The 108,811-nt window shown below is 53.2% G+C and overlaps 3 protein-coding genes across 3 annotated transcripts; all 3 read right to left on the bottom strand.

The window, feature by feature from the left end:
• Nucleotides 1-3,292: 3,292 nt before the first annotated feature.
• Nucleotides 3,293-12,766, bottom strand: CASQ1 (calsequestrin 1). Its single transcript, XM_075540441.1, has 11 exons — nt 12,506-12,766; nt 11,041-11,125; nt 9,967-10,067; nt 9,669-9,780; nt 9,232-9,305; nt 8,824-8,954; nt 7,429-7,474; nt 6,916-6,970; nt 6,623-6,723; nt 5,742-5,816; nt 3,293-3,813 (listed from the first exon to the last, which is right to left on the bottom strand). Exons 1-11 carry the CDS (start codon nt 12,764-12,766, stop codon nt 3,661-3,663), a joined length of 1,194 nt encoding a protein of 397 aa, XP_075396556.1. The 3' UTR covers nt 3,293-3,660.
• A 4,226-nt stretch (nt 12,767-16,992) lies between these two features.
• ATP1A4 (ATPase Na+/K+ transporting subunit alpha 4) lies at nt 16,993-64,788 on the bottom strand. Its single transcript, XM_075540440.1, has 22 exons — nt 64,732-64,788; nt 64,472-64,531; nt 61,659-61,862; nt 60,975-61,088; nt 58,871-59,005; nt 58,486-58,603; nt 52,470-52,738; nt 49,011-49,209; nt 48,664-48,773; nt 48,339-48,473; nt 43,525-43,714; nt 43,240-43,412; nt 34,625-34,761; nt 34,085-34,235; nt 33,635-33,803; nt 32,123-32,277; nt 30,573-30,696; nt 28,142-28,287; nt 21,430-21,560; nt 21,201-21,302; nt 17,458-17,549; nt 16,993-17,021 (listed from the first exon to the last, which is right to left on the bottom strand). Exons 1-22 carry the CDS (start codon nt 64,786-64,788, stop codon nt 16,993-16,995), a joined length of 3,000 nt encoding a protein of 999 aa, XP_075396555.1.
• A 9,753-nt stretch (nt 64,789-74,541) lies between these two features.
• ATP1A2 (ATPase Na+/K+ transporting subunit alpha 2) lies at nt 74,542-101,455 on the bottom strand. Its single transcript, XM_075540439.1, has 23 exons — nt 101,444-101,455; nt 96,434-96,538; nt 96,197-96,256; nt 93,027-93,230; nt 92,418-92,531; nt 92,029-92,163; nt 91,268-91,385; nt 89,463-89,731; nt 88,508-88,706; nt 87,996-88,105; nt 87,690-87,824; nt 86,368-86,557; nt 86,086-86,261; nt 82,551-82,687; nt 81,887-82,037; nt 81,404-81,572; nt 80,613-80,767; nt 80,285-80,408; nt 79,953-80,098; nt 79,623-79,753; nt 75,655-75,756; nt 75,436-75,527; nt 74,542-74,570 (listed from the first exon to the last, which is right to left on the bottom strand). Exons 1-23 carry the CDS (start codon nt 101,453-101,455, stop codon nt 74,542-74,544), a joined length of 3,063 nt encoding a protein of 1,020 aa, XP_075396554.1.
• Nucleotides 101,456-108,811: the final 7,356 nt, after the last annotated feature.

Genomic DNA, 108,811 nt, shown 5'->3' with positions numbered 1-108,811 from the left:
TACCACCGTCAAGGTGACTGCGTGGAAAAGCCCTCTGATCCCAGCGGGTCTTCACCCTGTCTTCACATGGCATCTCCAGACGTTGACAACGCCAGGGCACCTACCAGCAGCAGTCTATGGAAGCTATCACCAGACACGCGGGTCGCTCGGATCTGCCCCCCTGGGAGTGAATAGAACCCAAACCTTTCGCTTCGCCCAGGAGCCTTCCAGGGAGTCACCCTGACCCTGGATGAGGCCTGGGCCCCTGCTGCTTTGGGTTCCTCGCCCACATCTGTCCTCCACCACCCTCACCCCAGGGTGCCGCAGCACACCCGCATAACCACCCTGGTGTCCATGGCATTGGCTTCTCCCACAACCCGCAGGAGGCAGGGATAATCCCTCTGAGACCCAGCGACACCGAGTGACTATCTACAGTCTTGTCGTTTCTCGGTTCAATGTCGGGTCTTCCCCAGGCAACAAGGTGCGGGTGTCAGGGACGCCATGCTGGTTCTACTCCTCCAGGGCTGCCCGCTTTGTCGGCCTGTGTCTTCACCACTAAGGCGGGGTGGCAATGCCTATGTGATAGAATTCTGATGTGGGTTAGGAGTCAAGTCTGGGGACTAATACAGAGTTTTAAAAAAATGATAACAGCTCCCTGCTGCCCTCGAGTGGATTCCATTGTGACACCTAGTGACTCAAGATGGAGACCAGCCTTATGGAAACAAACCGTTTCCTATTTCTCCCACCCCACGGGGAGTTTGAACCTCCCACCTTGCAGTGAGCTGTCCAGAGACAGGTGGTTAAAAGTGGGAGCTACTGTGTCGTCCAGGTCTTTTCACTGACCTGTGCTAGACAAACAGAACACAAAAATCCTCACCATTGGGCCGAGGAGCAACATCACAATCAACAAAGAAAAGATGGAAGCTACCAGGATTTAATTTTACTTGGATTCACAATGGATACCCTTGGAGGTGAAAGTCAGAAAATCTAATGCTGCAGCTAAAACGACTGAGGGGCACCAGAGGCAGGCGAGGGGGGTCTCCTGTGGATGCATCTGCGTGTGGACACTGGCTGGTGAATGAGGGAGCCCAAAGAAAAACGAATGCCTTCGGATTACAATGTGGGCAGAGGATATTAACGGTACAGACACATCTGGGTCGGAAGAAGTACAACCAGAGGCTCCTCAGGAGGAGGGGTGGTGGGACCCTCTTGGGCCCCTCGGGTATGCTGTCAGGGGGATGAGAACTTGGAGAAGGACATCACCACACCTGGTGAAGCCCAGGGGCCGCAGGAAAGGGGAAGGGCCCTCACGGAGATGGCGCGACACCGCGCTGCAGCAGTGGCTCAAACACGGCCCGGGCCAGGCAGTGCTTGGTTCCGTTAACCATACAGTTGCATGGCCCGTCATCATAATGTGGACTGCAAGTCCACATTGTCATCATCACATTAGCTGGTGCCCTGCTGTCTATTAAGCACGTGTTACATGGACTGGGTGGATCTACAGACCGCTAGGCTTTCTCCTCTGGCTTCCTCAGGAGTGCTTCCTGGATTTGTGTGGGGAGAGCGAAAACTTTTCATCTCAGGTCTCCTTCCTTCCCGAAGGAGACAGGCTTCCTCCAAGACACCCAGCAGCCCCTGTACCCAATCCAGGGAAAATGCAATGTGTGTTATTTCTTTGTGAGTTTGGTTAGTTGCTTGGCTCCCCCAACCCTACTCCTACTCCTCGACACTCTCCTGCAGCAGGGCCCTGGCCACCCCACAACCCCCCAGCCTCATCCCTCCATCCCCACAAACCCCCAGCCTCATCCCTCCATCCCCACAAACCCCCAGCCTCATCCCTCCATCCCCACAAACCCCCAGCCTCATCCCTCCACCCCCACAACCCCCAGCCTCATCCCTCCATCCCCACAACCCCCCAGCCTCATCCCTCCATCCCCACAAAACCCCAGACTCATCCCTCCATCCCCACAAACCCCCAGCCTCATCCCTCCATCTCCACAAACCCCCAGCCTCATCCCTCCATCCCCACAAACCCCCAGCCTCATCCCTCCATCCCCACAAACCCCCAGCCTCATCCCTCCATCCCCACAAAACCCCAGCCTCATCCCTCCATCCCCACAAACCCCCAGCCTCATCCCTCCATCCCCACGTCCAGGACTCTAGTCTGTCTTCTTCCCCCTTTGCCTTGAATGTTACAAGTCACTGATGGTGTGATTTGGGCTTTTAGCCTGCACTATCTCTTCCTCTCCCTTCCCCATACCCATCCTGTTTCTCATTGCCAGATTATGTGCCACCTCTCCCCTCCCGCACCCGCTCCACCATTCAAATCAAGCCTCTGCACAAGCCAGCTCTGGAGGCTCACTCAACCTTGCTACCGCTGCATGAGCTTCTTGTCTCTTTGTGGTCATTTGTGTCCCCAATGTGTGAGGCACAAACTGCTTGTGTCTCTGTTTCCAACAACTGAAACGTCCCTTCCCCAAAGCCTTTGTCCTCCCCCCCATCAAGCCCCACTTTTTATGGAAGGCCTAGGAAAGGCTCACTTCCCCGCCCCCCATCACCTCCCAGCCACTCTCATCTCTTTCTCTGGTGGGTCCATCCTGGGCTTTCAACCTGGATTAGGAACTGTGTGAGGCCCACACCTCTGTGGACACACAAACAACCTGGGACCCTGCCTTCCCCAGGCTCACAGGCTAGTGGTGAAGACAGATGGGCAAATGAAGAACCACAGACGGGAGTGTGCTGAGTATGCCTGTGAGGGGTGGCAGCAGGCACCCCAGGGACAACTGCAGGGAGGAGCCTGCTCTGGGGAGGCCTCTGAGGAAGTGCTGCTTGGGCACAGACCTGAACTTCAAGTCGGAGCTGCAGGGAGGGTGCTAGCCCACAGTGCGTAATCCCATAATTACATGCTGCTTTGTCCTTGTCTTCAATTGTTTAGTGTGCTTGCCTTGACTTCCCAGTGAGGTGGGAGCAGGGGGCAGGGACAGGCCTGGCACTCTGTTCTCGGAGCCTAATGGCAGTGCTGGACAGATAACAGCATGTGTTCCAAATAGGCTTGTTGACTTGGATCAATAAGCCAGGTTTCTCTGGGCTGCCTGCTTTCACTGTCTCCCAACCCATCCTAACAAGGCACTCTCACCCAAAGCCCCTCTCTGGGCCTCCTCCCTTTTATGCCGTGGTGAGACCCGTCAACACACGTCCTTGCTCAGGCTGCCCCAGATCTCTTTATTGAGGCCTCTCATTTGACCCAAATACATGAACAAGAGATTGCTGTGAAACAGCTCGCATGGTGCCCTCCCTTCCTCCTGGCCAGGGATTAGGGAGACGAAGGGCTGAGAGGGTGGGGGCGGGAAGAGGAGGGAAGGGGACCTTGCAATATGGAGATAGGGCAAGAGAAGAATCAGGATAAAGAGGGGAGAGAGTGATGGAAGAAACAAGTAATAGATGCTGGTAACGTCTGAGACAAGGCAGATGAGAGGGCTTGGCTGGCGGCTAGGGAAAAGTAGCTCCTTTCCTCATCAGAAGGGGGGTGTCGGGGACCAGCGTCTTAGCACCAGCACAGAGACCCCAATGGGTCCTAGGACAGAGAATGGCCTAGCGTCCCCAGAGGACTCGGGAAAGGACAGGGAGGCAAGAGGGAGAACGAGGAGAGCAAGTGCGACTGGAAGACGGTTGCTGCGGCAACTAGTCATCGTCGTCATCATCATCATCATCGTCGTCGTCATCGTCGTCTTCCGTGTTGATCTCTCCCTCGAGCACATCCTCCAGCCAGTCCTCCAGCTCGTCAGCCGAGGGCAGGTCCTCCTCGTCGTCCATCTCCATCCAGATGCTGTCAGCCTGGGAGAGAGCAGGAATGGGGCAGGAACCAAGTGTGTGCCAGGCCTGGGGCCCTGTCCTCACTGGCCTGCCTCCCCTCCCCATGCACCCTCTGTCACTCGTCGAGTTCCTTGGTGACCAAGGAAGCTGTCCAGGTAAGGGTCTAAAAACCAGGGCACTTCAAATGCTCATGGAGGAAAAATCCATGATCTTCCCAATCCATGCCTCCACACACTGTTTTCCATCCCTCTCTTGAGAAGAGTGGCGGTGGGACTGAGTGGAAGGAAAAGTTGGATTGACCAAGGGACCTTCTCCCGTTAGCCTTTCATCCCTGGTCACGCCACGCCGCATTTCCCAACATGACCTCCCTTTCACAGCCTTGCTGTACAACCGCTGGCCACCATCGGGCCCATGGAATAGCCCGCCACTCCTCAGCATTCAAGGCTTTCCACGGCCTGCTCTTCCAGCCCAGCCTCAGTGACCCTTGGACTCTCCAGCCGCACGAACAGCTTGCCTTTTCCTGAACCTGATATGCAATTTTCTACTTTTGGACCATTGCTCTGGCTTAGTTTTGGAAGTCTTTCCCTCTCTATTGCTCCCACTGCTACTGAGTCCATGCTGACTCACAGCAACTCCATAGGACAGGGTAGAACTGCCCTTGTGGGTTTCCAAGACTGGAACTCTTTATGGGAGTGGAAAGCCTCATCTTTCTCCCAAGGAGCGGCTGGTGGTTTTGACCTGCTGACCTTACAGGTAGCAGCCCAACTCGTAACTACTATGCCACCAGGAAGGAATTCTTCTTAATATCTGCTTGTTGGAATTAATTTTATTTCCTTTTATTTAAAGAGAACACTTATTAAATCTTTTTTTTTCACTTATTAACTCTTCGATGAGGCAAGAATGTGATAACTACAGAGACATATCATCTGAATGAGGAAGACCATTAGCTCGAGGTAATAATGGGGTCCAAGGATTTGCTGAGACACAGAGCTCTAGAAAGGACATGGGAGTCAAAGAAAACTATCACAAAAACACGATTGGTGGCAGATCAATACATCCGAGTTACTGGTGGAGCTCCCAAAGTGGGCTCTCGGGCTGTGATCGGGGCACAGCTACTGTTAGACAGAGGGCCTCACAGCATTGGTCCAGGGGCTTTCCTGAGGCAGCCGGGGCAGGACTCCGGGATATGTGACCCCAGGAAGGTGATCGCCATCCCAGATGCACCCCGGTAACCCCCTGAAGGAGATTGCCACTTCCTGGGCTGCCGCTGCTGCTGGTGGTCAAAGTAGCAATGAGGGAATTCAGTGTGGGCTCGAGCCACGTGGGGCGTCTGCTTTCACTGTCATCCCAAACCTGCAATCCGTGTGCTCAGGAAATCCACTTTAAATACCACTTCCTCTGAAGCAGACACCACTCCCCACCCCGCCCCAGCCCCCTCTGTGTTTCCCTCGCGTTTTATTTGTACTTTGATTATATACTGTTTATCAGACCTGGCCTTGCATTGTAGTTCAAAGAATCCATCTCTGCCTCCCCAGTCGAGACTGAGAATCCTAGTAACGCAAAAACTGGCTCGTTCAAATCAACAAGTGTTTTGGAAGGACCTTACATGTGCTTAAGGAGACTGCTCAGAATCGACCGGGAGAGACAGACCCACTACATGCCTAGCCATAGACAAGCCATGCTCTAGATGCCCGTGGACCCTGAGCAGGGTCAAGTTGGACATGATTCCAAACGAGACACCTGGAAATTGTTCATGGAGAGATCTGATCTAGGCCTGGAAGGATGAGCAACAGGTTTTAACAGGTGCAGGCAGGGAGAGTCCAGGCCATTAATCTTCCCCTCTAGCCAGCCCTTAGACTGGACTCAGGGTAAGACTCACCCCTGTAGAGCAGAGTAGAGCAAATCTAGCCAGGAAGCAGAGTTGGGGTCGAGGAGGGGAGAAAACTCACGTCAGTAACATTGACGACTCCTATTTGTGGGGCTGACAAGTCGATGTCAAACGTCTTCTCCCAATATGGGACCAGCTGTAGAGAAATCCCAAAGTAGCAACTTAATGGTGGCTAGGAACACATTAAGGCCAAGGTTGGGAGTGGGGTGGGGGGGAGGTAGGAGAGGGGATCAGTCCACGGATAGAGAGAAGACATGACGAGTCTGCAGTGGATGGGAATGAATGCCGCTGTCGGCATCAGAGGGAAGGGGAAGTCAGACAGGAAAACAGCTGAAATCCCTTTGGGAAAGTGTCCGAAGGGGATACTTGTTCTGTCGCCCCAAGGCAAGCAAAAGAGGAAACCCTGTTTGGATCCTAGATGTACCACGGACTCTCCTGGGCACCTGGGGCCAGCCCATCCTCTGTGGCCCTCACTTTCTACATCTTTGAAATCGGGTCCATGCACCTGGGAAATGCCCACGTCCCTCACATTTCTGTTGATTCATTCAGTTAGTTACTCATTCCACCATGAATGCTAAGTGTCGGAATTCAGCTGGGAACAAAACCATCCCCTGAGGCCTGGGCTCTTCTGTGATCAACTGTGTTACTCATATGCAGTTAGCATTCCCACCTGCTCTCCAGGACTCTGGTGTTCCTGAGGAGCCGGCGCTGGGTACAGGGGGGGGGCTGCCCACACCCTGCTCTTGGAACCATGTGTATTGTTCCCCCAAATTCTCTTTTCTTCCAGCTTCCCCCAGTGCCCACGATGTCCTTGAGCATGTGACCACCATAGCTTCTCAAAATCCCCAAATGGAGAGGTGGTCTTAGGGGTTTTGAAACAGTCTCCTGAGCTCCCCCCCCCCTTAGGATGACAGTAGCCATAGCAGGTGGTTAGCCTCTCACCAAAGGGAAGTCATCAGGGTCAATCCAGATGATGCTAAGATCAGGGTTTTCGGTGTTATCTTGGGCCACAGCCTTGAGCGTCTCTAAGAACTCGTATCCATCTTGGAAGGAACACAAGTGAGAAGTAGGAGGCATAGTGGGGAGTCAGGAGGCACAGAGGAAATGAGAGTCAAAATCTATTTCCCTCCCACCCACCCACAACTCCGGTCTTCAGCCCGAGGCTGCTTGCAAACAAACACTCTGCTCCAACAAGCACATGCCACCCCGCGCGCCATTCAGGCTTCCTCCCTCACCGGGATCTGCTTCCTCTGCAAAGGCAACAATGTGGATTCCATCCATATCGTCCTCCTGGGGGGATCGGGAGGAGGGCGGGTGGTCAGTCAGGTCTACTCCTTGAAGTGGAAGAGTCCAGAACAGACCCCAAGCTTTCCTCAACCCTGAATTGGTGGAGCTCCAGCTTCGGGCCAGGTATGTTTTTGCGGTGGGAACCCTTTTCCAAGAGATACTGCCCTTCCCTTCGGGACCCCACACCTCCTCTGGAACCCCGTCGCCCCAGAGCTTGGGAGCTCTTCCCATGTCATCTCCATCCGCTATGCTTGCCTCCCAATTCCTGCTAAGTCCTTCCGAACAGAACACCGTCAGCCTTTGCTGGTGCGCGGCCTTTTCCACAAGCAGGGGAAGAGGAGCAGAGAGCGGGATGTTCCCAGGACCTGGGCGCTCAGCCACCTTCGCTCCCTAGGGCCTGGCCCAGCCAGAGCCACTCACCCAGGTCTCCTACATGCTTTCCGGCCAGGTCTCATACTCACCCAGGTCTCATACATGCTTTCCGGTTTCAGCTTCCTCAGGGTGGATCTAGAAGAGAGGATGGCAGGTCACGCCATGGTACGGAACCCTGTCTTGCAACTGGCTGAGCGCTAGACTGGTAGCCATCCAAAAGGTTGTAGGCCCAAGCCCACCCAGTGACTCCGACCTGGGGAGAAAGACCTGAAGGTCTGGTTCCATAAAGGTCACGGCCAAGAAAACCCCATGGGGTGGTTTCACTCAGTCACCTTGGGGCTGCTCTAAGGGGGAATCAATCCACTCATGGGACAGCCCCACGTCTCAGTAGGTGAGGAGGAAGACCCTCTCAGATGGCTTCCTTGGCAGAGGCTGGCTCTTGCTCATGTCCGGGACCCAGACAGCTTGGCGCTCAGAACAAAGGCACCTGACCACATGGATGCTCTGGGCACCAGAGCATGGGTGCCCAGCGAGGGGAGTTGGGAGAGGGGAGTTGGGCACAGGGGATGGAAGAGGCGCTTTGGGAGGAAGTGAAGAGCACCGGGCTCAGGCGTGCCCATGGATTCTGCCAGGCGAAGAGGGCCATGACCTAAGAGAAGCGATTGAGGGGAAGTAGCATGTACCCTGAGGGATGGGCATTCCCGGTTGGAAAGCACTGTGAAGGGAGAGTTGTGTGTGTGCGCACGTGTGTGACAGGACTTCTCAACCTCGCACTACTGACATTTTGAGCTAAAGCAGTCCTGGCTTGGGGGGGGTGGGGGGTGGGACTGGTCTGCGCCGGATGGGGTGTTCAGCAGCACCCCTGGTCTCTACCCACTAGAGGCAGTAGAATTTTCCCAACCAAAAATGGCTCCTGACACTGATTGCCACATAATCCCCGGAGGGCAAAAATCTCCCCCTTCTCCCCATTGAGGACCACCCTCACCGAGTAACACATTTGGACAAACCAGGGAGAGACCTGGGTTGGCACCCTCGTGCCCACCCGCCCTGCGGGACTTCTTTTCATGTTGCTGCACACTCTCTGAGCAGCTCTTCGCTCAACGTCCGCCAGCCGCTGCCAGCTCACAGCGACCCTGGAGGGCCGGGGGGCCTCCTCTGTGAGCTCCCTCAAATGTAGCTCTTTATAGGAGTAGAAAGCCCAGCCTTCTGAGGAGCAGCCCAAGGCATAACCACCAGGCTACCAGATCGCCTAAAGGACTAACTCCAACACGAGGGACAGATAGAGAGCCCTGCCTCGCTGACCTGGGTGGTGTAAAACTACAAGTTCACTTTGAACTTGTGGGGCTCAAGGTTAGACGCTGGGAGGCAGGACAGGCTGCAGAACTGCCATTGCCTTGAGGAGCCCGGCACCCCTGAAGCAAGTCATCTGCAGGTGAGATCACATCCAGGCCAGGTCTTCTAGCCCAAGGCAGCCTGCTCCTCACCTCCTGTGTTCCTCCACGAAGCTGACAATCTCCTCTTCGCTGTTGGGCTTGTCCGGGATGGTCACTGGCTCGTCCATGAAGGCCTCATAGAAATCGATCTCGTTCATCTTCAGGGTCAGCTTCTTGGCCACCTTTGGGGGGAGGGGAGGAGAGCAGGGAGGAGTGGAGCCGGGGACGTGGGAGCACGCTGAGAAGCAGTATTTCTGGGAGGGAGCCAGGGAACTGGGTCCCAGTCGTGTCCTGGTCACTGAGCCATTGAATTTAGTTCTTAACCTAGGGCCCTTTGCAGTTAGAAAATCGGGAGGGCAGAGAGGGTCTGGGGGAGTGCTGCCCTGTGGAAGGGTGGGGTGCCCCCCCCCGGAGGTTTCAGGCACAGAGGCAGGAGGGCAACGTAAGGTGAGGGAGAACCTTGCTGTCGAAGGTGGCGAAGAAGGGGATGTAGGGGTGGAACTCTTCCGCTGCATCTTCATAGGCTTTGAAATCTGCAGGGGGAGCAGGAGGTCAGTCTCCTGGGGGAACAGCCCCCACCTGCCTCTTTCCAAGTCTTCTTTGGTAGAACTCGGTGGGATTGCAGTAAGAAGTTCATCCTGAGAACCCCACCCCCTCCCCACCCTCTGAGAGGGGGTGAAACATAGCAGGGATGCAGCGGGGGGAGGGGGGGAGACGGTGCATTGGGGGACACCCAAAGCAGAGCGCTGTGACAGCTGGTGGAGGTGGCTGGGGGCAGGGAGAAGAACCAGTGCAGGGAATGAGGAGCAAGATGCTGAGAGGCGGCAGATGCTGAGAAAGAACAGATGAAAAGGGGGATCCGGGCAGGGGAGCAGAAGAGTTTACAGGTCACTCACGCTCCGAGTCTTTGTTCTTGAAGTAGCCAATGAGTTTGATATCATCCTCGATATTATTGAATGCCTGCAGCTCTCGTTCACCCTCAATCAACTCCACAGGGTCCTCTAGGACCTGGGAGAGTAGGGGCGTTAGAGGAAGAGAGTGGGTTTCTATCCTTATTGGGAGGGTGTATGGGGAGAGGAAGGCTGGGGAACCAGAGGGAGGGCAGGGCGCTGTGCGTGTGTGTGCATGTGTGTAGGTTCATAGGGGGACAGGTGGGGAGTCAGAGCTGGCCATCAGGTCCAAGGGAATTCTCACATCAAGCAGAAACTCCACCAGGGTGTCAGCTGAAAACTCGCCATCATACTCAATGACCTCATCTCCCTTGAACACGTAAACGCTGTCCTCTTCTGTTAAGCCTGGGGAGTCAGCCAGGGGCCAGCCATGAACCCAACCTCCTCGCAGATTCAAGGATCCAAATCCCGGCCACACTCCTGCTCAGGCCCACATCCTCTACCTAGCCCTGTCTTGCCCTGCTCTCCTCCACTGCCTCCTACCTCCCTACCCACCTGTGTCTTGGATTTAGTCTAGGATGCTAGCCTAAGGAGAGAACCGGGAAGGAAGGATTCCAGCCAACGTTTCTTCCTTTCTCTGCCTGCCATAGCTGTAGATGAAGATTCAGGCTACTTCCTCGGACGACTCCAATCTCGGATTCCCAGTCCAGCCCTTAGCCCTCTGGGATGATGGCAAGAGGTTATTACTGACGAATGACTTCATGATGGCTGACCACTCCCCTCCCCCTCCATAACAGGGGTCCAGGTCCAGTCTGTGCTGCCCCCTGGTGGCAGGGCTCTGTAGGGGGGTGAACAAGGCGTCTACAGAGGACCCTCCAGCCCTGCACCTATCTTTCTTGCAACCTCCACCCCTCCAGCATCTAAGATCGGCTTTGGGGCTTCAAGAGGGACCAGCTTCACCCACTACGGGGATTTCTGTGTGGGTCTCTATCAGTCAGGAGAAGCTGAGCTCTCTGGCCAGAAGGCTTCCTTCCTTCCCATCTGATTTCCACTCCCGCCTTTCGGAGTAAGGAGCCTGGGTGGCGGCGCTGTGGGAGAAGCGTTGGGCTGCTAACCTCGGGGTTGGTGGTTCAAACCCACAGGAACAGGAAAAAGACGAGGCTGCCGGGTCCCGTCCCATAAAGATTTACAGTCTCAGTGCCCCCTATGTTGCTGTGAGTTGCAATTGTATGGATGGTAGTGGGGAGGCAAGCTGAATTAGCCTGGCTGCCTGCCACTCATACACCTGAGTTGTCCCCACCTTCGCCGCCCCCAGTCTCACACAGCTCCCTCCTTACCCCACCCCGTCCCGGCTCTGCCCTGCCCCCGCAGCCCTTACCTAGCTTCTTGGCCACAGCTGCATCCTTCTCAGAGTCCACCAGTCCAAACCCAACACCTTTGTCTTCTAGGACTTGAGCTGCTAACTGGAAGGAGTCATTGGGGTTACAACTCAGCTTTGGCATTCACGTTAACCCCCAGTGGAACATTCCCAATTTCCCTACAGCCGGACTCTGTGGGTCCCGAGTTCCAGTTCATGCTTCACTGCTAGTTTGCAGTGCACTCCTGAGACTGCTCCTGAAGGGCTGGGCGCAGGACCATCCTGGCAAGGCCAGGCCCCTGGGCGGCATTCTTCAATGGGAAGAAGGGTGTGGGGCGGGGGGCTAAGGCTTTGGCTGGAGGGTGGTGGGGAGAGTGGCCAGGAGTCTGGGCTGCTCTGGGGATTGGGGAAAGCCAGATTGCTGTGGGGGCAGTTTCCTGTGTTCTCCTCTTTGTCACACCCCCACCTCCCCGCCCTAGAGGATAATAGGACTTGGGGACACCTCACCTTCACTAACTGCTCAGACTATTCTCAGGTGACAGCCTGCCAGCAAGCCCCTGGGGCCTTGCCTCCTTAAGCCTTCAAGTGAGCCTCAACCCTCATCCATTCAGCCTTGGGGGGGCTCCCAGCATCACCCCCACAAAGACTCAGTGCTGTGATTCACAGGGTGGTGGGAGGGGAGGAGTTGGCAAGTGATACTGAGCACCCAGGATAAAAATACTCAGCTCATCCATCAGAGGCCAGGCTCAGCTCTCAACACCGGGCAGTGGCCACCAGAAAGGCGAGTCCAACAGCCTCGGTGCCTCACCCTCCAGCTAAGGCTTGTCTGCACCACAGAGCTGGGGAAGGGGCCCCATGGGATGACATCGCCCCCAACTCCCTCTCTCCTTTGTGCTTGAAATACGCTTGTGTGGTGGGGAGACTTCCCCTCAAGAGATGATGGGAGAGGTGCTACCGGGCCTCCGTCAGGCACAAGAATTTTCCAATCTGGGCGTCCAAGTTGGTCCAGTGGGGACTGATGGGGCATGAGGGTGGGGGAGGGAGGGAGAGGGCACCAGCTTAGGCATAGCGTACAGTCAATATGGGTGCCAGTACCTGGGGGGCACAAGGAGACATAGTGGGGGAGATATTGACATCTAGCCATGAAATAAAGTGGCATGCCAACCAGATCCGTAGTGTTTAAATGGACACTTGGTTTAAGTGGCCTCTTGGGGTGCAGGCCTCGGTGCTGACGAAGAGAGGGCATGCACTGGGCTTGGAGAGTGGGTTTGTGGGGTGGGACCCTGCCCTGCAGTTGCCCCCTTCCCTTGAGGCCTCCCTTTCATTTCTGCCCCTCCACCAAGGGCACCCCGCTACCAGCCTGGCCTAGCTCTCTCTGCCTCCCACAGCACCGGGCAGAGGCTCCCTCTCATTGCCGACCTGTGGTGGAACTTTGGGGTTTTAGCTAAGGCCGTCAGCCCTGCCCCCCTCCCCCGGTCCCCCTCACCTCTAGGATGAGCTCCTCCATCTCAAACTGCCTCTGCGAGGCCTTGTCGTCCTCCGGGGGGTCGTGGTAGAGCAGGGCCAGCACCTCATACTTCTTGAACACGTTCTTGTAGTTCTTCGCGTTGACGTTGACGACGCGGTCCACGCCGTCGTACTCGGGGAAGTCCAGCCCGTCCTCCCCCTGCACCCCGGACCAGGGCGCCCCCAGCCCCAGCAGGAGCAGCAGTACCAGTCTCAGCCCTGCCGCCGCCGTCCTGCCCATCGCGTGCATGGAGGAGGCAGTGGGCTTCTGGACCAGAGAGAGGTGAGCTGCAGTGGGAAGGGGCCACTGGGGTCTGAATCCGGAGGTTGGGGAGCTCCCAGTGGGGGTGGGGTGGGGAATGGCCCAGAGCAGGGGACAGAGGACACTGCTGGGCCCTGGAGAAAGTGCCCAAAGAGCCAAGAGAAAAAGGGTCAGGGCGAGGAATAGGAGCAGGGGGCGGGAGGGAACCGGAGCTGCCCCTGAAATGGGCACCTCTTGGCCCCCACCTGGTCCTGGCTAAATAAGTCTCCATGGTTGGCAGCAGAGATGGCTAACCTTCTGCGGCCAGGGCAGCTCTGAGAGGGCTGGCCTGAGTCCTCCCACCTCCAATCCCTCTCCCCCTGCTCCCTGAGGCTCCTTCTCGCCCCTCCCCCAGTGTCCAGGGATTCTCAGCCCCTGTCCCCACGCTGGCCCACGAGCTCATTTCCATATTAAGATAGGAAAAGGGAGAGACACACGCCGGGAGCTAAAAATATGACCAGATGAGTCGGAGGTAAATGAAGCTGGGGTGGGGGAGGGGAGGTCCGGGCAAATTCGAGGAGAGGGAAGGAAATGGGGTGGGCACGAGGAGGACGAACTCCGGCCAGAGGTTAAGTGGACAATAGAGGAGAAAAGGGCCGCTCCTCAGGCACTGGCTCCCAGTGCTAGCGACCCGGCCTCCCCTGGAGGTGCCAGCGGCTTCTCTGATCTTGTGGGAGCTACAAGGAGTGTGTGTGTGTGTGTGTGTGTGTGTGTGTGTGTGTCCAAGTGTGCCATCAGGCTGCAGGACAGGGACCCCTGCACTTGTCTCTAAAGCAGCAGGACAAGGGGTGAGGTAATTCTCCGAATAAGAGGTGGAGCCGAGTCCAGGACTGGCCATCTGGCTCTGATCCAGCCATTTTCCTTTGCTCCACACTGCTGCCCCGGGAATGCAGGGGAGAGGCAGGGTGCGCGGGCGTGCCCTGGTCCAGAGTCCACGCTGCAGAGACGGGGCTTAGGGGCTCACAATGAGAGCAGCGTGCCTGTGAGAGTCATTTGATTGTTCGCTGCCCACGGGGAGGGAGTGTACCCCGGGCTGTCATCCCAGGGACAGGGCATGGCCACCCTTTGTGCCTATGAGGGCCTTTGAAAAGACCCAAGAGGACTGATTCGCTATAAACACTAGGGAGACATCAGGCTCGGGGAGCGAGACCAGATGGGCCTTGTGCGGTGAACTGAAGAAGTCTGCACTGGGGGACCCCTGGGTCCCAGGAGGAGTGGAGGGAAGAGGAGTCAATGAGTCCAGCTCCGGGTCCCTGAAGAGGACCAGCCTGGAGAGGCCTCACCCCGACCCGAGGCACCTCTGGTTCTGGAGGGTCAGCCCCTCTTTTGCACTGAGTGGGACAGGAGGCATGTGGCTCTGTTGGAGGGATGACTTGTGCGCCCTCTTGGGCTGTGGACCTCAGTTCCACTGAGCCAGGTCTGAGCTTCGGACCCGGAGGGAGCGCCCACTGGTCACTGGGAAGGCCAGCGTTGGTCTGACAGCATCGCATGCTGGCACCAGAGACATCTGAAAATCCAATCTCCTAGCTTCCCCGGGCCTTTGGCACCAAGCCCCCCTCTCCCCCCGCCCCCACCAGCTCCAAGGCAGCTGGGAAAAGGGGATGGGCCACCCGCTGTGGCTGACTGAGCTGACATCCAACCCCCATCTTTCACTTCTGCACTCTGCGGGAGGGAGGGGTGCACTGGACCTACACAGTGGGAGACTACACTTGTTCCAACATGAACCTGACCTTTGATGCCCCCATGGGTGTAAGAGGGACTCAGCAGGGACTGGGGCTGACCCCATCACTGCCCCAGGCACCCCTGCAGTGAGTCTCCCTAGAGCCAGACCTACCCCTGTGCCCTCTCTGGCCCTCCAGTTCCACCCTCCCCGGTCCAGCAGCTGACCCCCCTTTTGTCCCCCTTGACTCCCCTTCTCCCTACCCCCCTCTCTGATGCTCTGTTCTCCATGTTATCTTCACTCCCCATCCCTCTAAGCCCCTGGCTCCAGGCGTTTGGATTGAACAGGCCTCAGCCACTGGTATCAAATGACCCTGAATTGGGGCCTCTATATTTTTAACCCACCAGACACCCGAAGCTCTGGCTACTGAAACCTGAGGAGCTGGCCCCTCCACACTCCCCCTCCCCACCTTACTCACCCACACCCTGGTCCCTCGGCCTCCTAGGTTCTGGTTCAGCCGTGTCAGCAGCGCTGGGAGGGACCCCAGACTGATATAGCCCTGTCCCTAGGAGACCTTGTGTTGGAAGAGGGCGGGGAGTGGGAGGGAGGGGGCCCTATGAAGGGGGTGGCCTGTGGAGTAGCCCGCTAGACCTTAATCTGGCATCTCTTGGCTTGGCCCGTGGCCACTCACCCCCTAGCACCACCCATGGCTCTTTCTCCAGCACTCCCAGGGCTGGAGTTTTGTGGGGTTTTCTGGCCTGGCCTTCCTTCCCAGTTTGCATCCTGGCTAGGGGTGCAGCACTGGAGTGGGCCAGACTCCCTTTCCTCATCTATAAAAGGGAGCGAGGCACCGAGAGACAGATCTCTGTTGGGAATCAGTCGATGATGTGCAAAGCCCTGAGCCCAGCAGGCGTACATATATGTGCCTTGTTCTTGGTACCAGCCTACAATCCCCCCCTGTCCCCCATTTTCCTTAGTCCTGCGCTCTCACTCTGTACCTTTGGGCTCAGCCAACCCTCTGCTCTGCAAGGGGCCTGGCAACAAATGGACAGACTGCTAGCACGAAAGGGTCGGGAGGAAGAACCAGCTAGGAGGCTCCTCTGGGACATCTTGCTCCCCTGCAAAAAGGAGCAGCAGATGTGGGAGGGCAGGCGTGAGCGCAAGCTCTTGGAATGTCCCTCACCCTAAGCTCCCAGGCTGGAGGGGTGGGCGCTCTGCCTGAAGTCAAGGCTCAGGGACTCAGAGAATGTTATAGTCTGGGTTTCAGGTAACTTCAAGACACCAGGCGGCGGGTGGGGTGGTGGTGCTTGGAGGTGGGGGTGGAGGTGGAGGTGGCCATGGCAGGGGTGTTGGGGGCACATGGATAGGTTGAGAAGCCTGGGGAAAAGAGGACAAGGACCACATCTTCCTTGGGTCTTTCCCTGGTGCCATTTTCTTCTTCAGAGACGCTGTGGTCTCACATTCACCACTCACCGCAGCCTCTTCACCCATGCAGGTCTCTCTTAACCCCGAAGCTCTGTGAGTCTACAGACTAATTTGAGGAATATGAGGTGGGGCCTACAGGAGTCTATCCTGCCCACCCACCACTGGACTGGGTGCTGGGACCTCTCCCTGTAGGCTTAGATCAACCCTATCCTATTCTCCCCATCCTATCCTAGCCTCCCTGTTTTACCTATCCTAGCCTCCCATTCTATCCTCTCCTCTCCTCTCCATCCTATCCTATCCTCCCTATCCTATCCTATCCTATCCTATCCTATCCTATCCTATCCTATCTCAGCTCATTCTCCCTATCCTATTCCATTCTCCCTATCCTCTGCTCTCTCCTCCCCTTCCTTTCCCTCCCCTCCCCTCCCTTCCCATCTCATCCTCTCATTTCACCGATTTGACATGGGGGGCAGTCACTTAAACCTCCTGAAGCAAACATGTTGGACTCTGCTTCCCTCCAAGCCTGGAATGTGGTCCTGGAGAGAGGACCCTGGGCTAGTTACCATGGAGACCCAGGGAGAGAACTCCACAGTAAACATTCCCCCAAGTCCCAAACCTGAGCCATTGCAGTTAAGTTGATCTCAACTCATAGTGACCCCTAGGACAGAGTAGAACTGCCCCACCGGGGCTCCAGGACCGAGAGGCTGATGGGGTTGAACTGACAACCTTTTGATTAGTAGCTGGGCCACCACGGCTCCTTCACGCCCCTAAACTCAGATGCAGCACATCCAGCCAGGTGAGAGATGGTTCCAAACATTTACTCTCCAGATGGGATTCAGCAGAGGACCACACCCCTGCTTCCTGGCTGGAGCCAGATTCAGGCTGGAAGTGCCCTAACCCACCCCCACATGCTACCACGATGCTCTCAATGCAGCACCAGGAAAGCACGTTTCTCAACCCAGAAAGCCACCTCCCCACCTTCAACTCAAAGACCCTCTCAGATGTTGAGTCAAACTCAGAACCCCTTACCCTCGCTCCCACCCCCAGCCCCGGGTCAGATGCAGCTCCTCCTCTGCCCAGTTCAGTAGTAGGTCTCCTGCTCGAGCCAGCCTGTGGGAGAGAAGAGACCCGAGTGAACTGGGAGGCACCAAGGGGAGACCCCCATGCCGGGGGCGGGGGGAAAGAGTTGCTGATACCAAGGGCTTGAGTAGAAAGAAAATGTTTTGGAAATGATGATGGCAACCTATGTACAACGTGCTTGATACAGTTGATGTATGGATTGTTCTAATTGCTGTAAGAGCCCCTAAATAAAATGATTTTTTGAAAGGGTGCGGGGAGGTCCCTAGACTGAAAGCAATACCTAAGCACCTGAAAGACAGGCACTGAGGCCTGGAAGGATGGGGAGGTGGAGTCAGGGCTGAGGGGCCAGGGCACAGGAAGGACCAGACAGGGAGGTGGGGAGGTGAGGAGAAAGGCAGGTGTGATAGGAGAGCTAGTTAGGGGGCTGGTGGGCCATGAGCCAGAGCAGGGCTCCAGGGCGACTCACCGCCAGGCCTTTGTCGGATGGTGAGTTTTCTGAGTTCATCGTAGATGAAGATAAGAAGGCTGTAGGGTACGGCACAGAACCACCAGGTTAACCTGTGGGAAGCAAGCATCGGTCAGGCTGGCAGCCCTGATGCGGAGAACTCAGGGCTTTCTTCCTGTCATCCCGGAGCACCATCCAGTTGATCCCACTCTTGAGGAAGTCAGAGCAGCGGGAGAAAGCATTGGAGGGGGAGGAGAGAGGCCCAAGAGAGAGTGCCAAAAGTCAGTGACCAGGAGTCCCTGGGTGGCACAAATGATTAAGCGCTCGGCTGCCACCCGGGAGGGTCTGGGTTCATAGCCACCTAGAGGTGTCTCAGAAGAAAGGTCTGGTGATCAGCTTCTGGAAGGACAGCCACTGATGGAGGAGCGGGGAGGGCCAATGCGAGTCAAATACAAACGTCATCCGAACGCTGTGTGATGCGTTCACAGAGATTATTTGCCAACTTTTGGTTTCTGGGGACCTTGGGCCTTGCACTCCCAAAGCGGAGGTTATTCAAATCAGATGGGTCTGACACACTCCGTACACATCATGTTGGGCACACACATACTCTCCCTCCACACCCTACCCCCTATGATGGGGAACATTGTTTTTTTTTATGGATTTGTTCTTTAGATGACAAGCAAGAAGAGGTGGCCTGGACCAGCACTCTCCAAGAGAAATATAATGTGAAATGTGTGAAATGTAAATTTTCCAAGTAGCTGCATTAAAATAAACACGTTAAGTGGGAGAGGATTAACTTTAGTAATACAATTTGTTAAACTCAGTACACTCAAAATATTATCATCTCAACAATGAACCAATATAAAACTTACTCGTGAGATCTTTTATGGTCTTTTCTCTGAAGTCCTGTGTTGACACTGACCTTGTGGTCAGGTGCCACCCAGCTGGACTCTTGGCGACCCTGTGCACAGCAGAAGGAAGTGCTGCCGGTCCTGCGCCACCCTCGCCTCTGTTGTTGAGCGAGAGCCCATTCCTGCAGGCCCTGAGTCGGCCTGTCTCCTCCAGGGCCTTCTCTTTCGCAGACCCTCCACCTTAACAAGCACGATGTTCGTTTCCAGGGACTGGTCTCTTTGGACAACGTGCCCCGAGTCCCTGAGGCAAGGTCTAGGCATCCTCATTTGCAAAGAGCCTTCTGCCTTTACTTTCTCCAAGACAGATTTCTTTGTCCTTGGTATTCAATGTTCCTCACCAGCACCATCTTGCAGTGCGCTGATTCTTCTTCCACCTTCCTTATTCGGCATAGGAGGAGATGGAAGACAAGATGGGTCAGGCCCACCTTCATCCTCAACATGACGCCAGTGCTCTCCACCACTGTCATTGTGCTGGGGGCTTTTACAGCTCTTTCACATCCCGTGCATCAATGGGATCAAGCCTATTTGCACCTATGTTGCCTCCAGCACTCTAAAGAGGTCTTGGGTGGCGGCTGGTTCCAAGAGCACTGATTGTAGAACCAAGTAAAATGAAATCCTTGGCAGCTTCTGCGTTTTCCCTGTTTATCATGATGCTGGCTATCGATCCAGGTGCGAGGATTTTACACTCAGGTGTAATCCATGCCGAAGGCTGTGGACGTTGATCTTCATCAGCAGGTGCTTCAAGTCTTCTTGGCTCTTAGGAAGCAAGCTCGCGTCAGCCGCACATCACAGGCTGTCCGGGAGCCTTCCTCCAATCCTAAGGCAGCTCCCTTCTTCACAGAGTCCAGCTGCTCGGAGGATGGCTCAGCAGACAGACTGAATACGTACGGTGAGAGGAGACAACCCTGACACACACCCTTTCTGATTTTCGGCCATGTAGTAGCCCCCTGCCCTGTTTGAATGGCTGCCTCCTGGTCTGAGTGCAGCGTCCACGGAAGCACGATGACGTGTTCTGGAATATTCCCATTCTTTGAACTGTTATCCATTGGCGGCCATGATAGGATTTTGAACAAGTTCCAACCCGAGGGGCTCCGGTTCCACTGCTCCTGCTCCTCGATTCCTAGGCCGGGAGCTTTGGGGGGACCTGTTCCCCGTGGGTGACCCTGCTGACATTTGCAATACCGATGGCACAGCTTCCAGCCTCACAGCCACATGCAAGCCACCGTGCAGCATGACAAAACTGACAGGCGAGTGGTCGGTCACTGGCACCGATAGGACATCCGGATTCAGGCAATGGACTTTTACTCGTGAGATGGCAATGTCGTCCAACCAGAACAACGAGAAGGCTGTTTTTAATGGGACATATTTTGTACTGTTTGAATTTCTACATTTAAATGTATGTAAGTCAGATAAGACGACAGCTTCCGTTCTTCAGTCCCACTAGTCATACTTCAAGTGCTCAGTCACCACCCAAGGACAGTAGTTACCTTCTGGAACACACGGGCCTAGATTAGACTTACACACACACACACACACACACACACACACACACCTCAAACAGAAACACCTATGCACAGTCACCCATTCATTCAGCAGCAATCATCCGGCCACTCCGTCTGTGTTAAGACCTGGGGAAATTTTTTAAAAAAGAAAAGGATTATGTGATGGTCTTTGTTCTAAGACGCTTAAGGGGGTTGGAGAAGAGAGGGAAGCTAGCCATAGGAAACTGATACTCAGCCTACTACGTGCTAAGTTGCATGGTGGAGGCATGTACCAAGTGCTTCTAGGAGGCCGGGTCATGCGTGGCGGTAGTCATTATTGCGTACATGTTGCCAATGGTCGTAATCACAACCCAGCTACAGTCAACAAGGTGTCCGCCATGACCCAAGCCTTGTGCTGGAGCCAGTCTGCACATGTTCCGCGTGAGTCCCACAACGATTTGCCAGGTAGGTGTGCTTGAGACTCTGTCCATGCGACTCAGGCTCAGAATGGTGGGGCATCTACTCAAGGTCACCGAATAATACACAGCGGGATTGAGTCAAACCTGTGATGATGATCTCCATCTCCCGCCAGGGCCAAGTTCTCCTAGGAACCGTCAGCCGGACACCTACCGTGTGTGCAGCACTGTGGGAAAGCCTGCCAGGGTGTAAAGGTGGGCGAGTGATGTGTGCAAAATCGGAGAGAACCCCTCGGGAGAGCGCACGGGAAATCACTAGCCGAGGCGGCCGGTGGAGGGTGGGGGCTGAGTGGGAGTTTTGCTTTCATCTGTAAATTTCTATTTTTCCTCTGTAGATTTTTCCAGGGAATAAGCACATGCTAGTGTGTGTGTGTGTGTGTGTGTGAGAGAGAGAGAGAGAGAGAGAGAGAGAGAGAGAGAGAGAGAGAGAGAGAGAGAGAGAGAGAGAGAAAGAGAGAGAGAGAGAGAGAGATCTATGACTTGAATAAGACAAGGTCCCAGACGTTGAAGAATTTCAGAGTGTCCACTCATATGCACGCCTTTGGGCACAGTTGCGCCAGCTTGGCAAAATCATCCAGGCATAGATTAGGTTGTTAGGGGGCTGACTTCAGGGCTAAGTGATACGTATCACTGGACAGCCACACGGCACCTCATCTCCCAAGATCCCAGGCGGTTCAACACTGGTATGTCTACTAAATTTGCATGTCCAGTGGGCTCTGATCAATTGTCACGGTCTCTGCTTCCTCCCCAAACCAGACCATTTACCACGGCACAGATGATTCTCCCCGTCTCTCGCTGGGTGGAGCCTCGTTGACCCAGGCCGCTACGATGACCTTGTTCAACCACTCATTCCCACCCACGAGCTCGCCCTGTGCCTGGTCCCTGTGCTTACTCACTTGAGTGGGTACATTCTCAGGGCCTTGGCCATGCCTGGAGTATAGGACAGAAAAGCAGCCAGGACTGTCTCCTCCAGAATCCCAAACAGTAGGACCTTGTTTCTGCAAAGACATGTGTGCGGCTTAGTTGGAGATAGGGGGGAAGGGGTAGGGACTGATTGCCGGCCCCGCCCCCACCCAGCCGGTGTCCAGGTGTGGAGAGCGTTGGGACCCTGGCTGGGGCACTCACTTCATGCCCTGCTGGAAGACGGAGTTGCGGCGCGTCTTGCAGATGATGAGGTCGGCCCACTGCACAATCACGATGCTGACGAAGAAGGCCGTGTGGCAAGTGAACTCCACCACCTTGCGCTGCTCGTAGGTCTGGGGGGAGGGCGGGCAGAGTGAGTGAGCGTGTCAGCAGGAGAGGGACACCCCAAAGGCTTCTTCCTGGACCTTGGAGGCCGAGTCAGGTACTCTCCATTCAGACTCCGACGACATTTCGGTGATCTCAGAGCATTTTTCAAGTTTTTCCTCAGTTGACTGGAAGTTCGTTGAGGGCAAGGGCCTTGTCTGACCCGCCACTGCACCTCTCCAGGCTTAGTTCCATGAATGGCATGCAGTATTTGCTCTGTTGAGTATTTGCAGAACTAATAAGAAGGATGGGGTCAGAGGAGGAGGAGGAACACAGGGCCTGGTGGGGTCAGAAAAGGAGAGTAGAGCGCTAGCGGGGAGATGCATGCCCAAGAGGGCTGGCAGAGGAGACAGCTCTTCACATGATGTGCAGAAGCGGCTTCCAGTCCCATGGAGAAGATACAAATGCTCTGCTAGCACAAGACCCCAAACCAAACCAGATACCACTGATTCCAACTCATCCGTGTGCCATGTGTTTCGCCAAAGAACGATGCTCGAGGATGGTCTTTCTTTTTTAAAATAATTGATCCTTCTTTTTGTGTTGATGCTGAGACCACACACAGCACACTCTAGACTCCCGTTCAAGTCTCTGCACGTACATTTCAGGGCTAGGGATGACTCTCACCCTCGTGAGTTGTTCCTCCCCACTCACGCCCCACCCCCTTCCCAGAGTTCTTATCTAGTCTTTCCAGTTGCTTTTGCCAACTTGACCCCATCTAGATAGATCAATGATCGAGGCAGGCATTCTTTGCTCCCTAAGTTAAACTACTGTTTGGTCTTAAGAAGACTTCAGGGGATATTTTGTGATTTAAGGTTACGTAGGGTTTTGAATGTGTTCTCTCAGGAGTAGATAGCCTTTCTTCAGATGTACCTCTGTGTTTTGAACCACTAACCTTTGGGTCAGTAGCCAAGCACTTAACCATTTAGCTACCCAGGGACCCAACAACAGCAAAGGAAACAGTTATGCCAAATCGACTCTGCCTCATGGGGTCCCGGGTGTGTCAGGCTAGAACTGTGCGCTGTAGGGTTTTCACTGGCTGTTTTTGTTTGTTTGTTTTGTTTCCCTGCGAAGTGCCTCTGGGTAAAGTTGAGCCACTGACAGTTCAGTCCGGGGTGGAGCACACTTGCCAGGTGCATTACCTAAGGAGCTCCGACAGACCTGCTATCAAGGGGAGGTCACAGAAGACTTCAGGGACCCAGAAACCTCAGGGAAAAGTAACGGAGTTTTTCCATGAACTTTTTGCAGCCCCCCTCCCCCAATCTGTCTGAATTAAACTGGATGAGGGAGAAAAAAAAAAAGCTTTTGGCTCATGTGGTTAAAAATAAACTATCCCGTTGGTAAAACCTCCTAGGTCAAACAAGAATATTTGAAACTCTGTCGGACTGAACTGCTACACCTCGGGCCTTGGGTGCTGTGGTCTGAGCCGGAGCTGATTGGAAAACAGGCTGGCAATGAATGAGCCAAACTTGGAACCAAGAATGAGAGCCTGCAGCAGGCTTGGCTGCATGAGCTCACCCTGCTCCATTCTCCTCTCTCACAGTCAGTCACCTGTCCTTCTCCGGGCCACTTCCTCCCATTTGGGGATGAATTTAGCCTGACTCAGGGTCACACCAACACTATCCCTGTCCTAGTTTTTGAGATTTAAATATCTATGCGGATGATCCTTCCAATATCTTCTTGGTCTCACAGTTCCTTAATTTCCTTATTTTCCAGTGATGGTGCCCTTGACTCTTCGCTTAGGCTGCTCCCTCCTGTGTTTCAACTTTACCCTGTGTCCTTCCCAAGAGCTACAAGTCCTCCACAGTCTCACTTCAAGCATCTCTCTCTCTCTCTCTCTCTCTCCCTCCCTCTCTCTCTCCAACCACTATTTTCTCTCCATCTCATGACCACTTACTGTACAGGAAGGCTTCGGTGCTGCCTGGGATTTATTGGACATTTCCCCTTTCCTTCCCCCTCCTCCACTCTTGCCTCAAATCCTCCCCCATTCTCACTTGCAGTTGATAAACCCGTACTTTGTTTCCCTGAGGAAAAAGAAGCAATAAGGAAGGAGAGAAGGCTCACAGGCCCTCGAATCATGCTTACCTCCCCTCCCTCCTGTAATTGCTTTTCGGGGACTGTGGCTTCGTGCCTCTCATCCCTCCCCTTGTCGGTGAGATCCCTCCTACCTCACCTACCCAGGGACCTTGCTCCAGTAGTTGCCTCTTCTCTCTACGGCATCCGGCATCCTTTTTACTCAGCCCACTGCATGGTTCTCACCCACTACAGCTCCCGCGACTGCTCATTTTTGTGGCTATAGCAGGGTAGCGGTGGGTCGGGGGCAGACTTCGCACTTTCCATGGGACTGAGGTTCTGTCCTGGCTAATGTCCCTATGCTCAGCCAATGCTTATTTGTCAGCGGAAGCTTCCATGTTGCTATGACACTCAGCAGGTTTCAGCAGACCTTTCAGACTCAGACGGGCGAGAAGAAAGACATGCCCCGCTTGTGAAAATTAGCCCAGGAGAATCCTATCGGCCGTACAGTTCATCGTTGGCACAAGAGGTAGGGGCTGACTTAAGGGCAGCCAACCTCAACTTTATAGTAAAATGCCTACTCGTGTGTGGTCTATTTTTATCATCTGCAATGTGCCCTCTTCTTATCACTCGGGCCTTTGCTTCGGCATGCCATGAAACTATTCTTGTTGAAATCACCAGGGACGTTCTGGTGGCCCAGCCCAGTGGCCACCTCTCCGTGGTCATCCCATTGCTCCAATCCGCTGGGCGGACGTAGTGGACCAGTCTCTTCGCCTCGATGCTTCATTCCTCGCTTGGCTCCCAGGAATCTACATTTCTCTACCAGCCACTTCCTCGGTGCCTTTGCTTCTTCTCTCGGGTATCTAAACCATGGAGCGCCCCAAAGCTCAGCTCTAGGTCCCCTTCTCTCAGAGGCACTCACCTCCCCAGCGGGAGCCTCCAGCCCCATGGTGTTCACGACCATCTCAGGGCTAATGACTCCCAAGTGTAGGACCCCAACTGGAGCCTCTCCTCTGGACTACAGACCCATCCATCCAACCGCCTCTCAGCGGCTCCAACTGGAGGGTCAATGGACATCTCCCTGCCCTTTCTCCAGTCTTTCTCCTAAACGGAAGCGGCCAGTGTCTCCATTCCCAGCTGTAAAATGGCGGAGGCACCCCGGTGCGTTTTTTCCCCACATCCAACCCCCAGCAGGTTCTCTCATCACACCTTCAAAATGTTTCGGGGTTCCAAGCACTGCTCCCCACCTACAGGCCTCCTGCCGTGTTCCCTGCCACCGCTGCTTCTCGTTCGTATAACTGCAGTCTTCCCGGCCTCCCCTGGCCTCCCCCTCGTCTGTTCTTAAGACAGCTGTCACAGGCGTCTTTGGAAAATACGTCTGCTCATGTCAGTGGGTAGAGCCAGCACAGAGGATGGAGGTGGGGCAGGCGAGGCTAGGGGCAGATGAGGCGAAGTTAAGCTCCGGGGAACCCCTGGAAGCCTTGAAGTCGGTGGCGGGCAGGATCGGGTTTCTGCTTGGGGAAGAAGGGCTGGAGGCAGGGGCGTCCGGGGGTGGGCATTGGGGGTGGTCTGGGTGGGAAGCACAGAGCACTGACGCCCAGGATGAGGTGTGGTCGGAGAGCGGAGACGGCGTCAGAGGCTATTGTCGGCGGACTCCTTTCCTGCTCTCCCCGCTGGCCAGTCTGCTTGAGTCAGCAAGAATTGATCCTGAATCGATCCTGAATCTGACTCACGTTCTCTCTGCCACGAGCTCGGGCTCCAACCCTGTGGTCTCTCCTGGACGACTCCCTGCTCCCACTCTTGCTCTCGGTGGACAGGAGGAGCTCTTAAAAGCCAGATGATGTCCCCTAGTCTCGGCTCCTCCTCCCACTTAGAACAAAATGCAAAGTGCTTGCCAGTGAGTGTGCTCTGACGCTCGGTGACCACCTGATGGATTTGTGCTCCAGAGGGTTTCCAGTGACTGGATTTTCCGAGGTAGATCGCCAGGCCTTTCCTCCGAGGTACCTCTGGGTGAGCTCAAATACCCAACCTTGAGGTCAGCATTAACTGTTTGGCTATGCAAGGACTTCGCGGCCCCACACGCCAGGGCTTCTCTGCAGTCTTCTCCGGCCACGCTCCTGCTGGCGAGCCATGCTCCGTCACCTGGACAGTTTTGTACCTTGAACTCACCAAACACAGTGCCGGACCCAGGCCTTTATCTGTGCTCCGCCCGGAAATCCACATGCGCGCGCCCTCATCTCATCTAATAGCACCGTTAACAAAGGAGCCAAGGGTGGCGTGTAAACAGTTTGCACTTGGACACTAATTGAAAACATGGCTGTGTGGCTGAATCTAGCGGTACCTCGGCAGAAAGACCAGGCTTCCACGAAGATCACACCTTAGAAGATCCTCAGGAGTAGCTCTCGTCTGTACCACTGTGAGTAACACCGAGTCAGAATCAACTCGATAGCAAATGATGATATAAATGAGCCAAGGGGGACCTCCGTGCACTGGCCCCAGGTTGCTTTCTTCTTCAGAGCCAGCTAAGGCCTGTTTGCCCACAAATGTGTGTGCATTCAAGTGATTCAAAAGGAACCCCAAGAAGCAGCGTTTCAGCTACTTAAGAGTCTAACCACCCAACACCTGCTGGTCAGACATAAAAACCTGCAGTTGCAAAGACCGCTATGTGCTCCTGTCCTTCTTGGCCTGAGAATGCCCACCCACCTCGAAGAAGACCTGGATAAACCCCTCCCTCCTCCATGATGCCCTTGTGGCTCTCCATGACGCCCACCTCTGGAAGACCTCCTACTGTTGGAGACCCCTTCCTGGTGGTGGGTTGGGGGCAGAGGGCAATGCACCTGTCGCAGGAGACAGCTTGCTAGGCAAAGCTGCTCTCTCCAGGTCATAGGCTTTTCCTTGGTCAGCCTAGGCTCCCACAAACTCACCACTGATTCCCCTGTGGTGGCCTTTCTCTTGACCTTGCATTGGCATTTTAGCATTTGTCCTGTCGTATTTGTTTATTAAATCCCCCTTTCCCTAAACCCCACCCTCAACCAGAACACAGGCTCCATGAGGGCAGTGGCTTGGTCATTCTGTTCCCTACCGTGTCCCGAGGGCCTAAAATTGCACCTGGTACCTAGAAGGTGCTCCGTGAGTGTTTGTTGGACGACAGAGTGAGTGGTGACCAATGGGAAGTGCTAATGGTGAGGGAGATTAAGTGGAAGATAAGAGGGTATTTTTGCTTCTAGCAGTACAGAGTCCTCTTTGTGTGGACAGCGCTAGACTGAGTTGTCTGAGAATTACAGCAGGTGGAGGAGACAAGACCTGGCTGTATGGTTTGCGCGTGCCTCAGCACCTCCAGACGTCTTCCATGTACCAGGGGGATTCTGGTGATCTCAAATACGTTTCATCACCTTCACTAAACACGGGGCTGTGGCGCTGCATCTTGACCGTGGGGAGCAGGCATCAGGACGTAGAGCCAACAAGGGCCGGAGCGGATGGTCGAGGAGATGTGGACGGGCGCCCAGCCATGAGGACACTGGGCTCCAGTGGGTTGGGAGCCAGAGCACCTGCATATGGCCACCGGGGGGACTCAGCTAGTAGAGACATGGAGAGCTTCCCAACCCAGATGCTGCTGGAAAACCCGTCGTTATCCTGGTTTGACGTCATCATCCTGGTGAAGTGGAGAAGCAGCCAAAGTACTGAGTGGCGTCCTCATCCGGCTGGGGGACTTTGAGCAAGCCATTAATCTCCTAGAGAACGGTGATGCTGAACCCGTGTCCTCTGCGATTCTGGCAATGATGCGTGGCACGTACGCCGCCCCCCCTCACCCAACCCCTGCCATTGTCTTAAGAAATCGGGACAGGACTGTTTGCGGAAACAAAAACAAAACAAAACAATTTCCTAAAACATCTGAACCCATCATGAGGGGAGGTCTTCAGTTTGGGCCTCATTCGTCTTGGTTTTGAGGAAATTCCATTGCAGAGAGGCATCGTGTAAGTGTTAAAAGGTTTTGACTGGTGCCGAGAATCCATTTCAGACTTGAGGAGTTCCGGGTGGCACACCAGCCTAACCCACCCAGAGGGGCCTTGGGAGGCACTCCTGGCATTCAGCTTACAAGGGTCCCAGCCTTGAAAAGCATGTGCGGCACACGTCTCCTCTGCCCACACTGGAAACGCAGTGGTTTGAACTCTCCGGAGGAAGGGGACGGACCAGCCGAGAGGAGACCAGCACTCCTTTCAGAACCCGGGCGACCAGAATCAGCGGAGAAAAAGGATGTGATGGAAAAGGAGGCCTTTGGGTCCCAGGGCACTGAATGATGCTGAAGGGCAAGGGTTGATGACAGGCAGGAGTCCTTGTAGGAAATCGAGGTCCTTTCTATGATTGATGACTGAGGTCACATGGGAAGTGCTCATGAAGAAGAAATTTCTCTTGTGGCTCTCAGCCCCGTCCCTCTCCCACGCCTCTTCAACACTCGGTGGCTGACGAACTCTGCTCTTATCTCTCGCTTCTCCGTCCATATTGACCCTGACCTCCCTCCTGCCCTGCCCCTCCTACTCACCCACTGCTGGCCATAGCTGTCCTCCAGGTCGTTAAGGTCTTTATTTTCCCACTGCAGACGGATGCCGAACAAATCCAAAGGCTTAAATCCGTTCTCAGCCAAGATCACAAAGTAGGTGAAGAACCCAGCCAGCGCCTGGATCATCCCTGTGAGCGATAGGGGGAGGGGAAGCTGGGTCAGGGAAGGATCCTCAAAGGCAGAGTGGGTGAGGGCGGGGCACACAGGTCTCATGAGCCACGCCACGCCGAAGACTCTCGCCATCAAAGATGCCATCCCATCGCCCCTGTGGCACCTGCCTTCCAGTCCTGACATTTATTTCTAAACTCAAACCCAAAGTCATCTTCGACTCAAAGGATCTTACAGGCAAGCCTGCCCCCTCTCCGTGGAAGGAGTGTTTCTTCTTCTCCATTCCCGCTGACCCTCTCCACTCCTCACATCTCTTCCCACCCACCTCTAGCCTCTCTCCTGGTCCAAACCTCTGTCCTCTGTATTTGAACTGCGGGCGTAACTGGTGTTAGTTATAGCCTACTACCTGCTGTGCTCCATGAAGGTACCTCGTGGACACTGAGCCTCACGATGCTCACCTGTTGTGGATGAGGTGAAAGTGAAGCACACAAAGATCCAGCTGTTCTCCAAACATAGGGCTGAGTCCTAAGCCTGCACTTTCCCCAGGTGCATCCTCGGCCAGCTATTTGGGATGCTCCCCCCTCCCCCATCTCTTTCCTGAGCATCATGCCTTACCCTGCTTCTCGAGGAACCTTCTTGCACTCGAAAACGTAAGAACAAAGAGCTCGCGTGGTTCTCAAATGGCCTTCAAGATTCGCCCTGATATAAACGCTACTTATGCCCAATCCAAGAGTCCATGTGGCATAACGGGTTACAAACTGAGCTGCTGTCGGAAAGGTCAGCAGTTCGAACCCACAAATCCCTCCTCAGGAGAAAGATGAGGCTGTCTGTCCTTGTAAAGATTTGCAGTCCCCGAGACTCCAAGCGGCAGTTCTACCCTGTCCCACAGGGTTACTGTGAGTCGGAACTGACCTGATGCAGTGGTTTGGTCTGATGTCTAAAACCCGCTCACTCCGAGCGGCTCATTGGGTTTCCAGGACTTCGTATTTACAGGAACAGGCAGCCGCGTCTTACTCCTTCAGAGTGGCTATTGGGCTTGCAGCAGCCCAGTGCCTGACTCACAATGCCACCAGGGCCCCTTTGTCTACAGCCTTCTCTCCCACAGCTCCTTTCTCCAGGCTAACGGCTGTATGCAGATGACATCATCTTGCTAGCTGAAAGGGAGCAGAACTTGAGGTACTCGCTGATGAAGATCAAAGGTTGCCGCCTTCAGTCTGGAGGACAGCTCAATGTGGTGAAGACCCAATCCTCACAAGTGGGCCAAGATGAATGGAAGATTGAAGTTGTCAAGGATTTTGTCCATAATCAATACTCATGGAAGCAGCAGTCAAGAGCTCAAACGGGTCACGCTGCACATGGCCACTTTCGGGCGTTGAAAGGCAAGGATGTTAGTTTGAGGATTAAGGTGAGTCAGACCCAAGCCATGGCATTTTCCATGGCCTCGTATGCATGTGAAAACTGGGCATTGGATAAGGAAGACCGAGGAAGAATGGACACATCTGAATTCTGGTGCTGCCAAAGAACCTTGAAAGAGCCAAGAGCTGCCAAAAGAACACCCACGTCTATCTCGGAAGAAGCACGACCAGGATGCTTCTTAGACACAGGATGTGGGGACTTCATCCCACATTCTTGGGACGCGTCAGGAGAGACCAGTGCTGGGAGAAGCACATCATCCTTGGGAAGGTAGAGGGGTGGTGGGAAAGAGGAAGCGCCTCAATGCGATGGACTGACTCAGTGACGGGACGACGGGCACAAACAAGAACAACGGTGAGGACGGTTGTCGGACAGGGTAGTGTTCTGTTCTGTTGGACCTGAGTCAGAACCGACTTGAAGGCATTTCACAACAACAGCAACATCAACATCAAGGGTGTCATCAAATATGTTTACTCAGTTTTCCAACCAGGCCATGTGACTTTTCCCTCTCCCCCATGACCTAGTTTCAGTCCCATTTTCTAATGCCCACCTTGCCTTCTGCACGCTCCATCAGGCTTCTCTGTCTCCCTTCCTCATTGGCAGGCCTGCTTGCTTGGTGCTCCCTATCTATCCTTACTCTTTGGTCCTTGGACACATGCTGTCTTTCATTTGCTCCTACTCACTTGTCTCTGTAGGGGTCAGAGTAGAGCAGAGACCAGTGGTTCTTTACTTTTCCAGGGTCATCACAGCTAACGATTCACGAAGAACATATTTCCCTGGCTTCCAAACTAAGACAGCTCTAAGACCCATCTCAGTGTTGGATGGCAGGGATGGCCACTGGCTCAGCCATCCTCCCTACCCCACCAGCTCTCGTCCCCCAGTCTGTCCGTACCAATCTGCCCGTAGGCCATGCTGATGAGACGGTAGTTCACCAGCTTATCCGCCACTGGATTGCGGGGAGCTCTCTTCATGATGTCGCTTTCAGCTGCCTCATACGCCAGAGAGATAGCAGGGACCTGGAAGGTTCAGGGTGGGCGTCAGGTGCGGAAGGAAACTCAAAAGTAGCTGGGCTATCCGAGCCACAACCTGTCCCTATCCAGTTGGAGGAAGAGTCGGGAATAGGGTGGGGGTGGGGGTGGAATGTGAAGCTTCTTGCCCATGAACAACTGCCTGCCTTCTTGCTAGGAAGCTGGAAGAAGTGGATGGTGCCTGGTGACCATTACTGACTACTTCAAGGAAAGATTCTATATAAGAATCCTGATTCTATGGGTAGAAAACAAGGAAGTGAATGTTGAACTCTCATGGCGTCCAGATTTTTCTGGAGCCCTGTGCGTGGAATGAACTCCAGAAACGATTGCCCTGAGATCACCTGTATTTTTCTTTTGTAAAAAAAATATTCCATGTCCTTAGTTATTCTTCTTGCCTTTTAGATTTGGAAAAGGAAGTCCAGGCTGGCGAGGAAAAAGATATATTCAAATAGTACATGATATGCAATGAGAAACCTCTTTCTCGTTGTTTTAAAAACAATTTTTTAGCATTGTGAATTAGGTGGGCTGAGATCATCTTTAAACCTTAAGCCAAACATACCCTTTGAAGTCTTCTTATAACCCAACAGAAGTTGAGTTTCACAAAGAGAAGACATCGGCTTTGAGGACGGAGCTCTTTTAAGACGGATCTCTGTGGGATTAAATTGACGGTGGCAACTCGAAGGATTAGATGGGAACTGTGGGGCCCAGTGGGTTTATGTTAATGAGGGAGAAGCAATGCAGGAAAGGAGGGAGAGAAAGGCTGCAGCATTCAAAGGGCACGGAAATGTGCACGCAGTAATTGTTGAGTTGATGGAGGTTCTGCTGTGCTGTATTATCAAGAGCAACAACAATAAAACATTGAAAATTAACTCCACGATGAAGGTTGTACACATTGTTCTTATAACGAAATCCATTGAGTTGCATACCTAAAAGTGGTGTAAATGGAAGGCTTTGCACGTGTGCACATAGACTCACTCACTGCCGTCGCGTCGATGCCGACGCACAGTGACCCCATCGGGCGGGGTGGAACCGCCCTGTCAGTTTCCGAGCCTGGAACTCTGTTTAGGACTAGAAAGCCCCATCTTTCTCCCTCAGAGCTGCAGGTAGTCTTGAACTTTGGACCTTGTAGATCGCAGCCCTACGTGTAACCACTACACCACCTGGGCTCCTTGATGCACACACGTGTACTGGTATCTAGTTTTTCCACACCTTTAGTTCACTGACACTTACTGTGTTCCTCATGGTGCTCAACCATCACCCTGATCCATTCCCACGCTATCTGTGTAGATGCTACCATTCTTAAATTAAAAGGAACTTGAGCTCTGCCCCTGTCCCTTCACACACTTTTCTCTTGCTCCCTGCTTCACTTCACAGGGTGTCCGTGGACCCCGCCCCACCTTTGGTGCTCACTCACCATGTCAGTGCCCAGGTCGATGCAGAGGATGGTTATGGTCCCCAAAGGTAGAGGAATGCTGAGGATGATGAAGACCAAGAAGGGTGTGATCTCAGGGATGTTGCTGGTCAGGGTGTACGCGATGGATTTCTTCAGGTTGTCAAAGATCAGACGGCCTGGGGAGTAGAGTCAACCTCCTGTGAAGAACCCCGTGGGGATGCAATTCCCACAAACCAGTTTTAGACAGACGGGTCACTACAAAGCAGTGCCACCGGCCATGGAAGGGTCTGGAGGCCCTGGACCTTGGTTATTCCTCACTGCCATGGCTTGTTAGCTTGTCATGTTGGTGTGATCTTTGTTCTTACAGTCATCATGGCTCCTGCTAGCTGATCTCAGACTTCAGAGCAGGGTGGGTCAAATTAACACTGGAGATGTCTGAGAATGTCGGTATTAAAGCTCTTAAAAGTACAAGGTGGAAATGGAAAGGACGTGAACTTGGGTTAGATGGGTTAGAATCCTGTTTTCTGTTCCATGATGATGCTTCCCAAAATCGGAAGTCTTCCCTGCTTTAGCATTTATCTTCTTGTAATATGTTGTGCAATTTACTCCTCTGACTCTCTGTCTCATCCCACTAGGAATTAAGTGCCCTGAGGGAAGGGGATTTAGATTTTTCTCTACCGCATCCTGAGCACTATGCCCTTAGCAGCTAGAGCAGTGGTTCTCAACCTGCGGGTCTCGACCTCTTTGGGGGTCGAACAACCCTTTCACAGGGGTCACCAGATTCGTAACAGTAGCAAATTGACAGTTATGAAGTAGCAACGAAAATAATTTTATGGTTGGGGGTCACCACAGCACGAGGAACTGTATGAAAGGGTTGCAGCATGAGGAAGGTTGAGAACCGCTGCTCTAGAACATAGTTGGTACTCAAAATAATTGATTGAACCAAACCTACTAAGATCCCAGAATCATAGTCGGCGTCCATAAAATGGTGATCATTCTCGTAACGTGTGTTATTAAGAGAGCTCCATTGGAAGGCAGGGAGCTTGGGAGGTGGATCTCTGGGTTTCTTCTGTCTACCGACCAGCAGACAGGATTCTTGGGAGAAGAGAGCACTGGGTTGGGCCCATGTTGACAATGCCTGGCTCAAGCTTCAGCTGATCTTGATGTGTCACCACCATTAGACATCAGGCTCCTAGGGACCTTCGTAAGGGTGACCAAGGAGTCATTCCAGGAGTGTGGCTACCTCCTTAACTTGCTGTAGAGCCTCTCCACTTGAGCCTCTCAGAGGAGAAAGGAGGTACTAGGCCAGAGTCCCCGTCTCCCGAGTTAATCTGGATTCTCCGCAGCTGCCACGGAAAGGGGTTTTAAGTGCCAGCGAATCAAACTTGAACATTTCTATCTTGTGTTGGTTTCTCCTCGTCTGTATAGGATCATGGAGCTTGAACATGGGACACAAGGACTGAGACTGATGGCGACCAACTCCCACTAGAGCCTCAGGGTTAAACCCCAGCCCGGTGCGCACTGCCTCCTCACCCTCCTCCACGCCCGTGACAATGGAGGCGAAGTTGTCGTCCAGCAGGATCATGTCGGCCGCCTGCTTGGAGACGTCCGAGCCGGCGATGCCCATGGCAATGCCAATGTCGGCCTTCTTCAGCGCAGGAGAGTCGTTCACCCCGTCACCCGTCACGGCCACGATGGCGCCCTGAGGAAAGCCCAGATGGAGCTCATGAGATCGTGCGCATCCGATCGCCTAGTTTTAGCATCACTGTGCCTGATCTAGGAGTCTTGCTCCCTCCTCATCCTCATCCTCTTTGCCCTCCTCCTCCTCCTCAGCCTGAGAGAAAAGGCTCAGGAGCCCTCCGATGGAAGCCCGCAGACCCTCTGGTCTTTTCTGAGCTAGCCCACGCGTTTGTCTGCTTGGCTGAGGGCTGGGCCGTGGCGCGGATTTCTGCCAGTTTCCCCCGAGTCCCTGTGCCTCCTCACCTGCCTCTGGCAGCCCTCCACGATGATCAGCTTCTGCTGCGGGGACGTCCGGGCGAACACGATCTCCGTGTGGTTCTTCAGGGTCTCGTCGAGCTCCTCCGAGGTCATGTCCTTCAGGTCCGAGCCATGCACCACGATGGCTTTCGCAGTCCTGCCGGAGAGAATCACAGGAGTGTGGAAAATTCTGAGCATGGGGAATTCGCTCGGGGGCCGATCTTTACGATAACCTTTGGTTCTTCCTTTCAACTCCATCTCCTCCTTTGTCCCCAACCATATATTGTCCCCCAGTGAGCACATTCTAGCCCTACCCTTTTCTCCCAACCGTCCCTTCCCTTTCTCAACCTCTTTCTTTCTCAGTCCCACCTTCTTCTGAAAACCTGGCTGTTTTCCTGTTAGGCTTTACTTTGTAACATGTTCACTCTGCACAAGCACATCCTACCCACTCCAGGGACCTGCAAGAGCTTTAGAAGGTGAGACGTGGGCGGGGCAGGCTACGGGTGGAGACAAAACTGTCAGCCCCACGTGTCATGGGGGTCCCACCTGGGGTTGATCTGGGTGACAGATATCTGGAGCCGGGCGGCCATGTCCTCTCTTGTCTCAGTGCCTTCGGAGATGATGCCCACGCCTTTGGCAATGGCCTTGGCTGTGATGGGGTGATCTCCCGTGACCATGATCACCTGGGTTGAGGAGGGGAGGGAAGGGGAGGAGCGTCATCTTCAGGGAAGTCCTGGCTCCATCAGATTTCTCTTCTATCAGTGAACACAGTGGTGCATCTGCTCAGCAGCAGACCCCAAAACCTGGCCTGCGGGTGCTTGTCAAGAGCATCATACCAGAAAACACAAGTCAGATTGGGTTTCAAGTTTCCCAGGGATCAGTCAGGGATCGGTGTGTTTTATTGTAGTCACAATTTCATGTAGTCTCTCTAAACCCTATTATCCTCTCATACGATCCAAGACGAAAACACCTGCGCACAGAGCAAGTGGCAATACATGAATGTCTGGAAAATCCCATCTGCCTTCCATCTTCCTAACAAAACATTATCCAGACCCTTCAATCGAATTCTCTCTTTCCTCACCTTGACCCTAAGATTCAACCCAGTTTCGAAACACCTCGTACCAGCCGAGACCTGTCCCGTGCCTACCCAAGGATTAGGTGCCTGTGCCCCGAAACTTTGCACCCCATCTCTCCCATGAGACAGCACCTCTCAGTTCTCTGTGAGCTGAGCAGGAAGCTCTCTTCCTCTGTAGACTGAGAGCCCTGGAAGGGCAGGATCCAAGCCTATGAGTCTTTGCTCAGTCTGTCCTCAGACAGATGGCTGCCACACAGCAGTGCTTCCAACCTCCCAGTGGCACTACAGAGGGAAATCCTGATGGCCGACTTCTGTTAAGCTTCTCAGCTCACTGCCATTGAGTCCATGCCGACGCACAGGGACCTTCTATGGCAGTGGATCTCAACCTGTGGGTCGCGACCCCTTTGGGGGGGGTGTCAAACAGCCCTTTCACAGCCCATTTCATAACAGTAGCAAAATGACAGTGATGAAGTAGCAACGGAAATAATGCTATGGTTGGGGGTCACCACAACACGAGGAACTGTCTGAAAGGGTTGCGGCACTAGGAAGGTTGAGAACCACTGCTCTATGGGTTTCTGAGACTAATCGTTTATGGGAGTAGAAAACCCAGTCTTCCTCCAGAGGGGCTGCTACTGGTCTTGAACTACCAGCCATGTAGATCACTGCCCAATGTGGACCCCCCCCCTCCCCAGACTCCTTTGTTAGGTGTACAGCTAAGGAAACCCTGGGGCCCCTCTTCAACAAGTGGTGCTGGAAAAAATGGAGATTTGCCTGCAGAAAAATGAAGCAGATCCTTCTCTCACTCCATGCACAAGAATAAACTCAAGGTGGATCACAGACTTTGAGGTAAAATCCCAAACTATTAGGGCCATCAATGAGGAAATTGGGACCAACTTGAGAACTTTGGCACAGGAAATACACAGGCTATCAGAAATAGGGAAGGACACACACACAGAGGAGGCACAAATTGACAAATAGGATATACTGAAGAAAAACACCTGTGTACATAGAAAGAATTCACCAAGAGTAATAAGAGAGCCCACAGACTGGGAAAACATCTTTAGCAATGGCACATCAGACAAGGGCTTTATTAATAAAATTTATAATACTCTGCTAGCTTCCAAAAAGAAAAAAATATTATTTCCTACTGAGGAGGTGGGCAAAGAACCTGAACAGAAGTTTCACAAGGGCAGAAATCTGAATGGTCAATAAACCTATGAAAAAATGTTCCCGATCATTAGCCATAAGAGAAAAGCAAATTAAAACAACAATGAGATACCACCTAACACCCTCTAAGATAGCCCAATTCAAAAAATCAGAAAGCAAGTGTTGGAGGGGCTGTGGTGAGATAGAAATGCTCATCCACTGCTGGTGGACCTGTAGGTATGTATAGCCATTATGGAAATTAATTTGGCGAAATCTAAAACAGATGGAAATTGAGCTACCATACGACCCAGCAATCCCCCGACTGGGCATATACCCAGAAGAGGCAAGAAACAAACCACGGTCAGACATCTGCGTTCCAATGTTCATCGCGGCACAGTTCACAATTGCAAGGAGTTGGAAACAACCCAAATTTCCGTCAGCAGAGGAGTGGATTAAAAAACTGGTACAAATTGTGCTTGATACAATGGATATATGTGTGGATTGTGTGATAAGAATTGTATGAGCCCCCAATAAAATGATTAAGAAAAACAAAACTGGTACATACATACAATGGAGTACTACGCATTGCTAAAAAGCAGTGAACGCATGAAGCACATCGCTGCATGGGAAGAACTGGAGGAAATTATGCTAAGTGAAGTAAGCCAAGCACAAAAGGACAAGTACAACATGAGCCCGCTGAGGTAAACTTAAAAACAATGCAAAAGGGCATAGGGAAAGATCTACTGTATACAAACATTCCTGGGGTGAGGTCCAGGTAGTATGGGAGGGGCCAGATCAAATCCAGGGATATATATGGTAGTCAACTAAAACAGAGAGGGGAAAAAAGAGAAGAAAGAAAGAAAGAAAGAAAGAAAGAAAGAAAGAAAGAAAGAAAGAAAGAAAGAAAGAAAGAAAGAAATGGGTAGCTGGGGAATAGGGCACTAACCCACCCAAGGGGAGGGTATTGTTTATATTTCCACAGGGAAAGAGGGACCAGACTTCAACCCTGTGCTCCAAGATGTGAATGCAACATACTGGCATGAGGCAAGGAACCAATAGAGATGTTTGAGGGACCAGCGTCATTCCCAACTACATGGACACCCACAGAAGCATTCACTTCAGAGGACAGCACTGAAATTATAGCTCAGGGAGAAGGACATGTCTGATCGGAGCACACAGGAGCAAATGAAGGGGGAGGAAGAGAGAGTGGAGCACAACCTGGCCCACCAAACCTTGAGAACGATATTCCCACTCAGAGCAGCCAGTCCACAGAGAGGACCATATGGCCGGCCACACTATGACACATGACGCCTCTCACTGACCCATAACCCTACAAGAGACAACATTGGAGACACAGTGTAAGACTGGGCCTGATCTGACACCACCACACCGAGGAAAACACTGAGGGCATGCAACAGAACAGCAAGGAGAACAGAGCAACGAAATCCCCAGGGAATACCAAAACTCAACTTTGGGGCCAGAGTGTGGTACGCCATCAGACTCCACCAGAAAACACCCATAAAGGTAAACAAACTGACCTTGAACTATTTATAGGCTTTTCTTTTTTCATCACTGGTGTTTTGTTTCGTTGCTTTGTTTTACTCTGTCTTGTTTTTATGCATATTATTACCCCTGCAGGTCTGTCTAGATAAGATAGGTGGGATAAACAATCTGGAGGAGAAAACAATGGGACTGATGGTTTCAGGGGGGACATGGGAGAGGGGGAGGTGGGGGAAAGGAAGTGGTGTTAACAAATTCAGGGACAAGGGAACAACAAGCGATTCAAAATCAGTGGTGAGGAGGGTGTAAGAGGCTTGGTAGGGCTTGATCAAGGGCAATGTAACAGAGAGAAATTACTGAAACCCAAATGAAGACTGAGCATGATAGTGGGACAAGAAAAAAGTAAAAGGAAATAGAGGAAAGAACTAGGAGGCAAAGGCCATTTATAGAGGTCTAAATAAAGGCATGTACATATGTAAATATATTTATATACGAGGATGGGGAAATAGACTATGTGCATATATTTATAGGTTTAGTCTTAAGGTAGCAGATGGACATTGGGCCTCCTCTCAAATACTCCCTCAATGCAAGAACACTTTGTTCTATTAAACTGGCATTCCATGATGCTCACCTTCCTGACATGATCGCTGAAGACAAAGCGGGTGCATGAGCAAATGTGGTGAAGATAGCTGATCAAAAGATATAGCATCTGGGGCCTTCAAGGCTTGAAGATTAAACAAGTGACCATCTTGCTGAGAAGCGACAAAGCCCACATGGAAGAAGCAAACCAGCCTATGCGATCATGAGGTGTCGAAGAATCAGGTATCCAGCATCCAAGAAAAAAAATCGTATCATTGAGAATGAGGGGCAGTGAGGAGTAGGGACCCATCTGTGGGCAACTGGACATCCCCTTTAGAGGAGTCGCGGGGAGGAGGCAAGCCAGTCAGGCGCAGTGCAGGGTGGCAACAATGAAACAGACAACTTTCCTCTGGTTCTTAAATATTTCCTCCTTCCCCACTATCATGATCCCAATTCTACCTTACAAATCTGGCTAGATCAGAGGATGTACACTGGTACAGATAGGAACTGGAAACACAGGGAATCCAGGACAGATGAACCCTTCAAGACCAGTGGTGAGAGTGGCAATACCAGGAGGGTGGAGGGAGGGTGGGGTAGAAAGCGGGAACAGATTACAGGGATCTGCATATAACCTCCTCCCTGGGGGACGGACAACAGAAAGGTGAGTGAAGGGAGGCACTGGACAGTGTAAGACATGACAAAATAATAATAATTTATAAATTATTATCAAGGGTTCATGAGGGAGGGGCGGCAGGGAGGAGGGGGAACAAACGAGGAGCTGATACCAAGGGCTCAAGTAGAAGGCAAATGTTTTGAGAATGAGGAGGGCAACAAATGTCCAAATGTGCTTGACAGAATGGATGGATGGATGGATTGTGATAAGCATTGTACAAGCCCCCAATAAAATGATTTAAGAAAAAGAAAGCCCTGGGGCACAGTTCTGCTCCCTAAACCCCGGCTCGCCTTGAGTCGACTTGGACTGGACCAGGACTGGCCTCAGCAACAGAATGGCACCCTGTGGCAGCGCACTGCCTGAGTCCAGCTTGGGGCATAGCAACAGTCAGTCTCCCGCGTGAGCTTCTGGGGCGCGCATTCCGGGAGCAGCGACGTGTGTAGTACAATGGAAGCGCAGTTCCAGAGAGAATGGCTCCCTTTGAGGTAAAGGGCATTGAGCGGTTTCTGGAATTTGCCAAGTACTAAAAGAATTTCATTTCTAAGTAGTACTTGGTGCTGGCTACACCTCTGCTGCTCCCACGCAGTCTTGCAAGCTGCCCTCTTGTCCCCACGCACCGTCCTCCCCTCCCTCCATCAGACCAGTGGACAGAAACTTGCTGTCCAGTCCCTGCAGGCTCTCACGAGAGCACCCCACACCGGGCTTTTTAGGGAGCCAGGTCCATTGCAAAGGACCTTCATGTTGCTAAGTGTCTTAGTGAGTGCTAAGTAGAATGGGATGGATTCATTTTAATTTTTGAAAGCATATTCTTTCCAGCAGCCTGAACCCATGGCCGCCTGGGCCGGAGTCCTGCAGCCGTGTGGTTACAGCAGTGGTTCTCAACCTTCCTCTTGCCGCGACCCTTTCATACAGTTCCTCATGTTGGGGTGACCCCCAACCATAAAATTATTTTCATTGCTACTTCATCACTGTCATTTTGCTACTATTGTGAATGGGGCAACCCCTGTGAAAGCGCCGTACGACCCCCAAAGGGATTGAGACCCACAGGTGGAGAACCGCTGTGTTAGAGGGAGGCTACTGGAATGCCACCTCCACCTGTCCGCTTTCCTTCAATGGCCGCGCCCTTCAGAGTTGACCCCGGAAGGCTCCGGCCTGGGGGCAGGCTCCTGGAAGTCCTCTACGTCCCGGTCTCCTCGGAGGATGGCACCACGTGCACCGTTTGCCACCACAACCACCCAGCAACCTCTCCAGGCCAGCCGAGGGTACTCAAGGTGCCTCACTCAGCCAACCATGTTTCTGTTTGTTTGGGGTCCAGGGGACGGTAAAGGGATGACGGTGGCACGTGCCATCCTGTGCCCTGATCAAGGACAGACCCCGGAAGCACGGCGGCCTCTCACGTTAGCTGCCAGCTGGAGGCTTGCCCATGGCAGTAGCCAGTGTCTTTAGCTGCCCTGGGTGCTGCTCTGCCTGGAAAACCCAGAGCCAAACCAGCCACCTTCAAGTCGGTTCCGACTCCTTGTGATGCAATGGGCTCCCCGAGGGTACCGTGGCTGGTTTGGGGGAAGTAGGTAGCCAGGCCTTTCTTCCCAGGTGCCTCCAGGTGAACTCAAACCTCCAAGCTTTTGGCATCCTGGGACTCTTGTGAGCATGAGACTTAAAACGTGACCTGCAAATCAACCACCAACACTGGAGATCAAAAGAGCATGGACCCCAAGACAGAGGGGGGTCAGGGAAGCGGAAGAACGGGAGCAGGAAACACAAAGAGGAGGTGGGGAAAGGACGGCAGGAGCTCAAACCCAAGAGTTGAAACAAAACATGTATAAATGGTGGACGGTGAAACTGATGACTGACTGGTTCTCCCTCACCCAGCTCACAATAAAAAGTTTTTTTTTTTTTTTTTTTTTTAAAGAAAAGTGGGATACACAGAATCTCAGAATTGGAGGATTTCTTTTTTTTTTCTCGAATAATATTTTTATGGACATATCTTGCTCATTCCAATATCCCCCCTCCATTCCCATACAGTTTGTTGTTCAATCCCATTGGGAGGGGCTACAACCATCCATGCTGTCAACTCGCCTATTTCCCCTCTCTCCCCCCAGCCCCACCCCCTCACTTCCCATACCCTCCTGGTCAGGGTCTCCAGGTCTCTGGAGGATTTCTGTTGCCGCCCCAGGAAGCCCTGCCCCTGGGTTTGTTCTGCAGCTGCATCTCTCTGGGACCAACTCATGTTGGCTTCTGGCCATTACCTTGTATGCCTGTTCCCCCTGAGCCGGACTCGTTGGGGGCCCCTGCTCTCAGCATGTTACTCAAGCAACTCAGGTTGCTTGCTCTGGAGGAGGCCGAACCCGCTGGGCCTCATCCTTGGACACTCATTTCAGCCTCCTCTGGGAAATGGCTGACATGGAGAAACCTGGGATACTTTAGACCAGGCATCCTCAAACTATGGCCCGTGGGCCACATGCGGCCCACCGAGGACATTTATCTGGCCCGCCAGGTGTTTTTGCCCCGTTTGTTTTTTTTTTACTTCAAAATAAGATATGTGCAGTGTGCATAGGAATTTGTTCATAGTTGGTTTTTTTTCAAACTATAGTCCGGCCCTCCAACGGGTCTGAGGGACAGTAAACTGGCCCCCTGTTTAAAACGTTTGAGGAGCCTGCTTTAGACACATGCAATCAGGACCTGCATGTGGATAAAGTCCCCAGGGGATGTGTACGTACCTTAAGGCCCTCCTACATGGGGTTTCAAACTTGATAGCACAAAGAAAGCCAAGCCCCCCCCCCAAAGCTTGGCAGCACATAGGACTCTCCAGAGGGCTCACACCCTGGGTGCCGCCTGTGGCTGTGCCTGCTTGGAGCTGCTAAGCTGAGGCTGAATCTCATCGGCCCCAGGTGGCAGAGTGAGACTGCCCGCAATACTGGGTTTCCTGGTCATGACCGCCCCCCTCCCAACAGTTTTATTGGCAAGTACATATCACATACTCCAATAGTTCAATCATTCAATTGTATCAAGGAGAATTGTACAACCATCCCCACATCAATTTTAGAGCACCCACCCCCCCATGGTTAACTCATCGCCTTCAAGATAAGTTACGCAATCCATTCTAATGCTCCCCCCATCCTATCTTCATTAGTTACTCCTGAATTCCCCCTCCCCTTCCTATGATTTCCCCACCCCCCCGAATTCCCTACATCCTCTTGTACCTGGTGTTGTCATTGTACAACTATTTCTCCTGTGCTTCACAGCTCGGAGACCCAATAGAAAACAATAACAAACAAAACTACGCTAGTGTGGTTAGGTTAAAAACATAACGATATACAGACAAAAACACAAATAATGGATTAGAGGGAGAGGGCCACAATCAATGTTCAAAAGCCAGGGAAGACATTTCTGTCATGGAACAACTAAGAGATACCCAGAACAGATTCAGGCCGCATCTATAGTGTAGTCAACTAGTCACGTATCAAGTTAGATCCAGCAAAATCAAGATTACAGTGGTCTCTGCCTGATAGTCAGGCTGATCGAGACTCTTGCTGTGGCTGGAGTGGATCTGCCAGTGGCTCAGTCTGACCAGATCCTCTGTGGGTGGGTTTGGAGCTCCCACAGTCCCCCGCAGCCCTCCACCATTTGGGTGTTCATGAGAATATTTAATCATTGATGCTTTAGTCATTGCCATCTTTGGGTCACACAAGCTGGTGTGCCTCTTCCCTGCGCACTTGGTTGACTCCTCCCTTAGGGGCTGCTTGTTTGAGTGCAAGCCTCTAAGGCCCCAGGCGCTGCTCCTTCCTATCCACAGCCGCTCTAGGCTGCCGTCTTCAGGCAAGCAGGTCATCAGGCCTGTCTCTGTGGAGCCCCGAGTGGGCTGAGACCACCAGCCCTTCCAGTAACCGCAGTGCCCTTAAGTGCTCATCACACCACCAGAGCCGCACTCCTGGAGGCAGGTTGTCCTATCCGAAGAGCTTCTCGTTTCATTGGTCTGGGGTGTGCCCGGGAATCTGACTTTAAATGTCCCCCGAGTTATTCTGAGGGGCAAGCAGAGGAGATCGACGGCAGGGGTCTGGTCAGAATGGAAATCACCAACTTAGGGAAGCAGGCTTGCAAGTTGGTGGAGAGCTCACACTGTGCAGAGCTTCCTCTTTGCTGACAGGTGAGGGGGAGGGCAAGTTCTGGTGTGCCCAGGGATGGTTTTACCTTAATCCCGGCACTACGACACTTGCTCACGGCATCAGGCACAGAGGCTCGTGGAGGGTCAATCATGGATATGAGCCCCACAAAACAAAGGTTGTCCATGGGGAAATTGATGTTATCCGTGTCAAATGGGAAGTCCTTGGAGTAACTGCTAGGCAGATTCAAGAAACAGAACCCTGTGGAGGAGGAGCCAGAAGTCATTCCATCACCCGGGTCTCTACCTGCCCCGCCCACGGGCACTACCACATTGGTGCCCTTCTTCCAATGTCTTCTCCCACACCCCCTCACCAAGCACACGCTCTCCCAGGCCTCCCAGCTCCAGGTAGGCATTCTGGAAGGCATTCCTCATGTCCTCATCCATGGGGTACTCCTGCCCATTCAGCAGAAACGTGGAGCACAAGTCCAAGATCCTCTCGGGAGCCCCCTTCATCCTCAGCACGTGGGTGTGGGGGCCGTCCTCCTCCAGGTGGATGGACATCTAAGGGCAACACAGGGGGCACTGGTCGGACAAGAGGTGAGAGCAAGGGCCAGGACAGAGAGCTAGAGAAAGGACCAAAGGGTAGAACCAGTCCCCGCTCCCATCACCTCCAGTCCCCAACCCAGTTCTCCAAGCCCAGGCACATCTGACCCAAGGTCAAGGTGATGCTGAGTAACGCTGTGAGCGGCATGCCCTGCACCTGGAAAGATGATGGGGCTGGTGAATTTCCTTGACGTGAGCTTGGGCCTGTCCATTCCATGGTGACTCGGAGCACTCCTTTGTGGCAGAGTGGAACTGCCCCATGGAGAGTTGTTCGAGGCTGTGCTTTTTACAGGCACAGATGGCTGGGCCGTTCTCTTGAGAGGCCGAGGGGTGGGTTCGAACTGCCAGCCCTTCAGTCAAGCAGCTCAGTGCTTAACTGTCGGCCCCACCAGAGTGTAATGATCACAAGAAAAACCAAACCAGATTCACTGCCACCGAGTGGATGCCACTCTGTGACCCCACAACACGGGGTGGAGCTGCCCCTGCGAGTTTCTGAGGCTGTAACTCTTTACGGGAGTAGAAAGCCTCATCTTTCTCCCAAGCTGTGACTGGTGGTTTTGAACTGCTGATCTTGCAGTGAGCAGCCCAAATACGTAACCACTACTCCACCGGGGCTCCTATCATTACCACAGTTTAAAAACAAAAGAAACAACCACAAGACCCCTGATGCAAGGAGCCCTCTGCCCTGTATTAATGTCACATGTGTCTCTGTGGCCACCTCAGCCAGGCTGGAGGCTCTCTGAGGGCAGAGCCCGGCACAGCCACCCCTCCCCCCTGCCCCCAGCTGCCTTTATGGTGGGCTTGGTAGACAGCCTGAGCGTGGCCAGGACAGGCAGCAGAGTAGAGCGGAAAGAAAACGGACTCAGAGCCGGCGTACTGGGTGGCTCAGATGCATTATTAGCTCGATGACCGCAGGCCAATCCATTTCATCTCACAACCTTAGTTTCTTCGATAAACTGCGAAAGATCCTTAGTGGAGGGTGATGAGAGACAGTGTGTGTAATAAATGCTTTCAATACTGAACAGCACAATGCTAAACCGGGTTCGTTTTTCCCATCACCTTGTCACTCCTTCTCCTAAGTGCCCAAGAGATCCCCGGAGGGGCATTGAGTATGTGTGTGTGTGTGTGTGTGCGCGCGCACGCACGCACGTGCGTGCATGCATGTGTGTGTGTTTTCAAATTTAGGAAGAAAGCATGACAAGAAATAAGTTTGGTATAGAGCAGCGGCTCTCAACCTCTGAGGGGGGTTGAATGACCCTTTCACAGAGGTCGCACGATTCATCACAGTAGCAAAATGACAGCTATGAAGCAGCAACGGAAATAATTTGATGGTTGGGTGGGTCACCACAACATGAGGCACTGTGTGAAAGAGTGGCGTCATTAGGAAGGTTGAGAACCACTGCTATCGAGTCTTTCCCTTCCTCTTGATCTGTCATCTATGAAAAGAGCTGAGGAGCCCTTGCGTACAGTGACAACACTCGGCTACAGCACTTGGATATTGCTTCCAATCCACCCAGAGGTGCCTCCAAAGAGAGGCCTGGCGGTCGACTTCTGAAAGATCACCACACTGGACCGTCGCTGAGGGGAAGTTCTCCTCCGACTCGACCGGTGTCACCAGGGGTTGGAGTGGACCCAGTGGGGTTTGTTCTTTCTTTTAAGTGATTTGAGAGGGAGTTCCTTCCCCGAGGCCTTTCAGGGAAAGAAGTCCGTGAGAAGAAAGGGTGCAGGGGGCTGGGGAGTGGGCAGAGCAGCACTCGCTGCCCACAGGGTGAGCCCAGCAGAAACCACTGCACTGGACAACTGTGGTCAAAAGTGCCCACTTCAAACACTGCTCAGTTCTGTTCAAAACATGCTCAGACATTTCTGAGGGATGACCTTAGCTCATTTCAGCAGAAAGATGAAAAACAAACAAACAGAAAGAACCCTGTTTTCCTGAGGACTCAATGCATTATTTGGTGACGTCAGCTAGTAGCTTAGTCACACCTTGGCGGATGATTACAGATAAGCACGGCGACGGCAGAGGAAACACCTGGGATTACCAGAACAGAGAAGCCCCTCCTTTCGCTGGGGTCGCAGAGAAGGAAAGAGACGGGAAGCTCTGTAAGGGCCAGGCCGGTATAGATGGCTCTTGTGACTCGGGAGCCTCCAGCCTACCTAGAGCAAGTTCAAAACCAATCAAGCTCACTGCCATGAAGGGCTTGCTGACTCATAGCGACCCCCTGGCCCCCTGGGGGTTTCTGAGACCCTCACTGTTTATGGGAGCAGAAAGCTCAGTCTTTCTCCCACGGAGCTGCTGGTGGCTTCAAACTGCTGACCATGCCGATGGCAGCAGCCTGATGGGTATAACCAGGGGCAAGTGAAAGTAGCTGGTCGCATTTCCTCAGAGAGCAGAGTGGGAGGGCTGAGCACACTGGTTGTACTACCGAGGACGACTTTGCAGTCCCAACTGCACCAAAATCACTGCCTCTAAAACTCTCTTGCAGTATTTCAGCAAAAGTTCCTTATGCGTTCATAGGGATATTCCTGTAGGTGAAAAGGTTTGGAAAAAAAATTCTTAGATACAATCAAACCCAGAGGGGATGAGATACTGGGCCAGGAGGCTCAGACTGTCATCTCAGGGGACACCAAAGCCAGGAAGACTATGTTCTACATCCTGCGTTGGTGAGTCGAGACGGGGCCTTAAAAATTCGTGAGCAGCCGTCTCAGGCAGGATTGCTCTCCCTGTGTGGAGGAAAGAAGCTTGCTGATCATGAAAGACACATGGAAACAATTAGTCCAGAGGACGAATGGGCTGGGCAAACATCAGCTTCCAGGAGCAGAAGACAAAGATAGTGCCTGACTATCACTACCAGCTCTCCTGAAGAGGGTCATATTAGAAATCCCTGGGTAGTCTGGGGGGTGGGGGATGTGGAACAGAATTCAAAATCATAAATAAGTCCAAGATTATTGGTTGGATAGAGACTGGTGGGAGGGACCCACAAGACTATGGGCCTTAGTCAGCCTTCAGGCTTGGAACAGAACTGAATCCCATGCTAGAAGAGTAAACCGCGTAAGAGCAAAAGGGTGACATTTACCCAAGGATGAAGTTCAGAGGGTCAGGAAAGCAGGAGGCATGAAAAGGAGACACACAGGGAGGTGGTGGGAGAAGCGACAGACAGTCTGTCCTGCGGACTGCAACAGATAGGGATTGCAACGGATGGGTTCAAATGATGTGTGTGGATTGATAATGTGATCCTGAGGCTCTGTCCTGTGAATCTTCAACGGAATTCACAAGAAAAAAACTCTATCTCTGTAGTTAGCTACATCAACGGAAACATTGTTGTAAGCCCAGTTTAAATGTATCAATAGCCCCTCCAGGCGAGGACTCTGTGCTGTTGTACTTTGTGCGCCTTCTGATGTGCCCCAAGCAGAGCTGCCATTGCCACCCAAGTACGACACACTTGGAATTGAGTCCTTTTCCCAGGTGGCACAGGGGATAAGTGGTTGGAAGCCACCAATGGCTCCTTGAGAGACAAGGTCTGCTGATCCGTTCCTGTAAAGACCCCGTGGGGTGCTTGTATTCTGTACCGACAGTCCCAGGAGTTGGCGTTGGCGTGAGGGCAGGCACAGCCGTCTGCCCAGGCCAGGTCTTCTCCTCTCGGAGCTGCTGAACAGGTTCTAACCTACAACCTTCTAGTCAGCAGCTGAGCACGTCACACTCGTGCCCCCAGCCTGCCTTGAATGAAATATTAGGCAATGAGCTACATCTATATATCCCAAACCCAAGCCACTGCCAGAGCCGGCACCTGCTCCTAGTGACCTGTGCACAGTTCCCGAGACTGTAAACAGTCCCTTCTGTCTTCTTGGAGCAGCTGGGGCTGGTGGGTTTAAACTTACAGCCTTGCAGCTAGCCATCCAATGCCTAACCCACTTCACCAAGAGGGCTCCTTTGAAATCTATACGTTGTTGTTGTTAGGGGCCATTAAGCCGGTCTGACTCCTAACCTCCTTATGCACAGGAAACGAAACAGCACTCGGTCCTGCACTGTCTTCACAATGGTTCTATGTTCGAGCCATTGTGGCAGCCGCCGCATCAATCCGTCTTGTCATTTTCCTGCGTGCTTTTTAAGAAATACAAGCATATGACTCATAGGACTGCAGTCACCATCTGACCTGACTACCTGCCGGCATTCCAGAGAGCAGTTAATGCCTGCTGTCTCCCCTCTGGGGCCTGAGGCTCGGAGAGCTGGTTCTGATTCCATGCCCGCAGCGGTGGGGTTACTTTCAAGTCATGTGACAGGATAGAACTTGCTGTGATCTTTACAGAAGCAGGTGGCCGGTGGGTAGGTTCGAACTATCAACCTTTAGATCAATCCAACAAAAATCTCACTACCACCGAGTCAGTGCTGACTCACGGCGACTCTTCCTTTATCACCCACCCCGCCTTACCCCCGTTTGTCATTTTCTCTTCTTTGGGACGCCAGCTGCCCACTGCCTCTGTTCCAGTGCTCAGCGGTGTGGTTGTAGGCAGAAGCAAAACTCTCATGTGCCCAAATGATGAGCCCACCCCCCTCACCATTCCCCTGCTTTTATCGATGCTGTACCTGGTACTTGTTGGTAGAATTAAAAGGAATCTCTGCCACCTTGGGGCTCTTGGCTCTCATCTCCTTCACGGAGCTGTAAGTCTGCTCGATGAACTTGAGCAGGGCCGACTCAGAAGCATCGCCTGTTGTTGCACGCTGCGAGGAGGCCAGGTGGGGTAAGCCGCAGGGCCAAGCCCCGTGTGTCCGGCTCACCCATGGAGACAGGGAGGGACCCACTGGGAAATCAGAGCACCAGGAAAGACCTTTTTCTGCATGTGTTTTTCTGAAAGAGGGCAGCTTATACCTTGGACCCTGCGGTCACCTCTGCCTACTTCGGCCCTGGTACCTTAGCTATGGGAATTGTCTCCTGATGGTGCTTAAAGTCAGCCCGGTTGCAGAGGCCGGCGATTTGGGCTAGGGTGATCCAGGTAGGAGAGTCCTTGGCAAAGGTGTCTCCTAGGGAGGCAGGAGGGAGCCTTCGTGAGCAGGGGCTAGGAGAGTCTGAAGCAGGGTCGTTCACACCCCGCTCCTTGCCCAAACACGCATAGAGGTGCCATTTCGTTCCCTTCTCCTCCTCTCCCCCTTTCCCTGCTCTCTTCCCTACTCACCCTTCCCTCTCCGCCCATTCATTCACCACCACCCCCAAACGCTCTGGGTGCCCCACACTGCCACCCACCCAACACCACTATTCACTTATCTGGTCTTCGGTGGTGTCCGCCTCATATATGGTCCTGTCAAACCACATGTGGGCAACGGTCATGCGGTTCTGGGTGAGGGTGCCCGTCTTGTCGGAGCAGATGGTGGAGGTGGAGCCCAGTGTCTCCACCGCCTCAAGGTTCTTCACCAGGCAGTTCTTCCGCGCCATGCGCTTAGCTGTCAGGGTCAGACACACCTGAGGAGACCGGGAATTGGGGAGAGAGTCAATGGATCACACACGGATGTTGGACAGTTTTTGCCTTCTTTCCCCCTAGTCTTGGGAAAGCCCGTCTGTGGCTATGGCAAAGTAAACTAGGAAAGGGGTGTGGGTTCATGCGTCCTCGCAGAGCTTCAAACGCGAAGGTATTCATTGGCTGTTGTGAGTCCTGATGGTAATGTAGGTTAAGTGCTAGACTGCTAACCACAAGGTCAGAGGTTCGAAACCCACCTGCTGCTCTGAGCCGTCTGTTCCCATAAAGATGAACAGTCTTAGAGACCCTGAGTATGGTTGCTATGCATTGGGATACACTCGAGGGCAGCAGGTTGGGTTTGGGGCGATTCCTTGGCTGTTGTGAGTTATACCCGTGAAGTTACAATGCTCACCTATAGAAAGGAGCACGCTCCTTGACCAGAGTGTCATAGTGAGCCGCCTTCCTCCCCGTGAATAGACCCCTCTTCTTTTTTACATTCCTGACTAGAAGTCTGCTTTCCAACCCAGGTTGAGGGACACCTCTTAGTAATCCAATCTTTCCGGGACCCCCCATCTTTCACTGCTGTTAGGCATGTGACACCAGGACAGGGAAGGGCAGCTTTGAAAGCAGGGAATGGTGTGGGGGGGGGGGGGTGATGACTCTGGGAAGGAACACCGCAATGCTAGAAGAAAGTTGAGCACCACCTTAAGTCAGAAGGTTTCTGTTTTTGCATCAGAAATGAAGTTAGGAATGATTAGGGCAAAGAATGTACGGATGTGCTTTATACAACTGATGTACGTAAATGTATGGATTGTGATGAGTTGTATGAGCCCCTAATAAAATGTTTTTTAAAAAAAAAAAGAAATGAAGTTGGGGGTTGACAAAGCTGTTTTTAAAAGTGAAAACCCAAACACAAGTGTGCACGCACCCCAACCCTCAAACTCCTTGTGACTGACTCATGGCAATACCATGTGCTACAGAGCACATCTGTGCTCCACAGGGATTTCTTGGCTGTACTCTTTACTGGAGAAGCTCACCAGGACTTACTTCCATGGCACTGCTGGGTGGTTTGGGACAGCCAACCTTTATGTTAGTCCTAGTGCAAACCCGTTTTGCCACCCAGGAATCTTAATCTATTCTGAGGCTATGGTTACTTAAGAACAAAATTCTAATTATGGAATTTTAATTACTTTCTATAATACAGCAAGTCCCAATGTTTTTATGCTAGTCAAAATGCACCCCAAATATCTGCCCATTCCTATGTGAAGGCAATTATTGATCATGTAGATTATTGGCTCCAAAATTTATTTGGCTTGTCACCCTCTCTTCAGAAAAAATACTCAGTGCACCATCCCCTGGAAATTAAAAATGTATTACAGCCCATAATACAGGAGGACGTGTAGGCATCTGCTTTTGCAGTCCCTCTGGATCATCCCAGCACCCTTTCCTCCCCCAGGGAGCAGGATTGCCCACTTTGGGATACACTGTCCTTAGACCACACTCGAATTGGGTGACCAACGTGACAAGAGGTCATAGGAAGAATGGCTAAGCACCAGGGTTTGGTTCACCTTCTACTGGAGAGTTTAAGGGGACACCAAGATCACCTTCAAAATTTTGCAAGACTGATGTGTAAGAGGAGCCCTGGTGGAGTAGTGGTTATGAGTTGGGCTGGGAGCCACATGGTTGGCAGCTCAAAACCACCGGCTGCTCCTGGGGAGAAAGACGGGGCTTTGCTCTCCTATCAGCAGTTGCAGTCTCAGAATCCCACCGGGGGTCTCTATGAGTCAGCATTGACTGAATGGCAGTGAGAGTAAGAAATTCCACGGCCAGGGGTGTGAGGGGCGAGGCTGGGAGAGTGGAGGGTGAATGGGTTGGAAAGGGGGAACTGATTACAAGGATCCACATGTGACCTCCTCCCTGGGAGATGGACGACAGAGAAGGGGTGGGAGGGAGACTCCGGATAGGGCAAGATATGACAAAATAACAATCTGTGGATTATCAAGGGCTCATGAGGGAGGGGGGAGCGGGGAGGGAGGGGGAAAAAAAAGAGGACCTGATGCAGAGGGCTTAAGTGGAGAGCAAATGCTTTGAGAGTGATTAGGGCCAAGAATGTACGGATGTGCTTTATACAATTGATGTATGTATATGCATGGATTGTGATAAGAGTTGTATGAGCCCCTAATAAAATGTTTTTTAAAAAAAGAAAATGATTAGGGCAAAGAATGTACGGATGTGCTTTATACAATTGATGTATGTATATGTATGGACTGTGATAAGAGTTGTATGAGCCCCTAATAAAATGTAAAAACAGGGGAAAAAAAAAGAAATTCCATGGCTTTGTGTTCCTTCAGGAGGAAGAACCAGGGGCAGATATTGGCAGCTGCCATTGTCGAGTGTGCCCCGGGCCCTGGTGAGAGGAGAACGCTCCATGAAGTGATTTTGGCCGCCGTCGTCACGGCAGCAGGTTGCCAGCTTTGTCAGCCCTCAAGTCACTGGGTGGTGCGGAAGTGCCAACACGTGGCTTAGTGGCCAATCGCAAATGGCTTGTGGTACCCAGGCTCTTCAAGGTCACAGGAGTCAGACCAGTGCAATCCGACCACAAAATTTAACTAGAGCAGCCCCCCAGCGGACTGAGTCGAGACAAAACGACACCTAACAGTGGCTGAAAGGCTGACTTTATTACCTATCACATCCTGTCAAATAATATGACTAGTCTAGTCGTAAAGGAATGTTCCTCTCTAAACCCACCAGTACACTGAGGCCCAGAGATGTTAAATAATCTGGCCAAGTCACCAGCTAGTAAACCTCGGGCGAGACCTCACGCCTGTGGTTGGTTCATAATCCACAGCTTCTCCAACACCACTTCCTGCTTTCCTCATGGAGAAAGCAAAATGCATAGGAACTTCTGGGCCGAGGGGTTACTGCACATGGGGGAAGTCTATTATTTCTGATCAATGGGCAAGTGCCAATTGTGAGGCAGAGTAGCACTGTGCCCGTGGGCTTCCAAGACTGTACCTCTCACAGGAGCAGAAAGCCTCATCTTTCGCTCAAGGCTGGTGGTTTTGAGCTGCAGAGCTTCCGGTTAGCAGCCCAACCTATAACCCACTTTGCAATCGGAATCAACTGGACTGGACAGTGAGTGTTGTCTGTCTGTCTGCTTTGTGTAAAAGCCACCAGTACTCTGCTCTTGAGATTTCAACCACAAAAAGAGATACAAGGGATGTGGTTTTCCTGCCAGAGGCCACCCTCCACCCCGGCTACTCACAGTGACGGTGGCCAGCAGCCCCTCAGGCACGTTGGCCACAATGATGCCGATGAGGAAGATGATGGCCTGCAGCCAGCTGTAGCCCAGGATGAGGGACAGCACAAAGAAAGAGACGCCCAGGAAGACGGCCAGCAGTGTGATCAGGTGGATGAAGTGCTCGATTTCCAAGGCGATGGGGGTCTTGCCCGAGGCCAGGCCTGACGTCAGGGAGGCAATGCGGCCCATCACCGTGGAGTCCCCTGTGGCAATCACGATGCCCCGGGCTGTTCCTGTGGGAGGAGAGAATTGGGGTCACACAAGACACTGGAGTCCTAAGTGGACAGGCTGTTGGGGTTGGCCCCAGGGCAAAGGACAAACTGTCAATGGTCAAATCCAGGGGGAAACCCAGGTCCTCCTGAGAAGTCATGACAGTTCTGTTCTCTCTCTATTGCTTTTGTTAAGTTCAGGCCTCTCCAAATCTGAAAAACACCTCATGTTCTCTACAGCTATCCAATGGTGTCACCTAACTATCTCCACAGGAGCCCTGGTGGTGTAGTGGGTTACGCATTGCACTGCCAACCCAAGGCCAGCAGTTCGAAACCACCAGCTCCTCTGTGAGAGAAAGATGGGTCTTTCTACTCCCGTGAAGTTACAGTCTTGCAAATCCAAAAGGACATTTCTCCCCTGTCCTACAGGGTCTCTATGAGTCAGAATTGACTCAATGGCAGTGAATTTGGTTTTTTAATTACCTTCGCTGTCGAGAAGGTCTTTATTACCTTTAACCTAAATACTTCTTTGTCTGCACATTTCTCGTTTGGCTTTCAGTAGGTGGCACGGTAGTCACACTCTCCTGGAGCCCCATGCTCTAACACGCCCCCGCCTCTTCTCTGAGCCAGCGGTGCTCAAACGGGCAGGTTACCCTGCAGGGGACCTTCGGCCATATCTTTTTGGTTGTCATCACCTGGGTGGGGAGAGGTCCTACAGATATCTGACGGGTAGAGGTCAGGGGTGTTGCTAAACATTCTGTAATGCCTGGGCCAGCACCCTTCAGCAAAGTGTTATCCAGCCCCAAGTGTCCATGGAGTCTAGGTTGAGGAACCCTGCTCTAAACCAAGTCCCCCACCCTCGGCTTTGCTCTGGCTAGTGCCAGTCTGACCCCTGGTGGGTAGGACAGGCCATGGCAGTTGGGCTTTGCGCATCCAGGGGCTGGGGGTCAGGGTGGACGTGGGGAGCAACAGGTTGTCTCCCAGCTCACGTCAACTCCTGGCGGCTCCACATGTGTCAAAGAAGACCTGGGCTCACGGGAGTTTTCAGAGACTGGTCCTTTTTGGAAATAAACAGCTAGGTTTTTCTTCTAACGGGCCTGCAGGCAGCCTCGAACCTCCAACCTCTCAACTGGCAGCTGAGCAATTTAACGATCTGCACCCCTCAGGTTTATCAGGGACTCCGTGCTTTTCCTCCTCTTCTCTCCACCAGCACTGCCAGGAGGGGGCTGTGCACGCGAATGCTGCCGGCCGGCCGCTCACCGGCATGGCTCGAGTTGAGGTGCTTGGTCTTCATTCAACATTTCTCCCTGCTCTACCACAGGGACTGAAGCTCCTACCATTAAAGCCGCAGAGCCGCTCCGCAAAGCAGCATGCTCCTCAGGAGACCAGAGGTGAGAGAAGTCCAGCTTTCCAATGTATTAGCTATTTGCTCCCAGGGAGTGAGCTGCTTGAACTCTCTGAGACCCAACTCCTTTGAAAGGGGATGAAAGTTGCTGCAAAGCTGCGAGGAAGAAACGAATGCTTTTAAAAGTGCTCAGACAGCAGAGACGCACTCGGTGCGGTTCTTCTCTTCCTTGGTATGGACTTAGGGCCTGCAAGAGGACTCGTGGCAAACACGCGTGCGACCACACGCCGGTAGCGTTAACTTAGCAGCACTCAGACACCTCACAGCACAGACAGAGCAGCTGGTGGTCCGCGCTTCTACGGACACCTGCAGCCGTTGGGCTCCGAGAGGAGGGTCCTCTGGTGGAGCCCATGTTGCGGTGCAGGAGGAGTTCTGGAGAGGCTCGCAGTATGCGGCCCTCCAGGGAGGCTCCCATTGGTTACTGCAGTCAGTCATTGGGCCTGATGAAAGGAAGACGCCAAAATAATTGAGTAATCATCCACAGTAAAAGCTATGTCTATTTTGTGCTGCCCAAACTCGAAACAAACAAACAAAAAACTACAACAAAAGCCAAACTCACTGCCATCCAGTCGATTCTGACTCATCCGTAGTGCGACTCCATGGGATCGAGACAACTGCCTCTGTGGGTTTCCAAGACTGTACATGCATCTTTTGGGAGCAGAAAGTCTAGTCTTGTTCCCGTGGTTCGCTGGTGGACTTGAATCCCTGACCTTGCAGTTAGCAACCCAGTGCACAACTCACATCAGGCCATGGTTTAGTTTAGTCCAGGAGTCCTCAAACTTTTTAAACAGGGGACCAGTTCACTGTCCCTCAGACCTGTTGGAGGGCCGGACTATCATTTAAAAAATATATGAACAAATCCCTGTGTACACTGCACATATCTTATTTTGAAGTAACAAAAGGGGAGGGGCCCAAACACCCAGAGGGCTGGATGAATGTCCTTGGCGGGCTGCCTGTGGCCGGCAGGCTGTAGTTTGAGGACCCCTAGTTTAATCATCCATTTGTATTCCTTCTGTGAAGGTTTTCTCGTGCTGGGAGAGATGGGATTTGATGATGAACCCTAACGTAGCTAAAGACGTGATGATTGCCAAACTCAAAGGGTCGAGCTTCGAGGCTCCCAGGCCAGACTGGCTCCTTCACCCGAGAGATAGCTTATCCTCAGTGAAGATGTCTTAGGGGGTACCCCCCTAAAACCGATGCTCATTTGTGGGTTTGATGTGAGGGGAATAGTGCATTTGGAATTGGTTCCACCAGGTCAGATTGCTAAGCAAGCTTTCTATTTAGAGGTTTTGAAAAGGTTGCGTAAATAACAGTGTGCGGCAAAAGGGCTTGGTTCGAGGCAGACAGGGGACTGGTTTTGCCACTATGACAACGCAGCTGCTCACACAGCCATCTCAGTGCTCCAGTTTTTGGCCAAAAAAATCCCCCAAAAACCAGCATGCCTCTCTTGTCCCACCCACCTGACTCACTCTGTGTGACTTCTTTTTGTTTCTGCGAACGAAGCGGGGCAGGAAAGGACAGCGATTTGACAAAGTTGAAGAGGTGAAGGAAAAAAAACACGGGACTTGCTGTCAGCCATCCAAACAGATGAGTTTGAAAAAATGTCCCCAAGAATGGAATCAAAGATTTGACAAATGCATTAAGTAAAATGGCAAGTACTTTGAAGATGATAAAGGTTGCTTTGTTAAAAAAAAAAACAACACAAAAAACATAACTGTGGAAAAAAATCCTGTTTTGGGGGTCCCCGCTCATGAGAACCAAAAAGAAGTGTTGGTCGCAGTTACGTCCCTATCCAGGCCGGCAGCGGTGACAGTTGCGTGGCAAGGGCCCAGGCTGAAGGTTGAACAGAAATCTCTCAGCGATGTTGAATAGCTAGCTCCTTCTGACTAGCTACACCACCCTGTCTCATCTTGGGTCCTGCTCTCAAATGAAACTTTTCCCTCTTACTCTCCTGCCACTGAGACGACTCTGACTCACAGTGGCCCTGAAGGACAAGGTAGAACTGCTCTTGAGGGTTTCTGAGACTGCAACTCTTTGGGGGAGTAGAAGGCCTCATCGTTATCCCTCAGAGCTGCTGGTGGTTTTGAACTGCTGACCTTGTGGTGAGCAGCCCAGCTTGCAACCTCTGTGACACCAGAACTCCCAACCCTCCTCTGCTCCGATCCATTTTCCACAGGGAATGTCACTGCCCTCCTACCTCTGAAACATATTTTGGAAGGACAACTCTGGAAATTTTCTTACTAAAAGGTCATAATAGATCCCTTTTGGGAGTGGAGGGCATGTTTGCTAACGAGCATCATTCTGTCCAAATATTTTACCTATTTTACTATATATTGTGTTTTCAGCTTGGAATTTCTCCCTCAGTGCTCAGTCTTAATGTTGCTCTTTCAAATAAAATAATTTTATAGTGAGGGCCACTAGCTTTTATTCTGTTTTGTTTTAGGCTAGAGCGTGGAAAGAACACGGGCTTTGGCGACGAAGCTGCACTGGAATCCCTGCCAAGGAACAGGGCTTTTCATTGTATGATTGGACACATAGTTGAAATTTACTTTCTCCTTCCCTCCTCTCCTGAGAACTGGTAATGAACATTGCTCTCTATTTACTTATCTAGCCTGTCTTCTTACAAAAGAAGGATCATGCCATGTCTGACCTTATGTGCTTATCTCCATCCATGTCATAAGATGTTCTGCAGACTTGTTCTGTGTGGTTGGGTCGTAGTACATTTTAAGTCTGCATCGCCGATTGGCTTACCCATTCATCTGTTGATGTCCATTCTGCCTGTTTCTATTTATTTGCTATTGTGAATAAAGCAGCAATGAACATAGGTTGGGGGGGAGCAGAAATAAAAAGCTCTTTCTTGAGTTGGGATCTTGGATAGAGGACCTAGTTTCTTTGAACTTTGATTTCTTCACATGAGATGAGGGAATAATGTCTGCGGTAGAGTGCTGCAGATCAGAGATGCCGTGTGTCGCACTTGACACATACTAAAAGACCAAAGCCATGCCGCCGGGATGGCTTCCTGGTGGCTCCATGTGCGTCAGAGTAGAACTAGGCGCCACCAGGTTTTCAGTAGCTTAGATCACCAGCCCTTGCACCTGACGTGGCTCTGCATGGACTTGAACCACCAACCTTTGTGTTAGCAGCTCAACCCTTATCCATTTGCACGCCCTGGGACTCCTGACATGAACTAGCCGTTCCATTTTAAAAGAGCGAATGCTCAGATACCCATTCATCCTTAAGCGCGGAGAGTGGTTTTGCAGTGTGCCCCAGGGAGCCTCGCAGGCCACGTTAAAGGGAAAAGGTATAGGCGAGGTTGACAGTCACATTGAGTTTTTGCTGCTTTTTTGCCTGGAACTGTCTCTGGTCCAAGGGTGTCTTGGATTCCAGGGCAAAGCCAAAGTCTGAGGGGCACCTCTGATAACTCAAATCTCTAATGTGAATGTCCTCTAATGGAGAGGGGGGCGGTTGAGAGAACTGAGGGCTTGCCTGAGAAAAGAATGACCTAGCCGGGCTGAATCACTCTCCTCCCTTCTGTGCCACGAAGGGGCCCTGGTGGCATAGTGGGCTACACACGGAACTGCAAGGCCAGCAGTTCAAAGTCCTCCGTGGCCCTGAGGGAGAAAGAGGAAGCTGTCTTCTCCCGAGAGGACCTGCAGCTTCAGAACCCCAGGGGCAGCTCTCCTCTGTCCTGTAGGGCTGCTATGAGTTGAACATGGTTCGATGGCGGGGAGTTTTTTCTGTGCCGGCCACTAACTTGGACAATCACAGCTGACAATCCCAGGGCACTGCAGGTTTGCTAGCTAGGACGTTAGCGCCAAGCCTTTTCTCTCTATACTAGCTCAAGGAATTCCCACCCAAGCCCATCTGGTTATGGCTGCTAGGTGCTGACCAGTGAGCTCTGACTGCTAGCGACCCCAAGTTCAATGGGACAAAACGCGGCCCAGTCCTGCGCCAGCCCCACCACAGATGCTGCAGCCCACTGCGCAGCCACGGTGTCAATTTGTCTTCCTCTTTTTTTCGCCGACCTTGACTTTCCCAGGCACTATGCCCTGCTCTGGGGACATGGGCTTCCTCAGCACGTGTCCAGAGCACCTGAGACAAGCCTCGCCGCCTTCCCTTCTGAGGAGCACTCTGGCTGTCCGTCAGTCCCTACACGGACGTGTCTGTTCTTCTGGCCATCTGTAGGGCTGGTTCTATGGCGTGGGACTCTTGGATAGATGGACACATGGTGGCTTTGAGAGGCCACTTCACCACGTGTCATGCGTGAGGGAGGACCTAGATTATTTAGACGGTGGAGAGGCCGCAGAGCCCTTTCTGTTTCAGCCCCTGCCATTCGATCCTTGGCAACTGCTGATGCGATGCTCACCTTCCACGCAGTTGGTGGAGAAGAAGCAGATGTTTCGAGTCTCCAGCGGGTTCTCATGGGTGAACTCAGGGGAGCGGCTCTGGGGCTCCGACTCTCCAGTCAAGGAAGAGTTGTCCACCTGGGATGGGAGGGGAGACGGGAGGGTCATGAGGTGACCCTGGGGACAGACGCAGGTCGGCTGACAAAGGTGACACAGCGTAGTCTGCCACCGTCTGAGTGGTTGACATACAGAGAGAGACCGACATCGACTCACCAGGCTCTTGGTTTCTCTAACCCGAGTTTTTCACTTGTAACCTCTACAAGACCCCGAGTGGCCCTGCCTTCCTTCACGACAGTGTCCTAAGAACGCCTGCAGCCCGCTTCCCCGGCCATCCACTCCCCGTACCTTACATCCTTGTGCAGAGATAAGGCGGAGGTCAGCTGGGATGCGGTCTCCCCCCTTCACTTCTACCAGGTCTCCCAGCACCACATCATGGACCTCGATCTGCATCTTTTCTCCTCCTCGGATCACCAGGGCTTGCTGCGGGGAGAGAGTGCACCTGTTTCTCTCACTCGGCTCCGAGCCCATGCCCTCCTGCTCTTGGCTTCCTCCCGTCCCATTTTCCTTTCTTAGCACCACCCACTGCATCAAGCCTGAAGGTCTCTTTGGTAATGGCACATTCCTGCCATCACTGTTCACGGGGGCTTTTAGAGCTTGGCTTTGATGTCCTTGCCTTAAGGGATGTGACCTATCTCTCTACCCCTTATAGCTGGGCTCAGCGATATATTGGGCTTGCTTTCATTTATGGAAGAGTCCTGGTGGTGGGATGGGTTACAGGTTAGCCTAGCCACAAGGTTGGCAGTTTGAACCCACCATCCATTCTGTGGGAGAAAATGAGACTCTGTGCCCCACCCTTAAAGATTTGCAGGTTTGTGAATCCACAGGGGTCAGTTATACTCCGCCAGTCGGGTCACCATGAGGAGGAGTTGACTTATTGGCAGTGAATGTGGTCTGAGCTCAGTCTACGAGGTACTGGGACATGTGACGCAGCACAGTATGGGGACTGCCCTCCTGCTGCTGTCAACGGTTCTGCCCTAGCTGAGCAAGTCCGTTCCAGCCTGCTGGGGGAAGAAACAGGAGCAGAGAGGCCCCGGCTACCCTCAGCAGCCTAGCTGAGGCCCCAGGCATGACACGGAGGTGGTCTTAGGCCACCCAGCCCTAGGTGACACCAACCCAGACCGAAAGGACAGCTCAGCTCAGCTCAGCCAACCTACAGAGTTGCGAAAAATCATGGATTTGTTTCTGTTTTAAGTTCATTCAGCTTGGGGAGGGCTTGTTGGGCAGCGACCGCTGAACGACAGTGTCCAAACTCAGCCCGTTCTACCAGAGAACTTTCCCCTGAAGGATTCCCCACGTTAGAGATCGGGCCCTGCCAGCAGCACTAAGGGCAAAAGGAAGTCCTGGCTTCAGGCCTAGGATCTGATCGTGTTGAGAAACCGTGGTGTTCCTTCCTGTTCCAGTCCCCCAGTGTCCAGAAATCTCCGTCTGTGAGCATCTTATCTCAGAGTGCTTCAGGAACGTCATGTGGACTTCATTCTGCATGCTCTAAAAGTTATAAGCATAACATGGTGCCCGGCATGCTTGTCCGACTCTTGCTAACGTCGTGTCCATTTACTTTGACTTGGCTCTCTCCTCGTGGAGCCGTGGTAACATTGTGGATTATGCGTTGAGCTGCTAACCACAAGGTGAGGAGTTTGAAATTACCAGTTGCTCTGCTGGAGAAAGAGGAGGCTTCTCGTCTCTAGGGTGCCTAGGAGTCAGGGTTGACTTGATAGCAGCGAGTTGCTCTCTCAAACACACATACACACGCATGCACACACATGTATATTCTTTGAGGGTCAGTTACATATATCATGCCCTTTCCCTTAAATAAATCAGTGTGTATTTCCCAACAATATAGACCATTCTCTAAAGAATCACCATACAGTTTTCTACTGTGGGTGGTTTCACATTGAGGCAACCTGCTGTCTGTAGTCTAGTTTTCTCAGCTGACCCAGCAGCATCCCTCACGCCTCCAGAACCGGTCTCCATCCCCTGCCAGGTACTGGCTGCAGATGCGACACTTCTCTAGCCTCCTTTGACCTGGAACAGTTGCACAGCTGTTGTCTTTTACGCCATTGACATGGTATGGAATCCAGCCTTTTAAAAATATTTTACCGTGGGTTGGGTGAAAGTTTCAGAGCAGACGGATCTTCCACTCAATCATGAAGACACATTTTGCCTCACAATCTTAGTTGCAATCGTCTCAAGGAAGCCGTGTTCTTCCCGCTTCCTCCCTGGGTTCTCCGTTTCCACTCAGCAGTACTTCTTGGCCACTGACAGAGAATCTGAAAGGATCTCACCCCCGTCACTGGCCCCACTCAGTCCACTCATCCTGGGACAGCGTTCCCTCGGGGACTCCATGGTTGTGCGCTTCACCACATCCCATGGCTCCCTCCACCAGGCCTACCTCTGGCACCAACTTCTTAAAAGACTCCATGATCTTGGAGCTCTTGGCCTCCTGATAGTAGGAGAAGCAGCCGGTGATGATGACCACAATGGCCAGGACCGTCCCCAGGTACAGCTAGAGGTGGGGAGAGAAAGCATTTATCATTCGGTCCGCTGCTTCCTCCCTCCCTCCTTAGAACATCAGTTTGCCAGGGTGGCAGCCATTTCTCTAAGCAGAAGACACCATAGGATCCTGTTGGAGAAGAGCCTGCGATGAGGCTCTCGTACTTGGCCTCACCCTGAAGGATCCCTGGGCTGTGGGGAGGGATCTGTAAAAACCCAGATCAAAGGCCTATAGATCTTCCTTTCCGGGACTGCTAGTCAAGGCAAGGGAGTGGGAAGGTGGAGATAAGGAGGTTTCAACTCCAGGGAACAGAGAAAGAGACTACAAAGCACTTTGATGGCCAGTTGGGGAGACCATCATCAAGGAGCAAGTGTCTGCGGAAAACATGTGTCCCATGGTCCTGAGTCAGCAGCTTCTGAAGCATCAGGTTAGGGAAACCAAGATGGACTCACGCTCCCTGACAAAGGCTCGGGAGCATGGGAGATTGGGGCCCGGAGCTTCAGGAGTGCGAGGGCACTGAGCAGGATTAGATCAGAGGCCGAGGGGGCTCTGGGTTGGACAGTAGTAGCGGTACAGACTCACGTTGTCTTTGATGGTATCACTATAAAAATAGGACTCGATGCCATAGGCCACAAAGCAGAGGATGGAGCCAGTCCACAGCAGCATGGAGAAGCCACCGAACATCTGCTCACAGAACTTCACCCATTCTGGAGTGGTGGGGGGTGGAGTGAGTACATTGGGTCCCTCTCGCTCTAGGATCTGCTGAGCCTGTTCCGGAGTGAGGCCCTATGTGGGAGAGGGTGGGGGGAGGTGCGGGAAGAGCTGTGAGAAGGGAAACAGTCGTATGGAAGGAAAAGCAAATCTCACTTCAGGTCCCACACGTGCCGGCTCTAGCTCACAGCAGCTCTCGGCGGGTCTGGGAGAGCTTCCTAGTCAGGGTGGGGGCTTAACATTTCCAGAGGGAACATCGTTATGGAAGGGCATCTTTTCCAGTGCACACAAGAAGAGTCTTTCATGAACGGGTTGGTTCGTACATGTTTTGAACACCTGTCTTGGGCTTATAGGTGCTGAGGATACCAAAAGGAGTATGAATGGCCTCTCTTCCCCGTTATTGTGGTTCGCCGCCACGGACTCAATTCCAGCTCCCGGCGACCCCCGTGTGCAGAGTGGAATTGCTGCGCAGGGTTTTCTGGGCTGTCAGCTGAACGGAAACAGGTCGCCAGGCCTTTTCTTGGGTGGTACCGTCCAGCCGGTTGAAACCATCAGCTTTGACGGTTTGTGCTCAACTACTGATGCTCTAAAGCAGCGGTTCTCAACCTGTGGGTCGAGACCCCTTTGGGGGTCAAACGATCCTTTCATAGGAGTCGCCTAAGGCCATTGGAAAACACCTATTTCCAATGGTCTTAGGAACCGAGACACTACTCCTCTATCCGTCTCCCGGTGAGTCCGCCCACATGCAGATATGCCCACATATGAGTACCCGGCATGAAGACTGTTACCCATGCTACACCATGCTTCAAGATAAAATTTAATTTATTTGTCATTAGAAATAAATATTTCACAATGTATAATTACATATTGTTTTTATGATTCATCACTATTCTTTAATTATGTTCAATTTGTAACAATGAAAATACTTCATGCATATCAGGTATTTATTTACATGATGATTCATAACAGTAGCAAAATTACAGTGATGAAGTAGCAACGAAAATAATTTTATGGTTGGGGGTCACCACAACAGGAGGAACTGTATTAAAGGGTCTCGGCATTAGGAAGGTTGAGAACCACTGCTCTACAATATGGTGGTTCAAACCCACCCAGCAATGCCATGGAACAAAGACCTGACAATCTGCTTCCATTAAGATTGTAGTCAAGACAACCCCATGGTGCACGGTTGGGCTCTCTGGCACCTGGGGAACCCCATGAGCTGGAGTCAACGAGATGGTATCAAACTCCAACGGGGAGATAAAAGTAGACAACTAATTCTAAGATAAAATGATGACAAAGCACAAGGTCAAGTTAATGATAGTACCAGACTCAATGTTGAGAGAGTCATTTAGAAGTAGGCAAACCCTTCACTCAACACTAGAAAGTGTAAATTCTCACTCTAGGCTTGAGTATGTGATGTTTTCTTACATGGAAAAATCGGTAGAATCTACAAGAATGTCGTAAAACAAATTCAATTTCTGCCAGTCACACCTTACTCCCTAATAAACATATAAATTTAATAAAAACACAAGCCCTCCTTGCTCCTCGGAGCTTACAGTCACATGGCCATGCTAAGCCTCCCCAGAAGAGAAATTCTAGAGCTCAGGGGAATGCATACATTGAGGCTTTTGACGTCAGCTTTGCCTTTGTGTGCCATCGAACTCGTGGCAGTACTAGCTTCAGCACATGTGGTCATGGTGATGATGTTTCCTGAGAAGCCACTTCTCCAGTGTGGTCTGGGAAGCCCTGGGGCCCCCAAGACCTTTCACAGGGTCCATAAGGTCAAATAATTTTAAAAATCATACTAAGTCATTATTTGTTCTTCACTGTCTCTCTCTTAAGAAGGGACAATGGGATCTTCAAGCTGACTGAATGCAGAAAAGATGGAAATCCAGCTTTCTTCTATTTTAAAAATCAAACAAATGAAAACATAGACAGGAAGGTGGTTTGCCAAGATAGGAAATAATGACACTAGTTTCTTTTTGCTTTGAGAAATATGGGTATTTGTCATAAAAAGTATTGCTTCCCTAATTATGCAGGTATAATGAGCATGCTTTTGTTATTTTTCAATGAATCTGTAAATATGTTTTAAATCTCTCAGTTTTAATTTATGATATGATAAATATAGGTTGATGTAACCCACAGCAACAAAAGTTCGTGAGAGTGGGGTCTCAATAACATATAAGAATGTACAGGAGTCTTGAGTGCAAAATGCCTGCAACTCACTTGGCTAAACTACGTCCATTCTCTTCCCTAGCGCGGACCTCGTTGGGATTAGTAAGCACTACCATCTTCCCCCAAGGACATGTCTCATGGAACTTGGCCGGACAAGTTAAGAGGCAAGACCATTGGGCTTTAAGTGAAGGGACTTGATTTCTAGCTCTGCTTTTGCGCTGACAGTCCTAATGGCAATCTGGGTTACACGTTGGGCTGCTATGCTCAACGTCGGCAGTTCAAAACCACCTGTCACGCACGCCTCAGGAGAATTAAGACGAGGCTTTCTACCCTCATGACGATTTACAGCTTTGGAAACCCACTTGGGGGGGGGGTGAGGGGCATTTCTACTCTGTCCTATAGAGGTGAGTTCGAATCCACTTGATGGTAGTGAGTTTATTGGCTTTTCTGAGCCTTAGCAGCTGAGAAGGGGACCCCTCTGCCTCCCTCCGGGAGCTCCCTTCACTCACCCTTGCCAGGTTCACGGAATATTTGGCGCTCAGCTGTTCCAGTGTTAATTTGTGATCATCCTGAGGGGGCAGAGTCATTGAGAGGAAAGGTGAGCCCAGGTCATTTCCGGCAGGTGGGGATGGGGTAGGGGTGCAGAGGAGCCTACTGAGGAAGAAGATGGCACTGCCCTGCGCAATTGGATCTCAAGGTGAGATTCAAAGGGTTGAGGGAGAGAGGTTTTGGAGGGCAAGTTGTCAGCGCCGGTCATGGGTGTTCTTACCATGACCACTTCTTTCTTTAGGTCCTCTATGTTTTTTGGCTTGCTATTTTTCTTCATCTTTATTTTCGTTCCAGCATTCGAGACCCTACTAGACCTCAGCTGATAAGCAGTCTCTGCCCATGGATCTTTGTTCTCAGGCTCCATCATTTTCCTGCAAGAGAGAGAACAGAGCCAGCTCACTGGAAAGCTCAGAGAGCGAGGGAGGGAGGGAGGGAGGGAACGATGAACGGCAAGAGACCATGAGAGGATTGGAGTGAAGGAAGAAGGAGTGGAGGGAATGGGACAACTGAGGAGAATGAAGTGGGGCTTGGGGGGGGGGTGGAGCACGATCAGAAAGAGTGGTCGAGATGTCAAAGGCAGGGGAGGGAAGAGAGGACTGAGAGGGAACCCAGGGGAAGAGTTTAGAGACCAGAGATGAGAGACAAGCGAGAGGCACCACAGGGAAGAGGAGTAAAAAGGCTGGAGGAGGCCCTGTCTGGCACGAGGGCACCCAGAGGTGGGAAGACGGTGAGGGGCGAGGGAGAGTGATGAGATGGAGTTGAGGCAGAGTGAGGAACAAGAGGTGGAGGCTACCTAGGTGTCTAAGATGCCCCGGGTGCTCACCAGGTGGGAAACGCAGTGGGAGTGGGGAGGGAAGGACTGGCTTCAGGACACTCCGGGCTCCCCCTCCCCCCACCAGTGCCTGTGGGCGCCATGGCAACCAGCCCAGGTGGTCAGTTATCACAAAGGCCTCCGGGCCATTCTAACAGAAACTCCTGAAATCCCCATCTTTGGTTTTGGAGCAGATTCGAGTAGATTCCAGTGTGAGAGCAAACCTAGAAGAAAGTCCCAACTTATTTCTAGGGATTCCTGAGCCTGAGAGGAGCCCCAGATAGCTGACGCCCCGTGTGAGCAGGTTTTTAGGGAGGCCCACTTGCCCAGCAGCATTGATTCTTATCTGGAAAGTGTAGGAGATGATATAGCAGAAGAGTCAGATCTGGGCTGCATTCCGGGCCAGCTATGTAACCTCACACAAGCTCCCTAATTTCTCGGAGTCTTTCTCCCTCCGTGAAGAGCCCCTGGAAAGGGGACGAACGTGAGGATTCAAGTGAAGGTAAAGCACCAGGCCTGACCGTCCAGTAGGTGCGCAATGACTAGCTTGCATCCAGGGGCGGTTATGTTGGTAAGGAGGGCCCTGGCGGCGTTGTGGGGTACATATCGGGCTGCTCACTGCAAAGCCAGCAGTTCAAATCCAGCAGCTGCTCTGTGGGAGAACCATGACGTTTTCTACTCCTGTGAAGAGTGACTGTCCAGAAACCCACAGGGGCAGGGCTACCCCGTCCTATCGGCTCGTTATGAGGGGAAGCTACTCAAGGGCAGGCAGTTTGGCTTGGTTTGGTTAGGCTTGGTGTCTCCGGAGCCCTGATGGTGCAGTGCTGAAGTGCTTAACTGCTGTTCCCTGGAAGAAAGATGTGGCAGGCTAACCTCCAGGATCCTTGGAAGTGGGGCCAGTTGTACTCCTATAGAGCCACTAGCAGTCCGAATCAACTCGATGGCGATGAGTTTGGCTTTTTGGTTCGGCTTGTGAATCAGGCCATCTTAAAGTCGGCCGAGCGCGCAGCTCTACTTGTGCGACTAAGCATGGGATTTTCCATGCGATACATGCATTTCCTCGTCTCAAAAGGACACCCTTACCTGTGTCTTTCCCTTTCACTGAGATCGTTCTAAATTGCTTGGCTGCAATTTCTATTCCACCTCCTTCTTGAGGGCAGTTCCGTATTTCTATCATTTATAAAAATTTAAAAATAATGCCTGCCACCTCCATTTCCCCCATTCTGTCATGTTGATATCCACTCAGTTACATTTTAGTTGCACTAGCTTGTCACACACACACACACACACACACACACACACACACAGTACACCTGTAAACATCTGTATATCTTAGGGCCTTTGCAGGCCTCTTCCACACTCAGAGATTTTTCCCTTCCCTGTTGGGTGAATGATTGACTAATAATCAGTGGTTCTCAACCTGTGGGTAGCAACCCCTTTGGGGGTCAAACGACCCCTTCCCAGGGGTCGCCCAATTCGTAACAATAGCAAAATGACAGTGATGAAGTAGCGAAGAAAAGAACGTGATGGTTGGAGGGTCCCCACCACATGAGGAACTGCACGAGAGGGTGGAGCCTCAGGAAGGTGGGGAACCACGGCTCTGGGGCTTTCAGGAGCGCTGGTGGCACAGTGGTGAGTGTTCTTGTGCTAAGGGAAAGGTTGGTCTTTCCGAACCCCGCAGCTGCTCCTCAGGAGAGCGGACCGGGTGATCGACCCCCCTACAGATTGTAGCGTAAGAAACCCTGTGGACGGTTCTGCTCTGTCACGTGGGGTCACTGTGAATTGGAACCCACTCAGCGGCACTCAGCATTTCTTTGAAAGTTTGGATTTTTCTTCTCTATTACAAGTGTGAAATGCTTCCTCTCCCTTTTCCAACAACTGCCTGCCTGCCGCTGAAGCTCCTGCTGCGGAGTGTGGGGCCTGTGTTTTTAGAAATAGACACCGAGCGGAGCCGAGGTCGCTCCTGCCTTTTGTGTTACAGCCATGCATTGATCAACATGGCGCGCACACAGGGCTCCTGGCTCCCAGCTCCATGCGGTATGCTATCCTCTGCGGTGACATGACCTACGCAAACATGCCCACAACGGATGGACTGATAGGATACTTTCCAACTACTGAAGACATGGCTGCAGGTGGGCATCTTTGTACATGTGCATCTTTAGGACCCTGGGCTTCTATTTCGGTAGGATCGATCCTTGTTGCTGACTCAGATGCGTACTTTAAATGTGTGCTCAAATATAAAACTTTTAAAGATTCTCTTAGATTGTTGGCAAGACCTATCCATCTTCCAGCCGCAAGATGAAAGGATGTCTCTCTACACCTTTCAGGGCACGGAATAATTTCACCTTTTACATCTTTTGCCATCTCTGCAGATGAAATTTAGTATCTTCTAACTTTAATATGATATTTATATCTATCTATCTATCTATCTATCTATCTATCTATCTATCTATCTATCTATCTATCTATCTATCACTTTGGGGGGCATGTATGTTTATTTGCTTTCTGGAATTCTTCTTCTTTGTGTGTGAATTGTCTATTCTTACCATTTCCCAATTTTAGCAGTCCTTGGTCAGATGCCTTAGAAATATTTTCTCCCAGTCATGGTGTTGGATGTGGCTCACACAATCCTTCAATGTAAGGTTAGAATTAGGGTGGAAACTTCAGGTGCCTCTCTGCAATCATCTATGGGTCACTTCGCCCAGCCTCAAAAGCAACTTTATTGAGATACAGTCAATTGAATTGGATTTTGGAAACCCCATTCAGTTTCACAGCTCTTATCTCAAAAGTCCACCTGTTTTCAGAGGCCTCTCAAGGTCAAATCAAAGACAGCCCTGCCCTCTACCCCACCCTCTATGGCAGCACTTGTCTTCACAGCTTTCAACACCCTCTGAGATGGTCTCAGCTGTGGACTTGCTGCTTGTTTGTTTCTCCCCAAGAGGAGGAACTTTGCTTTCCGATTCATCACTATACCCAGTCCTTCAAATAGTGCCTGGCTGGGAAGTGTGGGCCACAAACAGTTGTGTAATACATGCTGAATGAGTCATGAATTTTCAACTTCTATCCCAAGGTTATGAGGTTTGGCAATCATGGTTTTGGCCAGATGAGTTTCTTAATCTTTCAGTGCTAAAATCAGAGTATTTGCAGTTATTGATACTATCTGCTGCGTATGATGCTTGTGGAAGAGCATAAAAATATACGGTCATTTGTTTCAAATGTAAACAGAATCAGTTAGAGTTAATATGCTGGTATCACTGTTATCTGTGCATTTGCTTCAGAACTGTTTGCAAGAAGGAAACTACCATCGGACTAGTCTTGCAGTTGAATGTCACAATCAACATGTTATATTTTAGAGAAAAATCTATATTGAGGATTTTTACTTGACTTTGTATAGAACCTTTAGAGTAGTTAATTTTTGTCTTTATTCTATCCTGCCTTCCCAAGCAGGAGTCATGTTTAGTACTGCACATATGCATGGAGCATAAGGAGTTTCCCTTTATTCTTTCTTTGTACTTGTTTCTATTGAGTACTTTATTGATCATAATAAATTTTCATAGTATTGTAAAGAATGAGAACCCTGAGCCCTTATTTATCCATCTGTGCTAGTTTTACATGGACACATGGATACTTTAGGTCCTCCACATTCACCAGTCAAGTTGACTTCTGATGTCTGTAATTCTATTCAAATGTCTGGATCATGCTACAAACACACTGAGACTCACATCAACATGGCTACCTGAATCTTGGACTAGCAGTTTTGGTTTTTTTAAAATCACTTTATTGGGGGCTCTTACAGCCCTTATAACATTCCATAAATCCGTTGTATCAAGTATATTTGTATATACGTTGCCATAATCATTGCTAAAACATTTTCTACTTGAGCACTAAGTATAAGCTCTTCTTTTTTCCCCTTTCCCTGCACTCTCCCACCCTGGTGAATCCTTGATCAATTATATAATGTTGTTATTATTTCATATCTTAAACTGTCCATTGTCTCCCTTCACCCACATTTCTGTTATTCGTCCCCTTTGGGGGTTCAGACTATATGTCCAACCTTGTGATGGGTTCCCTCTTTCTCCCTTTCCCCTCCCCAGCCATCCCCCGACCCTCATGATATCGCTACTCCCACTACTGTTCTGGAAAGGTTTATCTGTCCTGAATTCCTTGTGTTGAGAACTCTTATCTGTACCAATGTGTGTTCTCTATCCTTTATTCTTTTCTCTCTTTTTTTCTTCTCCCCGCCTCCCCTTTATTCTTTTCATTGTACTTTTTTCTGTTTTCTTTAAAGAAAATGTCACACATTAAATCTTAAGTGCTATTTGTTTTATGTCTATTTGCAAATAAAACTCTTTGTATTGTGCTTTCTGTCTCAATAATATTTAAGACTATACTTGTATGATATTTTGTTATCCTGTAATTTTACATTGTTGCCTCCAGGAATTTTTATTGTTTTTTTTCTATTACTTTTTTTTTTTTGGTTGACTTCCTTGGAATTTTTAGGTACTTAGTCATATCCTCTAGTTAAAAAAAGTTTTACTTCCAATTGGTTTATTTATTTGTTTAGTTTTAACTTAGATTTTTTTTAAATACAAACTTCCCACCTAGGATTTCAATTTTCATTGGTCTGGTTTTTGTTATTGTTTGCTATTATTAGTTTTCTACCATGGTTACTTCCCTTCCTCTGTTCTCTGAACATGATTGCATTTTCCTATATTTCAATCAGGAGTGGATTTTGAATCTTTCTGATTGCTTTCTCAGTGTCTATGGAATGGCTTTCCTAGTAATCACTTTTGTGGTTCCTGCTAGTTTGCCTTGTTACATACAGTTCCGGTGTTCCTCTATTAGAAGCTAATCAGTTAATTAATTATATAGCTTCACTATTCACATTGATTGATACTCATGTGTCTCCTCAAATAGGCTGGGAAGCACACACAATTCTTGTGTCACGTCAGTAATGTTCTTTGAACATCTGAGAAAAATTCTCCACTGAATTCACTACAGTCAAGGGCCTTTTTTGAAAGGCTCATTCTGTATTAAATGTCTTCCTTTGATATTGATCTATTTTTGTTTCTATTTCAGGCCACATTCTTAGTATTACATATCTTTACTCTGTCATCTCTCTTTGATGAATTACCAAATTTCCTGTCCTGTGACTGCGAAGGAAAACGCTCCAGATGCATTTCTGTCTGCGTCATAGGCAGGCCTTAACGTTGAACTTTCAGTCCTCTTACTTTTTGGTTAGGATCCTCTAGCCAATTATCGAATCTCTTCCCACCTTTTCGTTCCCAACCTTATCTCTGCATCTTTCAGCTCTCCAGCTCTTCCTGGTCCTAGTCTCACGGGTCTGCTCAGCCTCTTCTGCTGCCATGTCTGCTGTACAGGCTCTCCGCTCACCGAGCCGCCGGACTGGCTGGCTTCCCCGGGCCCACAGCCTTTTCTGCTCCAGCCACTCACAGACGAACAGAGCAGGTGGGGAAGAGCGCTGGTTGGAGCCAGGCTGAGCTAGGTGTGAATCCTGCTGCTGATAGTTACTACCTTTGAACCTTTGTGGACCTGAGGAGAGCATCGAGAGCCTCCTTCTTCTCATCTGTTACTTGGAGATGAAAACACATCACCTTTGCCATGAGGATTCCTCCATTCAACCAATGTTTACGCATTGCCTGCTGTGTCTCAGGCATCGCTCTTAGGTGCCGAGGAGAATCAAGGTGAATAAAGGCCCTTCACACTGGAGGTTCTTCATGGAGCTTACTCTGGTGGCGCAGTGCGCCCAACGTGCAAAGCCTTTTTGAATGTGTGCGCCAGCCACCACCACCAGTTAGCCGCGGAGGGCGCTGCAACGCCACGGCTACCAGAGCAGAGCTGAGCCCCGCAGAGATGGCAATGGCTGACTTTCAGAGGCCCATGGCCAGGCTGCTTCTGCGGCACCCTTGTGTGGATTCAAGACTCCACCCTCTTGGTTCACAGCTGGCTGAGAGCATTCGTTCACTGTACCATGCAGGTCAGGTACTCCATGGATGGCTCTCTCTCTCTCACACACACAGCATTTCAGATAATCATAAATATTGATCAATAAAAACAAAGACAACGGGGGCAGAGATACCAGGATGTTGTTTTATTGGGGTGGTCTGGGAGGGCCTTCCTGAGGAGTTATCGTCTCAGGAGAAGCTTGAATGAAGTGAGGAAGCTGGGCGGGGGACTCAGGGCCCTGGGGTGGGATGACAGAGATTACACTATAGGATCCCTGGGGGCCCAATGGGTAAGCCCTCCCGAGTCTGACAGTTGGATTGGTCAAACCTACCCAGCAGCTTCCCTGCCCATGTGCTCCCATGAAGATCATGGTCTAGGAAGCCCTGCGGGGCACTTCTACTCCGCCCTGCAGGGTCGCTGGGTCCGCGCTGACTTGCAGCTCACAGAAACCAAGAATGCAGCCCGTTTAGCATAGTCACGGCACCAGGTGACCACTCAGTACTGATGCTGCTGCAAGTAACACTCCGACCACCCCTCGACACCCCCCACCCCCTGTCCCCGCTAAGAATTGTAACGAAGTGATCAAGACTTAGCATGGGCTTAGGCCCACGCTAGCCTAGGGTTAAGAGTTGGCGTCTTCTAATCCCCCTGTCTCAGACACATCTCCCTACTGCACGTCACCCACCGTCCAGGGAGCTGTGAGTTCCCATTAAGTCTATTCTAACTCGTGGCGATCCCATGAGGAGAGAAAGAGTATTTCGTTGGGTTTTCAAGGTCTGGCTTTTAGGGAGCAGATCGCTGGGGCCTATATTCTGAGGTGGGTTTGACCGGTCACCCAGATTTCAGCCCCTAATTGAGCCCATAGCTGGTTGTCCGCCCGGGGACTCCCCTGACAGAGGTGAAACTCAAGGACTGCCTCGCCTTGCTACCCCGTGTTCCGAAGACACCAGCAGCACAGCAGTGTGGGTCGGCAGGGCTCCTGGTCTGGACGGTCATGACCTCTTGCCCCACCCAGCCTCGTCTTCCCTCATCCCCTCAGCTTGATGGTGGTCTGATTGTGTCCGAAAAGTTGAACCAGCGCTGAAGATGTCCCCACAGAGCGACTCACAGGTCCTTGCTTGTCCTGAACCAAACTTCCTCTCTTTCAGAGCCTCCTGGCTCACCTGTGAGGAAGACGCCTTCTAGGATTTTTGCTTCGAGGTCATTTTTGCCACCTCGCTCACTCTCTCCATTTCTCCCCCAACATCACCCACCCCTGCTCGCCTCCCACCTGCCTTCTGTGTGCTCCTCCAAGGTCTGCCTTCCAGAAGCCAAGTCCTGCCGCAGCACCCATTTTAAAACTAGCGCAACCAGGGCGACGGATGGGCGCTCTAGACTTCTGGGCGTCTGAATGACCGGAGGGGTTTCCTTTTTCCATAAAGAATTGCAACTTTATTATGTTCAAGTACATACGCCGTGCCCCAAACTAATGTCTTACAAAACATCACCGCGTAAAAGTCCTGTAGCTGCTTCGTTACCAAATACATGAAGACGGACGACAATGAGCTCGTGCGTTTTCTGCTTCTAAATGGATGTCCCTAAGGTGCCCGGAGAGTACTTGTTTCAGGTCAACTAAGGATGCCACCCCTAGCAATATGGGTTAGGTTTTTAATTTTCTGAACAAAGGCCCTTTTCATGGACTGGAAGGAGAAAGATAAACGCTGTCCGGCTCGTGATATCAAATTAATTGGGTCCAAATCAGTGCAGCTTCCCATGAAGATTTCCAAGCCCTCGGCAATGACTCGCTTCTTCCGAGGAGCATCTGATAAAGTAAGATCCCAGTGCGATACAGCCATTGCTCTGGGGGCTGTGCAGATGGGCCCGGCCTCCTGTTTGTCTTGCCTCCTTCCTTCCCTTCTGCCCGAGGCCTGGCCCTTTCCGTAGGCCTCCCGTTCTCACTTGCGCGCACAGGACATTCCCGGTGCCTTTGAAGCAAGGCCTAGAATAGGACAGGGCAGAGGTGCCTGTGGGGCAGAAGTGCCAGGTGCAGAAGGGGCAAGGCAAGGACCAAGTTTTCATCTGGGAGAAACAGCCCTGCCATCTGAGAGTTCAAGGGCAAGCCTCCTCACAATGTTTTTCCGCTTGTTGCTCCCAAATCTTGACCACATTTATGGCTTAAGCTGATTCCATTCTGCACATCCCTGGAATGCCAGAAGGTTCTGGAAATTTGCCCACACCAATTCCAGCCAATAGCCAGGAACTCTTTTCCCGGGCTGGCGGGGCAGCACGCATGAAGGAGGGGAGTCTGGGAGGGGCTGGGGAGGAACTGACAGCTATCCCTCTCAGAGAGCTGTCCCTCTCCCAGCAATGGGGAGCCACTGAGAACTTAGCGTCCTAAGGGTGGGGAGGGGAGGTGGTGGTGAATGCCCACCACTGAGAGCAGGCACTTCGGTGACTCTAGCCTTGTAGACACTAACCACAGGTCGGGAAGCTCCTGGGATGCCTGCTGGTTCTGCCTCTGCTGTTACTCTGGGATTGGATTTGTTGAGCGGGGCGGGTGGGGGGGAGGTGTAGACACAGCTTGTCACTCTCAACGTCCTGGAGGCTCAGGAAGTCGGGAAGCATTAGCTCCTCTCTCCTTTTCTTTCTCCCATTGTTGTTTCCCTAGGTTGGCTGTGCCCTAACCTCCCACCTGGCCAACCCAGCTCTCTTCTCTTGACTGGAAGACTCACCTGGCCTCTCCAAGGAGCCCCCCCTTTCTCACCAGGAGGGACCCTTTGTGGTCTCAAGGTCTCTAGGGAAAGCAGTTAGAGGACCGAGTTGGGTGGAAGCGCACACGGAACAGGAGTGGAAGGTGGAGTGCAACTGTAGAGAGAGGGATCTGAGAGGGCTTCCCTCCTGCTGGTTTCCACTGGGGGCGGGGGGGGGAGGCTGGCCTTTGGATGCCCATTTGTTCTAGTAGGAGGTAGGGGTGAAGGGATAAGGGACAGGAAGAGCTGGAGTGATCCTCAATTCCATAACACCGTGGGGATGGTGGGGCAGGGTCTAGGGCGGGGCTTCTAACATGTAGTGTCTAACCTGACTGTTGATAATTGGGCCTATGGGGCAAAATCATCCCACTCCCCCCAACCTACCAGGTGAGTTTCTGCTTTCTCTCTCCCCAAATCCTTCCCATAAATATTGCTCCGTCTCCCCCATCCCTCCCCATCGCCATTCCTGCAACACATCCAGGGCACCCCATCTTTCCCATGCTTGGCTCTCCTTCCGACGGGCTCAGTAGTATGTCTCCTTCTCCACCCAACCTGTTGGAGAGATGGGGAGGGGAGTTTACAAGGAGACACAGACAACTGGCCTAGGGGTGACTGTGGAACCAGAAGCCCGGTGCAGGGGGCTGCAGGAAGCAGCTTTAGGAAGGCAAGAAGGAGAGGGAATGAGCTCCGTGGCCTGGGGCCATATCCATTAAAAGGAAAAAGGACAGCCCTGTACTGGGGCATAGATTAGACTAGGGGGGGGGCTATTCAGGTAGCAAATACATGTCTACAGGGACTAATGCCTATGCACTATTGCTCTGCAGGAGAGTGTGGCATGGGATTTGACAGCTCTTTTAGTAGTCAGAAATTCCGGTTTTATGTGACCACTCCCCAGCTTTAAGTGCTGGACCAATTGGGACACCGTCCCCCCGCCTTACCCCCCCAACTATTGTGCAGGTCAAGCCAAATGATATCTATGGTCTGTGTTTGGATGAGAGGCCACCTGTCTCCAACTATTCATACGTGATGTTTAAAAAAAGCCTGTGGAAACCCAATCCAGCCAAACACATGTTGGTTGATGACTGGGAACCAGGAGACTTGGGTTCTGGTCTCCATTCTTCCCTGCACTTGCTTTTTGGCCCTGAGCGGAGAACTTCACCCCGAGCCCTCCTTGTCTGGAAGTGTGGATGACCTCCGGGACACTTCTCACTCTGATGTCCTGTCGTTCAAGGTGGACGGCAGAGGGTCTTTGGAGATCCTCTGTGAGTGAGGGGCACTTGGTGTTTGAGCGGGAAGGGGTAGGAAGGACAGTTGCACAGACCAGCATGTGGGAGGGGCGTTTGGCTCTGGAGCCCGGAAGCGATGGCTGTGAGAGGGAGTGGAACGTTGGCCAGGTGATGGATGCCCAGGCGCTTACCACCAGGATATCGCCGTAGGATGAGCTTCCGGACTTCATCGTAGATGAAGATGAGGAGACTGTAGGGGAAGGCACAGAACCACCAAGTGACCCTGAATGAGACAGGGGAGGGGAGTGTCATCATGGGGTAGAAGTCCATGAGCGGGCCCGGACGGGACCCTAGAAAAGGGGTCACCTGCCCCGTGCTCCGTCGGGGCCCCTGGGCAGAGCGACACTCACTTGAGCGGGTACATGCGTAGGGCAACCCCCATGCCTGGGCAGTAAGACAGAAAGGCAGCCAGCGCGGTCTCCTCCAGGAGCCCAAATATCAGGATCTTGTTCCTGGAAAGGCAAGGAAAGGAAGGGGTAGCATCCTGTGTGCAGAGTTCAGCGTTTCAAATCCACCCAGAGGCACTGTGGAAGAAAGGCCTGGCAAGCCCCATCTCCAGAAACCCCAGGGAGCACACAAGGGATTGCCAAGAGTCAGAACTGACAATGGCTGCCGGTTTCCACCTTGGAGGGAGATGGGGCAGTGGGGGGGGGGAGGTGACCCAGGGCCGACCCCAGGGAGGAGAAGAGAAGCCAAGGATCTCGCCCCACGTCCTCATCATACATTCTCTTCTCATGCGCACGTCATCGGAGACAGAATTCCTCTTTCTGCTTATAGATTTTACCACCCAGCTCAATTATAACACATGCGCCTATTGGTCTCAAAAATGTTCTTAGGTGTTGAGTGTTGTACTCTGGGCTTGAGATGCACGGTGCTCTGGTCTGGCTACACCGAGCCTGCCCTCGTGCAGCTCACAATCTTGCTGTGGCTCCTGGCATGTGGTGTGCAAACACATGGACTCTCTGAGAGGACGCCTGAAAGCAGGGCATGTGTGTCTTCCACTGGTCCAGTGACTCCTATGCCCTCGTTCACTGTGTCTATTCTATAAAGAAGGGAACGCTTGTTCTCTGCACAAGACAGGCTTAAGACATGTGCACGACATCAGAATGGGATCCCTGGGGGTCACAGAAGGTTAAGTTCTCCCCTGCGAGCTGGAAGGTTGGTGGTTTGAACCCACCCAGAAGTGCTTCAGAGGTCAGGCTGGGTGATCTGCTCCCAGAAGGCCCCAGTCCTGGGAAACCTGTGGGGTACAGTTCTCTGTTCACCATGAGTTGATATCAACTCAGTAGGAACTGACCGGAACATTCAAACAACAACAACAACCTTCCCCACCATTGAGTTGAGGCCAACCAGCCCTTTAGGACACGGTAGACTGCCCTGTGGGTTTCTTTCTGAGACTGTAACTCTTTTCAGGAGCAGAAAGCCCTGACTTTCTCCTGAGGAGCAGCTGGTGGTTTCAAACTGCTGACCTTGCGGTCGGCTTAACGCCTGAACACTTTGACACTAAGGCTCCAACCACAACATATCAGAATTGAAAAGCAGCTCAGAATACAGCAATGAGGACAATTTCTGGACTCAGGTGGGGTCTTAATAACTTTGGCTTACGCTGCCACTTAGCCAAGACCACCTCATGGCTTTAAGAAATATTTGTTTCTTTCCCGCTCAGAGCCTCATATCTGTTCTCTTTAAAATGAAGATTGAAACCTTGTTCTCCCAGGGCTGCAGGGGGGATTACAGGAGCTTACTGTGCAAAGCACTTGACCTTGGGAAATACTTGGTCACATTATGTGTGTGTACACTGCCTCTCATTAAACTCAGCTCTGTGGGTCCCAAACTTTCCACTCACTAACCCAACCAAATCAAACCCACTGCCATCAGGACTGTTCCAACGGATATAGGGTTTCCAAGGCAATACAACTTTATGGTAACAGTTAGCCTCCTTGCTCTCCCATGAAGAGGCTGGTGGTATTGAACCCCCAGCCTTGTGGTTAATGGCTCCACCCTGGCCAGAGAGTGCCTCCAGGACTCCTTTCACTCACTAAGGACCCCGGTTATTTTTTTTTGTTTAAAGTCCACATTTTCAAACAAGCAATGAATCTAGTTCCCCACTTAAAGTTCATTCGAAACAGACATATCCAAAAAACAGCACTGTGAGTTAGGGAGCAATCTCCCTGCCTCCGGATAGGTTCTTGCTGTTATCTAAGGATCTTGATATTTTGATAAGCTCTGGAGCCTGCTCATCAGCGAAGGCTTTGTTTCCATGCAACTTTCTGAAACAAGTCAGGAGCGGCTCTGAGCACCCTGTGGCGGGTGGCCCTGCCAGGTGAGCGCTGAGGACCAGGCTCCCTTCTCTGGCCTTGGGCTGACTTTCATTCTTCCTCTTTCCCTGTTTGCATCTCTGTAGCTGGACTCAACCCGTCTGGCACCACCCAGCTCCAGTACGGCCCATGTGGTTCCCGGTAAGCCCTACACCGTGCCCCCCCCCGCCCCCACTGAGCCTCATTTCCGTGGACTCTGCTTTTTTTTTTTTTTTTTGCTTCTCACTGCACTTTCCCCTTTACTATTCTTATCTAACTGGAATCTGCTTCGTGCTAATTTTCTGTAAGGAAGCAGACGTCCCCCTCCAGGCTCTTCAATGCTATTAACTTCACCAAGGTCTTGGCAACCTTCCCCCTTCTTTTCCTAGTGAGGAAGGAGCCCTGGTGGTGAAGTGGTGACACTGTGGGATGGGATCTGAGAGGTTGGCCGTTTGAAACCACCAGGCACTCTGCGGGAGAAAGATGAGGCTTTCTACTCCCTTAAAGAGCGACAGCCTCAGAAACTCACAGGGGTTTCCCCTACTTTGACCGATAGGATTGCTGTTCGCATTGACTTGATGGCAGGGGGTCAGTTTGGCTTTTTCGGTTGTTGCTTGTTTCCTAACGATGACGTTGTGAGAAAATTCACAATGGCTTACAGCAGAAGGAAATACAAAGAACACGGCTGATGTCGTCTTCAGCATCCAGCCTCCATGCCTGCTCCGGTCATGAATTACCTAGCAGGTGCCAGGCTCTGGGTGGGCAAGCCACCGGGGCTTCAGGCTTTGGAGACAGACGTTTACCAGCGAGTGCCTTCGGGCATGTCCTTTCGCCTCTGTGGGCCTCTCGTCCACGAAATGAAAACAGTAACAGCCCTGGAAAGGGCATCGTGCTTGGCAGAGCAGACGGCCGGTGGGAAAGAGCAAGAGCCTGGATAATGTGGGTGGACAGACACCGCGGCGGCAAGAATGGCTCACATGCAGCAATTGGGAGACCGGCGCAGGGCCAGGCAGGGTTTCATTCTGCTGTGCATAGGGCCGGTAAGAGTCCCCCCGATGGCACCTGACAACAAGAACGTGCTAGAGAGACTGTGAGGTGAAGCCATGTGGGTCAGACACACGGTAACTCCTCTGTGGAAATCTACTCGTCTTCACCCTGAGCACCCCCAGCCCCCTGGCAGCCAGCCGCACCACCCCAGGGCCAGGGTGATGTGCCGCATTCGTTCCCGAGCTTATTCCACCTGCCTCCTCCTCTTCAGGAAAAAAAAGAGAGAAAAGAAAAAATCACTCAGTGCCCCATTGGCAATGGACACCTTCTGTGCTATAGCCCACAGCCCAGGATAAAGTGTAGGTGTGAGCTTTTGCACACACACACACACACACACACACACACACCCCACCCCCGGGGATTGTCCCAGCATATGCCCCTCCAGGGAGCGCTGGGCTAGCGCTCCCCGCTGACTGCAGTGAGCACAGGAGACCTGGGGCAATGGGTGGGGGCAGGTGGCACTAGAGCCAAAGTGGGGAAGAAGGAAGAGAAGAGGCCCGGAGAGAAGAGGGAAAGGGAGGAACGTGGAAGGAACTGTTATTGTGTGTTGTTGTTAGCTGCTGTTCTCAGTTCGTGGCGATCCCGTGCACAACAGAACGAAATACTGAACTGTTGGGTGCTCTCCTGTCAGTTGCTATTGGGACCACGGTGATCCACAGGATTTTTGTGTGTTGATTTTCAGAAGTAGATCACCAGGCCTTTCTTCCTAGTCCACCCGAGGCTGGGGACCCCGCTGAAACCTCTCAACCACAGCGACAAGCCTCCCACTATTGACAGATGGCCAGTGGCTGCACTTGGGGTGCATTGACCAGGAACCGAACTCAGGTATGTAAATGGGTAATTAAAATCAGGTGCCGTTTCCTCCCCCCAACCACTGCCTCACACAGGTGAATCTGGTCCTCAGAGATTAGTGAGTGCACCCCGAGCCTTGTCTGCCCCTGCAGGCAGGTGCCCAGCATGGCTGGGGCACTCACTTCATGCCCTGCTGGAAGACGGAGTTGCGGCGCGTCTTGCAGATGATGAGGTCGGCCCACTGCACCACCACGATGCTGGCGAAGAAGGCCGTGTGGCACGTGAACTCCACCACCTTCCGCTGCTCGTAGGTCTGGGGGGAGGGCAAGAGAGGTGGGGCATCAGTGACAGAGGAAAGGGCAGGGCCTGCATTGCACATGTCTCAAAAGCAGTTGTTTAAACTCTGGGTGCTAATTCCACCCACAGTACTCAGTCCATCTGGCTCCTCCGGGCTGCTCCTGCCAGGTGCACACACAGCAAGGGCCAGCTCACACCCGGTTGGTTCCACTCACCCATTCCTGTCCATAGCTGTCCTCCAGGTCATTCCTGGAGCGGTCATCCCAGTCCAGGCGGATCCCCAGCAGCCGTGACGGCAGGAAACCATTCTCCGCCAGAATCACAAAGTAGGTGAAGAAGCCGCCTAGGGCCTGGATCATCCCTGTGGGTGGTGGGCAACAGGCAGGGCCTGGGTCAGAGAAGGAGGCACGACAGGGCCAGCCCCTCTGGGCCAGAGATGGAACTCCATGATCCATGGGTAGCTGGCCCTGGCCTGAAGCTCATCCCTCTGGAGGCTGGGAGAAGAGCCCTCTGGGGACTCCCCCTCGGCTTAAGGCCCCCGCCTCACCTATCTGTCCGTAGGCCATGCTAATGAGCCGCTCATTCACCAGCTTGTCTGTCTGCGGGTTTCTGGGTTGGCGCTTCATGATGTCGCTCTCAGCGGCCTCATAGGCCAAGGAGATGGCAGGGACCTGTGGGCCAGGGGGGAGGGAGGGCATTTGAAGGAAAATCAGTGCAGATTCTTTGACACAAATTCAATCAACATCACCCTTTTATCTTCTGGGCTGTCTTCCCTTCCACTCAGCCCACTCAGCCACCCGATGCAGGTCTCCTCCCATGCCCGCCCGCTGCACCCAAGCATTTGCCAGCCGTGCCTGCCCAGCCCATTCCCTCACCATGTCGGTGCCCAGGTCAATACAGAGGATGGTCACGGTGCCCAGAGGGAGGGGGATGTTGGCGATGATGAAGAGCAGGAAGGGCGTGATCTCAGGGATGTTGCTGGTCAGGGTGTAGGCGATGGACTTCTTCAGGTTGTCAAAGATCAGGCGGCCTGGGGGAGAGGTTCGGAGGGTATCAGCGCCTTCCCCACCCTGAGCCCCTGTGACATGGCTGCTCATTTGCCCAAGAAGAGAAGCTTTTGTGTTTGAAGGAGGCTAGCTCCGGTGGCACAGTGGTTATACATCGGGTTGCTAACCATAAGGTCAGCAGTTTGAAACCACCAGCCACCCCACAGGGGAAAGAGGAAGCCCTTTACTTCCGTGAAGATGTACAGTCTCAGAATCTCACGGGGCAGTTCTGCCCTGTCACTGTGAGTTGGAATCAGGTCAATGACAGTGAGTTGTTGTAGTAACGTAATGACGGTGGCGTCCCTGAGTGGTACAAACAGTGAATATGCTTGTCTGCTCACCACCAAAGCGTTGGAGGGTCAAACCCCCCTAAAGGCACTCAGAAGAAAGGTGATGGGTCGACCTTAGAAAATAAGCGATTCCAACCCCATGGAGTCTGGTTCTGCTCGGATACCCATGAGGTCACCATGGGTCGGAATCCACTTGGCAGCTGTTGTTTTTCAGACTGCCTGTGGGTGTCTGATCTGTCCTTGACTCTCTCTTTGTGAAACAAGGGAGGGGAAGCAGTCGTGTTGGGGTTCAGCCACGCAGGGTACCACCCCAACGTTTGGCCCCCTCACCCTCCTCCACGCCCGTGACGATGGAGGCGAAGTTGTCGTCCAAGAGGATCATGTCGGCCGCCTGCTTGGAGACGTCCGAGCCGGCGATGCCCATGGCAATGCCAATGTCGGCCTTCTTCAGCGCGGGGGAGTCGTTCACCCCGTCACCTGTCACGGCCACGATGGCGCCCTGGGGAAAGCCCGGATGGAGCTCGTGAGATCGTGCGCATCAGACCGCCTGGTTTTAGCATCACTGTGCCTGATCTAGGAGTCTTGCTCCCTCCTCCGCCTCCTCTTTTACCTCCTCTTCCTCCTCCTCCTCCTCCTCCTTCATATCCTCCTCCTCCTCCTCAGCCTGAGAGAAAAGCCTCAGGAGCCCTCCGATGGAAGCCCGCAGACCCTCTGGTCTTTTCTGAGCTAGCCCACGCGTTTGTCTGCTTGGCTGAGGGCTGGGCCGTGGCGCGGATTTCTGCCAGTTTCCCCCGAGTCCCTGTGCCTCCTCACCTGCCTCTGGCAGCCCTCCACGATGATCAGCTTCTGCTGCGGGGACGTCCGGGCGAACACGATCTCCGTGTGGTTCTTCAGGGTCTCGTCGAGCTCCTCCGAGGTCATGTCCTTCAGGTCCGAGCCATGCACCACGCATGCCTTGGCCTCTCTGGAGGGAAAGGGCAGGAGCAACTGTGGCCCTGGTGCCCGGGCCGGCCCTGCTGCCCCGTACCACCCCTGTGTTGCTGGCTCCCTGCTGGGTTGGGCTGGCCCGATCGATTCCATCCTCCTTTCTTTCCCTGGCTGCACAGGGACCTGCTTTTTTCATTTCTTGGAGACGTGAAATTAAATCTCAGTACGCGGCATCGTCTTGGCCATGAGTGCACTTGGCTGGGCACTGGGCTAGCTGCTTCAGACGTACCTTACTTCTACCGCAACCCTACCACAGAGATGTTGTTCTGATTTTCTGGTTAATAAACAACAAACAAACAAGCATGTGGAAGCTGAGTGAGGTAAAGTGGCGTTTCTAAGGTTACATGGCCAACCAACAGCACAGCCTAGAACCAATGCAGGACTAGGGGTCACAGATCAGGCTGGCCACGGCCCCAGAGATGGTCGCCAACGTAGTCTCTCGGGAAGCAGGGACTGATCATGGGGCAGCGGGCTCCCACCAAGGCCTCACCTGGGGTTGACTTGACTCACAGGGATGTTGAGCCGTGCTGCGATGTCCTCCACAGTCTCGTTGCCCTCTGATATGATGCCCACTCCTTTGGCAATGGCCTTGGCGGTGATAGGGTGATCCCCAGTCACCATGATCACCTGGTGGAAAGGGGGAAAATCATCCTACTGGTAAATGTCTGAGGCTGGGGGACGCCAGTCAAAAGCACGGCAGTGTGTGTGTGTGTGTGTGTGTGTGTGTGTGTGTGTGTGTGAGTGTAGAGATAATGGAAAGTTGTGTTTAGAGGATCAAAGCTTACTTACAGAACAAAGCACCCACGACAGAATGACAAGCTAATGAAAGTGCTCTGGGCGAGAAGCCCCGGAGACTAGGACGTTGGGTTTCATGGTATACTCGGCGTTCGGATTTGGAAGGACCCTTAACAACTCCCTCGTTTGACAAATGAACCCATGCTTAGGGGGGGGTCAATGCTTCGCTCCATATCACAGGGACTCAGACTTGGGACACGGTTGGTTTCCCTTGCATTCAACATATTTGCTGCATGTCCAGTTTCAGGGAACAAAGTAGGGCTGAGGCGGAGAGCGCTCACCACTGCCTCCGCCTCCACCATCCAGCCGTGATGTTGTCAGTGGCTCCTGCCTGAACAAGGCTCATCAATACGATTGCAGAATGGATGGGGTGGGCAGGGGTGCTTAGCATCTGAGAAGCCTGCTGAGAAGCTACTGTGAGCACAGGTACCAGACAGGTGGACATAGCACTTGCATGGATGGGACAGACCTGACATCAAGCAGGAAGGCTCTTCAGGCTCCACGGCCCCCGTTTCCACTCCCACCTCCGCACTGTCCCTTAAAGGCCACATGGACAGTGGGAAAACCAAAGATTTTTGTTGTTGTTGTGCCCGGATCCAACTTGACCCCCTTCAAGACACTCGACTTTGTTGACAGCCCCTCCTTGATACTCTGTCCTCCCTTGGCTTACTTGGACTCTGTTCTTAATTCTCTGCCCCTTTCTTCATGGCCTTTCCCAACCTTCTCCAGGTAGCAGCATCGCAGAGTAGAAAAATCACTGGCTTGAGACTTGGAACTAGATTTAAACACTGGCTCACTACTCTTACTACTTCTCAGAGCAACCCTGCAGAGATAGAGTAGAACCGTGGGTTCCTGAGGCTACAAATCTTTATGGGGGCAGAGAGCAGCTGGAAAATTTGAACTGCTGACCTGTGGTTAGCCTTGCACCTCATAACCCGCTTTGCCACCGGGGCTCCTCAAACAAGTTCATTTGCTCTGAGTCTCAGCACAGTGACGACAATTTTGGCCTTCCCAGGTGGCTGAGAAGAATCCACGATGCCCTGTAAATGCCAGCTGTGCCTCCAGCCCTCTCCCTTCCTTCACTGGTTTCTCTTCCTCCACGTGCCCCTAATGTTTGGCGCGGCCCCGGGCGTCCTGTTCTCTCTTGGCTTGCCCTGCGTGCTTTCCCTGGGGAGTCTAGGAAAATACACCAGGGAGTCTTTCATGGTCCCCATGCGCTAATGAGTCACACCTCCCAAGGCCTGGCTTTCTCTGGAGCTCTCAACCACATTCCAGCTTCCCGGAGAACATCTCTCCCCAGGTACCTTCCAGAGGCTTCCAACTGAAGGTCAACATTGAACTCACCACCCCCCTCCCACCACTCCCACCAAGCCTGGTCTTCAGTTCCCTACCTTACACCCTCTCCTCTCTGTTCCTTCTGTCGCTTTGCCTCCCGTCTCTTCCCCATCTCTCACATCCAGTGTGACCACCATGTTCTCAAAAACAGTTCTCAAACCTAACTCTGCCCCTCGACCCCCTTTGTCGTTGTCCTTCATCAGGTCACCCTTCCTTGCCTGAACGATCGCAATGACCTTTCACCCTGTCTTCCTGGCTTCGGCTCTTCCCCAAAGCCAGACCCTCCCCCTGCAGAGATCCTTCTGAAAATGAGATCTGCCCTAGGGCACCTGTTGTTCTCCGTGGATTGTGGAAGGCCCTAGCTGGCGTTCAATCAAAGACCTTCCGAGTGGCCCTGACCCAACATGCCGGTCTCAATCCCCCCCGGGCTCCTCCGCCACCGGCACACATACGCACCCATGCAGTCCAGCCTTGCCAGGGTACACACTGTTCCCCCAGCTCCCGTGCCCTCCTCCCCCTCACCGCCTTACAACACCGGCTCCAGCCTTCAGGGCCCAGATCAAATATCACGCCCTTGGTGAAACGCCGTCCAGTTCCCTGGGGCAGAATTAACTGCTCTCTGCTCTGAGCTCCCACAGAGGTGCTTGCCTGGGCCTCGGCGCCCATGCCAAGCCCAGGAGAGGCAGCTGGAGGGAGCAGGAAGAGCATGGGGCTTTCCAGACAGGCTGACCAGGTCTCATATTCCCAGTGCACTTATTGGGAGTTTTATTTTGGGAAGGTTACCTACTTGCCCTGAGTCCCAGTCAGAAGCAGCACAAGCATACATGCAAAGCACAAAAAAAAAAGTGGGTGAGGGCCAAGAGAGAGCAGCCCACCTTAGCTCCTCCACTCCCTGGGTGACCTTGGGCATGTTACTTTATGCCTCAGTTTCCCACACAGTGAAAAAGAACTATGAGTGCTTATGTCATAGAATTCTTGTGAATATCAGATGAAGTTACATAGGTTTAGTGCTTAGAATAATACCTGATTCATATAAAAGCTTTAAAACCCCATCAGCTGTGTTTATTATTGTGTGTCTGTCTACCTACCATCACAGGTGCCGAATGGCTGTAGTCTTTATGACTGTGCTGTGTTTACATGTAAGTCTCTATTTCCCCGGAGACCCGGAGCTCTGGAGGTCGGGCACTAGGTCTTATGCACCCCTCTTTCTGGCCTCAGGTAAACAATGGAATTGGGATTGTTTGGTTGGAAAACAGAAACACAGGGATGGCACCAGACAGGATGGCCAGTGGGCTAAGGGAGAGGGTGAGTAGCAGTACTTAGAAGCAGGAAATAAGCTTCCAGGAAGTGCATGCTGGAAGGCAGTTTTGCTCATTGGTTTGTTTGTCGAACGGCTAGTACCTTGACCAGTGTCTGGCACGTGGTTGAAGAGGCGGGACATGGTCTGAAGGAAGCATTTGCCATTGGGCAGGAGAACCTGAGAGAGGTGCGTGAGGGGGAGAAGGTTTGACACCAGTCTACTGGGCACTGTGGGGAGTGAGTGGAGGGAGGCCAGAGCCTGCTAGGCCCATCCAAATTGTTCATGGGCTGGGCAGCAGTTGGTAAGCATCCGGGCACCTGCGTCTCTGAATTAGGCATGCCGGACCATACTTGGAACCAGAAGGGAAGGGCTCAAATGCAGATGGACGATTCGCTGTGCCCAGGAGGGGGAGGGGGACATGGGAAACGGGCCACCTGAGCACAAGGGATGAGGGCAGACGCCCGGAGGCAGGAATGCAGCCTCCTTGCACATGGGCAGTGCTCGTACTGGTCAGTGGGAGGGAAGCCACCAAGGACCTTGGTCCCTCTTGGGTAGGAGGCAGAGGAGGTGAAAAGGGAGGATGCGGCCCCTGTACCTTGATGCCTGCACTTCGGCACTTGCCCACAGCGTCTGGCACCGCAGCCCTGGGAGGGTCGATCATAGACATGAGGCCCACGAAGCAGAGCTTCTCCGTGGGGAAGTTGACCTCATCCGTGTCGAATTTGAAGCCCCGAGGGAACTTTCCAGAGGGCAGATTCAGGTGACAGAATCCTGGCAGGAGGTAGAGATGGGATGAGTGTCTAGAGGATGCCCTGGAGCCCCCCATCCCCAATGTGCAATCCCTCCCTCCGTCTTGTCCCCATTTCTGGCCACGCACCCAGCACACGTTCCCCCAGTCCTCCCAGCTCCATGTAGGCATTTTGGAAAGCATCTTGCATCTCCTTGTCCAGCGGGATCTCCTTGCCCTGCACCAGGATGGAGGAGCAGCGGTCCAGGATGCGCTCCGGGGCCCCCTTCATCACCAGCACATGGCTCTGGGGGCTGTCTTCTCGCTCATGGATGGACAGCTGGAAGGAAAACAGGCCATCAAGGAGGGTGGGTGCCTTGGTCGTCTCCGTGCCTAACACAGGGCCTGAGACAGAGCAGGGGCTGAGGGGAAAGTCGCCCTTAGTTAAGAAGTAATCCCTCAGCCAGCACAGATGTCAACACAGACCATCTCTAATGTGTGGAGGGGCGCCGGAACCTCACAGTCACGGCTATTACCAATGGGAAAGTCACCTTCCTCTTGGGCCTTCATTCATCCAACAAGCATTTATCAAGTAAGTTAAGAAACAGGTAGGGGTTAGGGGTGGAAAGGCTCTCTCCTGGGCAATCCCTCTCCTCCCACACCTGTGCCCTGCATACTTGTGCCCATCTCCTGTTTCCTCTCTAGCTTAGACAGAACACGGGAGAGGCCACATTCTTGGATTTCCAAGATCCTTGAAGGCTGAAGGAAATGACAGACGTATAACTCAGTTGAATGGGATAGGAGGGTTGGACCTCATAACTCAGTTGAATGAGATAGGAAGGTTGGACCGTATCCCTCAGTTGAATGGGACAGGAGGGTTAGACCGTATCCCTCAGTTGAATGGGATAGGAGGGTTGGACTGTAGAGCTCAGTTGAATGGGATAGGAGGGTTGGACCATACAGCTCAGTTGAATGGGATAGGAGGCTTGGACTGTATCCCTCAGTTGAATGGGACAGGAGGCTTGGACTATACAGCCCAGTTGAATGGGATAGGAGAGTTGGACTGTAGAGCTCAGCTGAATGGGACAGGAGGCTTGGACCATACAGCTCAGTTGAATGGGATAGGAGGGTTGGACTGTATCCCTCAGTTGAATGGGACAGGAGGCTTGGACTATACAGCTCAGTTGAATGGGATAGGAGAGTTGGACTGTAGAGCTCAGCTGAATGGCACAGGAAGGTTGGACGGGAGCGATGGGAAGAAGAGTTCAGAGGGTGCTAAGTGTTAGGAAAACATGAAGATGGGGTTGGGACAAGAGCCAAGTAGACATGTAGTCACAGGTTACCCCAGGAGACGAGTGAGCTCCGGAGGGATCCTGGATGTCCCCACTCCTCCTGTTGACGGTCCCTCTTGGCTTTGCCCATCCCCCATTCCCATCCCTCCCTCTTCCCCTCTCCTGGCACCCTGACCAGACCTGGTATTTGTTGGTAGAGTTGAAAGGGATCTCCGCCACCTTGGGGTTCCTTTCCCTCATCTTCCTCACGGACCCGCAGGACAGCTCGATGCACTTGAGCAGAGCGGACTCGGAGGCATCCCCGGCCGTGTCCCGCTGCCCAAAAAGAATGCCGCGTCACCATGTGCAGACAGCACAGCAGTCTGGACAGGACCAGCACATGACAGGAGGGCCCTCAAGCCCCAAAGCAGCCCCGGGGTGTGATGTAAGATGCTGGACGGGCTTTGGAGAACCCCCAGAGACATAGCTGTGCTGTTTGGCCACTACCTTAGACACAGAGATGTTTTCCTGGCCGGCCTTGAAGACAGCGCGATTGCAGAGGCCAGCAATCCGAGACAGGGCGGTCCAAGTGGGGGAGCGCTTGTCAAAAGTGGCCCCTGTGAGGAAGCGAGAGCAAATCAGAGCCATGCCACTGCCCTTCGCCCCGATGCTCAGCGCAGTCTTTCCTCGCCGGAGTTCCAGTCCAACACCGGAGCCCTCTACTGGGCATCTTCACCTCACACTATGCCCGCGAGGAGCCCTGGCAGGGCAGTGGCTCCGTGCTCAGTGGTTCGAATTCGCCAGTCACCCCACGAGACGTGGCAATCTTCTGTGAAGATGGGTAGCCTTGGAAACCCTTAGAGGGGAGGTCTGTCTCTCCTACAGGTTGCTGTGAGGGCGTCGGCATTGACTCGATGGCAGTGGGATTACGTTTGGGAGAGAGCCATGATCTTCATGTGCCGTGTCTAACGTGGAACCCTCTCCAGCCCCCTGCATTCCCTCCTGGGGCACCCACTCACCAGACTGGTCTTCGGTGGTGTCGGCCTCATGGATCTGGTTGTCAAACCACATGTGGGCAACGGTCATGCGGTTCTGGGTGAGGGTGCCCGTCTTGTCGGAGCAGATGGTGGAGGTGGAGCCCAGTGTCTCCACCGCCTCAAGGTTCTTCACCAGGCAGTTCTTCCGCGCCATGCGCTTAGCTGTCAGGGTCAGGCACACCTAGCAAAGAGGAGGGCAACAAAGGGTTAACCCTGGTGCTAAGCGACCTGTGGCTTTAACCACACCTGTAGACATCAGGCTCTCCTCCCAGTTGCCAATGATGATCGTGATCAATTGAAGACATGTCGGACCATGAGGTCGTGGGTGTCTGTATAGTGAGGTGAAAATTTCCAGCAAAGGCTTGAAGGTGCTTGACCAGCACTTAGAGGAATGATAGATTGCTGAGTCTAGGACCGGAGGGTCATCCACTCTAGGGGCCCACAGAGAAGAGCAGGGAGCAGGGGTCTTAACATCTGGGGGTGGGGGGAGTCACCGCAGGGGACAGAGGAGAAAAGAACTGGCCCCGTGACAGGTCACAGACGCTAGCAAAGAAGAGGATTCTAGGAGGGTGGATGGCCTTTTCAACTTTGGCTGCAGAGTGAAGGCTGGGAGCTGGGACAGGTCACTGGATGTGCTCCTAAGTCATGGTGACCGTGGAGAGGGGCTCTCCGGGATGTGTGTGTCCCACTGCAGGGCTGTGAGCTTGTGCGTGGCCAGAAAGGGGCCCCTAGAGTCTCTTGGAGAGAAACTGAGTCCAAGGCGAGATTTCTCAGAGACTCCAATGGCGGCCCATTGGAAATCACCTGTGAGCACAGCGTCTCAGGTGGGATTTTCGGGTGAGAAGGAAAACTGTGCTAAGAAGCCAGGGCACCTTGGCGGCTTCTGAGGACAGGGTAGCGAGCCCTCCCCATCAACACGTCAGCTTGTCCCACTCACAGTGACGGTGGCCAGCAGCCCCTCAGGCACGTTGGCTACAATGATGCCGATGAGGAAGATGACGGCTTCCAGCCAGCTGTAGCCCAGGATGAGGGACAGCACAAAGAAGGAGACGCCCAGGAAGACAGCCACCCCTGTGATGAGTTGGATGAAGTGCTCTATCTCCATAGCTATTGGCGTCCGCCCGACCTCCAAGCCCGAGGCCAGAGTGGCTATGCGGCCCATCACCGTCCGGTCGCCGGTGGCAATCACGATGCCCCTGGCCGTGCCTGCAACACAGGAAGGGGCGCCTGAGGCTCCCGGCGGTTGAGTTCCCATCCTACTTTCGGAGCAGGGGCACTCAAGGACTCAGACCCCTCAGATCTCCACCAGAAGATTGTGCCTCACTTCCCCGGCTCACTCCCACTGCGTGGAATGCCGGCTCCCGGGTTCAATCCAACCGCACATTCGTTTTCTCTTATTCTTGGGCCTGGGAGAGGCCTTGCAACTGATCCTAACATTCCAATTGAGCTGGTTTGGGAAAAACAGTGCCGCCAATCTTAACCTTGATATGATCGCTCAGTAGGGGTTTTCTACATGGCCCCTGGGATAAGCCGTGGCCAGTCCTCAAGTCACCCCTGGGAGGGAGATCCGTGTTGTTCTGATAATGAAGTGAGAGCGCGCTGTACACTCAGACCCGTGTGTCTGGGTCCTAGAGCCACTCCCCCAATGGTCGTTCCCTTCACTGCCCCTCATCTTCCAAGGTCAACTTCCCAGAAAGCCAGGGGCATCTTTTACCAAGTGGTTGGGAGGAATGTAGAGTCCATTTCGGAATCTCAACACACCCCTTGCAGTGGAAGGGTACACTCGTTCACTCCCTGCCAGCCAGCCTGTTCCAACTGCTGGCAGCCCTACGGGACGGACGATGGACTGACGGAGCAGAACCGTCCCTGCGGTTTCTGAGGCTGCAAATCTTTACGGGAACAGCAAGCTTCGTCTTTCCAAAGTGGAGCAGTCCTGCCGCCCGCGGCCCAGCTCCTAACCCACTGCGCCGCCAGCCCGCCATGCAGGAGAAGATTGAGACCACAGGATATGGAAAAGCAAGGTGTAAAGGGAAGGGAAAGGTGTGCACATGGGAAAGCCAATCTCTTTCCCCCAGGTTTCTTTCCCCCTGGGACTCCCTCTTCCTTCTCCGAGTCCACCCTGACTTGCCTCACCGGCACGACCACAGTGGCCACAGGGGCGATTGTTCTCGGCCCTCGGTCAGAAGTGACAGCAGCTCCTGGAACGCTCTATCTTTGCTCATCTGTCAAACCCTGGGCAGAACTGGGGCCGGCCAGGGGACCGTGCAGGCCGGGGCACTGTCTTCTGATGCAACACAAGCCTAGATGCAGTCTAAAGGATGGTCCAAGTGCCCATCTGCCCCACCCCGCCCCCAGCTCTGGTCCCAGAACCAGGAGAAATGAAGGGTGTCAGTCAGACCTGGGACCCCCCGGATGGAGTCAGGCTTGGCTTGGGGCATCTGTGGGGAGTAGGGGAGAATGAGCCCAATGTCTGTAGGCTTCAGAATCTACTCAGGCCTTGGCTGGCCAGAGGTGGAAAAGGAGATCCCTCTTGCGCATAGCCATTCTGCCCCCAGCTAGTGGCGGCATTATTTTTGGGGGTGGCGGCGGTGGAGAGACTTCTATAATATTCAATTCCCTCATCTCTAGCACAGATGTTACCGAAGAAGTGCCACCTCAGTCCCCACCCCTAACTGAGGATTTCGGACCCCAAGCTCCCCGTGATGCCAGGACGAGGTGCTGGCTAGCAGGCTAGCCCCTCACCTTCCACGCAGTTGGTCGAGAAGAAACAGATATTGCGGGTCTCCAGGGGGTTCTCGTGGGTGAACTCGGGGGAGCGGGTCTGGGGCTCTGACTCGCCTGTGAGGGACGAGTTATCCACCTGAGGAGGAGAGTTGGGGGGGGGGGTCGTCATCAGAGTGGCAGACACGCTCGTGCACACGACACGCAGCGGTCTCCTGACCCCAAGGACACTTTCAGTCTTCAGGACACGAGGGGCCTAGTTAGGCTTGCCCTCCTCACATCGTTCTAGCATGACTCAGCCATTTCCACGGCTCCGCTTTGAAGTGCTGGCTCTCGCTGACTTATGATGTGTCTTTGGGCCAGGCCCTCCACCAGCCGACCAGGCCACATCTACTCATCCAGATTCGCTCCACAGCACGACAGGGGAGGCCTATGAGACTGGCACCTGGCGGGGTGGTCCCATGCCGCAACCCTGCCTGACGACACAGCTCTTATGGAGCTCAATGAAGCAGCATGTGTGCACAGACAGAGCCCATTCGATCCTCATGAGTACTCCGCAGACGACTGCTGTCACGTGGATATCAGAGACACATTCCGGGCCCAGCACATGGGTAACGTAGAGACAGAGGCAAGGCGGCGGCAGCCTATGCTGAGACGAAGTCCAGCTGGGGTGAGGAGGAGATGTCTACCTCTTGCCCTGGGCCTGCCAACTGACAAGCCTCTGACGTGGCCCCCTCGGCACGATACAGCCAGCTTCTCAGGCCAAACCACTAGCTCCTCACCTTACAGCCGTGTGAGGAGATGATCCGGAGGTCAGCAGGGACGCGGTCTCCACCCTTCACCTCCACCAGGTCTCCAACCACCACCTCCTCTGCATTGATCTGCATCTTCTCTCCCTCCCGCACCACGAGGGCTTGCTGTGGGCAGGCCATGGAGACCCCAGTCAGCGCCCTCCACCCCTGGCCCCCTCCACCCCTGGCCCCCTCTCCCCGCTTGGCTCCCCTCTCATCTCCAGCCCCAGCCCAAGGAGAGGAGACACTTCTCTGCGCCCCCTTCGCAGTGAAACGAGGTCCTGGTTTGGAGTGAAGGAGCATTTTCCCCTTCCCCACTGCAGGGCTGCACCGCAGAGCACAGGGATTGAGAGGACGGGGGCTGGCCATCTGCCATCTACCTGCGGCACCATGTTCTTGAAGGAATCCATGATCTTGGAGCTCTTGGCCTCCTGGTAGTAGGAGAAGCAGCCGGTGACAATGACCACAGCTGCCAACACCACACCCAGATAGAGCTGGCAAAGAGAATGAGTTTGAGGGGCCTGCCCCTCTCCCAACGCACATGGCAACTTCCACTTGGGATGAGCGGACGTTCATCGCATCCCGGGTGGGAGCCCGGACCTCTGAGGTCTTTGACTACAGTGGAGTGGTGGGGAGGGTAGAAAATCCCTTCCTTTAAACCATCCTCTCTCTTTCAACCCCGAGCCTCCCAAACACAGAGAGAGGGACATCTTGGGGAGTCCCGGGACCAGGGCTCCTCAAGAATGCAGACAAGCCCACCGAAATGGGAGGGGAGCAGACAGGGATGGTCTCGTTCAAGAATGATTATGTGTGTGTGCTTTATAGAGCTGTATAGAGCCTAACCCCTTTCAGCCAAAAGTTTAGGGACCATGACAAGGAGACTCTGCCCCCTTGAGCCCCCCACCACCACCACCCCATACACTGTGCTGGAGACTGAGGGCTGTGGGCCGGGGCCATAGGCTGGTGTCTGGGTCAGGCTTGGGGCTCACGTTGTCATTAGATGGCTCATCCTCCATGGCAGCCTGGATGCCATAGGCCAGGAAGCAGAGGATGGCCCCGATCCACAGCAGGATGGAGAAGCCCCCAAAAAGCTGGCGACAGAACTTGACCCACTCAGGGGTGGTGGGAGGGGGGGTGAGGGCGTTGGGTCCATCCCGAGCCAGGATGTCCTGTGCCCGCTGGTTGGTGAGGCCCTGAGGGAGGCAAGGAGAGGCATGAGAGTGGTTGCTAAAACTGACCCAGCCCTCCCCACTGCCCATCAGGGACTCCTTGTCAGGGACCTAGTAGGAAGGAGGCGGGGACCTTTGGGAGAAGCCAGATGTGAAGGCTCTGGGGGCTTGAGGGCTGAGACTGTGGCTGGAGTGCTGATGGCCATTGTACTGAAGCATAGTTAGGCTAGGGACACAGCAACCCCTCTCAAGGCAACCTGGATGGGATTCCTCTCCCATCACCCTTCTTTGATGGCCCCCTCTCCCCAAGGATTTAGGAGAGTCCTACATTACCAATCCTCAGTGTCCCGTGGTTTTAACAATTGCTTGTCACCTCCTGCAGAAAGCCTCAATCAGCCCGGACTGGTTCAGGTGTTCCTCTATTGGCCTTGGCGGGGCTTCAGAACTGCTTTTACTACATGCCACTGAAATTCTGCTTCTGGGGATTTCTGCTATTGGATTGCTTGAAGCTCCTTGAAGACAGGGCCCGTTCTTATTTACCTCTGTGTCCCTTCCTTTATTTAACAAATGGGTGTTGAGCCCCTACTGCCTGCTAGCCACCGTTGTCGGCTGTTGGGGTTTGGACATGGATCAGATCAACAGTTTCTCTGCCCTCGTGGGCTTATGCTCTAGGGAGGTGACAGACCACCAGCAAATGTACAGGTACATTTTAATGCCGCATAATAGAAAGTTTGAATCAAATAACATAAAGGGTGAAAACTCTGACACCAAACTCACTGCCATCATGTCGGTGCCAGCTCACAGGACAGGGCAGAACTGCCCTGTGACTTTCTGAGACTCGAACTCAGGGGTCCTCAAACTTTTTAAACAGGGGGCCTGCTCACTGTCCCTCAGACCCATTGGAGGGCCGGACTATAGTTAAAAAAAAAAGCTATGAACAAATTTCTATGCATACTGCACATATCTTATATTGAAGTAAAAAACAAATGGGGCAAAAGCACCGGAGGGCTGGATAAATGTCTTCGGCGGGCCGCAGTTTGAGGACCCCTGCTAACTCTTCCTGGGTGTAGAAAGCCATGTGTCTCCTGTGGAGCAGCTGGTGGTTTCAAACTGCTGACCTTGTAGTTAGGAGGCCAATGCCTAACCACCACACTAGCAGGACTGGCTAGGGTCAGGGGTTAAGGACATGGGATGTTAGCAAGGACAGTCCAGTGAAAGGCTGGTGGCAGGAGGTTAAAACCCACTCGGGCAGTGGTTGGTCAGCCACCTCCCGCCCACAGTGACCCTGGAGTGTCCAAGGAGAGCGTGCTCTGCAGGGTTTTCAGTGGCTGACTTTTTCAAGGTGGACCATGAAAGCTGTCTTCTGAGGCACCTCTGAGTAGACTGGAACTTCCAACCTTCCGTTTAGCAGCTGAGTGCATGAACTGGCTTCCTCATTGCCCAGGTTTGCACTCACTACATTTTTTTTAACTGATCAGTTTTCCTTTTTTTTTTTTTTTGTTAATCACTGGGGGCTTGTACAACTCTTATCACAATCCATCCATCCATCCATTGTGTCAAGCACATTTGTACATTTGTTGCCATCCTCATTCTCAAAATATTTGCTTTCTACTTGAGCCCTTGGTATCAGTTCCTTCCTCATTTTCCCCCTCCCTCCCCACCATCCCTCCCTCAGAACCCTAGATAATTTATAAATTATTATTATTTTGTCATGTCTTACACTGCCTGGTGTCTCCCTTCACCCACTTTACTGTTGTCCACACCCCAGGGAGGAGGTTATATGTGGATCCTTATAATCGGTTTCCCCTTTCCACCCCATCTTCCCGGTATTACCACTCTCACCACTGGTCTTGAAGGGATCATCTATCCTGGATTCCCTGTTTTTCCAGTTCCTATCTGTACCAGTGTACATCCTCATTTTTGTTGAACTACTTTTACCCCGCAAAAGGATGGGCTTTGGAATCTGGGCAAGTGACTTTTCCCCTGTATCTTCTTGCCTTAAGAAATGTATCTAATCCTGGATACTTCCTCCCCCCAACTACCATGATCCGAATTCTACCTTGCAGGGCTGGATAGGACAGAGGCTGTACACTGGTGCATATGGGAGCTGGAGGCACAGGGAATCCAGGGTGGATGATACCTTCAGGACCAGAGGTGTTGAGGGGCGATGCTGGGAGAGTGGAGGGTGAGTGGGTTGGAAAGGGGGAACTGATTACAAGGATCCACATGTGACCTCCTCCCTGGGAGATGGACGGCAGAGAAGGGGGAGAAGGGAGACTCCGGATAGGGCAAGATATGACAAAATAACAATGTATAAATTACCAAGGGCACATTAGGAGTGGGGAGCGGGGAGGGAGGGAAAAAAAAAAAGAGGACCTGATGCAAAGGGCTTAAGTGGAGAGGAAATGCTTTGAGAATGATGGGGCAGGGAATGTGCAGATGTGCTTTATACAATTGATGTATGTATATGTGTGGATTGTGATAAGAGTTGTATGAGCCCCTAATAAAATGTTTAAAAGAATGGCACGTTCTGAAAAATATGGGATAAAAAAAAAGAAATGGATCTAAAATCCATGATCTCCCGGGGCTTGTAAGGATGGGAGAAATGTACGGGCCAGAACTGTCACAGCGCAGTGCCGGGTACGCAGCAGGGGTCCGGTGAATTGCTGTCATCACTGTAATGTCATGGACGGAAGCTCCACTGTCGTTCCACGGTAGGTAATGTGTCACTTAGTGTGTCACGTAGTGTGTGCCACTGTCGAGAAGGTCTTTGTGCCTGGGCTCTCAGGAGGTGAGCTATGGGCTAGAAACAAGCCATGCAATCTTGGACAAGTCACTTGTCTCTGTGCCTCAGTTTCTCATCCATCAAGGGGATTGAGTACAGTGTGAAGGACCCCCCACCATCACCACTCAGACACTGCAAGGCTTTCTTGCTTTTTGGGTGCCCTGTGGCTGGCAGATCTCCCCCACCTTAAAATCCCTCCACTCACCTTGGACAGATCCACTTGGTACTTGCGGCCCAGCTCGTCCAGGGACAGCTTGTGGTCATCCTGGGGGTGGGAAGGAGGGTGACTTTGGGAAAAGAGGCTGTGTGCGTGTGCGTGTGTGTGTGTGTGTGTGTAAGGGGGGGGATGAGGGCACAGGAGGGTGGACACAGACTTTCTCTGGTGGTGGGCTGCGGGCAGCCCTCCTGCCTGGGGGCCCACCCGAGCCGCTGTGTAGCTCACCATGGCCACCTCCTTCTTCAGCTCGTCCAGTTCCTTCTCTTTCTGTTTTTTCTTGCCGCCCCCATTTTCCGCAGTGGTGGCAGCGGGCGAGTACTCTCGGCCCGCCTGTGGGAGGAAGGGGAGTCCAGAGTCAGGGAGGCCAAGGTAGTGTGGCCGGAGCTGCTGCTGGGCAGCCAGGGAGTCCAGCACCGGGAGTGAGGGTCCCACAAAGGCAGAGGGTCCCAGGCTCTCAGCTTGCCCACTATTCACCGTCCACATTCGAACTTCCTCATGGAGGGAAGGAAGGAAGATTGAGGGGTGCAGGCCTTAGCAGCGAGGCTCTTAGCTGTTTAGTACTTGGACTCTGCTAAGATGTGAGTGTGTGTGTGTGAGTGTGCGTGTGTGGTGAAAGGTCCCTGTTGCTAAATACAGAGAGAAACACATAACAGCTTTGGAAGCAGCATCTTAGGGGATTTAGACGAACCCTGGCAAGAAGGGCGCAGAAAGAGCACGGTGAGGTATCTGCCCCCGACCTGTGACCTCTTTCCTCCGAGAGGAATGAAGGTAGGAATCTGGGGAGCAAGAGTTTTGCGGGGAGCCACGGGTCAGGGCAGGGCAGGGCACTGTGTGGGGTGAGGAGGGGTGGGAGTGGACTTGGCAGGGCCAGTGGTCGGTGAGAAGTCAGTAGCTGCAGGCGAAGAGGCAGTGACAGGCCTCCTGGCCCCAGGGCACAGGCAAGTAAGAAGGACCCTGTGTCTCCACCATGGGATGTGCTGGAAGACCCTGGCTCTGAGAATAAATCTAGAAGGGACCGCTTGACCCCGGCTTGGCAGGGTTTTCTGGGGAGGGCAGACAGGGGGTGAGGGGACAAAAGGAGGAGGGCCTCCTGTCTCAGGAAGGCAGATGTGGCATTTCTCAGAGATCTCGACTCCTCCCAGGTGGCGTGCAGGCAGATGGCCCATGGGCACCCATACGTGGCTGGAAGGCCGCATTCCTCTGTCTGGGTGGTTCTGCTCAGGCGCTCTCAGACGTGCGCTTGTGGATTTGGTTTCTAGGCCTTCTCTTCTCAGGTGCTTTAACTGTTGCCTCCGGACCTGTGGCCCTTGTGTCTACTTTGACTCATGGCCACCTACGCATTACAGAGCAGAATCGCTCCGTGGTCCATGGTATTTGCTGGGCGTCGCGGTCTTTAGCTTTCTAGGCCTTTCTTCCGAAGCACAGTGGGGCAGTTTGGATGGCAGTCGAGCCTAACTGTTTGCCCCACCTAGGGACCTGTGAAGCCTCACAAGGCCTCCATTTCTCCCCTCCTCTTCAGGGTCTGCGATCTGGGCCTGCTGGAACGTCTGCAGGCGAGGGTGGGAGATGTTCTCTTTCAACAGAAGGTTGGCTTGTGGTGATGGGGTGGGAGGGGATGCCTGGGATGGCCTGATGGGTGTTCCAGAAAGATGTCTCCTCCGCCTGCTTTCTCCTTTGTCCTCCCTCCTCCCCACGCCCTTCTGGCTATGGGGTTCTTGTCCAGAGGGGCTGCTCCGTTCTGCCCAGTGCCCCTGTTTCTCAGACCCGAAGGGCAGCGCTAGGCTTGCAGGACTAACCTTTTCTATACTGTGTTGCATTCCACCACCCATCTCCCGTAAATGGTGGGCAAGGCCTAGGGAGCCCAGGTGGCATAGTGGTTACATGTTGGGCTGCTTACCGCAAGGTGGGCTGTTCGAAACCACCAGCTGCTCTGAGGGTAAGAGATGAGGCTCTCTACTCCTACAGTCTGAGGACCTCAGGGCTTCTACCATACCTGTCCTAGAGGGTCACTATGAGTCAGTCTGGACTCGATGGCACTGGGTTTCGGGTCAGGTCTACTACTGAAATGTTTTACCCTTTGGGCAGGACAGGGCAAGCTTTATCCACCAAAGGGCCAGGGAAGTCTCAGGAGCATGGCGATGGTCTTGATCAGAAGAGATTAGAAGGGAACTCTTGGAGAGGCAGAAGAAGCCTGCCTGGTGAACTTGGGGGCAAGGGGGGGGGGTGCGTGCTGACGCCACTGCCCTTCTCCAGTCCAATCACCTCGCAGGCTTTCGGGTTTGCCAGGCAGCAGGGCTCAGGACTCAGCTCAGCAAGGGGCCAGTCAACCTTGCATGGGTGTCCTTCTGCAGGGTCTGGCTATCGCCCCGGTGGTGCTGTGGGTTACGGTTACACGCCGGGCTGCGAACTCAGGAAGTGGAGGTTTTCTGCTGTTGCAAGATCCGCAGTTTCAGAAACTTGTCTAAGGTTGTTACGCATTGGGGTCCACTTGATGACAGGGTGTGTGTGTGTGTGTGTGTGTGTGTGTGTGTGTGTGTGTGTGTGTGTGTGTGTGCGCGCGCGTGTGTGAAGGTGTGGTTCTGTGTGTGAGGGTGTGTGTTGGGGGGGCGGGCACTGGGGCATCTATGAACTAAGGATGCTGTGGTCTCTTGAAGACCATTGACCCTCTCCCGCAACCTACAGGGGCTTGGGCAAGTGCTCCTGAAGAGTCGTATCCAGGTGACTGAAAAGGGCCATTCTATTTCATGGATTTGAAGTGTGTTGGATCCACAAACTCTCTTCTTGGGTGGGGGGCAGGCTGAGAAGAGGATGGAAAGAAGGATGCGGGGGGTGGGGGTCAGAGGCAAGAGATCAGGCTGGACAAGCTCCCCTGACCCTCCTTCCAGAGCTTCAGGGACAGGAGCAGGGCCTGGGCTGGCAGAGAGCATGGGCTATGACCCGGGTGGGGGAAGGGCTATACACGTAGATGTGGCATGAATTCCCTGAAAGTGGTCAGATTTTTCAAACACTTGTGTGCTCGGTGTACGTGCTGGGTGGCGGCTGGGCACAGCAGCTCCCCCTTTGCTGAGCTCCCACCCTGCTGTCCCCAGGGCTCGAGCTTGGGACATACTGCCCCTGTCCCTGCCCCTCCTCCTGTCCTGGCAAAGGGCCTCAGGCTTTGCAGCCAGGAACCTGCGGAGATTTGGGGCCAGTGGCTGCCCAGGCAAGAAAGAAAGAAAGAAAGAAAGAAAGAGGAAGCAAGGACCCCCCCAAACACTCCTCCCTCCCCTGACCCAGCAGTCCCCGTTTCGGGTCTTGAATGCTGGAGAACAGAGAGTTCTTTCGGAGAAAGCCAGAGGCTGGGACAGAGTGGGGGCAGCTGGAGAGTGGCCAGCCCTCCCCCACCCCAAGCTCTGTGGCAGCTGGAGAGACTGGGCTCCCTCCCACCAGAGTCGTCCCTCCCCCCACTCCCACAGAGCCCTTCACGGCCGGCCACGGGGTGGTGGGCTGACAGTTAGGCCTCGCTCTGGGGTGAAGCTTGGGGGGTGGGGGTGGGGAAGAGGTCAGTGTGGCTTGCTCCACGGACTCAGGGGTCTCCTGGTGGGTTGGGCTCCTGCCTGTAAGGGTGCCCCTTCAGTGAGCCTCTCCATGCAAAGCCTAGCCACTGCTTCACCAGGAGTTACTGGGGGGGGGCATAAAGGGACAGCCAGGGTGTGCACACCGATAGGGCCCCCGGAGGTGTCCAGCCAAGTCACTCCCCAAGCAGCAGGCCCTCCTGGGCGGAGTCGGTTTGGTCCTCAGACGGATTGGCAGAGGCTGCCTCCCAGCTTCTCTGGCTGGTTGAAGAGGGGGAGGGGAGGCCTTGCCAGCCTTCGTGGCATCCTCTGAGGTGCCCCATCTCAGCCAGGGCTCCTTTTCCCACAGGGGAACAAGGGGCACCCAGGTGCAGGAGGTTCGAAGGCAGCCTACTTTCCCACGATGGTGACCCCTTCCTCCTTGACCCCCACACCTAAGAGCCAGCTGTGGAGCCTGCGAAGCTCCCTGAAGGCCCAGCTGGCAGCCAGGCTCAGCCTGGGCGAACTCTTCTTGTACATTCAGATTCACCTGCTGATGCTCACCATGGACATCTGTGTAGGGTCTAGCCTAAGGAGTGTACGGGGCAGAGCACACGCACACACACACACACACACACACACACACTATTTATAGCTCCTACCCAAGCTCAGGAACCCTGGTGTCCAGGCTCAGAGTTTTCCCAGCTGCTGCATGCAATGCAATCGCATGTCCTTGCCTGACCCTCCGCAGGCCCAGAGACGCTCCAAAGTGCCCCATGGGTACCCTCTTTCCACATAGTCCCCATGCTCGATGCATCCTTTCCCTCCGTGCCCTCTCTGCCAACACCACACAACAGGAAAAGGATGTTAAGGGACGGGATCCTTCAACTCCATATGGAAATCTCATTTTCATTTTCAAGAATGCCCTGCTCCCTCCCCGTGCCCTCCCCACTGCATAGCTGCTAATCTTTCCTTCAGCCTAGTCAGGGCTGCAGCAGAATGCCAGGGGGGGGGGGAGGCCAGGAGGTGGGAGTGGGGGGAGCAGGCAAGGGCTTGCACCAGCCTCTGGGAAAGTCCTCAAAGCCTGTGGCCCAGAGCCCAAGGACAATGCCACCAGGGACATCTGGAGGGGCATGGGAGCACAGCCTTCTCCCCTCGCCTGCCTGCCCCCTTCCCAGCTGTCCCTGGCACTCAAGGTCCCTGTAGCTGCTGTCCGGAACCACCCACAGACTCCCATGCAGGATGCTCCATTGACAGCCCCCCAGCCTTACACTTGACCCCCATCCTCTATAGTTTGAGCTCATGGATGAAATGGACACTTTCAGGGGACAGAGGTGTGGATGGCTGACAGCAAGCGCCAAGCATGCGTTCAGCCGGGAGGCAGGAGGTGGGTGCTAGGCGCAGGCCTGGGAAGAGGGACAGAGGTGCTGGGATGGGGGGCAGGCTGAGTCGGAGGGGACAAATGTGGTGTTGCGGGCTAAGGTGGGGCAGGCGATGAGGAGCAACACGGGGGCAGGTGGGCGCCCTAGCACCCATACGCACTAGTCTTTTAAGAAAGCACATCCAACTTCCAGCTCTCCCACGGGTCGGTCAGGTCTCCCCAACCCCAGCCAGTCCCACCTCAGCTTTCTCTCCAGTAGCACCTTCCACTGAGATCCCTGTGACACCCCTCGGAGTGGCCTCTGCTCTGCGGGCTACTTACCCCACGACCCATCTTGGGGCAGAGTGGCTGAGGGGACCAAGGTTGGAGAAGTCACCACCAGGAGATGCTCCCAAGTCCCCAGCAGCCCGACCAGTGTGGGTGGCGGGAGACCCCAGCAGACCGGCAGAGACAGCCCAAGCAACAGGGTAGCTTTAAATAGGTCTCTCTCCCCCTCTCCCTCCACCCCACCCTCTCCCTTCTCTGGAGGAAACGTTTGTTGAAACAGGATCCCTGAGGACTCCTCCCTCCCCGCCCCTTTAGCAACTGGCCCAAAGACGGTCCGTTTGTCGGGCTGCAAGGTCCCCCTTTCCCCCTCCCCGCCCAAACACCCCCCCCCCGCGGCTTCTGGCAACCTCTCTCTGGCAGATGGTGGTCACTCCAGAGGGAAGGGAACGAAGGGGGTGCGGGTGGGCAGAGGACGGGCGAATGTGCCCGCTAATGAAACAGGCAGAGGGGCAGCACTACCAACGGGAAATAGCAGGATGAGAGAGGCCACTGGCCCCGGCACGCCACTTATTTCCAGATAGGGGACCTGAGGTCCCCAGAGATGAAATACTTGGAACTCCATAGACAGAACTAGGGCTCCCAAGTCTGCACCCAACCTCCCAGAGGAAGGACCAGGCTACTTCCTTACTGGGGCGGGGGGGCGGGGCAGCTTGCAGGGACTCTGGCGACAAAACTAGTGTTTGAATTCAGGACCTGCTCCTGCCTGGGAAGCGCCTGAGAGGAGGTTTAAGAGAGCCAAGGGTGGGTCAAGAGGAGCACTGTCTGAGCCTCTCCCCACACACACCTCAGCGTTCCCCCCTGCCCCCCACATCAATATGAGAGGTGAATCAGGACTCCCAGGTTGGAATCAACTGGGGGCAGGTCAGGCTGAGGACAGAGGGGACCCGAGGGGAGCAGGAAAGTAGTCCTGGACCCAGCCCAGTGGGTATACATGGCACCCCCTTTTTCACTGTTGGGGAGGTCTGGGGTTGGTGGGTGGTGTAGGGGGAGGTCCAAGAGGTCCTACAGGAACCCTGGTGGCACAGTGGACTACTCATTGAGCAGCTAACAGCCAGGTCAGCGGTTTGAATCCACCAGTGACTCCAAGGGAGAAAGATGTGCTCATAAGGAAAAGTCTCAGAAACCCAGAGTGCAGTTTTACTCTCTCTTGCAGGGCAGCTGTGAGTCAGAACCGATTCCATGGCAGGCTATGCTTTTGTTTTCCTCCTGGTTTATCCAGTGCTTCAAAAGGAGCCTTGGTGCCACAGTGGGTTAACCACTGGTCTGCTAATCTACAGGTCAGTGGTTCGAACCTGCCAGCCGCTCCTCAGGAGAACGAGGAGGCACATCTGTTCCCGTGAATCTTTTCAGCCCCAGAAATCCTATGGGGGCCGTTCTACTCTGTTCTATAGCGGTTGCTATGAATTGGAACGGACTTGATGGTAAGATGTTTGGCTTATGGCTGGCACAGAGCTTCTGAGAGGTGCTCAGATGCCCACAGACAAGAAACACCAGCTATGTGGATGCAAAAGGAGGCCAATGTCCCCTTCTCCCAACGGGCCAGGAGAATCAATCGGCAGCATGCCGGGTCCAGGCTAGACAGAAGCCTGGGAGAAATGGCTTTCCAAACGTGCCTCTCCTGTGGAATGGAGAGCCAGCTCAGCCCTGAGCTGCCAGGGGTGTCTTGAGGTTCCAGCTGGAGGCAGGACTAGAGAAGCTAGTTAGGGGCAGCTGGTCTAGGGAGGTTGCTACTGATCATCTGGCAAAAGAGGCAGAGAGAGGAGACCACGGGGCAGAGAACGAGGGAGAAAATGCTGCCTGGTCCTTTCCTGGGAGTAGCCCGAGGACCGGCCTCTGGGGGGACCTAGCTTCGCTGGGCATAGAGATGGAGGGAAGGGAGGCCAGTGAGTGGGGGCAGGCATGCCTGAGAACCCTGCGCCCAAAGGAAGGCAGGGAGGGGCCTCTGAAACAGGGTCTCTCGCTGGCCCCAGGGGGAACTCCCTGCAGAGAGATTATCCACCTCTCCTCCAGAGCCAAGGGCTCAAGCTTGAATTCCCCAAATAACTGGGGCCCTCAGGGATTTTTCCATTACAGGGACCTGGCAGGTCATGTCCCATCCGGCTTCCCCTCCTCCTGGGTTAACTGGCAAAACACTGGTGGGTGGGATGGGCAGACCGGACTCCCCATGCATCCCTGGACTGGGACACAGTGGGAGGAAACGATGGTGGGAACCAGGTGTCTGTTCAAGCACTGGGTCAAGGGCAGGGCAAGGGCTGGGCGAGGGAATTGTAGCAAGACAGCTGTGGCCAGACCTCCGGAGAGGCGGCCTAGGGAAGAGTGACCCAAAGCTGCCTCCGCTGGGTGACTGGGTTGAGAAGACAGTGTGTTCCTCTGTCTCCCAGTTAGACTCCTGGGGTGTCTTCTGCCCGGTCGTCCCTGCGACAGGAAGTGGGGAAGAAGAGAAAATGTCATTTCCCAACCTGAAGACCAGCAGATGCAGGATCCTTCCCCTAGTCTCGCCCCTACCTGGCCTCCAGTCTCCAGCTCTGGTCCCCATCATTAGGCTCAATACAAAATGACTGGGGCCTCCCGCTGCCCATACAGCCCCACTGGGGCTCCCTGGCACGGCCCTGAGGGCCCTGCCTCTCCCACTTGGGGGCCTGGACAGATGCAGGGGTCAACAGGACCTATTCTTCCCCCAGGAACCCCCTACCTGCTAGGGGATTGTTCGGATCTAGGTCCGACCCTTTCTCCTGCACTGAGAACCTCAGACTCCAGGGCACCAGTGAGGATAGGCACCTGCTCCTCCTTTGTCCTGGTGCCTGGGTTGGCTATTGCCTCCCTGGAACAGTCAGACTTCCCAGTGGTGCCAGTTAGACCCAAGGTCATGGCATTAAGAGGAGCAAAGAGGAGAGTAAGAAAGACTTGACAGTCGGAGGTAGGAAGGTCAGACAGACAGGCGATCCATGAAGGCCAGGGTGGGGTAGTCCTCAATTAAATGGTTGATCCAGAAAGATGTGGGCAATAGGGGCATGCATGTCTATGTGTGAGACAGAGACCGAGAGGCCAAGAGAGGAGATTTCCTTTTCCTCCTCCTGACTGCCATCCAGTCGGTTCTGACCCTGTAGGGCAGGGAGGAGCTGCCCCTGTGGGTTTCTGCGATTGCTTATGGGAGTAGAAAGCCTTGTCATTCCCCTTCCTGTGGGGGCCGGTGGTTTAGAATTGCTGACCTTGCAGTTAGCAGCCCAATGTGTAACCACTGCTCCAGCAGAGCTGTGAGAGAAGGGACAGCAGGGCGCAGAGTTGCATGTGTGGGTTTGTGTGTGCGAGTTAGTGACCGAGGGGGACAAGATTGTGTGGCATCCTGCATGTGAAGATGAGACAGGGTGAATAGCCAAATGGACGGTACAAGGGGGGAGGGACTCCGAAGGAGAGGTCAGCCCCCATTTCAATGCGGGGCCCATCGATTAAAGCCAGTTCACTGTGTATGCTCTCAGTCTGCATTAGTACACAGGTGTGTGTTAATGTGTGTGTGTGTACACATGTGTGTGTGCGTGCACACGTGACAGGCCAGCAGGGGAGCTGGTGTGGAGCCGGGAGTGGGTGTACGTGAGCATCCATGGGAGAACGGGTATGTGCACCAGAGGGGAGGAGGGAGAGAGGTCGCTGTGCTGCAGGCGGGCTTTCAAGGTCTCCAAGAAACAGTTGTGTTTCCTAAGTGACTGGTCTCCTGGGGCTTCCAGCCCAGACTTCAAGGTTGTTTCAAGATCATGAAAGAGGGAGGGAGGGAGAGTGGGTGGGGAGGAAGAGCTGGGAAGCTCTTTCACACACACACACACACCCTCCTCCCGCCCCCTCTTCCCACTTCTTGCTCCAGTCCTGACTTCACCCTCCTGCTCTCCAGCTGCCCTGCCCGCCTGGGCAGCTTCTGCTCACCCTCTTCCATTCACTCCACTCTGGTGGCTGCCAGGTTGCCCGAGCCTCCCCAGGAACTTCTGGGGCGTGGGGGTGGTGAGTTCACCTTCCCAGGGGAAGCTGTCTTGGTGTGATAGGATAGGAGGGAGCCTATGGTGGCCTCAACCAGTATCCCAGAAAGGTGCTTCTGCATCCCCATCTCTCTGCCCCCCCCACACTTCCTTTCAGATGCCTGTCACTTCCACACCAAGCCAGACTCACTGCCGCGGGTCCATTCCTGCTCACAGCGACCCCCCCTATAGCACAGGGGAGAACTGCCCCTGTGGGGCTCCAAGACTGTAACCCCTTACTGGAGTAGAAGCCCCATCTTCCCCCTGTGGATGCGGCTGCTAGTTTTGAACTGCTGCCCCCAGGGCTCCTGGCTGTACCTTAGATGTAGAAGGTTGGGTTTGGAGCTGCAGAGTTTGGCTGGTCAGATTCCCGTTGCTGCCTCAGTTTCCCCACTTGGCCTCCAGGACAGACGCTGTTGGACTTTATCTCCCATGCCAGCCTGCTCCTGTTCGCTTCCCCGACATCTCTCTTCCTCTCTTTCGCTCCCTGGGTGTGTCATTTCAAAATCTTTGACCCAGATTATTTAGTGATCAGTTTTTATTGTTAAAGCCACAGCATAAAGAGTGTAGGAGATGGAAAGGGGGGCAGGGTGGGGGGAGCAAAGCACCCAGAATGAGTTTCCTTCATTTCTCTGCCTTAGCTGTCCCCCACCTCCACACCCCCTTTCTGGCTCACCTTGTTCCTTCTCCCTGGGTTTGGGGAGCTCTTTGCTTCTGAGTCTTCTGGAGACTCCCAGAGGAAGCCCTATGAAGAAAACTGGAGGGGCCCTGGGTGTGTGTGTGGGGGGGGGGTGCTACAAGGAGCCTGGCACCCTGCTGCCTAAGCACAATGGCTAAGGCAATTCTTTGGGAAAGCAGGGGTTGTCTCACTTGTGAAGGGGCTTAATGGGCCTTGCTGAGCCTACAAGCCAGGTCACCTGAGCTTGGTTCTAATTAGGCCACTGACCAGCTGGGTGCTGTGGACCACAAGACTACTCTGGTGTGGCTGGGAGCAGATCAGGAAAGTCCGGCGCTCCCTCTCCAGGTCATGATGGTCACGACCACCCACGTCCACACTCCTGGCCTCCTCTGCCCCTGGCTTTGACTCATGTGATCAGTGCACAGTATCTGGGGTCCTGTTCGAGGTGAAAGTCCAGTTGGAGCCCTGCTTTGGGAGCTCTGAGGGGACAGATACCACCCCCGGTTTGTCTAGCAGCGTTGGGGGCAATATTCCTATGTGGTTTAGTAGTGCGGGGTGGGGGGTCAGGGCTCTGTTATGGACAGCTTTTGAGAGAGGTGGAGGGCTGGGTTTCTGCTGAGGAGCAGAGCAGGGGCTGGAGGCACCTGTCTTTCTGATCAGCAAATACCAAATGGCTTTGTTTCGGGAGATACTCTGGGCTGAGAAATGTGTGGTCGAAGCTGTGAGGAGGGTGGGGTTAATGGGGCTTGCTGAGCATGGGGGCAGGGGTCACAGCTGGGCCCTCTAGGGTTCCTGTTTGCCTTTGATTCCATCTGGGAAGGGAGGGAACTGGCCCCCCAGCCCCCTCAGGCAGGTTTGCTTTGGCCAGAGATCTGACCCAACCACTGGCCCAAAGCACCCCGCCTCCCTGCTCCCCCTATCAAGAGGCACGCTGGCCGGGCTCTCCCCTTCTTCCCTTACCAGGCCCCCTCCGCTTGGCCCAGGACAGCACTCTGTTTGTCTGCCTGTCCCCTTTGGTGTTCTGGATGCCCGGCCAGGACAGGATGCCCTGTGAACATCCGGTCCGCAACGCTACAACCTCGCTTCCACACGGCAGGACCTCCCAGGGTATAATTTGAGGAGCTTAGCCTCATCTATGCCTCAGTTTCTCTCCCAGTCCAGGACCCCTTCCCTTGCCTGCCTGGATGTTGTCAGCACTGCCCCCTGGGGGACGAGAGCGGCTTTCTGGTTGCCTTTCTGCTGTGCACGCTCCTTTTCATGCTCTGTCATTCGGACAGACCGATGAGCCAGCATTCACCGTGGGCCTGGTTTTGCATAAGGCTCTGTGGGGAACATTATCACCCAAGCACACAGCTCATGGTCCTTTGCTCATGCAATTTAGTCACCAAGCCCCCCCCAATTCCTTGACCCTGTCTTCCCATGGCGAACTCAGTAATGAGGGATACCCTCACCCCATTTCTTCCTGCTTCCTCTCCTTTCTTTACCTTCCCACTGCTGAGTGAGAATGGGCATGGCTTGCCTGGCTTTCCTGCTGGGTTAGTCTCTCATCCTAAAGATGCAGAGGAACGGCTGGGCCAGTTTTCACTGACTGATTTTGGGGAGTAGATCTCCAGGTCTTTCTTCCTAGTCTGTCTTATTCAGGAAGCTCTGCTGAAAGCTGTTCCATCCACATCATGGCAAGACTTGAGCCGCCACTGACAGGTGAGTGGTGACTGTGCAGAAAGAGCATCAGCTGGGATTCAAACCCAGGTCCCTGCAGGGAAGGTGAGGATTCTACCCCTGCACCACCACTGTGTTCCTAGCGAACAGTTCAGGAGGCATGGCACATGTGCGCCCACATAACCGCCCGAGTTTACAGATGGGGAGACTGAGGGCCAGAGAGCCTAAGGACCTTGCCACATCGAGGAGAAGAGATTCACATCTAAGGTGTTTGGCTCCAGCGCAGGGACCCCCGGTGGCTCCTTCGCCTCAGGAGCCCGTGTGCAGAAATGACCCACCTGCAATGATGACAATCACAAGAGCCCAGGAGGTGAAGGGGGCGGCTCAGTGGCCCTCGGGGTGTGCACGGGCCAGGTGCTGCTGGCTGCACTTCACCTCATCGACAGGGCGGTGGAGGTGCCAAGAAAGGGGAGGTGATTCTCAAAAATTAAGAAGGCCTCCATGGAGCCTCTGGCAGTGCAAAGTTGTTCATGTGCTCAGGTTGGGGCTCACGTCCGCACAGAGGCAGCTGGAAGAAAGGCTCCATGATCACTTTCTAAGGACTGCATCCTTGGAAACCCCACAGAGCAGAGTTCTACTCCGACACCTGCAACAGAAGTGACCGGCCGGGCACTCGCTGGGTTTTTGTGGAGCAGGAGGAGATGGAGCTGGGCTTCGGCAGCGAGGTAGGACCTGACTGGGAGACATGGAGCAGAGCACATTCCAGCCGGAGAGCTCAGAGCGAGGGCACCCACGGTGGGGGTGGGAGGAGGCATGGAGGACCCCTGGCAGTGGCTGTTGAAGCCATTTCATGGAGGGCCTTGAAGGCAAGGCTGGAGGCTAGTCTGCCAATGTTTCCTACGAGCCTCTGATGATGGGAGTCCCCTGAGCAGCTGGTTAAAAATACAGACTAGTAGACAAGTCTCCTATAGGCATGGTGGTGCAGTGCTTACGCCTTGGGCCGCTAACCACGAGGTCAGC

This window comes from Tenrec ecaudatus, chromosome 1, assembly GCF_050624435.1.
Source record: "Tenrec ecaudatus isolate mTenEca1 chromosome 1, mTenEca1.hap1, whole genome shotgun sequence".
NCBI classification, from domain to species: domain Eukaryota; kingdom Metazoa; phylum Chordata; class Mammalia; order Afrosoricida; family Tenrecidae; genus Tenrec; species Tenrec ecaudatus.
The sequence above is the reverse complement of the archived record's forward strand: the minus strand, read 5'-3'. Positions and strand labels throughout refer to the sequence as shown.

What these genes read in the sequence shown, in the direction of transcription:
- CASQ1 (XM_075540441.1), bottom strand. Translation starts at nt 12,766, where the DNA reads ATGGGCAGGACGGCGGCGGCAGGGCTGAGACTGGTACTGCTGCTCCTG. An exon ending in TGCAGAGGAAGCAGATCCCG is followed by an intron (nt 6,724 to 6,915) that starts GTGAGGGAGGAA and finishes GTTCCTTCCAAG; the next exon opens with ATGGATACGAGTTCTTAGAG. An exon ending in GAGTCGTCAATGTTACTGAC is followed by an intron (nt 3,814 to 5,741) that starts GTGAGTTTTCTC and finishes GCTCTCTCCCAG; the next exon opens with GCTGACAGCATCTGGATGGA.
- ATP1A4 (XM_075540440.1), bottom strand. Translation starts at nt 64,788, where the DNA reads ATGAAGAAAAATAGCAAGCCAAAAAACATAGAGGACCTAAAGAAAGAA. An exon ending in ATTCCGTGAACCTGGCAAGG is followed by an intron (nt 61,863 to 64,471) that starts GTGAGTGAAGGG and finishes TCTCCCACATAG; the next exon opens with GGCCTCACTCCGGAACAGGC. An exon ending in CATCCGACAAAGGCCTGGCG is followed by an intron (nt 17,022 to 17,457) that starts GTGAGTCGCCCT and finishes TCTCTCCCACAG; the next exon opens with GCTGGCTCGAGCAGGAGACC.
- ATP1A2 (XM_075540439.1), bottom strand. An exon ending in ATGAGCCATCTAATGACAAC is followed by an intron (nt 92,532 to 93,026) that starts GTGAGCCCCAAG and finishes TCTCTTTGCCAG; the next exon opens with CTCTATCTGGGTGTGGTGTT. An exon ending in GTCTTCCAGCAGGGCATGAA is followed by an intron (nt 75,757 to 79,622) that starts GTGAGTGCCCCA and finishes TTGCCTTTCCAG; the next exon opens with GAACAAGATCCTGATATTTG.